At 25.4% G+C, this 107,825-nt stretch overlaps 16 protein-coding genes across 19 annotated transcripts; 11 read left to right on the forward strand and 5 right to left on the reverse strand.

Moving 5' to 3' along the window:
* The first annotated feature begins 8,315 nt into the window (after positions 1–8,315).
* Positions 8,316–9,338, forward strand: LOC128963182 (uncharacterized). Of its 2 annotated transcripts, none has more exons than XM_054309678.1 (2): positions 8,316–8,818; positions 9,179–9,338. In XM_054309678.1, the coding sequence occupies exons 1-2, from the start codon at positions 8,614–8,616 to the stop codon at positions 9,280–9,282; spliced, it is 309 nt and encodes a 102-aa protein (XP_054165653.1). In that variant the 5' UTR covers positions 8,316–8,613; the 3' UTR covers positions 9,283–9,338. The 2 variants fall into 2 exon arrangements, with proteins under 2 accessions (XP_054165653.1, XP_054165652.1); XM_054309677.1 differs by having other exon boundaries at positions 8,318–8,821.
* Positions 9,339–14,156: 4,818 nt separating this feature from the next.
* Positions 14,157–22,069, reverse strand: LOC128963071 (serine/threonine-protein kinase tousled-like 2). 3 transcript variants are annotated; one of them, XM_054309536.1, is made up of 10 exons: positions 21,968–22,069; positions 21,727–21,822; positions 20,434–21,665; positions 19,935–20,298; positions 19,778–19,833; positions 16,344–17,529; positions 15,871–16,245; positions 15,579–15,781; positions 15,082–15,129; positions 14,157–15,011 (listed from the first exon to the last, which is right to left on the reverse strand). In XM_054309536.1, exons 3-10 carry the CDS (start codon positions 20,548–20,550, stop codon positions 14,769–14,771), a joined length of 2,592 nt encoding a protein of 863 aa, XP_054165511.1. In that variant the 5' UTR covers positions 20,551–21,665; positions 21,727–21,822; positions 21,968–22,069; the 3' UTR covers positions 14,157–14,768. The 3 variants fall into 3 exon arrangements, with proteins under 3 accessions (XP_054165511.1, XP_054165510.1, XP_054165508.1); XM_054309535.1 differs by having other exon boundaries at positions 20,434–21,654; positions 21,727–22,069; XM_054309533.1 differs by having other exon boundaries at positions 21,727–22,069.
* A 7,453-nt stretch (positions 22,070–29,522) lies between these two features.
* On the forward strand, positions 29,523–30,446 carry LOC128963311 (uncharacterized). The gene is made up of 3 exons (XM_054309815.1): positions 29,523–29,655; positions 29,731–29,994; positions 30,076–30,446. Exons 1-3 carry the CDS (start codon positions 29,589–29,591, stop codon positions 30,444–30,446), a joined length of 702 nt encoding a protein of 233 aa, XP_054165790.1. The 5' UTR covers positions 29,523–29,588.
* A 3,508-nt stretch (positions 30,447–33,954) lies between these two features.
* LOC128963312 (gamma-glutamyl hydrolase-like) lies at positions 33,955–35,095 on the forward strand. The gene is made up of 3 exons (XM_054309816.1): positions 33,955–34,074; positions 34,163–34,418; positions 34,863–35,095. Exons 1-3 carry the CDS (start codon positions 33,955–33,957, stop codon positions 35,093–35,095), a joined length of 609 nt encoding a protein of 202 aa, XP_054165791.1.
* Positions 35,096–37,327: 2,232 nt separating this feature from the next.
* On the forward strand, positions 37,328–38,502 carry LOC128963112 (gamma-glutamyl hydrolase B-like; the record flags this gene model as incomplete). The annotated part of the gene is given in 4 exon segments (XM_054309588.1): positions 37,328–37,575; positions 37,656–37,979; positions 38,060–38,483; positions 38,486–38,502. Coding segments are annotated over 4 exon segments (951 nt in total), but the record flags the coding sequence as incomplete, so codon positions are not given.
* A 1,534-nt stretch (positions 38,503–40,036) lies between these two features.
* Positions 40,037–44,671, forward strand: LOC128963313 (nose resistant to fluoxetine protein 6-like). The gene is made up of 8 exons (XM_054309817.1): positions 40,037–40,619; positions 42,298–42,672; positions 42,762–42,861; positions 42,953–43,357; positions 43,468–43,747; positions 43,819–44,338; positions 44,418–44,560; positions 44,639–44,671. Exons 1-8 carry the CDS (start codon positions 40,052–40,054, stop codon positions 44,669–44,671), a joined length of 2,424 nt encoding a protein of 807 aa, XP_054165792.1. The 5' UTR covers positions 40,037–40,051.
* A 1,230-nt stretch (positions 44,672–45,901) lies between these two features.
* LOC128963127 (uncharacterized) lies at positions 45,902–47,569 on the forward strand. Its single transcript, XM_054309605.1, has 2 exons — positions 45,902–47,389; positions 47,460–47,569. Exons 1-2 carry the CDS (start codon positions 45,961–45,963, stop codon positions 47,510–47,512), a joined length of 1,482 nt encoding a protein of 493 aa, XP_054165580.1. The 5' UTR covers positions 45,902–45,960; the 3' UTR covers positions 47,513–47,569.
* Positions 47,570–59,766: 12,197 nt separating this feature from the next.
* On the forward strand, positions 59,767–62,538 carry LOC128963314 (uncharacterized). The gene is made up of 8 exons (XM_054309818.1): positions 59,767–59,928; positions 60,018–60,396; positions 60,472–60,765; positions 60,823–60,885; positions 60,969–61,133; positions 61,333–61,753; positions 61,852–61,969; positions 62,442–62,538. The coding sequence occupies exons 1-8, from the start codon at positions 59,840–59,842 to the stop codon at positions 62,536–62,538; spliced, it is 1,626 nt and encodes a 541-aa protein (XP_054165793.1). The 5' UTR covers positions 59,767–59,839.
* A 5,708-nt stretch (positions 62,539–68,246) lies between these two features.
* Positions 68,247–69,487, forward strand: LOC128963316 (uncharacterized). The gene is made up of 4 exons (XM_054309819.1): positions 68,247–68,318; positions 68,458–68,620; positions 68,845–69,093; positions 69,217–69,487. Exons 1-4 carry the CDS (start codon positions 68,261–68,263, stop codon positions 69,485–69,487), a joined length of 741 nt encoding a protein of 246 aa, XP_054165794.1. The 5' UTR covers positions 68,247–68,260.
* Positions 69,488–69,922: 435 nt separating this feature from the next.
* LOC128963443 (uncharacterized) lies at positions 69,923–71,040 on the forward strand. Its single transcript, XM_054309948.1, has 2 exons — positions 69,923–70,813; positions 70,963–71,040. The coding sequence occupies exon 1, from the start codon at positions 70,099–70,101 to the stop codon at positions 70,783–70,785; it is 687 nt and encodes a 228-aa protein (XP_054165923.1). The 5' UTR covers positions 69,923–70,098; the 3' UTR covers positions 70,786–70,813; positions 70,963–71,040.
* A 9-nt stretch (positions 71,041–71,049) lies between these two features.
* On the reverse strand, positions 71,050–73,200 carry LOC128963440 (cholinesterase 1-like). Its single transcript, XM_054309946.1, has 5 exons — positions 72,854–73,200; positions 72,438–72,782; positions 71,977–72,358; positions 71,418–71,904; positions 71,050–71,337 (listed from the first exon to the last, which is right to left on the reverse strand). Exons 1-5 carry the CDS (start codon positions 73,064–73,066, stop codon positions 71,088–71,090), a joined length of 1,677 nt encoding a protein of 558 aa, XP_054165921.1. The 5' UTR covers positions 73,067–73,200; the 3' UTR covers positions 71,050–71,087.
* Positions 73,201–75,300: 2,100 nt separating this feature from the next.
* LOC128963441 (cholinesterase-like) lies at positions 75,301–77,275 on the reverse strand. The gene is made up of 4 exons (XM_054309947.1): positions 76,967–77,275; positions 76,543–76,893; positions 75,592–76,460; positions 75,301–75,505 (listed from the first exon to the last, which is right to left on the reverse strand). The coding sequence occupies exons 1-4, from the start codon at positions 77,174–77,176 to the stop codon at positions 75,334–75,336; spliced, it is 1,602 nt and encodes a 533-aa protein (XP_054165922.1). The 5' UTR covers positions 77,177–77,275; the 3' UTR covers positions 75,301–75,333.
* Positions 77,276–78,733: 1,458 nt separating this feature from the next.
* Positions 78,734–79,689, forward strand: LOC128963317 (uncharacterized). The gene is made up of 3 exons (XM_054309820.1): positions 78,734–78,776; positions 78,888–79,415; positions 79,481–79,689. The coding sequence occupies exons 1-3, from the start codon at positions 78,734–78,736 to the stop codon at positions 79,687–79,689; spliced, it is 780 nt and encodes a 259-aa protein (XP_054165795.1).
* Positions 79,690–88,436: 8,747 nt separating this feature from the next.
* On the forward strand, positions 88,437–89,641 carry LOC128963318 (uncharacterized). The gene is made up of 3 exons (XM_054309821.1): positions 88,437–88,584; positions 88,821–89,126; positions 89,214–89,641. The coding sequence occupies exons 1-3, from the start codon at positions 88,452–88,454 to the stop codon at positions 89,639–89,641; spliced, it is 867 nt and encodes a 288-aa protein (XP_054165796.1). The 5' UTR covers positions 88,437–88,451.
* Positions 89,642–90,652: 1,011 nt separating this feature from the next.
* Positions 90,653–92,797, reverse strand: LOC128963192 (uncharacterized). The gene is made up of 5 exons (XM_054309689.1): positions 92,706–92,797; positions 92,360–92,601; positions 92,017–92,300; positions 91,016–91,143; positions 90,653–90,910 (listed from the first exon to the last, which is right to left on the reverse strand). The coding sequence occupies exons 1-5, from the start codon at positions 92,795–92,797 to the stop codon at positions 90,724–90,726; spliced, it is 933 nt and encodes a 310-aa protein (XP_054165664.1). The 3' UTR covers positions 90,653–90,723.
* Positions 92,798–104,292: 11,495 nt separating this feature from the next.
* LOC128963319 (uncharacterized) lies at positions 104,293–106,575 on the reverse strand. The gene is made up of 6 exons (XM_054309823.1): positions 106,560–106,575; positions 105,744–105,971; positions 105,335–105,355; positions 105,198–105,239; positions 104,706–104,809; positions 104,293–104,628 (listed from the first exon to the last, which is right to left on the reverse strand). Exons 1-6 carry the CDS (start codon positions 106,573–106,575, stop codon positions 104,293–104,295), a joined length of 747 nt encoding a protein of 248 aa, XP_054165798.1.
* Between the last annotated feature and the right edge of the window lie 1,250 nt (positions 106,576–107,825).

A 107,825-nucleotide genomic window follows, 5' to 3' on the forward strand; every position in this document is an offset into this window, starting at 1 on the left:
ATTTAATTTATAATAATTTATTTTGTCATTACAATAAATGTACAATAAAAGTTTTAATTTTTAAGTCAATAGTGAATCGACAATAGATATAATATCATGAATAATAATAATCAACATCAATTATACAGGCTATTTAAACATGTAGAAAAAGCTACAGGGTCATCAAAAATACTACAATAATCATTATCGCTATTTCATACAAATATCGAAAAACATTTGCAATTAAATGTCAATATTTCAAACATAAATTCAACTATCATTACAACAATATTGTAAGACAACGAAAAATGTTTAAATATMGTTATACTATAATAAATGTAAAAAAATATTTCTACGAAAGCAGTTAATCATTGGCTAAAWTATTATTATAAGATAAAAAACAAACAAACTTATCACAGTTGACAATATAATTGAAACAAAAACGAYACAATGAAATTTGCAAAATATTATATTTTAATAGTTATAATTAAGGATCGATAAGTAAACATCCATTTAGTTAATACTTTTTATAAACTAAAATAATTTAAGTTTTTTAAAATCAGARAATAAATATTATAGTAAAGATTAAATGRAAAAATAGTTWTWTTGTGTGATTTAAACAAAATTAAAYAAATTATAAAGWGAATTATAATATATTATAATTATAACTCATCAACAAAAAATTACATTAGTATAATACCTTTACTTATTTTTATTTTATTATGATAAATGACTACTTATATAATTATAAATAATTTATCTTATTTTATAAATTGTCTAAATACTTATCTAATATTATATAAATGTTTTTGATCATCAAAATAATGCAAATAATAAGTATTAATACATTGTGATCATTGATATTTTCATACCTACAGTAATATATTATTTCCTTAGATATTATACTGTATTTTAATTATAATTTTATAAATATATTTACATCAAATTTTTATTATCCRCAGTGATTTGAAATTGATTGTTGAATTATATTTTAGAAAAATGAACAATAAATTCATTTAATTTTTATAACATTMAAATAAACAAGAATTTCATGCATATTACTGATAATGTAATTATATTAATTCAAAATATATAAACAAATGTTGTATTTTATTAATATATTTGTTATAAGTATAACAAAAAAAATTATATAAAAATAGTTTTTGTTTGTTAAATCTTAAATATATATAATATAATAATATTTTAGAAATATTAAAACAATGATAAATTTTATAAGTAAAATATAAATACTAAGTTTTAGTAACTTTTTATAATCTAGTTGACTRTATTAAAATAATCAATTTGTKAATTTAAAAAATAATAAACAACAAAACAATGTCCAGTATTATCAAGTTTTTGATTTTATTAGTATATATCTATTGTTTATATTGTCTGTAACTATATTATATATATTGTCTTAAATTAATAATCACATAAAATCAATAAAAAATATTTTCTTACTAAAAATTATAATATTGTATTAATATTTATAATTCTAACTATATTTAATTATATGTCATAGTTTTGTAGTAAAACAACTAATTAATGTCCATAAATGGGTTTATACTACTGTACCGAGAATTATAGTAAATTTAGATCATTAAAATTAAATTATTACTAAAATATTGTTTATAAATAAATCAATAATACTTATATCAATATATAWATACATYAATTATTACACGTGAATTAATAAATACAGTTTGTTAATGAAATATTACTTATCAAATAAAAACGTGACRATTGTTTATATTGTTATTTTTAATATGTTATTCATAATAATAATTTAATTAKTTAGTGTTTAGTTATTTCATTATTCATATCAGGATATTCACTATAAATGGGTTTTTGATAATACATTTATCATTAAAATACCTACAAATTATATACAAAATTTATGGCTCTATTTCATAATGTTATCAGTGTCATTTTATTTAACACACACACACACACACACACACACAGAGAGAGAGAGAGAGAGAATATGTCTGTGAATAATTGCAATAGACTGTTGTATTTAATCATTTAAGTCAATCACTAAATGTTTATTATTATTATTATTATTATTATTATTATTATTATTTAATAAATATATTATAAGAGAATTAACTGTAGTTGTTTGTATYAATTTTGTAACAATTAATAATATTGCAAAATTYATTTAAGTACTGGTACTTTTAAAAATCTATAAATATCTGAAAAATTAATATTGTTTTTTAAGCTTTTTATTTTATTAATTATTTCWATTACTGTTTATTAATTTCTARTATTTTACTAAATTTTACTAAAATAATTTTGCTATTATAAAAATAATTTAAATATTTTTWAAAAATGACATTAACTATTAAATTAATTTTATTAATAATAATAACATCAAACATGTATTGTCATACAAAGCCTGTGGTTAAACGATTTATTAATATTATGAGTCTATTAGATGAGTATAAAAAAATTAAACCATATTTACATTCATAAATCAGGTAATACTTATTTATTATATATASTATTTTTTTAACTAACATTTATATTAATTATCCAGATAACAATAATGGTTTACTACATAAGCACCGGGATCAATCAGCGCTCGTTTATGCTAAATTGAACATGWTAAATCATATGGCACAAAATGGACCTGGCAATAGATTATAAAACAATCCAATATTCAACAACATTAAAATTTCAATATTATTTTTCAATTTTTATKTATTATTTTTAATATTTGACATTTATTTTATATTAAATAACATTTATTTTTTATATTAATTTATATTTATTATAAATCATTTATTTTTATTTAACAATTTGCATATTTTAAAAAATATAACTTATATAATATTTWTATAACATTTTTAATACAATAAATAATTATTTTAAATTATTGATAAAATTATATCTCAAATAATTAATTTCTCTAATCTCTTGAAAATCAATAATATAGTCCATATTGAAAGTGTGATAAGCGTTAAACAASGGGTTGACCAGCRATGCCGTAACGGCATCGGGACAGACACTTAATGACTATATAAACAAATTATTATAATTAAAAAATTACAATTTGTATTAATACTGTAATAATAATAATAATAATATAAGATTAAGACTAATTTCGTTTTTAAGACAAACCTTTGTATAAAGATTGAGACCATCTCTGAAACAGCCGATGCATATTAAATGAGTCCAATCGCGAAACCCGTAGTCAATCATTTTAAGWCCAATCGTAAGCCAACCATCGATTGCCAACACTTTTATATTGTATCGAAATCTGTCCAACAGTTCCAACAGTTTATTGACTGCCGGTTCCACTTCACATCTAAACTTCAAACAAACTAAAGTTAACTCTCCAGAGTCGACATATTGTGTTTTATACGGCAGATATAAATAGCTAATGTTTCGCTTATATGTATCGTTTATATCCACTTCCAAATAGTTGATGAGTTTATCAGTTGCAGAAGCTATATGAACAGCTATCACACCACCATCAGCGACATAATCACTGTTACCAATAGTCATAGGTTTGTCATCAATTGGATCAACAATTAAATCATCAAACAATTTGATTAATGTATTCAATTCAAGCCAATCAAGTATAAAAGGACCCAATTTTCGGATCAATGTATGCATTGATGGGAAAAGTGGATTCACTACCGATGCTATGTTTGAATTTGGACAACAAGTTAATGCCTAAAATGTTTAATCAAATTAGATATTACTAATTAATATTATTAGTTAATAATAACCCCAAAAATATGATATACTTTAGCATARAGTTGTAAAGAGTTTYGAAATATGTTAAGACAATCGTCGGCCGTCTGGATCTGTTTGATCCCAATCTCAGTCATATGTTTAGCCAATACTTGCCATACGTTTGGACCGTTATGGCATATATTTGGATAATATATGTATTTCCATATTATAGACGTCATCTCCACAACCATCCAATGCTCTTTCATTAAGTATTTAACGGCAACTACCCATCTGTCGTCGGTATAAGCCGTGAATGTTATGTATGTTAAATGCGGTGAACAAGAGTTTGTCGTRAATTCATCGTTTAGTTCAATATCTAAATAGTTGATTGGCATCGATGGATGACTTCCCGGTTCACGCAATGGTGGTAATACTGCTTCTAMTTTTTTGCATTGCTTAGGACTACCAGTGCCCATATGGCCACTATTAGTATTGGTTTTATCAATTGTAGTCATTATTGAGTCATATAGTTATCACAAACAAAATGATCAACAGCTACTTTATTTTATTTTACTAAAACTTTTTTATTTATTAGAAACTTATTTAAACTATAGTATTATGTTTTTTTAAGTTAATAATAACTATCAAAYATGTCAGTCATTAAGTATTTTTTAACATATTAGCTGAAATTATTACTAAATAATATTAAATGTATGAATAACTATATACAGTATTAAAGTTTATTAAAATAACGAATAAATATTATACAAAAAAATGATATAATTATTGTTTTCTATTAGAATTGTTGTCTTTTTTATAAAAAAAACTTTACATAATATTAAAATTTTAAAAATAATATATTAATAACATACATAATACATAATATTAATAACGACAATAGTAACTTATTGTTATTTATTAATGATTATAATTTTTAAAAATCCTAATATTTATGMAATTTACAAAATGTTTTTTAAATTATTTTTTAATTATTTTAATATTTATCATTTATTCATTCATTCATTTAACACAAATAAAACTTAATATTTTATTTAAAAGTAATTTACAAAATAGAGTAMATGTATTATAAAAAACAATTAGTGTAATGTTACTGAAATATTAATATTTTTGTTATTAAAAATTAATAAAAATATGTATTCACGAGACCATTAAATTGATATATAATATTAGATATTATTTTTCAACAAAAAAAACTTATTTTCKTTGTACTTATGTTTAATCAGTGCAACAGTTTGTTTACAAATTTGTTAAATAATTTATAATTTTATATTAATCAAATATTAAAAGTTGAAAAAATAATAATCTCATACTTGACATTACAAAGTGCGACAATCAATAAATAAGATTATCAATATTATAGATTTTATATARAATAACTATGATATTAGTAAATACTAAACAGTATTAAAAAATAATGTACTTTTTATCAATTCATTTAGTTATAATTCAAAATCATTACAACAAAATATGCCATTTATTTATATATTTAATCATAAATTAAAAGTACTTATAACTAACTGGTGTATTGCATGTATTGATTGTGTACTTTTCAAATAAGTACTCCAAATAAAAATAAAAACAATTTTGTAAAACTATATCATAGTTTAGTTTACTAATCATGTTTAAAAAATGTGTATCAAAGATGACTATCAACCGGAATATAATACAACAATAACAACAATGATTACAAAACAAAAATGATAATAAAATAACACAGATATGTACAGGTATTTGACTTAATTGTTTTATGTTTTTATTGCAACCGTACTCTTAATATAATTAAAAKGGGATTTATCTCACGTGTAATAGATTTTATTTTTTTTAATTAACTTATTTTAACTATCCGTTGATAAACAAACAAACTTTGGCTTAAGTAAACAATGCAATAATAGTTATTATAAGAGTTACAAATGATTAATTTATTTCCTATTCAATAGGATCTTATTCAGTGGATATTTCATGGATACACAAAATTTTAATAATTAATTACATACAGTATTATAATATCAAGGTATATACTAAGATATATCTATATATATATATWTATATACATTTTTATATATACATATTTATATGTATAWATTATTGTTTGCACAAACTGTAAAAGCYAATAAAATGTTAATTATGTTTTAGCAATGTAATAATGTTTTTATTATTTTAGTAGATCATAAAATTTCAGATTTGTAATTGCTATTAAGATATTGCAGTGTGTGTATTGTCCTTAACATTTTATATTATAAAATTATATTTTTTAAATGATAATTTCTGTGCCTTCATATCGAGATAAATACTTAAGTCATTATTATCGATATTACGTAAAAAAGATTTATTTATTAATTAATATAATAAAAGGTAACTAAAGCACTATAAGCTATGTTATATCATATAACTTGAATGAATAAACACTTACAGTATACTAATTTATAGTACAATATATCACATACGTTGGTGGGTAATGKGTTTAACACTATAGATTAACAATGATAGCTAAAAACGTGACAATAAAGTGCCTAAAAATTACATATTAGTTAAATATTATTTGATAATTAAAAAATGTGAAACTTTAGAATTTTTTAATTAAAAGAGATTAAAAGTATTTTTAATTMATAAGTTTAAAATTAATTCATAAGTTAATACTAAATTTATTGCATAATATATTGTAAACTATGATAAATAATAGCCATAAAATATGTAAATTATTTATAATGAAAATAAAATAAATACAATTTTAATACAAAATAGCTAAATTTGTTAACATATATATAATTTATTTTATTAATAGAAATTGTGATATTATTATAATAGTGTTAGTGATGTCATTCAAATCATTGTTTCGCATAATTAAAAAAATAAACATTTTTATTTAGGATATTATTTWAAAAAATAATGTTTTTATTTTAAGGATATACATATAAAAATACTGTAGTTTTAATATCCTATTTTTTATTTAAATTGATTATAATTATAGTTATATAATTTTTTTAATGCTTTGWATAGTCAATTTGTATTATGATTTTGTTAAATAGTTGTTAATTTATTTAGAAAAAGGCGTCAAAACATTTGTGCAATTTATTGATATAAAATATTWTATAAATAGAAATTCATTGAATTTTTTATATTTGTCATTATTTCTATTTAAWAAATTAACACATAAGGTATAGACACTTGACTCCAGTGGTTTGTCTACAATAGGAAAAAATATATAATACATAATAAAAAATAAGTAACACGTTTTTCATTATAAAATAAAACTAAATAATCATTTTTACAATATCTATACATTGTTTTATTATGATACATATGATTGCATGTTTAAGATTTTAGTACTATATGAGTACATAATTTATCAGTATTGTATGAAATATAGTTTTTTTGTTGTACAGCACTTAACCTATGAGTGCTTTACTGGACAGGTATTGTAGATAATGCTTAAGAATATATCGTACAAGAAAATTACAGTACTGTTTAAACAGATAGTAAAGATCAAATATTTTTGCAATCAGGTAATGAAATCAYTTATAATAACAATTTTGTTTTTTTTTTTTTCAACTAAAAAAGGCATTTACGTTAGTATTAACTATACCGGTATGTCTTTAATAAAAATTAGATGTGTTTAACTGGTTGTTTGGTTTATGTTTTAATTAATATAAAAAAATAATTTTTGATATAGCAATATATAAATAAAATAACTAAAATATTTACTAAATATAATTATTAGATATATAGAAAAAATTCATKTATCWAATAAAATAGACAAAATTAATTGCTTARAACAATTAATTGTAATTAAAATTAATTTTTAATATACATAATTATAATTATAATTTAATTTATATTTATAATCTAATTTATATTTACAAAAAATGTTAATAAAATTATTTTTTAATTAATTTTCTTTTCATTATATTAATAGTTTATGAATTATCAATAAAARTTTATTATTTAAAATGTTATTTTTAGTTTTTAAACGATTAACATTATGTGTTTTTATGCTGTTAAGTTATTTATATGAAATTATTACATAAAATTTATTTCATGATTTATATAATATTGTTTGTATTAATGTATAAATCAATAATAAATATGACATTAATGATTTTAAATAATGAATATGAAATTACAATATTGAATAATTATCATTTRWTTAAATACAGTTTAAAGTTAGTTTATAAAATATATTTGTTGTTGTAATCCTAATCAATATTCAAATTAAATATGAATTTCCAAACGTAAATCAAAAATCATTTAATGGAAAACCAAACCGCAAATCATTAAAAAAAACTAAACATAATTGTGTTTCACACCTAATATGTAACTCGTATTGAAAGCCCACCTCTAAGTAAATAATTATTAATAGGAGTAAAGTCTTATTTTTCAATATTATTTTTATTTGTGATATAGAAATACCATTCATATGAAGTGTTGTATTATAGTATCTCTCTCTCTCTCTCTCTCTCTCTCTCTCTCTCTCTCTCTCTCTCTCTCTCTCCACAAAAACAATGCATTGGAAAGTAAAGAGTGTGTGTGTGTATATAATAACTACATAATCTTAAATGTAGTGTTTGTGTCGATGACAACGGAACCGTAACCCTACCAGTGCTGAGTGAATGTGTAGTGCTCTCATAGCTATAAATATCAGTGCTCTTCAAATGCTTATGTGTTATATAACTTTGGTATTTGATTGAATACATCGGGTATCAAAGTTACCTTTTTATATATAAATTTTTTATAGTTTAGTGAATGTACAACAATAACTATAACAGTAAACATAGATCAATCACCTAGATCGTTTTGTTTTGTCATTTATCGTACTGGCAMTTGGTATAGTTGGCTCATCTATAGCCACACAGCATTTTTAACAACAATCATAATATAATTCAAGTTAAATAAACTATTATAAAAAGATTTAYAGCGACTTAAACAACAACAATGAACATCAAACTACAGTCAATTGTTTTGCTAGTATTGGTRGCCATTCATTGCATAACCAGTGCATCGATCGGTTACGGCCTATACGATACTAGTGACGAGTCCGGGGGCGCCGATCGTAATAAGATTCACCCACTGTTTGGGCCATACGGTAGACACCATTTCAATACTGCAGAGTATCGTACGATTCCCAAAAAGACCAAACGTTGTGAGTTTTATTTAATCAATTTGCTTTTAGTCATATAAAACTATTATATATATATATTTTAGATTTTAGATTTATCTATTAAATATTTAATAATAATTAAAATTTMTAYTAAACACTGAAAGGTATAGTACATTAGTTACTTAGATATTAAGTATATAACAATTATAGGCACTTAAATGATCTCTCCATTGGTGATAAAAACATAATATATAGTCTAAAGTATGTGAATTATCCTTGTAGAGTTTATATAAAGTGCATAATTATTTATTATAAAATCATCAGATAATTACCTGTAATCAATTGATTAACAAATAACTTATTCTCATATTTTACAATATATTCTTAATATATATATAGCGCGTGTATTTATATGGAAGCACCGGGATCATTCAGCAGCCGAGGAGGCCAAAAAGTATCTGGGTCTATTAGCTGCCCAATACGAGCACAGTCCCGGCAGATAAAACTTGTTTTATCTACAATGGGATGGTATTCACATAATTCACACAATAATAATAATACAACAAAATTTTTGCTAATCAATAATTATTAATATATTTGTTAACAATTTTTTGATATGTAAAAAATTTTGTTGTTTTTTAAAATTCTATTAAATGTTAAATATTTCTCTATTACAGTATTAATGCTAATATTATTATTATAACACTTATTATTATTACTATTATTCCTTATTTGTTTTATCAATGTAGATTTTAGTTATATTTTCTATTAAATAATAATTAATGCATGCTATAAGTTATGTATTTATTTAAAAAATATTATATATTAATATTAAAAATTTTATAATAATTAATCATTTCATACACATAAAGCATAAATTATTTCATATGTTATCATAGCTTTTGAGTATTTTATATTTAAAAAAATATAAACTTAATTATTATTATATTTAAATGTTAATTTTATTTTTCTCAACTGTGATATTGTATATTGATTTTTATCGATAACTTTCAATAAAAATAATATTGAATTTTTTATATTAATGTAAGTTTTGCTTACTTTGTTGATCACAACTTTTTTTTCACAACTTTTCACAATTTTATTTTTTAATTAATTAAGATTTTTAAAGTTAATATCAATCGTTACAATAAAAATAATAACATAATTGATATCCAGGTAAGTTTAACTACTTTAGTAGTTATTAAATTTTTATTATATTATATTTTGTTTTTAAGTGAACTTTTAAACAATTAAAAAATCCCATGTGATATTAATATATCAATTTATATAAATATTTAGTTTATTATTTGGAAAATTACCAATGTCAATAAATACAATAGTGTTTTATTGTATATATTAACAAAAATATGTTTAATATGCAATTATTTATTATTTTTTAGTTTTGAATAATATTGCGTTTTTTATGAAGTGTCGCGTTTTGATCAAAACAGCGATAATATAATAAATTAATATAATATAACTATTTTTATTTTATTAATTTTTTAATACTTGAATTTTGGTGTTAAACTGAAATATTGTAAAYAATATAATTCATTATCATTTGGTAATAAAAAACTAATGTTGTAAATATTAAAATACGACTTTACTAAAAAAATGAAATATGATAATTTTTATAGTAATTATATTTAAACAGGTTATATTTGATATTTTATAATGCTATTTAATTATAAAAGATTACATAACAAAATAATCACCAAGGTCAAGTTTAACAGAATATTGTAATTGTGATAATATTCTAATAGAGTATAAAATACAGACACAAATAAATAAAATATATATAYATATAAATGTTTATAATCATCTATTAAATATTTAATTTCAAGTTACATTATTTTTATTTTTTTATATTTTTATTTTTGTAATTAAATACGAGATAATTAATAATGTAACTTAGCAATGTAAACTACAGTTTTTACTGTTTATGATATTTTCTAAGCAAACTTAAAATAGCATTAAACTATCTATTGATAAATTTAATTAAATATTCTATAATATACTGTCATCTAAATTTCAAATCAAATATATGTAAATTTGTTTTTAATATATCAAWATTATAGTTATTTAATAAAATATTTATACGGAAACAATTTATATTTATTATCTAATAAACAAGTTTATWATAAATTAATATTATTTGTTAGAAATCAGGAATTACTAAATATTTTCGTTGAAAAAATAAAGTAATCACAATTTTTAAAAATATTATTATTAGAAAATATATTATATAAATATATTTTTAAAACAATATATATATATAAAAAATAATTGATATTGAAAAACAAAATAAACTCATTGAAAAATTATTTAATTAATTAATCTCTCCTCATGTTATCACAATCACTCTAATACTGTACATTACTATAAGTATAATTAAATGTCAAAATACTATAAGCTAATAAATCAATATAAAATATAATCTGTTAATAATGTTTATACAGTTAGACTGTTTACCCAGGTATCAGACACTTTTGAATTTGTATTATAAAAATATTTTATTTATATWTATATCTTATATAACTAATAAGTTATTAGACTTAATATTATTTTTCCAGATTTATTATTATTTAATAATAGTAATCATAATAATCATTTTGAATTTTGAAACATAGCGATAATGGATACCATAAAATAAAAAGTTGTTTACAACAAAAAATATATTGACATTTTAGAAATTAGTTAATTATATGATATTGTACTGATATTTAATAAAATAATAAAAAAATATTTCAAAGCACTGTTATTATTATTTATTTWATTTGTTTAAAAATAGTWTTACCACCTATGTACCAGTGCACTTGGCACAGGTATACCATTTATGTTTTTGACTGTTATCAGTATAAAAATGATTACATAACCAATACAACCCCGAGTATTGTCGTGTGATTATTAACATAGAGATACAAAATAAAATGCACGTGAAATGTAAGCCACAAAAATATTTGCTAATTTTGCTAAAATATATTTACAAATAATTATTGGTTATTTATAATAATAGTTGCTTGTTGCTATATGCTATTGATTGGCTGGACTAATTTATATTTATGATATAACCATGATAAATTTTTTCTTTCATTATTTCGATTTAAACCTTTTTACTTTAATTAATACACTATTTTTTTCTCTCTCTCTATTATTGTATTGAGATTATCATCATTAATGCAATCTATTGAATGAAAAACAAAATAGTTAATTACAGTATTTTATTGTCATTATGATATATAATGATAAAACAAATAAATTTTTATTAATTATACTTATGAATAAATTATCATTTATTTTTCATAACTTTCTCATATATTATTAGTGTAAAAACAATTAATACAATGTAAATACTGCATTATTATATCAGTATAAATAATTTTTTAAAAATAAATCATAAAATTATATTTATACAGTACWAAAAAATAATATTTAATTTAAACAATCAATAATGAATCCAATTTAAATAATTGAATTATCTTTAGTTACATTTCATTTACAATCATTATTAATATTATTTGAATACTTATAAGACTATAAAATTAATAATAAATAAATACTAATTAAATATTCATTTATAAATTAAAGTTCARAATTCAAATTTCAATTCAAATAATTTAATTTGTATATAATTTCATGAAACAATTTAAAATACTTTCAATAAAAATTTTAAGTCCTTAAACGAATAAAATAAATAGTTTTTAAGGAAAAACTTTAAAAATTATTCAATTTTATAATTTTATTATAAATAAACTTATTTACTGTTTAGTATTTTACAGTATTTATTACAATTTMATCAATATTACAGTATAATAACATTTTAATATATATACTGTACTTTCGAAACTTACTATATATATAAAATTTAACTCTATATATAATACATAGTGAATGTTTTGAAATGATCATGTTTAAATATTTGAATTTTWAAAAAATTATCTAATACTTTATATATTTACGATACTCTATGTACATATATTTGTTWATTTTTTWGAGGGACATCAAATAATTATAATCATTTATAAATTATGCCAATGTTTATCATTTATAAAAATTATAAAATTTGTTGATAATTATTTTTAGAAAATAAATCATATTAAAACAAATAAATTCATAATTTTTATAAAAAATATCAAAATTAATGTTTAGAAAAAACTAATAAATAATTATAATTGTTTAATTATATCAAATTATAAATAATAAATTATGTGTTAAGTGTCTGTCTGTATACTATACACTACAATGTAGTATATATATATAAATTTACTGCAATATAATGGTTGTAATAATAATAATATTACGGTATATCTATGACTCTCACAAAATGTCAATTTTGTCGATGAATTTTTGCTTGCATTGTAAATAAAAAAATATATATAGCATATAGTTATCCTACAATATGTTATTTATTATTATTATATTATTAAGTTAAAAATACTCAAAAAAATAATTCAAACAACTTATATAAACAGAAAAATCGATTTTAATTATCAATTTAAAAAATAATCAATATTATAATATTTATTTTAATAATAATAATAATAATAATCGATTTGTGTGTTTTTATGTGTGTCTCCAATATATATATATATATATAACACTTTTTTGTATTTTTTTAAATATAATTTAAAATATACTAATAGTTAATTAATTTAATTTAATAGCAGAGACAGTAATTAGATTTGTTTGGAAATATAATGACAATATGTTTTAGAATTTTTATGAATAACAGCAATAATAGTAGCAATAATTCATAATATTATTATTAAAAAATTTTAAACCTAATAAATAAAGACTATTTATTTTTCGATTTAAATAATTACTACTATTATTACTGTCATAATAATCACAATTTCAATCAATAAATTGATTTGTCGCTGTCTTTTTGTTTTTTTTTTTTTGATGTATATCTCTTGATGTAGTTATTAATAGCGGTATAGCAGTTGTTATGGTAGTGATGGTTGTAGTAAATTTTGGTCACAAAATTAACAGCACATTTAAAACACACATACTTTTGTTTCATATTAATTRAAATATGACTTAATAATTACAATWATAATAAATCGGATGAAAAATAATTGTCTGTTTTATAAACAAATCGTTTTTTTGAAAATAATTAATAAAAAATAATTAAAATAATTAGTTTATAAACATTGTACACAATTATCGGCACTGTTGTCATTCATCATCGGGTATTCAAACGTATGGCCGATATATATTGGATGTTAATTCCCTCTTTCATTATTATTATTATTATTAATATTTAATATAAATAACTTCTAAATTTATGTATATTATCGTCTTTGTTGTCATAAATTAAATAGCAAAATAAAAGAAGAAATTGTAGATTTTTTTCAATTAAAATTTTTTATAATTATATATATAATTAATAATTAAAACAGTTTTTTGTTTGTTTATCTAAATCGTATTCCATATGTGATACGGACAGTGAGGCCAATCGATTTGTCCATTTGTTTAAGCAGTTAATAGGGGCCACAAACAAACCACAGACAATATCAATATAATTAAGATTATTATTTAAAACAATAATATATATAATCACTGTTTGTTTGCCCCATAAATAGTTTGCTTTGTTTTTWTATTATACAATGATATTGTCAGCAATTAAGTTATAAATTATCTTTTTTAGTTTTATTTGTTTGTTGAAATTGTTATTTGAAAATGTTTGTTAAACAAACACATAAATATAATAATATAAATATCACTTTTCATATTTGTAATTATGTTTAAATTCCTAATTTTTCTTTTGTTGTTGTTGTTGTGTTGAAGGACTGGTAGATGAGTAGAGAATCGGGAGGTGGATGGTGTGTTAACACAGATAGCAGACGCACTGTCAACAGTTGGGAGGCGCTATGACTCGCAAATATTGTCATTTCAATTACGGTAAGAGTTTATGATTTATTTGATGAGATGATTAGGAGTTAAGTGAAAAAACGTCGATAAAGTGGTTTAATAAAAGTGTGTCCTCTCATAACCCTTTATCTGATGCGTTGGCTATTCCTCTACCGCTTTTGGTGTTTGGCTTCAGATACTCATCGTTGGCCATTGCTATCACATCAAAGCGATCCTCTTTGCGATATTGAAGACATTTCCTAATAAATGCTTTCGCTTCGGGACTGACCGTTGGTTTGGCGGCGAACTCGACTTCTGTGGCTTTTAATATAGTATTCTCTTCTAAGATCGTCGCTTGCGATTGATTGTGTCCAAAGGGCTGGTAGTTTCAAATGGAGACAAATAAGTATTTTTAGTAATTTAATTCTAATTAAATTAATATTACATACCTTTTTGCCATAAAGACACTGATAAAAAATTACACCTACACTCCAAACCTAAAGTYAAATATTTARAAATTWAATTTAATTAATTAAACGAAAGTCATATAAATGTAATAATAATAATAATAAATAGGAAATATTAAATTACATAAAAAKAAAAATCATAAATGAATAAATATTTATAARAGATATATGAATTAATTAAAAATATATATATGAATGAATTTTAGTTTAATTATAATATTATAATAATTAAKATAACATAATACTATAATATTAAAAAATTAATAATAGTGTACAAGCCATTTAAATTTCATAAATTTTACACAAAATCTATATTACTGAATTTATATATTTTATACTATTGTAATTAAAAATTATATAAATAATTATAAATATAAAATAAATAAATATTAATACTAAAAACAAATTTACCTAATGTTTAGTAAAATTAAAAATTAAAAAAAGTAATAAAATGASAAACTATAGCATCTAAAACTTACGTCTACTTTCGATGATATTTTCGGTGGATTTTTGCCGACCACAAAACACTCGGGAGGTAAGTACCAGTAAGTACCGGCACCCTGTGATGTTAGGTCCATACCGTGATCGGGCGAGTAATTTTCATCGTCCATTATCTTACTTAATCCGAAATCGGTAATTTTTATCTCACCGGAAACTGTACCCGAACCCAATAAGATATTACCTATTGTTAAAAAAGATAATTAKATATTAAACAACAATTATTTAGATAATTATAGATATATTTATATATYAARGTGTGTATGTACTGACCCGGCTTGAGGTCATAGTGAATGATTGGTGGTTTAATTTCATTGAGATATTTGAGTGCGTGAACCACTTGCATGATGAGACTTCTGGCCTCCCGTTCAGGTATCGACTTGTGTTGTTTGAGATAGAAGTCCAGGTCGTGTCCATCACAATACTCGAGTACCGTACAGAATGAGTTGGCGTCGATCTCGAAAACATCGAATAAGCGAACGACCCGCGGGTGGTCTAACTGTTTGTGAATGTTGTACTCTCGAAGCGCGTGCTTTATGTAGTTGGCCTTTTTGTCGTCTTTCCAGTCCTTATTGAGCTGATGTATCTTACAAGCGACGTAACGTTGATCTTTCAGGTCAAACGCTTTGTGTACTTCGCTGAAACCACCTGTCCRTCAGATAATAAATCACAAAAACATTAGTATAATACATATAATTAACATATAATAAATCTACTATTTTTCAGTTAGTTTAAAAAATACATACCTTTCCCCAGTAATATTAATAATAAATATCTTTCGTTGAGTACCCGATGATTGTTGAATCGGGACTGATCTTCATTATGGATGCGTTTAAGTTCCCTAATGTGTAAATTCCTTTCGCGTTCGAGTTTTTCAATCTCGAGCTGGAGATCTGCGTCCTCTTTCTTGAGCGCCTGTGACCGGAGCTTCAGTATCTCGTCCTGTTCGTAGTACTCATACCAATTCATACCCGAATCCTTAGGAGATTCAGGTTTAAGAAAGTCCCCGTTTGACAGGGACGAGGAACTGCTATTGGAGCCGCCCGTACTGGGCAAGGTCATGGCCGAGACCAGTGATGTCGACGAGCCGTTACCCGTCTTGGACTTGTTGATCGTCAGCGACGGCCGCTTTTTGCCCAACAATTTTCTTTGGCGTTCAATCTCTTCTCGCGCTGCAGCGGTCTGCTCTTGGCGTCGGGTAAGTTCGGTAAAGGCGTGACCGTCAACCCAGTTCTCGACAAATGAGGCACCCTGTCGTTGTGTGACAAACTGTCCCAATCGTAACCTATTTTGCATACACTTTTGTCGGGCGGCTTTCTTCTCCATCGCCGACTTCTCTTTTAGTAACTCTTTGGTAACTTCGATACATTTCTTTAGCTGTTCTTTTTGTTTGTCAATGAGTTTTTGTTGGGCCTGGAGTTGCCGTTTGAGTTCATCACTGGAACGATGAAGTTCTTCGATCTTCGTGTCGCGTGTTTCCAAGTCGTGCGCCGATTTGGCCTCGAGATCGCGCAACGACTTGATCGATAAGTCCGTTTGTACCGCTCTGGAGCACACCTGTACCGGTTCGCGTAGCAATGGCAGTGACGTCTGCGACGTTGTCTGGTTATTGTCGCGTACGCCTCCAGCGGTTGTCGTGGCGTACGATTGGGAATACAAGTTGCCGGCCGAGAGGACAGCAGGTTGGCAGCTTTGCTGCGTGATTTTCGTGGAATTGCCGACTGGCTGACGTTGCTGGGGAACTGGTGGTGCCATCATCGATGATAAATCACCACTGGCCACTGCAATCGGTACACCTGTTGTGGGCGAACCGAGTGTGCTGAGGCCGGGCGGCGGTTGATGATTACCGCTCGGTGACGACGGCGGATACATATAAAAATTATGAGTTCCGGTCGGACTTTTGGATCCACCGTAACGACTAGGACTTGAGTGCTATTATTATATTTACCGAAAAAATATATAACAAATGTTAATTGTATTATCATATTCTATGTGAGTATAAATTAAAAGCTAATGGTATACTAATATTTATTATGTATATACTATTTGTATGCAATTTGCTAATTGTCTGTATTATGTATATTTAATACGTTAACAATAGGACCAACAAATATAATCAAATTTTGTTTAGTTTAAACATTATTTATGTGATTATTATTATTATTATTATTCATTATAATATAGTRTATAAAATGTTTGTTTGACTTATATTATATAAGTTATATATATATATATATATATATATATTTATATATATCTATACATATATTTATAAATGTTGTACAGCTTTTTTGTAAGTAAAATGGCTTTTATTATTAGCTCACAAATTCATTATAAAAATAAATTTTTCAATAAAATGTTACGATATTTGTTATAACATTATATATATAACATATATAAGTTATATATTAATGATATTAGTAGTCAAGTAGTAATGAAAAAAAATTATTTGCTATTTATTTTCATTGAATTGCATATCCTTTTCTCTCTCAACAAATCAAAACTAAATTATTAATGATATGCAAATCAAAATAACAAAATGGTGTTTAAAGTGTTAATTCATATTAAAAAAGCACAAAAAAATATTATATACATATTGAATATAAYAATAATAATAAAATAAATAATAATAATAACAACAACAACAATATGCGTTATAATTTCTTTAATCTCTTTCATATAAATATTTTTAATTATTACTGTATATATAGATATATATAGTATATACACGTATATATATATATATATATATTGTCTGTATTACAATTGAATTAAAAACAAATATAAAATACTGGTTTAGTTTTTGTTGCTGTTGTGGGCATTATATCCATAGCGAGTCTAATGACTTTTAAAAAAGAGACTCAAATTTTTATTTTGTGCTAAACTTAATAAATATTATACATATATATATATAATTTTATTTAAGAGACAYACAACAAACAAAAAATAAAACATTTCATTTTTGTCTAATAAAAATAAACTATAAAATGTATATATTAATACACTATATACTGTATATAATGAAAACATAAAAACCAATAACACTAGTATATAAAATATATGATTATAATTTTCAAATTACTTGAAACAAAAAATTGAGAATAAATAAAAGATTTAATTACTAAATGTTTAAAACAAACTTAAGTACATTAATATTATCCACAATTAAACATAAACCCCTAACTAACACATTTAAACAGAAAAATAAAATCATAATATTATTACCACAATTTTTATAGCATAACTTTCGGGTACATCCCTACTTATACATACATACATCCACATTAGAAAATCGTATCTACCTGTCCCTAATAAATAATACTATGTGGACATTTTGAATTAGCAAAATGATAATCATTTGAAAAACATAAAACACATTTTGTTTTCTATAATCCGATAATAATACACAGTAGTATAGTATATAATATACTGTGTATAGTAAAGTAGTACTTAAAACAACTAAAGTATATGAATTAAATAGCTTATTATGTTTACTATCATCTCCTAATAGTATCACTTGATTTGTCATAACTAGTTCGTCATTTAACTGTATATTTCAATTAATTTTCTAAAATATTTGAATACTACCGGTAATAAATTTTTCATTTATCAATCATATTCATTATATATTTATCACTTTACTTATAACTATTTTTAGTCCATTTTGTTTAGTCTAGAAAATAATAAATTGGGGGAAGTGATTGAAAATTATATTAGCATTATATATATATGCTAATAATTGTATTATAATACAGGTATAATAGCTGTTAGATATTTACATATTTTCAAGTGTAATGTTGTTATAAATAATCTATTATCTAGATAATGGTTGCACTGGTAGTCAAGATACCCACACATAAAAATTTACGTCTATTATATTAGAGAAAAAAATCATAAAACGTTTGAAAAAATTGTAATTTCATACATTAAACACCATTTCATATTTTTTTTAAATATCAAAATTAAAAAAACAAGTAATTAATATACTGTTAATAAAAAACCATTTTATAAATGTTTCATTCAACACAATGAAACAGTAATTATATCACAAAATATAAATTAATAAATATTTAAAAATATAATCTTAAGATTTGATGTCAAACAAGCACTTAATATGTCGTTTAATTTATATATAACACAACCAAACAATAAAGAAAAGTCAACAAAAAATCAGACATACCTTAAAATATTCATTAATTTTCTTATTTCCTTCATTGACACGCATTTGCTTTGATGCTATAGATATCACCGAAAAAATCAAACAAACAAACAAATTGTTAAATTAGCACAAAATTATTCACACAATCCTCAAAAAAATAATCAAAAAAATCGGTAACCGTTGGCCTGTTGTTCGGTCGCCACTTCGTTGGCCTTTTTTCGGCGTTTACGCTCAATATGTTGGGACTGTTGGCCACTGTTCGGTGTGCCAGTAGATGACTGATTGGACGACGGACGACACTTTTCAGGCGTACTGTCRCCACCAGTGGCCCCACCGCTCAACGCGTTGTTGTCTTTGTCGCTGTTATGACTGCCGACCGACGCCGTCGATAGATTACTGTCGCAGTTATGGCTGGGCGTGTGTCCCGATGACGATTGACTGCCGCCCGAGTTGTTGCCGAGAACCTGAGGCGAGGCCAACATCGGATTCGTCAACGAATTCGAGTTGGACTGTATTACGGGAACTGAATGGCCAAATATGACCTACAATTGAYAAATAAAAAAAGAAATTAATGGATAAATTTCATAAATAAAACTAAAAACCAATTGATGGACACAATCATAGCTAATCACATCAATGGTTAGAAAATRTTGTTATAAAAAACCGATTGGTCGTACCCGTTGAGCGCCCTTAAACCTGGCCTCCAGTAGTTCCTGTTTTCTCGGGTCTAATGACGGCGGACATTGCGGTATATTATCCATGACTTGCGAGGAGTATATTACTGACGACAACATCAATAACTACTTTATCTTTACGTCCACTTTCTTTGAGACAAATTTTTAAAAACTTTATAATTATTATTATTATTATTATTATTAATGATATTATTAGGTTATCTGTTATTATGATTAGAGATAATCACTGTTTTATTTGTTGCCTATTATTATCAGAGTATTTCAGTTGATACACATCACCACCAAAGACAGTGGTTTACTAAATAAAAAAACAAATTTCATACAATCCCTGTGCTGTACACCACTGGTAGTAGTGCTGCTGATCTCCAAAAAATAATTGGATAATAATATCATATATTATTATTATTATTAAATAAATTACAAACAAATTATATATCACAACAACAACAGCACAGGTATCTCATCAACAACAACACCAACGATGGCAGCCATCAGCACAACAACAACAATGGCTGTCCTCCTCATCGACCGGTGCTGTCGTCGTTGTTGTTGTTGATATCGGCAGTAGTCGTGTAATCATCACTTCCAGCTCATGKATAGGTAGTTAGTGTCCGGTATATCCGTTTAAATTGTTTCACTTGTTATTCCCGTAGACTTTCAATTGAACAAACAGTTGTGTTTGTGGGGGTCAGTGATGGCCATACATTTATAACACCCAAAAACACATACACTGTTGAGGACAACACATACAATGTTAGGCAAAATTGTTGAACATTTTTGTTGTCATTTTTTGCAGCACTCGATAGGCATACATAAGCACACAATAAAAGGCAATACAGTATTTGATTGTATATATTATATGTGTATTAGTGTTGAGTGTTGTGTTGTTTTCTATGTATGTATGGCTCTCTCTCTCTCTTTCTCTCTCTCATAGAGTTAGTATAGCAATGGTGTACACAATGAGGCGGGACTTATGGGTGACTCTCTCTCTCTCTCTCTCTTTCCTATCATTCATATATGACATAACAGTGCCCGTGATTACTGTGTGCGATGAGTGAGAGAGTGATGTTTGGCAACAATTAAAGTGCACACAAATACCACACTGTGTTTATATGCCCATCCAATTGGGGAACTGGCTATCCGTTCAACACTAGTATCCCAAACACCAGAGCCGGTAATGATATGTATGGATAGCACAGACACCTAATCGTATACTAAAAAAAAGTAATAGAAATATATTAACTGATGATTTCWGGCGATGGGTTCACTACATACAGACAGTTCCCGAGTGTCGGACWAAATCAAAGGGTTGACAAAAAAAACTTTTTATTATCTATTTTTTCGGCWAACGATATGTCAGTTTTACGGCCACTGATAGATCCGATCGACAATAATACCGATCACACAGAARAAACAAATTGTTAGGACTTTAAGGTTAGGTTAGGCTTATTGTTGACGACATTCCCAATGAATGTATAGTTTAGGATATATATACAGTATAAGAGTCAGGACTTACATACTGAACACCGAAACGATGTGTTTAGACAACACATTGACTGCAAAAACACTGCCAAACACTGCATGCGCTCAATCACTCACTCACTCACTTACGCTTACATTCTCTCTCTCTCTCTCTCTCTCTCTCTCTCTCTCTCTCTCTCTCTCTYTCTCTCTCTYTCTCTCTCTYTCTCTCTCTTTCTCCGGTGTGTTAGACTGTATGTTAAATACCAGTGCGCGCTATATATTAGTGATACTACTTGTGTGTGTATATTATAGTATACATTGTGTGACTGAACGGGAGAGAGCATTGAGAGAGCAATAAGAGAAAAACTAGTCAGAGATAGAGWGAGAGAGAGAGAGAGAGAGAGAGAGAGAGAGTCGGTGAGTGAGAGAGAATAGGAGAGAATGAGAGAGAGATTATTGGGTTTAGGAAAGAGAGAGAGAGAGAGAAGTGAAGTGATATTATTCTTATTAATAGAAAAATGGCCGACACTTACCACACATAGTATACAATATATATAAAATGCACGTTTGGGTGATTGGGCTCATGTAGTCTTGCAGAGGACACACATATAGAGATAGGCACTGATCAACACAAAAACCATTGATTATTGCAAACTAAACATACATATGACACATATATACATATATATAGCATAGCATCGGCCTGTCCTTGAAAGGCATTCCCGATTCTACTGTTTATGTCTAACTATAACTATATATACATTTAAATATATATATAATTTTATATTTATATATATTTATAGATATATAGTTTATACTATTACTATTTGCAAAAAAAAACTATTATTATCATTATTGTTATTACTGCTACTAATATTTTTTTCTATTATTATTATCTTTACTACATTTAGTATTTTTATAATTAATTTTTATATAATACTATTTTACTGAAACTAAATAAAATAATAATATATAACTACAATATGATTATTTGCACTTTTTTCAATATATGTATTCAAAAAAATAGCAGTACAAAGTACAGTCATATGTGTTRTGATGTATAATATAATAATAATAATAATATTATTATTATTATTACTTAAAATATTAAAAATTATACTAGATGTAACGATAATAATAAATAATATTTATTATATAAATATTTTTATAGMAATTATTTATTTATTTATTTATTAAATTAATTTTCATTTTTGTTTTGCAATTATTTTAAATATGAATATAATCAGTTTTTTTAATTTTACTTTATTATCTAATAATATTTAGTCTATATATATATATATATGAAATTTTTTATWTAAACTTGAAATTTAGTATTTAAAAAAAACATAATATGGAAAAATAATTTTTATTGTGTACTAAGATGTGTGTATACAAAAACAGTTGTCGACTGTATTATTATATTTACTATACAGTGTACAGTATATTGAAATATATATCATACTCTCTCATTATCATACATATGGCCAATGATAGAGACAAAGTTTTTTTTTGTAAAAATTATAAGAAGTTTTATATTATTTATGTAATATATATAACTTTTCCAACAATTTTTAGATATAACTTATATTAATATACAGTATATATATATATATATATATATATATATATGCATAAAACAAAACTGATGAATATATGTTTTTTATATATATAGAAAATATTTTAAATTAAATGCAAAATAGCAATATTGATGAAAACATAGACATTTATACAATATGTCATATATATATATATATATAGTGCAGTACTACATATATATTTGAAATATATTATATGATATTTTCATACAACCAATACTATAGTGTATTAGTGTTTTTCAGTTTTGTTGGTAAAAGTTGTGATCGAAAGCCATATTTTATATATACTTATACTATACCTACCAGTTCTCTCTCTCTCTCTCTCTCTCTCTCTCTCTCTCTCTCTCTCTCTCTCTCTCTCTCTCTCTCTCTCTCTCTCTTTCTTTCTTTCTCTCTCTCTCTCTCTCTCTCTCTCTCTCTCTCTCTCTCTCTCTCTCTCTCTCTCTCTCTCTCTCTCTCTCTCTCTCTCTTACTTACTTTGTTACTTACTYACTCACTCAGTGTTTTACATTTTTTGTATTTTGTAGTTATTTTTATGAAACGATATTTCTTTATATTTCACTCATCCCTTACTTTTCTTGTAACTTCATATAAGGTTAGACTTAATATACAATGTAGACATACCAGTGCTCACAACAAACAGTGTTATTCACTCTTCATGACTGTTTGTTACCAATGCATAGTACTATTAGATTCTTATTTTTATTTCCTCTCTCTCTCTCTCTCTCTCTCTCTCTCTCTCTCTCTCTCTCTCTCTCTCTCTCTCTCTTCTCTTCTYTTCTCTCACACTCATTCACTCTCATTACACAATACATAGTATGTATCTATTTTTCACTTTAATTTAAACGCCAATCCCATAGATATATTTGAGTTTATGCACTGAATCTCTCTCTCTCTCTCTCTCTCTCTCTCTCTCTCTCTCTCTCTCTCTCTCATTCACTCTTATAATGTTCACAACTGCCACACACTGCTATCACTTTTGTTACTCACCCACTCACTCATGACATACACATATATAATATGACAGAAAATAAAAATTTATTAGAGAATTGGGAACTTCGAGAGTAATAATGAGAGTATATATGTATATGTTTGTTGGTTTGRCGTGTGTATATGTATATATGTATGTGTGTTTGTGTTTGAGAGAGAGAGAGAAAGAGAGAGAGAGAAAGAGAGAGAGAGAAAGAGAGAGAGAGAGAGAGTAAGTATAAAACAAACTAATCAAAATGTTAGTCAATGGCTACCAGAATATATATATATATACTATATATAGATATAAATATAAATGTTTGTGTTTTCTCCATACAATCAGCTTTAGGTCCAGATTCTTGTCATTTAGCTTTCAATACGCCATTATTATACTGTATTTGAAGACATGTATATATTTAAGTACGCTTTTATATATATATATATGGATATTATAAGGTATATATACTATACGGTATATAGTGTACATATCCACATACACACACATATCTAGCAATCATTGGATAAGCATATGTGAACTGAGCCTACATTTAATATCCAACTTCTCTTCTCTTTCACTCTCTTTTGGCTTTTTTTTATTGAAAGCCTTTGGTATTCAAAAACATTGGAAATCTTTTGTGTAATTTTGATGCCAGGCGTTAGAGATCGCAAACCTTAACCATTGATAGAGGAATGAGAGATATTGAGTGAGACTATGTGAGAGTTAGTGTCTGAGTGAGWGAGTGAGTGAGTGAGTGAGTGAGTGAGTGAGTGAGTGAGTGAGTGAGTGTGTGTGTGTGTGTGTGTGTGTGTGTGAGTGAGTTAGTGTGTGTGAGTGAGTTAGTGTGTGTGTGTGTGTGTGTGTGTGTGTGTGTGTGTGTGTGTGTGTGTGTGTATGTGTGTGTGTATGTGTGTGTGTGTGTATGTGTGTGTGTGTGTGTGTGTGTGTGTGTGTAGTGTAGTGTATGTATGTATGTATGTATGTGTGAGTGAGTGAGTGAGTGAGTGAGTGAGTGAGTGAGTGAGTGAGTGAGTGAGTGAGTGAGTGAGTGAGTGAGTGAGTGAGTGAGTGAGTGAGTGAGTGAGTGAGTGAGTGAKTGAGTGAGTGAGTGAGTGAGTGWGTTAGAGAGAGAGAGAGAGAGAGAGAGAGAGAGAGAGAGAGAGAGAGATACTAATATCTCTACATTCAGTGCTCCCATAGATACTCGATATTTGTTTGACTTTATATATAAATGAGAGAAAACCAGAAAATTATTTATAATAATTATTATTATTTGAGTTCATATATACTGTATAATTTATATATATATATATTTAAGCGCTTAACTATTAGTATTATTTTGAGATAACATATGCCATATAAATGTAAATGCTTTAAACTAATCATAAGTTTTTTTATGTTAACGCTGTTGTGTTGATGTAATTTTATTTAAAAATCATTTTAGTAAACATTAATTAAATTTTACTTAAATACTTAGTACTGTATGTCCTATTATAAGTTATTTTAGTCTAATAGAATAACATTTAAAAATTAGATTTAAATAACTTGTAAATTATTCTACTTTAGTAAATCGTCAAAATCATCATGGAACATTAGTTTCTAGTGATGGTGGGCGTGGTTTAGGGAAATTTTCCGAAAGTTTACCAAATTTTTAATCTATAAATTCTTTAAATAAATTAAATTTAAGTTAAATAAATGAATTTAARAAKAAAATAATTTTTGCTATAAYTCATATTTAATAGATATTTAAAAAAATTATTGTTACATAAGCAAAGTATAAAAACTATTTTTATTTATGCTTTATTATAAAAYACAATGTATTCTCTCTATTGGAAATGTATTTTAAATTTTTAAATGACCATAAAACTTTTTGTTGTAGTTATAGGTACTCTATATTTAAGCATGTTCATTTACACACACATACACTGGTCAATTGCCATTAATGAATCGATTGTTACGTTCATCCGGCTTATATGGTGACCATACCACACATCACCTGGAGGTGATGCCTGTGTCCCCCCTTTTTACTAAAACCATTCCAACATATATAGACATAATCATACAGTGAGAGCATATATTTGCAAATAAAATGTTTTAAGAAAACACAACCCAAATGTGAAAAATCTGTTTTTAGTCTTTTGTCACTTCACTACTAAAGTCCTGTCCTTATGTTATGTTATCTCTCTCTCTCTCTCTCTCTCTCTCTCTCTCTCTCTCTCTCTCTCTCTCTCTCTCTCTCTCTCTCTTACTCTCCTTTTTTCTATAAATCTAGTTATGGCTGACAACATAATAGTAGATTGAAAATTGTTTGGAAGGTTAGCTGAGGGACTATCTGTATGAGTTTGAGTGGTATGTATGTATTATATATATATATATATATATATATATATATATATATATATATATATATATATATACTATATTATATATGTGTGTGTGTGTGTTTGAGTGACTGAGGGTAGACATTACAAACCAGTGAATCTCTCAAATAGTTAGTTATATATAATGATTACTATATTAAATAAAATGAATATACAATGCATTATTRTTGTTACCACTGTTTTTATTACATATTAGTAGTACAAGTAGTTGTACTAAATTTAAGTTCATATTAGTATATTGTATCTATATATATATATATATAAATAAACGATTATACAGTATTATGATATTATTAACCTAAACACTACTAGCTATATAGCGACAAAAAAAATTATTATTTTATTTTCAGTTTTGTTGAGAAGTAATTCTCCATAAAAGTGCATAAAAAGTGGTATACATTTGCAGTACACATGTCTGTCCATTGCATTTAAATGCCTTCACTACTACCAACACAACTCTAACAACAGTATCTTTCTCTCTCATTCTCTCTCTCTCTCTCTCTCTCTCTCTCTCTCTCTCTCTCGCTTTTCTCTATCAGTTTATCACTTACTCACTCACTTGTCTCTCCCTTTCCCCAATACTGCCAAAACAAGATCATTAGCCCGTTTAGTCTCTCTCTCTCTCTCACTTTGTATGTATAGTATGTATTTGTGTGACTCAATGAGAGATAGATAGAAAAAAAATATTATTATAAATGAAATATAAAATCAAATTAAAAGTAACTAAAGATATCATCGACGAGAATATTATTTGATAGGAACCGGAAGACAAACACTTAGGAATATATATTTGTTTAAAGAATACAATATGTTTACCAATAAAATTCATATATATATAGAAGACTTAATAAATTTTTCTCATAAATATTAAAAATAAAAAAATAGTATTATTACAAAATATAATGCSTTAGACAAAATCAATGTCGAAACAATAAAATTAATATAATATTATTCATACGTTTGCAAATAAATAAATTTATTATTTTATTGAAAATTCTGTATAGCATTGGTTTTTAAAAGGCTAATACACTATCAAACAGTAGTATTATTAAACACAAAGTCGACAGTATTTTTTAGTCGACTAACTTGACATCTATTGTATAATATTTATACTAAATTATTGAATTTTTAGTATATTAATTGAATYTTAAAATTTGTATATATTATAGTAGTACTGTTWTAGTGTATAATACTGTATACACTGTATATGATATAAAAAAATKATTATTTGATTCTAGTATAAATATATACCTGTAATATAGTAATTTATTTAAAGTAACTATTAGATTTTTATTATATTTATTAGATAAGCAAAAATATTTTATTATATKATATAATTGAAGACCATAATTTAATAATCTTTAATTATTTTTATAAAATCAAAATATATTTTTTATTAATATATAAATATATAAGTCACTGACACTTCCATAAAATTTCACACATGTTTTGCATTTATAAAAAAAATATTTTTTTTTGCGTATAATTTTGCTAACAAAATAAATATTTGATTGAAGCACAAAGTTTATCACAGATAATAGGATTCAATGAAAATTATGTAATCATGTATTTCATTAAAATTGTCATAATTTTGGTTACATGTGAAACAATACATTCATTTTTAAATTCATGTAAATGCAAATTATATAAAAAAATATTTTTCTAATTTATGATAATAATTATTTATATTTTTTTCATTTATTCTAAAGACTCTAACATTGAAAACAATGTTATTCTCGACAAAAGTAAACAACTTAATAATAGTAAAATAATAATTATATATTTTTTTAATTATAAAATATTTATTTTAAAGTTAAAATATATTTGCTTTAGGCAAAGTCATCGTCAATAGAGACGAGCCAATAGTACCGGTAATTATGGATGAAATTCAATCAGATATACCGCTAACCAATAGCAGTGCAGTGGCTAAATGGTTGGAATCGTTAGGTATGATAATACCGGTGCAAAATTTAACTCCCGATGCTCTTAAAAAACGTATTACATCTGTGGTTGAAAAATTATGGTTTAATTTGTTTAATCCGACGACAACAATAAGACCCGAAGTTGACAATGAATATACCATAGAATCTGGTTATTAAAATGATTTTTTAAAAATGATATAATGATATATAAGTTAATAAACTAATTTTATTTGTTACTAATTTGTAGAGAAAGTTACAAATAATAGCAATGATGACGTTATAAATTTTAACACTAAAATTAAAAAACTTTAATAACTTTAAGATAAAAATTTAAATATATATGTATATTTTTTTAAATTATTTATATAAAATACTAATTTATTTGTAATTTATTTATTATTCAAATAATTTATAGTAATTAAAAATAATTTTAACAATTTATTGATAAAATTCATTGCGAAATTTTGTTGTAATTATACATAAATCTATAAAAAAAAATAAATAAAACAATACTTTTTTTTAAAATAAGCAAACTTGTGAAAAAATTAATTTAATTAAAACTAATGTTTTACATTCACACACCACACACACACACACACACACTTAGATAGACATACTAAAATATATATGTGTCAAATAGCAATGAACTTTATTAATTACCATGGTTAAAAAATAGCAATAAACACGTTAAAAGTAAATCATTAAAACTAAAACACTATCACTTGTATGTTGGTGTTAGAGTTGATAGTATATTTAGATAAATTATTTTACTTAAAATACTATTAAACATTATTTTTTAGCCATAATAATGAATCTAATATTAAACTCCATTACCATATCGTTATGTTTTATATTTTACACAGTTGTCAATGCTGGTAATTTATTTATAATTTTAATAATTATAAATGATATTAATTGCAAAATAATAACAATATTTTTCAATTTATCAGAAACACAAAAGCCATCAAAATCTAATCCATTTCTTGTATGGAAAATAATGCCAAAACTATTGGATAAATTACGCGAAAAGTTTCCCAACCAGAATGTAGAGATATTCATACCATCGCTGGTCAAAGAGATCCAACAGTCCATTCAAGTACAGCAAATAGATCCGACAAATATGTCGAGTTTGATCCAACAGATTTTGGATCAATTTCTACAGCAAATCAATACCATTCAAAAGTCTACAACTGCTGCACCAGTGAATGAACAAGGTTATTTTCTTTATTAACACAGTTAAAACTTAATCATAATTAATATTAAATAAAATTTTGATTATTTTTTTYCTTAATCAGATTCTACACCAGCAATGGACAAACAGATGGAAACACCGGAAACAAAACAAGAATACCGTTCCTTATTTAGATCGGTWAACGACATGTCTGTTCCAGCAGTGGCCTCGCAATTGCCKGATCTGGCTTTTGATAGAGATCCAGATCGGTTGCCGCCATCCGATGARTTCATGAATGCCGACTCCAAGATAGACGACGGCGAAGGCAGTGACTGGGATGGAGAAGAAGGTGACGGTCCCGGAGAGCCTGAAGACGACCTGTTTGTTCACAGCGAAGGACATGACGAACATGGATTGGGACCTATCGACGGACCCGATGATGGCGTAGATGGMGATGACAGCGGAGATGTTAGTCGTAAACAAGTTAAAGAATAGTCTCAAATTGTTTAATATTTATTAATATTTATTTTTAATTGTATTATATATATATATCATTGTTTTATTTATTATAATTATAATTATAATAACTTTAYTAAAATTAAATTTAAAAATCAAATAATTTAATCTTYGATCAATTACAATAATTAAGGTTGTTTAAAAAATTAGTTATTTTATTTAGTGATTTTTTCATGAAAAAATCTGTGTCCACTATTTTTTACAATAGCCTCGACTAGTTTGCGGCTGTTGTACACATTGAAGACCAGATTTACAGCCACAGTGCTAAACAATTTATTTATGATAAAACAAAAATTATTATATATTTAAAAAAAAATTGTTTTAATGGTTATCTATTATAAGAAAAATATGTATAACTCAAACATACCGGTGTKCGCGACTCAAACATACACTGATCACCCTCTGAGCCATACTTAAGACACACGTTGTACGAGACAGGAGTGGCGGTACAGCATTCGTCGGCCTCGCAGTCCGATCGCGATAGACATCGATTACCGACTTTGGCCGAAGTGACCGATATATAGACAATGACTATAAGTGCCAAATAAATTGTCAATTTCATTGTTTTTTTTGTAATTAGAAATTRTACTAATTTTCATTAATAATAACAATTTTGTATTTTTGTGACAATACTAACTTGTCTTTATATAGTAGTAAATAATATTAATCAAAATAATTATAATTTTTAAAAATTTCTATATTACTAGGAAATAATTGTAATCATTGATTTGTTTTAAGTCTATTTTATAATGAAAAATATTAAGTAGAAATTATTAATTGTTTGTTTCAAAGTGCAAACAAGTAGTTGTAGATTATTTAAGTTTTAGTTATGTATATATAATTATTATATCTAACTAAAAATTAAATAATTGACTCTAATATTGACTAACCAAATGTATCCATTAATAATAAAATTCAATTTAAAAAACAAAAATTTATATAATATTYTTAATGTAATTTTTAGTTAGTTTTGATTTCTTTAAAAAATTTTCTAATATAATAAAAATCTATTATATTTTATTATAATAAGTTTATAAATAAGTTAATACTTTAACATATCGGGATATCCCATAGAWATATAATCAATAGATATTTAATGTAYTCATATAATTATTAKTAATTTTTTTACAAAATCCTGCTATAWGTAATTTTACATTAAATTAATTTTAATTAATCAATAAAATATATAAAATGATATTATTTTTATAATGAWTAATATAAWTATCCTTTGTTACATTGCCATTTTTTAAAAAATAATTTAATTTAATAAATATAAATWATATTATCTTATCAAAAATGCATTTGTAAATTATTATAATTTATTGTATTATTGAGTTTCATAACAATTGTTTATGTTTTTGACWATTTTATKGTCATTTAGTCAATAATTTTTAATATTTACTTAAAATAAATACTGCAATTAAAAAATAATAWTTAATTAAATTTTAAATCTAGTTTAWATAATTAATAATATTTTAWAATTYAATCCAACAACATAAGTTRCATAATTTWAATTAGGTTACAAGTTAAAATTTTATTTAGTYTACAAAATAAATAGGTATAATAAAATTTCTAAATAAATTTTAGTTATTTAACTATTTAATTAAGTAAAACTAACTCTTTTTTATTTTATTAGAYAAACAATATGTTAAACAAATTGTTTGCACAATTGATACTTTTATTTGTAATTTTTATCTCAAGTTTATGTATGTATTTTTTGAATTYATAATTTTTTAAATATARAGATTTAATATGATTTTTTCAAATATCTAAATTAATTTTTTAAATGATAAGTGGCTGATGTCGTAGACAGTAATCATAAACCCGGTGTYCGGCACCGGGATCATCATAGACCACATGTAAATCATCATCGGCAAATGACGTTYAGTCCWTCAGGTCAAAGTCCCATTTCATTTTCTTCGTCAGGCACGGGTACAGGTTCGGGTACAGGWACGGGCACGGGTAATGGTYTATCAATACCAGGTGTGGCTATRCCAGCGCTGCCGCCATTGCCTGGCATGAGTCCAATGGGTAACATTGGTTCCGGCACAGGTACTAACTATGGYAACATACCTCAGTCGTTCAATGCACCACCGGGTGATCAACAACAACAGGGCGACGGTGAATCAGGTACTGYTAATAGAACAGTGCTGTTTGTATTTTAGTTGTGTAATAGGCATTTGTAATCGTAGGTACAGGTGCTACGAGTGCAATATCTGCAGGATCAAAACAGATTTTTATTAAAATATTTAAGTTGATGGCCAGTTTGCTGCTACCGATGTTTGAAAATTTGTTGCCATTGGCATCCAGTGCTCAATCRATGGCCAGTTTGCTAAGCACTGCTCTCGAGTCGCTTAATGTRCCCAAAGAGGTGTGCAATTCTGTGACAAACGACTGTCCCAAATACTATCAACGTATGAAACGAAATCCCAAACTAATTCGGCCAATAATTAAACGCATTTCCACCCGAGCTGTTAATGAACTACGGGTGCGGCACCCAAATGCCAGTCCCGAAGAATTAYTGAAAATGTTTGATTATATAAAACCTAATCATTTAGTTARCAAAAAATAAACAAYTATTAATAATATTAAATTTAAAAAAACTTTAAATTAAATAATAAATTTATTAGTTTATCTTAATTTATTATTATTATTTATTCAAWTGTTTAATAAKATTAATGTATAAACTAAATTAAATAATTAATTTTTATAGAATAAATAATTAAACGAAYTAACAATAAATTAATTATTTGTTATATTTTTTCTATAATATTGTGTTTTATACAATTTTAAAGCTTAAAACTTAATTATAATATACAGTATATATATTTTTTAATAATTATTTTAGAATTTTACAGTTAAAGTTATACTAATATAAAAACTACAAACACAAATAGTTTTCAAATAGTAAGTCAAACTTTCAATTATTTTAGTMAAAATGTCAAAAAAGTYTCATTTAATTAGTWTATTRAWACTATTGATGAATTAAAATACTGTATATTTATAAACTTTAATATATTAATAAATTCTAATTAACTAACTAATAAAAATKAMTAATTATTTATCATAAAAAATTATTAAATCATTATAGTTTATATGTTTTTGTTACTTATGTTAATATGAAATACTTATAATKATAATTATTTAATGATAGCCAAATATAGTTAAAATTTATTGTGATTATGCATATATGAAATTGATATTTAATTTAATTTTTAATTATTTGAGCTAGTTCATATGAGAAATACAAAATATGATGTTTATATATACTAACAAAGTACTAAAATTAAAATTATTGAATATAAATGTATAAATTAAAAATTATATATATATATATATAAAGAGGTACCAATATACAATATATTTATTATTTAATTTAATCATATCTTATAAGAAAAAAATTGTTTCTATTAAAAATAAACTGACAATGAATTATATATTTTTAAATTTGTTAKTAATACTAACATWCAATYATGAGATCAATGCAATGAYAWACYGACCACTAATCGGTRTTTTAGTCCAAGAATATTGGGATCAAAATACAGTRACCCACTCTTASATAGCGGACAGTTATGTTAAGTTTTTARWAGGTGCTGGCGCTAGGGTGGTATGTATGATATATTTGCACTMAAAAATAACTGTTATAACTATATTTTGTAATTAATTAATTAATCTTACATTTTATCATATTTAAGGTACCGATACTTATTAATCAAACCGAAACATATTATCGAAAGATATTTAATATAACAAATGGTTTGTTACTACCGGATGGGGGACAGGACTTAAAGACTTCTGGTTACTCAAAGGCAGGCCGTATAATATGGCAATTGACTCACGAAAACCCTGACCGTCGGTACCCTATTTGGGGTATCTGTCAAGGCTTTGAATTTATAAGTATGTTATACGGCGGTCAACTCAGTAACTGCAACACCACTGATAGGACATATGGTTTGAAACTAAGATCTAACTATAAAACCAGTCGATTGTTTAGTAGAGTAGAAGTTATTAAAGTATGTTTTTTTTTATTTTTTGCTTATCTAATCTTATTGATTAAATTTTACTTAATATTTGAAAATTATAATTACCGGAATAAGTTTAAAAATACAAATATTCTTATGTTTCGGGTTTCATAAAGTATATAATAATTAAGATATAAATAAAATATATTTAAATAATGTTATCTATTATTAATAAAAATAATTGTTCATCTTTGATACATCAGCTTAATTGTTACATTAGCTAAAAAATTATTAAACTTTAGTAATGTGTAAAAAAATATTGATAAATCATATTGAAAATAATTGTTATATAAAATATTTATAAATATTTATGTTTTTAGACTAATCTATTAAATTTATTATTATTACTATATATAAAATAAAAATATTGTAGAATCGGATCAATCTATAAGCTATAACTTGCACTCGTATTGTGTAAATGAGTCGACATTTCAATTATCGGCACTAAAAGATCACTTCAGAATTATATCGACCAATAAGGATGACAATGGATATCAGTTTATATCGACCATCGAGTCGACTGACACTCAGTTTCCCATTTATGTTGTCCAATGGCATCCGGAAAAGACTATATTTGAGTTTATATTGAATACCAAAGTTAAATGACCGCCTCATCAGTACAATGCCGTACGATTGGGTCAATATATGGCCAATTTGTTTGTCAATGAGGCCCGCAATACGACCAGTCAGATGATGGATGAAAAACAGTTAAATCTCAATTGATTTATAATTACCAACCGATATATACCGGGGCTCAAAAAAACTACGATTACGAGGAAATCTATTTGTTTAATATGACTGAATTGGATTATTAATAATTTTTATTTTAATGCACAAATCCCTACCCCATATGTTATAATAAAAGTATATTATTAAAATATAAAATTAATTAATTTAAAATAAAACAATAATAAGATACATATTATACTTTAAACATACAATATTAAAATATTAAAATTAATACATGATTTTAGTTCGACATAKAAATACATAAAATACAATATTTATCATTATATTATATCTATTGATTGTATTATAAATTTGTAATATATATTTTATTATTGTTTATTTTATATCAATTTATTTTAAATTTTTTTAATAATACAATTTAATTTTTATTTATATTATTTATCTAAACATTTCATATCCTGTAATATTGTAAGCCCTCTCATAAATATTCAAAACATAAGCAAAATATMGTAAATAAAAAACTTTTAGTTTTATAACAGTTATATAAATCACWGAATGTATTACAAGATATGTGTCCACTTAAAWCTTGAGTCTCGTGTAACAAATGATATCAATTGTAAGTAWAATTAAAATATTATAAATAAATTTATATTTTTCTGACTGTTTTAACTAACTAACTAAATGTTATAAATTTACAATKAGTACTAATATAATCAAATATTTTTATAAATACTGTATATCTAAACTTATAAAWTAATTTATATCAATAAATTTAAATTTAAAWATTTAAGTTTCTATAGMATACTAAATTTTAAAATATTTATATTTATTTAAGATAAAATTTTACTTAATCTAATTTTTGATATAAATTATACAAATTATGATAACATTAAAATAAATACTAAATTACACTATGATTGTTATWTACTACRGTATAGTGTTTATATCAGTCATTGAAAACTAACTTTATAAAATTSAATTACATATATAAATTAGTACAAAATTATAAATAGTTTTGAATTAACTTTRAATTAGTTTACTCATTATTTGCTATAAATTTTAAAGTTTTAATAAAATATTTGATAAATTTGTTATATTATATATTCATCATAAAGTTATSATTGATAACACTAGTTTTCAATCACTTGTCTATATAATGTAAWATAAACATTATGTTTGTTATTTTTATTGATAAAATATTAACTTATCATCTAGGAAGTTTAGCAAATAAATCAAACCAATTCAAAATAATCAACAAATTAATACTTAACTTCATTTAATCAGTTTCTTTGCATTAAATTAAATTGTTATTCATTTAAAAGGACTATTGTTATTATATATCAATATTATTAAACTAATAGTTTTATAATTRATAATATGTGTACATTAATTAGTACTATTGTACACATAATACACTGTAATTGTTTTTTATTTATATACTGATGATATATAAGWTTTTGTCTTATTTTTATTTTTGTGTGTTTTGTTATATTTTTGGATATTTTTATGAGAATACTTGAAATATTTAAAAATTTTGAGATTTTTAATAATTATTGATATTGAAAAACAATCAAATGATTAAAWCAAACGWTTGCATTGCACGCCATCTGATTTAATAATTAATTAATTGTTAATTATTTAATTAATAATTATATTCYAAGTAAATGTTGATTTATAACATTTAGTTAGTTAGTTAAAATAGTAAGAAATATATATATATATATATTTAAATATAATTTAAATTAGAAAATATTTTTAATTTTACTTAATTATATATGTAATTTATATATAATGTTTAGATAAATAATATATAYWGTATTATGTTACAATTAATGAGTTTTATTATTATTATTTATAGAGTGTTTATATATATATAGAATATAATATATATATGTCTAATCAATGTTATCTATTATTAATAAAAATAATAGTTCATCATCATTATATAATAAATCATTGTAACTGTATAACAAATTTTAGATATTATACAGTATTATAACTATAGTTTATTTTAATGTCATATAATACTCATATTATCATAAATATACTTGATCAATTTACAAGTGCTAATATAAGTAAAGTACTATCTAATAATTAATACATTTAATAAATCGTGTGATATTTTTAAAAAAAAAAAATTAGTAGATATATTGTTGTCAAAAATTGAAATTWATTTYTGTGTTAACAAAATTTAAAATCATTTTTCAATCATGCGGTTCCTATACATRACTGYRCTAATTAGTGTGGCTTTCCATCATATTAATCACTGTGAAGCCATGAATAACCGACCATTAATTGGTATATTAACACAGGAGTACTGGAAAGAGYCAACACTWACCCATTCGTATATAGCGGCCAGTTATGTCAAATATATAGAAAGTGCCGGTGCTAGAGTGGTATGTTATCTAATAATATAATTTATTATAAATATATAGTATAAATCATTAGTTAAWATTGTATTTATATATTTATTTAGGTACCCATACTAATCAAYCAAACAGAAACTTATTACAGAAAAGTTTATAAGATAACAAACGGTCTGTTACTGCCTGGCGGTGGACAGGACTTACATACGTCGGGATATGCAAAAGCTGGTCGTCTGTTATGGCAATTATCACAGAAAGACTCAACSCGTCGGTACCCGATTTGGGCTACTTGTCTGGGATTTGAGTTTATCGGTATATTATATGGCGCCGAACTGAGCACCTGTAGTGCCAAAGATGTCAACTTTGGTCTCGACCTGAGACCTGACTATAAAACCAGTCGTCTTTTTAGTCGGGCTGAGCCGTCAATTATCAAAGTAAATGAAAGTTTTTTTTAAATATAATTATATTTATTGTTTTATTAAACTAATCTATTGTTTGAAATTTTTGTTATAAGATTGTCGAGTCAGGAGAAGCYGTCACATATAATGAACATCAGAAATGTATAGATGAGACAACATTTGAGTCATCTAAGCTCAGGGATCATTTTAGGATTATATCGACAAACAAGGATRTAAAGGACAARCCGTTTATATCGACAATGGAGTCGACAAATACCGATTTTCCCATATATGGTGTCCAATGGCATCCGGAGAAGAATCAGTTTGAGTTCGTCCACAACAACAAGTGGAAGGGCGGTCCTCATCAGTTCAATGCCATACAGTTGAGCCAATATATGGCCAAYTTTTTTGTCAACGAATCCAGATATACGACAAGTCAAGCTATTGAAGAAAAATCGTTAAAAGATTTATTGATMTATAATTATCAACCCTTATATACCGGTGCTCAGGATGACTACTATTATGAACAAATCTATTTGTTTAATATGACACAAATTCATTAATAATGACAATAAAAATAATTATAATATATTATTTTTTTGCAAACAAAAATTAAAAACTWTGATTATTTTGTACATTAAAATTAGAAAATAAAATAGAAATATAACATATTTTTAACATATTATATTTTTAATTTATATTACATTTARTTACATTAAGTTTAATAATATTTATAAAATAGTAGCAACAGTTAAACATATAAAATTTGCTAATTGATAAAATTATTTATGTATTTTAATGTAATAGTATAATATCAGACCAATACTATTGTAATTCTTAATAAAGTATTAARTGTACATTTTTTAGTATAAATTTATTAAATAATGTTAACTATTTTAMATTAAATTAATTTTTCAATAATAGATAAATATTGTCTGTAAACTTRAATAAAATTATTAAATTCTATTGAWATTAATTTGAATAAAATTATACAAAATAASTATTGCATATTAATATTAAATAAAATTTCCAGATATTTCATGAACCAATTAATATATCAATTTGTATTTTTATCATTTAATGGGAAAAAATAATTAATAATRAATTATTTTTTCAACTTATCAAGATAWCTGATTAATAGATCGATAATATTATAGTTTATATCCTCAGGAATTTAACTCTATAWATAACTTTAGGTAATATCCTGAAATTTTTTTTATATTAATAAATTTACAATAAAAATTATACAAAATTAACTGTATATAYATATTGTTATTGCAATATAATTTTTAATTAATTATTTTTGTTGTGACAAAATTAGTACTAAGTTTTTAATATACAAATGTAATATACTGTATATAATTTGCTATCTATATTGAAATCACTAATTAAAAAACAAACAATAAAAATAAAGAAAGAAAAAGTCCTCACAAAAAAATGTTTTTAAATTAAGACATTGATATCATATCACCGGTGAAACTATAGCTAAAGATTTTTTTAAAGGAAAAACCTGTTTTCATATCATAAAACCCCAAATTTTTATTCAGTGTTTTACGTATTGGTTCTCAGAAATATCAGATATTCACTATAGTCTCTCTCTYTCTCTCTCTCTCTCTCTCTCTCTCTCTCTCTCTCTCTCTCTTTCTTTCTTTCTTTTTATTTCAATATATTTTAATAAAAATATTTCATTATTTTTGTTCAGACGTTTTTATTTGACTGCTTTATATATATATATATATATATATATACTGAGCTTATACTRTAYRCACAGTAAAATATATACATCTTTTTTCACTATCATTTTGATCGAGACTTACGTTGAATAAAACGTCTGTTCAATGATCGGCATAAAAAATGTTAGGATATTATAGACAGTCGTATACACGTTAAGGGATGTAATATAACGAATGAGGGAAAGCGCGAGTTTTATTGCAATTCAAACATTATATTATAATTTAGAAAATATATATAAAGTACAAGTAATATACTTTTATTTAAATAATATAAATATACCATTTTTTGTTTAAACAAATTACTTGATTATAAATCACAGTTTGTTTATTTTTTTTAAATAATTAAATACTTATGTGTTTTTATATTAAAACAAAATGTTTGTAAAAACTAAAGTATTRATTGCTTTTATTCTATTCATTGCATTTGTGAAATGTGGTGACAAACTAAATGCTACCCAAACTAATATTACTGCCATCACTACTACTACTACTACTACTACTACTACTGAACTATTCAATGATTATAACTTTTTCGGTTCAGACAGTGATAACAGTACCTGGAGTTGGGGTAGTCATGAAATAGAGGAAAGCACTAGTAATACCAATGATCACGAGGACAGTGATTATGGAGAGAACGGAGAGGATTATGACAATGAAAATACCGATTTAATTAAAGAAACTTTTTTGACTAAATTTCGTGAACTTCATCAAAAAGGACTGAACGATACATTTAGGATAACTGTGCCACACATTAACGATACATTCAAAATAATCGACAATTTTAAACAACATTTTGGACAACTGTTCAAAAGTGATGGACACGCGGGCCATGAGTTTCTTGAATTTATATCTGAAATCGATATACGACTGTCCACTGAATGTACCGCTGCGTTGTATAAGATTTACATTGGTATCAGAAATCTGGATATTTGGTCCCTTAAATGTATGTAATTAATTGATTTTTAATATTATTTATTAATATTTTTAATATATCAATAAAATCTTAATAATATTCTTATAATTATTCTAATTTATTTTAGTCAAAAATATTTAATTAAACTTTAGTTTAGTACTATATGCTATAATAGAAATTACTACAATTAATAATTTATAATTACAATTAAATTAAATATATTATTAAATACTTTTAAATATTGCTTTTTAAATTTTAAAAAAATCATATAATTTATCTACAATTTTTATTAACAAATTAATTATATTTTTGTTTATTTAATTTATTTTTTAAATGTTTTAAATTTATTTACTTCAAATTAATACTTTCTTAAATTAAAAAAAAATATTTGATTTGATTAGTTAACTATWAAAGATTTTTTACATAAACTTAAAAATTATTAAGTTATAAATAAAGTTAAATATATTTATAATTATTTTATTAGCTKTAAATCCTTTTATTTTTAGAATAAAGATTATAAATATGATAATAAATTGATTAATATTGAATTGTTARTGTAATAAAATATTTTATTATGATTTTTAAAGATTWATATTAAGATAAAGATATTATTACAGTATATTAATCATAATTAAGCTTAAATAAAAAGTATTTTTGTAAAAATTATAAATCTCAATGTAGTATTAGTTAATTAATTAATAAATGTAATAAATTTGYGAAATCAAGTGTAGCAAAATAATATTTATAATTTTTATATAAACGATTTTTATATAAAATAATAATTTATATGAAAAAATATAAATTATTTTTTTCTATAAATTTATTATTATTTATTTAAATTTTATATCTAAATTTAAATCTATACTTGAAATACAAACTAATTTAGCCATAACAATTGTTTTGACTTATCATATAATATACAAACTTGTTTATTGCTATTAATAATATAAAATATTATAACTATTAATACTRTRTGTGTTAAACATTAATAGTAGATATATTTTTCTTAACAAAAACTATAAATATATATTTATTCAGAATTGAACCTGAACCTTTTAAAAACAAGTAGTTATATGTTTTATAAAAATTCAAATTCTAAAATATTACATTATTTAAAATCAAMYCTCAAAAACTATAAGCTATAGTTATATTTATACAAATAATATAATCTAAATCCTCTTTTTTAAAATTTTGGTTTCGGTTTTATGCAATTTAACCCTTTAAATCATTTTATTTTTGAGCTATCGATATGTTTTAAAATTCACAACATAAAAAATCATATTATATTTATCACATTTGAATTTATAACACACACATACAGTACATACACACACACACACAAACTGATACCACTATCTATACTATTAAACTTCTGAACATAAGAAAAAATTACAATTATTAGTGGGTAATAAACTTTTATATATAAAAAAAACTAATATCTATATGAGATATGACCTCCAATTGCCATCCGCACGACAAACACATATTAATACATTTATATCGGTGTAKTCAWTGATATGTGAGGCTCACCTAATACGTGATGTCTGTGCTCTCAATTCACATAATTTCTTCAAAAATTATGCTGTCCTTGACTTTGTGTTACATTTGATTAYAAGATATTTTTTGAACTATTYCATACAAAAAAAAATATATAAATTATCATGATAAAAATTACTTATATTTCATTTATTATACAAATTAATACTAGTTGTGGATTCAATGGGTCGGTTCCCGCCTCCGGGCTTTATTGAAGGCATACAATCGAGTTTTGGTGAATATGATGAATGTATTGACATTGGGCATCGGTTTAATGAACCGGACAACACAATTAAGGGTCAATACTGTGTATTGAATGCCAAACTGCCCTACCCGTCCATGAAATCTTACAATGAAGGAGAGCCTTTGGCTCAGGGAGGACTAGAGTATAGGACAAAACTAATGGAAAGTTACGGTTTGCATCAGTTGGCAACTGTCAAGGGTATGATAGAAGCGCTTAACCTATCGAATGGCACTATCTATAAGTTGGGTATTTGTATACCATCTGTTTGTACGGCCCGGGAGATCGAGACTACACTCAATAAATGTAAATAATAGATATTATAACTAAAATAAAACAATTAACAACATATATCACATTAATCTATTTATGGCATTTTTTTATTGGACTACCAGTGCTTTATCCAGTGACMCACTTTCCATTAGAAATTAATCAAAACGAATGTTATACCAARGATGAAAAAATTAAGCTTGATAATTTTCAAATAGTATCAATGTAAGATAAAAAAATGATCAATTTACATTATAATATAATATATAACTTAAATATAGTAATTATTATAAATTAATTTCATTGAAATTATTAGATCTATACTATCAGTTCTAACATTGTTGGYRATAGTAAGTACTTGTGCCGACTATTTCATACATAAGCGYCGAGTGTGTCAACAATTAGAGACAGATTCAACTGAATATATGACAACAAAAAATAATATTAATGTTTGCAAWGATAAYAACATTTTATTATCATTTTCACTGATAAAAAATACTCGTAAATTGTTTGCCAAAAATACTAATTTTGCGGCGTTGGACACAATCAGACTGTTGATGATAATACACATACATTTGGGTCATATATATCAATACGTGTCGTCAATTGGTGTGTCGGCACTCAAACAAATATTTTCCGATGTCTTTCACAAAGTATTTGCCGATAATTCAATGGTTTTTGCCAGAACTCCGCTACCGGTAGACGTTTTATTCACACTYAGGTATGCTATAACCCGTTCATAATAGATATTCACACATTATATGATCCTATTATATGATTAATAACAATAATAATATACAATTTATATAATGTATATAATCACTCKTACAGTGGTTTACTTTTATCATACGGTTTGCTACGAAAACTTCACAAAACAAACGGTCGATTTAATTATCCAGTATTTATGGTTCAACGTTACGCTCGATTTCTTGTGTTAGTGTTGGGATCAATACTGTTCTTCTATATCTACCCTCTCACCGGTGACGGACCAATTTGGGAGACAGGAGTCCGAAAGATCAGCACCGGGTGTACAAATCCTGCTGTTCTCTATAAAAACATAYTGTTTATCAATAATTTTGGTTTAGAGTCCAGCAATTTTTATGAGCTTAAGGTATTTGACAAATTATAAACTAATTTTAAACAGTTTTTACAAAAAATTRCAAATTTTTTATGGCATAATAGTGTCATCCGATGACATGGTTTTTATCGGCATTACTACAATTAACAGCCATAGCRCCCATATTCATCATTGCCTTCTATAAAAARCCAGTGTATGGTATTATACTAACTGTTGGTGCCATACTATTAGGACTGGTTATATCTATACTACCTTACCTGGCATTTGGCATTCGTCCATATCTACAGATCTGGAGTCTGGAAACAGTTATTTTTAGCAACAGTCGGTCACTAGCCTTATATCACACGACACCAAATGTCTATTTAGTAAGCTTTTTGGTTGGCATAGGTTTCGGGTTTATGCTTACCGAAGCTAAACGGTTTACCATYACAAACATGCAGTCACTKATTTCATGGTGTCTGTCAGTGGTATCAGTAATATCAGTGTATTTATGGCACAACMRKTTCTGGCGTTTAGACCAATCGGAACCTATTGTTGGCGCACTTTTATGGTTTTCATTGGGAAAGTTACTGTTTTCATTAGGTATCGGATGGATACTATTTGCCTGTTGTACGGGAAGGGCCGGTATGAAAGCACAATAATAACAATAAAACTTAATATTWAAAAAATTAAYATTTAATTATTATAATCCATGTTATAATAGGATATTTWAATCGGATATTATCGTGGAATGGCTTTCAACCGCTGGCCCGTCTATCGCTTGGCATGTATTTGTTGCACAATTTAGTTGTCGGGCACCGGGCGTTTTCAGTAAAGCACACCTATGCCATGACTAMCAAATATATGGTAAAAWTTTTTATTTATAATTTAATTATATATAKAATATAATTATTTTAATTTATTTTGTTATAATTATAYAGTTAGAGCACACKATTGTCGACATCATATACGATATAATACTTTCGTTTATTTTCTATATACTAATTGAATGTCCGTTTTCTAACATATTTGATGCRATGTTCAATAAAAGGACGAATAGTACTAATAATATAGAAAATAATAATTATTTAAAACAAAATATCAATACTTATACCGTTAAAGATAATAATAATGACAWTAATAATAAATTTAATGTTATAAAACTGTAAATTATTGAAACAAATAATTTGCAAAATTATTTATTTTTAAAATTATTTATGAATTCATTTTATAATTTTATTTTGTAATTTTTGTATCTAATGTAATCTAATGTTAAAATTTGTATACCAAATAAAATAATTTTTTTCTAAACAAAATAAAAAAATATCAAAAGTTTTAAGGTAACGCKTAAAAGTTAATTGTACTGGATGTTTTATATAAAATCGATTTCAAAAATGCTTGAACACGGTTTTTTGATTATAACTTTTGAAATGATAATGTTAAAAGTATTATAAATAAAATTTTGTACTATGGAATAATCGAACGGATGTTATAATTTTAGCACATTTTTATATATTACAGCTCCGGGATGCGGGGAACTGGGATATATTATATCTCAAAAATTATAAAATAAAATACATAATCATTATATACGTGTTTTGGGAATTTTGTCAAAAAATRTGTTGTTGTTGTTGTWTRGTATGTATCGCGTGGTAATCCATGTATACATACTGTATATGTTTGAGAACAATGATAACAATTGTTGGTTTTGTTTACCTTTAAAAAAAATTATYAAAGMCTAAGGTCTTTAACATTGATATTATTGATGCATTGATTTAACATAATATAACACTGTATTAAATGTATTGATTAAACTATTTCACGWGAAATAARTTAATTTTATTCAATTATAAGTCAAAAACTAATATCAAACATATTATGACTCTATAGACCACTTCATGACCTCACACCCCATCCATCTCCTAATTAACCCAAATATAATGATATTATTAATGTTTTTATTTTAGACGTTAACAACAATGTTAAAAACGAAGTCCTCTATGTAACTAAAGCCCAATTAACAAAATAAAATTTTTTTAAATTTATATATTTTCAAATTTGTTAGATGTATASTAATATTTTTAAAATGCATTGTTATAAAACAAAATCTTATTAATTTTTAAATATAATTTGAAAAATAAAATTAAAAAAACTTAAAACAACAAATACARTAGTAATTAGTACATAAAAAGACAACTGTTTCTAATTAAATATAATATTTTCAGCACTCGCTTACATAACAAAAACTTGATCCACAATCAGTGAAAATGGATGAACAACAACAACMRCAACTGCCAAATGAAAATCTAATAAACGCCGGTTGGCCAGAGGTTTTTGAGGCATTGATGCAGACACAAGTGGTGGGCGTACCGTCCAATGATGAAGGGGGTCGACCGTACATTAATATGAGAAGACTAATTAATCAACAGTTATGCATCTCAGGCGATGTCTTTCAGATTCAGCTCATTTACACACATAATGCTTATTCATTTRACTTACAAAACGGTTGGCGATTTCGCGATTGTASAGTAAATTGCGGGTTAGGAATCGTACGACGTCTGATACAAACTAACTTTCCCGGTCGTACTGCCGGTTACAGAGCTATGTTCACGTATGGCATCAATGGTACCGGTGGTCCACAGGCCCAAATCATTTATCTGRACCCGGAAAATGCATACCTCTATGTCATAGAYGAGGACACGGCCAGAGAGTTGCGAAACCAGTTTGTCTTTCAGCAGCACATACTGAGGTTAGTTAGGAATGCTTACACACTGTTATCATTTGCCGGCTTTTTGTTTGAATGGATAGATATTGGGGTCGACGACCAACGTGTCAACAATTTCAGAGAAGAAATCTATATATTCAGYGGTTMTTATTTGAAACAAATGACATTAGCCGTCATATCGGAACAGATATACAAGACTGCTATTGTCCGAACAGTTACAATGCAGTTGTTGAGACCAAATCTACCGCCGCAACCACCGGTGCGAAAYCCAATACCTCCAGCYATTGAAGTTCCGCCATTAAATTGGTTGCCTAATGAAACAATTGCYCAATTTATGGCCAGTTATCGTGAATTCACTTACGRACTTCTGCATAACCMACTGTTTATCAAAGGTTGGCAACAAAGGTTCAATGAKTTTGCCGGTCCGCAGACGTCTATCAACATTGATAACGTAGGCCAYCAAATCGTTACACTATGGAATGGCCATCAGTTCAACGTTAGAGTAAATCCAACGGARACGGGTGACGTTTTCACGGGTTATTCGTTATTTTCAAATGTATTTACCGACACAGCCAATCATGAATGCCGGTGTATGCGACCGCAAAATGGACTACCGTGGCTGGTATACAGAAAGTTAAACAGACAGCATTGGGTACCACTTCAYAGTCACGGTTTGACCGGCGATCTCAATGCCGACAATGAATWTGCCGGAAACAACGGGTGTCAAGCAATGACATTGCAGTTCACAGACATCGAGGCTCTCAATCAACAGCGTATATATTTTGTGAACCGCGCGATGGCCAGAGAGTTATTGGGCATCTTTGAGAGACAACAGTTGATCAGTCAATATCATCTATGGTTTGCACAACTCATGGGATTTTCAAAGATATTCTGTGACCTACGGCTGAGATTGAGAAACGAAGACAATCTGATTAACATTGAATGGCTTCGCGCCGGCAATCGATTATTAGGTAAGATTTCTATGCTATTGATGTWYAAGTTTGAACAGATCWCTAAATTACAACAAATCTGGAACTATAGTATACTCGTACCCAACGTCGATGCAACCGAACAGCAAAATCGGGAACATATAGTCACATATGTTAGAGCACAGGAAGGTATGTATGGCGTGGGAACGTCAGCCAAATTGACTCCATTGTGGTAATCGATGTAASAGTATGTATGTATTTATATGAATGTGTGTGTGTTTGCATCAGACAGWMAATTGATTTTATCAAATAAYCATCATTTAGTGTTCAACAATTGAAAGTTTAAATAACAATATTGAAACCAAATTATAATATATATTTATTTATTTWAATTATCGAAAACCCTGATYACTTTACTATATTTAAATAGTTATTATATAATCTAAAGTACATTAACTTATTACTACCAGTGATTTAAAAGCAAATTTTTTAATAGCTTTATTTAAATTGTAATTTAAAAATTCAAACTTTAAATTTATCATAAATTAATTAAAATATTTAAAACATACATCATGTCGTCAAACTAATGATAAACATCAAACAAAAATTCTAGGKTTATAATTATAAGTTATAAATAATAAAAATGTTACTAAATAAKAGTTATAATATTAATAATAATGTTTTTAAAATGATAAGTTAAATGTGATAAATATGTTAATGATTATCAATAATTATAATATGTCAAATTATTTATTAAAAATCGTTTATCTTTATTAACAAGTTTTTAATTTTAATGTTGAAATTTGTTTAACAATGAAATTTATACTGGTATTTTTTCTAAATAAAATAATTGTCATATATTAATATAAATCACCTTTTTTAAGTAAATTGAATGTACAAAATGCTAATACAGTATTTTATGTTATAGCCGTTGTTGTGTTATAATAGTGTTAAATTATACAACTTAATTAGAAAAATAAAAAAATTGAAATAAAAAATATAATATATAATAAAAGTTTATATACTGTAGTTTTAATGGTAAATTTAATGTCATAATATTTATAATATGTTTATTGAGTACCGGTAGGACAGTTAGTAAGGTCAGGTCGTTTGACTGTTTATAYCTGTTTTGGTTTATAGTAGRCGCCATTGAGGTTCAGCGCCCATTCAGATATGATAGTTAATATGAATTTTTTAAATTTAATTTTAAAAATTAAAAATAAAAAGTGCACAATAATACAATAGTTATTAGCACACAAATACTATAAAACTGTTTCTAATTAAAGATAATACTTGATCTAAGATAATCAAAGACAATGAATGGACAACAACAACAACAACAACTGCCTAATGAAGATCTAATAAAGGCCTGTTGGCCGGAGGTTTACAATGCMTTAATGCAGACACAAGTGGTRGGCGTRCCMTTYACTGAGGCTGGTGGTCAACCATTTATCAATATGAGAACAGTTATAGTTCAGCAACAGCTATGCATATCCGGTGATGTTTTTCCTATTCAAGTCGGTTCATACAATAATATCTATTCATTTGACTTACAAAACAGTTGGCGATTTCGTGATCGTACAGTAGATTGTGGGTTAGAACTTGTACGACGTCTGGTTCAAACCCAATTTGCTAATCGATATGCCGGTTACAAAGCTATGTTCACGTATGGCATCAATGGCACCGGTGGTCAACAGTCTCAACTCRTTTATCATAATCCGGAAAACGCATACTTATATGTCATAGACGAGGAYACGGCCAGAGAAATGCGCAATCAGTTTGTCTTTCAGCAACATATACTKAGGTTAGTTAGAAYTGCTTATACATTGATAGCATTTGCCGACTATTTGTTTGAATGGATAGGTATGGGTGTCGACAACCAAAGCGTCAACAATTTCAGAGACGAAATCTATGTCTTCTGTGGTTTCTATTTGCAACAAATGRCATCAGCCGTCACATCGGAACAGATATACAAGACTGCTATTGTCCGCACCGATACAATGCMATTGTTGAGAYCAAATCTACCGCCACAGCCACCAGTACGCCAACCAATWCCTCCAGCCATTGAAATTCCTCCATTGAATTGGATGTCTAATGAAGATGTTAATCAATTTRTGACCGATTATCGTGAGTTTGTTGMGACAATTATGCAAAACCAACAGTTTGTAAGGAGTTGGCAACAAAGGTTCAATGAGTTTGCCGGTCCCCAGACATCCATCACAATTGATAACGAGGGYAACCAACCCATCGTACTATGGAATGACCATCAGTTCAACGTTAGGGTTACAGCAATAAAAGTCAATGGCATTCTTCAGSAATATTCGTTAGYGTCACAGTCTTTTCCMGACCCAATCATTGGCTATCGGTGTAAACGACCGCAAAATGAACTACCGTGGCTGGTATACAGAAAGTTAAACAGACAGTATTGGGTACCACTTCACAGTCACGGTTTAACCGGCGATCTCAATGCCGACAATGAATTTGCCGGAAACAACGGGTGTCAAGCAATGGCACTACAATTCACAGACATCGAGGCACTCAATCAACAGCGTATATATTTTGTGAACCGCGCGATGGCCAGAGAGTTGTTGGACATCTTTGAGAGACAACAGTTGATCAGTCAATATCATGAATGGTTTGCACGACTCATGGGTTATTCAAAGAYATTCTGTGAYCTACGACTGAGATTGAGAAACGGAGAAAATCTGATTGACATTGAATGGCTTCGYAATGGTAGCCGAGTATTAGGTCGKATAGCTATGCTATTGACTCTCAAGTATGACTGTCTGAGTAGACTCGAGCAGATCTGGAAGTACAGTATACTCATAGCCAACGTTAATGCAACCGAACAGAGARATAGGGAACATATAGTTACATACGTTGACGTACAGCAAGGKATGTATGGCGTGGGAACGTCAGCCAAATTGACCGCATTGTGATAATCCAATTGTAATGTTTGTGCGGATAATCAATTGATTTTAAGAAAAAATGTTACAACCATTTTAGGAAAAGTCCAATAGTTGGTAGTCAATTAAAAATGTTTATTAGAAATTAAATCAATTTAATTTAATTTTTCAATTTAGCAAAAATCTAAACACTTAACAGTACTTTAAGGTATTTATAATACATAAATATTGTATGATCTAAAAATAACTTAACATAATAATTGATGCTTTAAACCTAAAATTATTTATTACATTTGTTTTAAATTATAGTTAAAAGTTTGAAAACATTTTGCTGAAATTTACCTTAAATATTAAAGTATAGTAAAATGTTAATCAAACTAATACAAACATTAGCCTAAGAAATATAATAATAATGTAACGTCCTGCGTCGTTACTTCGACGTAAGGATGAATCGGCTTTAAGTCGCCAGTGTCGTAGGCACCATGTAGGTCTCGCACCGACCTGTATCTGTAATATTCGCTCGCTTTCGCTCGCCAGCGCTATGCAGACTTCCTCGTTTACGATTCCCCAACGCTGCACTAGGTTGCCGTGCGGTGGCTATCACATGACACCATTGYCTGACCGTGGCCGATCCTTACCATACCCATGAAGCACGTAACGTTACCTCGTCTACTCGGATTGTCGTCTGTGAAGTTTCGTCTGTCTAGGGGTTAATCGCATCGTGAAATTATACGTTGTCTAGGGGTTGTTGTATGCGAAGTTATAAGATGTCTAGGGGTTCTCGACGGCCATCCGATAACCGCCTTCCGGTCGCTCCCGATGTGGCGTTTGTATTACACTGTCGGCCCTTTGGCCTGATCTGGCCGATGTCTTGTCTTCATTAGGTTTAGTCCCATTTCGATTGATAACAAAGCCAAGAAATTTCATCTCAGCGACAACAAAGTAACTTTTATCTGAATGTATCTTAAGGTTGTATTTTCTTATTCTGTTCAGTACGACTTCTAGATGCTGAAGATGCTCTTTAAATGTATTAGAAAATACTACGACGTCGTCTAAATAGACGCAAACAAATTTATGTAGAATGCCGTCAAAAACCTTTTGCATAAATCGTTGAAATGTCGCTGGTGCGTTCACAAGTCCAAATGGCATTACATTAAACTGATATCTTTGATGGTTAGCGGTAAAAGCTGTTTTCTCTTTATCTTTTTCCTCTAATTCGATCTGCCAGTACCGGAACGTAGATCAAACGAAGAGAAAATTGGCTTCCCTTCTAATAAGTCTATTAGATCTTGAATCAAATTTAAGATTAATCATTTCTGTCATAGAGTCTTCAGATCCACCATACAGACCCATAAGTTTCTTCTTAATCGCAACATAAGTACCATTGGTTACTTCATATCTAACATAGGTTTTTGGTTCTGATCCCAAATTGTTGATCAATAGTTTTGTTTCTCGGCGTCAGGAATGATGTGATTGCCGAACACTAATAGCTCAAAATTGATTATCCAATCATCGAAATCACCAATTTTACTTCCATTATAAGCATCGATTTGTGGATGCTTGTACGATTTAACAAAACGATGACTAATAAATGTATTGTCTCGTTCAGTTGGTCTTTCATGGTTATCGTTATCTCTAACGCCAAGTGAGCTTCTATCCATGACACTTCTATCGGTTAATTGGTCATCATTCATGGAACGGTACACAGGTGCTATGGGATCTGCATTGTTAATATCCAATGCTTCATATGATACACTACGTCTAACTTCACTTGTCATTATAAAATTTAACTTTATTATATAATTTTTTTAAAAGTCTCACCAAATCAAAGCTTACACAAACTGAAGTAATAACAGAATGAATGATTACTTCATATAACCATTGCTTATATAGTTAATAAAACACAATTTTTTAATGCTTGAAACAAGTTTATTGAGTGATTAAAATATATAGGAAATATAACCGGTTTTGTAAAACAAGTTTAAAATAAAGTATAAAAGTAGTATAATAAAAAAAATATTCAGTTTCATGTCCTTGAAAATCTGTCTTGTCTTATAATTGGTTAAAGTCGTTTAGGCGCTACATTCACAAACGCTACTCCATGTTCGTTAATCTTATTGAGAAACACCGGACGTCTGTTATATGGCATTTCTGGTAAATACTTCCATTTAATAGCACTTATTTTAATCTGAATTTGTTGCCATCCATCGATCAATGAGTCATTGTTGTCATAGATATGAACTTTCTCTCCCAACGACAATGTCTTTCCTCTACGTCCGTTCTTTATATGCCATGGTATCACTTTGTTTGCTACTCTTAAGTCTGTAATTTGTCTTCCTGCTTGTCCGATCAACACAGGTACTCGCAATTCGACGACTTCGACAAAATAAGTACATATTTTAGGTGTTTCTTTTACTATGAATACCAAAATAGTCCAATTATTTGAAGATGTTTCGATAAGATTACCAATTGAATGGGTATAGACGGTTCTTCTTCTCCATGTAGTAATAACATTTAACGTTAAGATAAACACTAATAATCCAATAACTGACAGATCTACTATTGTCTGTATATCTATTGAAAACAACTCTCGATCTAAACCAAAAATAGACGCTTCGACTTCAGTCATAGCAATTACTTGAAAACAAGCTGTGGATCCGATCACTCTACTGTACGATAAAACTCCCATTATTGCTATAATCATCAACACTTGAATGATACCACTAAATGTCCCGACTAAACCTTTAACAAAATCTTCTTAAAGGTCTTCTTTGCCGTTACCGACTCTACTTCGCTGATAGCTTCTGCTAAATTTTGTTGCATAGTAGACAAATAATTTGTAAATTTTGTCAGAGTTTTTGTGTCCCACTCGAAGAATACGTCATCAATCGTTGAATTATATTGTCTTATATGTGGAACTGTAATGTTTGGTAGTATCAAACTGTTAACCTGTTCATCACTTATTGTCGACATTTTTTGTATTTCAGTCAAAAGCTCTGAATGATATGAAAATGCTTGGTTATCCACTTCATTACGAAGAGGCCTCGCAAACGGACCCCTGAGTATCCGACCGATACTAGGGAATGAGACGTCACAACCCGGATCTAGATTGATAACTTCTATGAATTCAGTTAAGTGATGTCTTACTGGATTTTTGTTTCGCATAATAAATCATAAACAGGTAGTGCATTTTTATGAATAACATAACGATCACCACCGATAGCAATTGGTTGATAGTCGTCCAATTGACGTGTAATGATGTCACAATTTTGACCAATTTTTCTTTCATCCCAATCGAAGATACCTTTATAGCAGCTTTTTGCTTCCATAATTTGGTTAACATCAAATGTGAAGCAAATATACTGATGATTAATGTATTGACAGTTAATAAAATTCGGTGATATCGTTCCCATCAGGTCTGTCTCGTCCTCATTTACTAACCATAGCGTATCACCGTTAATGAAGCTTAATGTTTTATTTTTACTACCCTTATTGAAGCAATCTTCCTTTAAACATGTAAACGGCAAAAACGTTGGCTTTATTATGGTATATTTTCTATTACTCTTCTTTCTGGTCAGCGGTATTCGAATGGAAATGTAAATTTTGTTCGTCTTTGGATCGATTGCAGTAGAAATTAGTGGAAAAGTATAGTATAGCTGACGTTCAGTTCTATGAATACCTAAGTCAAAATTGTTATTAAAAGATCTCTCGATATTGCTTAATATACGGTTTAGGCGCCGCCAACTTAGTAATACGTGACTAAGTCGCCCTGAATTAATAACACTGAAAATGTTTTCAAATGTTTGTATTCCATCTAAAAGTACGACTAATTGATTTTGAAATAAATTATTTTCTGCCAATCGATAATCGTTAAAAATAGACATTATAGATACAATGATTATTTTGCTCTCTAAGTAATCTTTATAATCATTTAGTGAATTGTAAAGATTATTAATTTCTGTGGTAGTGTAGCTCTTTAGTAGATTTATTTTCTCATTAAATTTTCTCATTGTTTCGGAAACTTCTTTGGAAAAACCTATGAAATTTTCTGCTACAATCTTTAAACTTTTTGCAGTCTTTTCGACAGAATCCTCCAAATCGGTAACCCTATCGTATAGTTTCTTTCGGTCGTGTTTAGCGGAGATCACTTCCGTCACCAACCAGATTGCACCGGCTCCTACAGCCACAGATATCGGATCAATGAAACGCTTATTTCTTATTTCACCCCTTGATTGTTGTCTTAAACGGAAATTTTTATGTGTCTTAGTGGCGGTCATATCAATTTGTTCGGAAAAGGAGGCCATACTTTGTTCGAAACTTTGACATGTATTGTTTAATGTAGTCACAAAATTTTCGTCTTCGGTTATGTTTCCACTTACAGTAATTTTTGATATCATTTCTGTACACAAGTTTTATATCATGTAAAGAAGATATCGAAAATTTTCAAATGGGAAGTCAAATTTAATAAAATGTGTGAATTCATCTGTGAAGGCGTATAGTTTGCCATATCTTGTAAATTGAATGCCATGGTAAGCTGCTACCGTTGTATAGTTTAGATCATCAAATTTCCTCGTAATGTTTGAAACATATATGTTTTCTAAAGGAATTACGTCGATATTATCATCTTCTTTCTCATCTTCGTATTTAATATCTTGTACTTTATTATTTTGTTTTGGTAGTTCAAAATTTGTGATCTTTAGTTTTAATCTATTATCTTCTACAGGAATAGGTACTGGAGTTACGGGTTGAGGTTTTTGAGAAGTAAATTGACGAAATACGGCATTGCGAGCCGCAGACGATACCAATCCTATTGATTCTAATAATTTACGTTTGAAAAATACATTATTAATGTCGTTTTTAATTATCTTTTGCGACTGACCGGTCGGTTGGCAATCTATTGTAGTAGTTGTTGTCTCTAATTTCATTACTTCAGTTGGTTGTATTGATGTGACGGTAACCGTAGTGGTAGAAAACATCGTTTTCGTTGAAGTCAATGTGCTTATGTTGAGTACAGGGTTTCTTAATATATGACTATCTTCAGTTGTCGGACACGATGGCTCTAATTTTACTGAATGACTACCAAATTTTTCTTTTGTTTTGAAATAAATTTTTTTACCACTAATAAGTAATACTTCCAACGTATAATTAGAGTCAATCTTGTAGTTATAATTAATTTTATCAATTTGACTACTGTAAAATTGCAAATGATAGCATCTGTACAAAACGGTGCTGGTATCGTAAATGTAGTGAACTGTAACATACGTTGAAGGTACAGGAGTTGATTCGCACTTGTCGTTGTGTATATAAATTATACCAGAAATTTGTGATCCGTAGTCAGGCTCATACATTTTGTCTTTATATATTAAGACGTGATTGACTGCGTCCTTAATGTCTCTATCTACAGTGACCATTTGTCGCTTAATTATAATCCATTTTTGTATTGTTTCAATAGATGTTTCATTTTTGTTTTCGACATTGTCATATCCATTGCACTTAAATCTACGGTTGACACCAACGTCTGCTGAAAATCTTTCTTTAACATCCGATGTCTTTATTTGCAAAACATCGCATTTCGAATTTCGTATGATAAGAGTGTTTCGGTCAATAACGTTAACCAATTCGTACGATTGATTTGATAAAAATTTGTCGTCTTCACCAGTATCGATCAAAGTCACATAGTCAGTATAGATACCTATACTATACGTAACCAACGTAAGTATAATTATACTTTGCAAAATCATGTTAATAGTAACGAAAGAAAACTTCACTTAAAATCAAAACTATTATTATTAACACAAACAATAAGAGTAGAGTAACAAACATCATTGTCAGAATGAAGTGGTTAAAGTCGTATATATACCTCTTTCAACCGTAGTATTTTACGTCAACCTTCATGACGTCACATGGGCGTCGCAATATAACAAATAAAAGGTTACCTCATATATCTATATATGTTTTACAATAGTAGTTATAGACTGTGTTTGTATAGAAATATTGATAAACATAAGGTATAATTGTAAAACATTTCCATAGAAATAACATACAATCCCATAGACATAATGTAAAAATACTTGTATTTTTTAGAAATTTCCATAGAAATAACATGTAAACCCATAGACTTAATGTTAAATATTTGCTTCAATTATCAATTTTATAGAATAAAGTACTAAAAAAATAATTTAATGCACAACCAAGTTTATAATGAAGTAATATTTATGAAATTCATTAGTTAGATAATAAACACATAATTTTTATATGAAATCATAATTTTAGAGCAAACCATTTATTTATTAAAAATTTTCAAAAAATTGAAAAATTTATGTAAAATAATTTTAAAAATTTTTAATTCAAAAACAACTACTATAAATAAAATATTTGTTAAGCAAATTAGAAGAATATATTGTAATCTTTATGTGCACCAAATTAAATGATTTTAAAAGTAATAGTTTTACGGCTATAAGACAAAGTGTAGTAAAACTTTAAAATTTAATTTAAAATTAACATATCTTAATTATGGTAATAATTACGGCTAAAATTTTTAGCCCAAAATTACTTCATAAAGTCTATTAAATATATGCAATAAAAATTAAAATACAAGCTTATTAACAATGAAGCGCTTATCGTAAAAAATAACAATAATTTTGGTCTATTATGTTTATAGACGTCGCTTCGTCCTAAATGTGAATATTTTTAATTAATGTTTTTGTATGTTTTAAGCGACTAAAAATTTAACAAATTGTATTATTTAAAATTATCCTAAATGTTTCCATTGATTTTTAAAAAAATTATTAAAAATTTTAATAAAATTACAAAATTTTTACATAAACGTCATTTATGTTTTTGTTATTATAGCTAAAATTTTGCAATTAATTTTATATAAATTATAAATATACATCTATCATTTTCCTTAATTTCGAAAATTTTAGACATCGTCTTCTATTTTTAATAAATTCTTAAACTCAATCTACCGAAAATAGACATAATATTTAAAATGCTCTACCTCATTGAAAAGTCAATATTTTAAGCTCAATAATTTTTATGCCAATAATTATGATCTATTTCATAATTTTATAGCAAATCGCTTCATTTGAGTGTTACATAAAGTACGTTTATTAAATAAATTAGTGAATTTACAGTTGTATTAAAATTAAAATTTTTTTACAAATATTTCATTATCTATTAAATTACAACTCTCAGACGAAGCAAATCACTCTTATTTTATACTTCCTCAGTTATGGCTATAAATTAAACTCATTTCGTATTTTTAAGACAATTCGATATACAAAGCACGATTTTTTGAAAATTTTTAACTTTTTTATTATAAAATTTTTTTAATTAAGATTATTAAGTAAAATTTAGACATATTTATGCTAAGCACAACCGATTATGTTTGCTTCATCTACCTATCATAGTTTTCGAGTTATAAATTTTTTAATTCAATTTTTACAAAAAAATTTCAAAAATTCATCTTTATTTTTAGCATTACTAAAATTTTAAAAAGTTGCTTTTTACATTTGATTATATTGTATGTATGTACTATATAAGTTTTGGATTTTTAGAACTTCAATAACTACTTGAAAATAATTTTCAAAAATTGACAATCAATTAATTTATATTTAAAATTATATATTTATCCATAGCAACCGATGTGTTTTTGTTTTTGTTAGTCATATGTGTACTACTCTTTGTTTGTAAACAAGCACTCATTTTTGTAAAATTAAATTTGTAAAAATAAGGTAATTTTTAAATTTTTATTTAATTTTTTTTAATCGAAAGATAAGACCTTAGCGGTCAGAATGAGACAAATTTTTAAAATTTTGATCCAATAATTGTTGAGTTATTAGACTTTGTTTTTTTTCATATGTACACATATTTGAGTGCATACAAAATTTTTTTTTCGTCATACGCTGCCCTGTCCTCTGACTACGTCCATAAACGACGTACAGGACCTGGCCTCATCGGTTTTTTTAAAGATCCTAAAGGGCTGGTTAATCTTTTTATGACAATCACACCCCTTGTCTTAGGCCAGTTGAGAGAGTCCGAACCGTACATGTGTTGGCTGCGGCCGTACGGGCCTATAAAGGGGATCTTTAAGTGAAAGGCGGGTAGCGTGCAGGGAAAATATTTTTTTTAGAGAAAACACAAAATCCAAAGAGAACTCTGCTCAAATTTTTAAAAATTTTTAATACTTAGAAAAATTATTTTAGTAGTACTAAATGCACTCTAAACATACTTATATATTTATATCTATATAATTATTTTTATTTTTATTTTATTATGTTTATTAGGAGACATTATGCCAGCCGATAAGGACTCATTTTCCGCTATGGTTACTCTTGTAACTGCCACCTATTTAGCCAATACCAATTTGTTGATTAAGTATATATAAGTATAATATGGGTTACAATAATAGATACTACACGTCCTCTAGTCTCGGCGTCTCGAACTCAACTCTCTCTCTCCAGTCACTCAAGTGACTAGGGAACAGAATGCTCGGCACATTTCCCGAGTCGGCGCTCTAATCATACCAATCATATACTACTTATTAGTGACACAACTATATAAACTACTCTCTTATTGGCTATTACTGTCTCAGCCTAGTTAATACGTACCGGTTGTCATTAAACTAGTTATTGCCTTAAAATAATGCAATCAAGGTTTCTAATGCTATAAAGCATATGTAGTATACTGTATGCTATAGTGTTATTTACTAGTTATTATAATATAGTGTCAATTAATACAATAGTAATGTATTAGTATCGTTAGTGCCGCTAATGCTGAAATATACTGCTATGTATTATAATGCTATGCTGTATACACTACTGTGTATTAAAAAGCAATGCTCAATACACCGCTATGTATTATGATGCTATGCTTCGTACCTCACTATATAACTTCATATGTATATGAAGCTTAAAGTTATGAAGCTATGAAGCTTTAAGGCCTCTACTGAGGCTTAATCTCCGTCAAACGTGACAACTTAAACTTCTTATTCAAAATATTTATTTTAATATATAATTTATAAAAATAATATTGTAAATACACATAMAKTAAGTTAAGAAAAAATCRYAAATAAAATATATTTACTAATATAAACAAATKAAATTTATTTGCGTAATTAATTAATTAAAAATCWATACAATTTTATTGATTATWTATAATTGATTTTCTAGATTTTACTATCAAATCAAAATMWAATCAAATAATAATCTAACAATAAGTTTATGGGTTTGATTTTAACACACACTACTTCCACAGTATCACATAATTAAATATATAATAAATGTTTTTTTTAATAAATACACTGTTTTAAAGCACGCGACTAATAAAATTAAATGAATTCCCCAAATGCTGAGCAAAATTTTTATAATAAGTGCTATTAATAATAATAATTAWAAATACTAATAATTAATACGCGCTTAATAGTAATAGTAGTTGTTATTATATGATATTATTACTGGAAACTTTAATATTTCAAAATTTATTTCATTGACTGTTTTAGATATTAATTAGTAAAACGATTAAATTATATTACAGATATTTATAGATTATTTCCATTATTATTGTAMATTAACTTCAAAATAAAATGCTTATCCAATCCATGTTTATAGTCATTTGGCTGATCATTGCCATCATTATATCTATAGATCCCGTATCATATGCCGAGCCATTCATGTAATTATAAAACTATTCAAATAATGTAAAAACAGTAATCTGAATGTCATTTTTTTTTATTTGTTTGTTATACCGGTATTTATATACAGTGGTTGCACTTTTGATTATTTGGACACAGCTTTTATAATAGGAAAAGATAACCTCTATTATGTATTTTTCAATGAAATAGTCTATATTGGCGGCTATAGGGTAAACAATCATCGGGTAAACATACATTCGCGCAACAATATAGTCTATTTATTCACAAACCAAACCTCTGGCCAACTMTTTGTCAGCTCCTATACCAACAATGATGAGGAACCAGTTGTTGAGATTATTGTMGGAGAAAGCAAAGGCATATACAAGAGATCTTTTTGTGAATACAAATTGAWARACAAAAAGTTTGYTTTTCTTTTTTCTGCCAAACATTTAAATGGATCACAATATCCKTATTTAGCAAAACTGACAGAAGTTGATAAAGAGTCGGTCGTATGTTATTTTTGTTGTTGTATTAATTTATATGATTTTATTATTGATTAATCAATTGATGTTTAATATTATTAGAGAATGACATCCGTTCCCTGCACTAGTAGCAGATGGGACTGTCGATTAATGTCCTACAAAGACCACTCCGGCCGACAATTGATCAAACTATATGATAACAACTTTCAATTAAGAGGTGAAACACAATTAGATAAGAKTATCAATACTATGTTAGTGATTAGCAGACAGTTAAGCGACTCCAATGTGCTAACTGTGCAATTGTATCTCATGTTTCAAATTGAAAAAGTCAATGCTTTATATGAGTTGAAGAGCACCGGTGCTAATCTAGTAGTCAATCGTATATCACTGTTTAAAGTAAGCCATAATTAAACAAAATTAAGTTAAACTCTAATTTATTAATTCAATTGTAAGCAAAATGGTCACTGGATTGACTGTCAACCTGATCTGTGTCTTAATGCATACATCAATGCAATTGTTTTAAAAATTATATATTTAGTGGAAATTATTATTGGCATTGGAATGTATTAACTGATGAATTTACTAAATATCAAAATAAGACATTCATTAATTATATCAAACAAGTTAACTATAGAAATATGGAAACGGCTTTTATCGACCCGAGAAATGGTAGACACTGTGCCGTCAGGTTTAATAAAGTAATGAATCTTCAAGACATCGAAAGTGATAATCAAAATTTAGATGATAAACAACCGATTGGACAGGTATTTCCAGGTCATAACTACTCAGTCAATGCTATTATATGYGATCAAATAGACCGATACTGTTATCTTTTTTCGGTAAATAAAACAAAATTAATTTATAATATAAGTAATAATAATAATAATAATATAACTGAATCTATCATTTATTTAGGGAAAAATATTTAAATTRTATAATTTATCTGACAATAAAACTGATAAGTTTGTGCTTAAAGAAAAAGGACAGATGAAACAGTTAGGTCTTCCCAATGATTTAGATACGGCTTTCATTGATGAAAATGGAGACAAGATATACATAAAAGGAAATTATCTATTTTGGAGAGAGTATGGAGTCATACGGAAATTAATTGTCCAAAAATATCTTCGATGTCCTCACAATTACTATGAAAACCTCAAGGTTTCCGAAATCAATTCGTGGCAAAAGTTTAYAAAAGATATCGAAACCTATGAATTGATTGATTTTACTGAACAACACTTTCCATTGATTCCATCAACAGTTGACATCAATGATGATAATGTAAATATCATTGAAACGACTACTCACTTACCAAATAACAACACAATTACAACAAAAAACATTGATTTATCTAATCGCTGGACAATTATAATTGCCTTAATTATTGGTATACAGTATAATAATATTAAATTATTATTAATTTGTTTTTTAATAATATAAACTTAAACTTAAAATTATAATTTATATTTATTATTTTTTTTATAGCCTCTATCTGTGCAATACTAGTGTTTATCTCACTATTGATTTGGTTTATTATCAGACAMCTGTCCACAAGTGATGAAAGCACATTAAAAAGTGAACGACAAAAATATTTGAAACAAAAGTTTGCTAAATTGAAAAACAAAAAACATTAATTCAAATATAAACAGTCATTTAATTTTAGTAATTTTATCATTTATTAAACTTTATTTTAGTTATTTATAAAAAAATATATAATAAATTAATATATAAAGTATATATTATAACTGTTTATTATTTATTAATTTTTATATAAAGTTATATAATGATAATAATTAATTATTTCTTTAGTATATTGAATATGTTGACATAAAATATTTTAAAAACATTTTAACATAAAATAATTAATAATAAAAAATTATATTTTTATTCTTACCGTAATACTATTAATGCAATTTATAATAAAAAAATAATTAATAAAAACATTTTATGACTTATACTTAAAAACAACAACAAAAACATCTTAAATTAAAATCTTTACATTTAAAATAAATATAAATTAAATAATAAAAAATAAGTAATTAAACACTGTTTCCGATTAATAACACAAAACATAGGACAACAGTAAAGCCCGTATACATCGCCAGAAACTGTATGAGTCCGGCCAGTCGTGTGCACCGTTCGCTTTGCAGTAGTGCCAAAAATGTCAAATGAAATGTGGCACCGGTAGATAAGCCCATCATTAGTAGCTCATTGAATGCCGAAATTTTAATCAAACTAGTGATAATGATACCTTTTAAAAAATATAATCAAAAAAAAAATATTATCATATTTTAACTATTGTGAACTAAATTATTAATTATTTACTATTAACTAACCTAACGGAGTAAGAGTAGAAAAAATGAGTTGACATAAAAACATGATATAAGAGTCAAAACAGTGTCGCATAAGTTTTCTCGTTATCATTATTGAGGTTAACAATGTGTAAAACAGTATGACTACCAGTGCCAGCCAACTCCAGTATCCAGATTGAAGGCCAATAGTCACACCATTGGTCAATTGATGCACTGAAACGCTGGATATTATGGCCAAACCGGTCTTCACTTTTAGCCAAACTGTGGACATGTCATTGTCCTCCGGTTTCGGCAACACTATTATGATTGATGAGGGATGTGATGGCCGACACGGTATTTTCAGTCGTCGATTCATTGTACTGGTCTGCTGTTGCTGAGCAAGTGGACAGTCAGGTTTATGGTGGTGCTGTGATTTTGGTGGCAATGATTGCAAACAACTATCAACAGTATCACTGGTAGTGCTATTACTCGACTGATCGCTAGTATTAGTATTAGTGATGGATAAGGTGGTGACCACTTCGTCCTCCAGTTTTTTTCTATAACAGGCCACAAGTGATGGCTCTGTTGACTCGGCGCCGACACTATTAGTGCTTTCGGCTTTATTGACCTGAGTTGAGGCACCATTAGATTTGAGTGCCGGCAAATGAACCAATGAGCTTTTTGTGTGCCAACCATCCCAATCGGTAAATGACTTGTTATAGTAATAGTCAAAACCAACAAAAATTAATTATCGAGTAATTGTTTGTTGAGAATAGTTAGTTAAATGGTGTGTAACACCAGTAATAATGGTATAATGTATGGTATAATAAGTAATAGTCAACTATTTTTTATATCTGAGTTCAACTAATAATATAGGGTATACAGTGTGTTGATTATATTAAATTTTTGTTAATTCAATGTTTTAAACTTTTAAAATTTTTTTCTGTACATAATATTTATAAATACACAATATATATATTATACAAGAAACCAGTTAAGAATGCTAGAAAGCATTTTCAGAAAAAAAACTTGAATAGCATTGAAAACCATTAGTTATAGCGGCTATATAATATATAAAAATTTAAAAACTGGTCAAATATACATTATATAAATATTGTCATGTAGAGTATCAATTGACTCGATATGACAAAATAAACAATTTTAGTCATGTAGAGTATCAATTGACTAGGTATAACAAAATAAATTCAACTTTTGTCATGTAGGGTATCAAATGATTTAGTATAACAAAATAATCATCTATAATTATACTTTTGCCGCTTATACTTATCCTTTATGTTCCCGTAGATATCAAAATTTTAATGAATATTTTTTATTTTTGTTTTTGATCCTTTATTCAAATCTATAATTAAAAATTTTTGTGTACTTTTGCCGCCATTTTAAAAAAATATGCTGAAATATTATATCATATTTTTGATGCTCTTTACAATTCTAAACGTTAAAATTTTTACCTAATTTTTTTACTTTGGCCGCCATTTTCTTTATGTTCCCGAAGAGATATCAAAATTTTACTGCATTTTTTTATTCTTGTTTTTGATGCTTTATTCAAATCTATACTTTAAAAAAAATTTCTTAAAATATTTTTTACTTTGGCCGCCATTTTGTCCATGTTCCCGAGGAGATATCAAAATTTTAATGCAACTTTTCAATACATTATTAGTAGTCCTCTAACCGAATCTGAAGTCAGAATTTCAAAATTCATAAAAAAATTGCTACACACACACACACACACACACAAAAAAGGCTCGTATAGATTTCAGAAAACAAAACTTTTCAAGTTTTTTTTGAAAATCTAATGTAGTTAGCATTAGAGTATACTGGTATTAATTTACTATAGTAAACCATATGTTACTTGAATTAATTTTAAAAATATTAATGAAATATTATACTTCATACAGTATATCATAATTGTATTTAATTATAAATAATTTAAAAATAAAATATTCTTAAAAATAATGTTTAATTTATATGAAACAAAGATACTATAAGATTATAATATTAGACTTCATATAACTTTAAATATACTAATAATGTAAAATAATATGTTTACTTTTATCAATATATTGACTACTTATAAAAAAATTACCATGGTCAATAACTAAGACCTTTAAGATAATTTGGTCCAAAATTCTAAAAATTTACTATCGGGTAACTAAATCCCGATTAAAAGTTGTAATTATAGAAATAATTTAAAGAAAAAACGGGAATAGATTCTTACATAATATACTATTTGAATATATTATTAAAAATCTATTATAATAATTAATTTTGCTATTAAATTGTAGTTTACTTTAGTTAAGTAAATTTAGTGTCAATTATTATGAAACAAGGTTTACAATATATATATAATAGTAATGACTTACTTGTATTAGTTGTTCAATAAAATAGATAACAAAGAAAAAGGCCGTCACTATTAGCTCCACATATGGTAGACCTGTCCTCACAGATACTGAGGATGTAATGGACTCTATATTGGAGGACACACTAGTAGTTTCCGTATTGACTACAAGCACATTGTCCTCATTGACAATAGAGGCGGCGGTCACTTCACTCTTAGTATTAAGACTTGTATTATTACTATTATTATAAACAATATTAAATTGCTTATAAATCATTGGCATTAGCCGTAGAGCTAACAGTGCAAACAGTAGTCCACCGGTAAAAAAGTTCCCTAACTGTATGACAATTGATTCAATAGATCGACAGTTTTTCCGGTGTCGCACACATGTGGTCACTGCCGAAGTGTTGGTGTCGCTAACGTTAAACACATTGTCGGCCCGTCGACGTCGTGACCGCAACTTATGTGCCAATTGTGGCACAAATGAGGTGATGAGTGTCAGACCAAATGTTACAACAATTGATGTCTGAATTTCATGGCTCTCCAAATCCATGTTTATTAATATTGGGATTCAAATATTGTTCAAACATTTAATTTAAAAAAAATATTTTAAGAAAATCACAGTTTTATTAATTAATGTTTTATTTAATTATAGTACTGTCTAAACATTTTTTAAATACGTTAATAATTACTAAAAATAAAATCATAATTTTAATTAATTAATTWATACGGTGATACAAAATTTATTAGATTTTTTATTTTTTGTTTGTTTCATCGATAATACTGTACATATTGTACATAAAATTCAAATATTAAAGCATTCACATACTGTATACATGCATACATACATACATACACTAAAMRCTATRTTTAAGGTTAGGTGTTATGTAATGTTGACTTAATAGTGGGCACACTATTAGTATTGTAATACAGTTTAGAGCAATACACCTGAAAAAGGAGTGCATAATAAACAAAAAAACAAGAATATATATATATTTAATATATATTCAAATAAACAAAAAAAAATTTCTTCATAGGGTTTGAATTATTTAAAATTATTGTCACATAAAAACTACAGTACTTTACTTATAGCCACCGGCAGCTCCTATTGTTTTTTTAATAATCATAAGTTTACTGCCTTTCGGGTACAGGTRTAYAATCAAAAAAAGGCCGGAATTAGTATGTCCTACCAGTTTAGTAGCGGTATGGAAAGGGATGAARTTTTCAATAATGCAAAAAACACCGAAATACCATTTTTTAATTTCTTTATTTTTCGCAAAAAAATCATTGATGCAAAAACAATCATCAATTTTTGCAATTTAAAACAATATAAACAACGACAACAAGACAACTATTTTTTACTACAAATAATAAACAAAAGCATATTATTATTATACCGTATGTTATAAATTACATTTTTGATAATAATAAGTGCATATAATAATAATCGCTTTAAAAAGCTAACTATTTTTAGACTCACTATAGCGTATCATTTGTTGTTTGCAAATAATTTTTCACAACTTTTCAATCACATGTTGTCTCATGTATGCAACACTGGGGGTGGGGGGTTGTCAATATGCATATCCATTGCTATCACCAAATATATATATATATTATAAATATACTGCAATATATGCAATATATTCCTGTATATATAATACATAATATCAAGAAAACACAGATTAAGAGTGAGTAAAGAGTACCGACATATTATATACAGTATATTATTTCAAATATTATATGTCTTCCCCGACAATTGTATTGACAATAACTGATCTTATTATATATCATACTTGACTTACGGCGTGTGGTATCCATAGATGACTAACTATATAACTACTATATAAATATTTTCAGTACTTTGTAAATGATTTTAAATAATAACTTTACTGTATGTGTATATACTATAAAATACAAATATATGATATATGAAGGCATATTACTGTCAAAATTAAAATATATTTATTATATTTTTTAGTTTTAAAAAAACTCATTGTATAAACAATATTCAAATTATTTATAAAAAAAAAAWTTCTGGTTGTTTGTTGAAAGAAACTAATTTATTACGCAATATTAAGTATAATTTGTGTGCAATTATTGTAGGAAACACTACATTATGATATAAATAGTAAATAAACTTTAATTTATCATATTTACTGCAGTATATATATATGCAAATATTGATATTTTAATACAGTTTATAAATAATGTATTCAGTATAAAAATTATTGGTTAATGACATTGAAATTTAGTTTTAARAAACATGCTATATATATACAGCAATTTACAATTTTAATATACAATTATAATATAACTTTAATAAATTTTAAATATTCACAACATAAATCAATACAAAATATTAATTAATAATTATATATTTTAATATATGTGTTAGATAATTAAAAATATATATTTATATTAACTTAAATAATATAGATTTAAGTAATGTAAAATAAATTAATTAAGCTTAATACTATATTTTACTTACTAATTAATAATTAGTAATTATATAYTATTTACTTTACTGTAATTTGACACTATTAAAATAATTATTTAAAAATAAATAATGATGAATATTATTATATGATTAACTATAATAAATTAAAAGTTTACAAAATTGCCATTTTTTAACAAAATATTAATAACAATATTAKAAATAAGCATTTTTTAAACAAATTATATCTATAAWTTTAATTGTAAATCAGATTTATATAAYTATTAAATATAACAATTTTTAACAAAGTYYTMAAAATTGTCGACACTTTTTCAATCTTATTCTTTGTCCTATATTTTTCATTTTATTCAACATTATATAAGTGTTTTCTAATATACTGTCAATTGTTKTTAGCTTTTAAGCAATAATCCCAYTTTMMGAGCACTGGTAGGCATCAAGAAGTCTATCCATCTCATGTATTYSTTGCGAGTGTTYGTATTGATCGGAAAATACAAACAAATAATTTTTTTTTAAATAMATTGTCTCRCAATATGTATTATTTCCGGYTTAAGTAATGACCAAATCGACRATCTATAACTGCGGTACAGTTGTCTGTCCTCACATGTTATCRGTGAAYTCATCGGTGGTCATAGTATGGTCTTTTAGAAACAATAAAACGGTGTACAACTGTATAATGTCTATAAATAAAAATAATTATTAAATATATTAACAATTTATGTAATATATGAAAATACTACTATACAGTGCTAATTGAAGAAATATTATTTATTAGAAAATAAAATTTAATTAAAAATGTCTGTTATTTACAAACTAAATGTTATTTATTTTTTGTTTTTTATTTTATTATTTGGTAAGTTAAGGGTTAACAAACTAAAYTTTATTTTTCAATAAAATAGAAACTTATTTATTATACGATACAACAGTTATAATACTTATTAATTATAATTAATGAAAAGTTATACATAATATGATAATATATATGATAATAGTGATGACAAATGGGGAACAAGATGTCTGGGAACTGATAGACGCGAGTGTGTATGARTACGGACTGGTTATTGATTGTAAACCATTACCCGATAGTCAACGCGATATCGACAACATATGTGCGGCAATTAAAAAGCAAAATAAAAATGATGAACAAAAAGAAATGTATTGTTATTATTATTAATATTATTATTATAGGGTATCTACTATAACGTAAACTAAGCAAATCATTATAATTATTATAATTTATGTTTATAGTCAAGTATAAGTCAAATACTTTATAGTATCTGTTATATCTATATATTTCAAATATTCATACATAAAAACAATTATAGTATCTAGATAATTTTTTTCATAAAACAAATAACTACAATATGTTTTGCATACAGTGCCGCTGCCACCAAATWTTTTGTAGACTATTTYGAGTCGACCAACAATACTGTTGTTAAAAGTTTGCTTTCAAATGAGATAATTGTCGATCTCTATCGAACCTCACTGTCATACTGTCGACTACCCGATCCCATCAAAGTTGGACACACCTAYAATACCAGATTGAAACAGTCGTGTCAATTGCACCGTCAGTTTTTAGATGAACTATTGTCGACTACCAGACATACAAAAGTTGAAAAAATTATTTGGTAATCAAATTATTATTATTTATAAGTTATTTTATTATATTTTCTAMTAAATATTAGAACTTATCACTAATTTGCTAACTTTGTAAAATCAATTTAATTATTGTTTCATTGACAAAAATTTAGTTTGGCAAAATTATATGCTAAAAAATATATACAATTACAATCTAAACAATATGGTACTCAAAAATTTGTGGAAAGTGCTCTGAATGCGTTTGTTAAGATAGCACAGTCAGGTGCCAAACTGGCAATGGTTAAGGAWRTTCAAGGATGTCAACCAAACAAATTGACCACAAATTACTTGACTTCTAAATACAAATCAATTTTAACTGCAATGATCTGGGCTTTCGATGAGGCCTTCCATAAGGTCTCATACTTTAATAGTGACAATGACTAACATCTAATAATTATAATAATTTTGATAATTTCATAATAATTTTTACAATTATCATATAATTAATAAACAATTAAATTTATATAATTTAACTTTAATACATTAAATTTATCATCAAAATAAATATTAATTTGCTTTTTAATAATTACAAATATTTAAAATAAAACTCCAAATCCACCCCCACCCACCCAACCACTTCCTAACCTCACACTCACCCCAAACTAACCTAACTAATTAATAAGTAATAAGTAATAAAACTAACATTTTATATATGAATAACTGCGTAAAGACAATACTTTTTTGCTGGCTGTCTATAATATAGATTTAAGTCCAAACATTAAATAAATATTGAATAATTAAATACAATAAATTTTAATTCAATTAAAAATATTCTTTACATTAATTAATAGCTTTAATATAARTTTAGTGTTCAATGAATAGACTGCATGTCTCGCGAAAGTCAAACTTATTGTTACTTTAAAAAGAATTTTCGTTTTGAGGACAAAGTGTTTGACTAAAAAAAGACCGAAAGTTTTTCTGAAGACATACTTTTTAATACTTTGTTTAAATCTCTTTTGATTATCTGCTAATCCTGTAATCAATACTATCATATAATGCCGACAACGAAAAAACCAATGACGAGATCAACTACTGTGGCGGCGACGGCCGAGACAGTGACCACCGATACCARTGACCTAACAATTCAGTACACAAACGAAGAGATTTCWTCGGCCGAAACGTTGGTCTCTATTATGAACAGTGCCGACGGCGGAGATCTAATCAGTAATGTGATGACCAACGATAAATCCATCTTTGATGAGGTAGTGATTGCCGGCAGAGACAATATGTTGGACAGCTGTGATACCGCTGCGACAGAAACTATCGGTACTGACAACRAATCACTAAATGACMAGAAATAKGACAATTCATTGTCTACGGAAACTCCTGACCCACGAGTACTTCACATCGAGTCTCCACCGAAATACGTGAACATTCAGGCCATTAGTTCAGTCTCTGCTACGCAACAGCCACCGCCGTCGACAAGATTACCGATGATGACCTCTCAGAGCTACGGCGGTTACGGCTACTATCCGATGGATCCGTACAGCTATTTGCCGTACTATTCTATGTATTCTATGTCTGCACCGCCACCGATGCACACTATGGGARCACCGGCACAGACAGTGCACCCGAACTATGGACCGATGCCTCCAATACAGGCCAATACCGCTCCCAATGCTAACAGTCGTCAGTGTCCGTACTGTTTGGCCACAAATTCAGCAAATACTCATAAAATCTAATTATCATATTATTCGTATCGTTATTACTGTAATTATTATTTTTATCTCAATAATTCATATAAAAATTTTATACAGTTTACTTTTCAATGAAACTTTAAATTTCAAACATAATTTAAAATACTCTAAATTATTATTTTTTAAAATATACTRCACTTTATTATTATTATTTTTTTTTAGAAAACAAGTTACCGTATTTATTAATACTGTTAATTTAATTTAATGTATTTAATAAATAAATAATTTAGCAATTTATTTCATACATTGCAATAATAATATTTTATTAATTTTATTATTTTGTTTTATTAACCCATAATACGATCTATCGGTAGATTTAGTTTRTGTTGTATTTTTATGCCTTTCCCTCTGAGTATAGGTTTTGTACCAAAATAGTCGCTCCAAAAGCTGTCRCAAGATTTGGCAAATAAATTATAAATGATATGATCGTGTATTTTGGGATTAATTTCCCTTATCTTAGAYATAGTATTCAATCTTTTTATGCCATTCCCTAATAGTTGTGGCCACTTATCCATAGATGATCCGTAGACTGGATTACTARAATATAACAAAACATAAATAGACATTTAATTTTTAATTGTAAGTAAAATAATAATAATAATTAATAATAATAATACCCATATTTTGCAAAATTAGTCCACATTTTCATGACATCCTCACTAAACATACTGTCACTGGTATTATGTAGGACTACATCRCCGAATACGTACTCGAGTTCCGACGCGTGACARACACCCATTTCAGGCGTACAGCTAAGCACAGGKGCCAACATATGGGACGGATATGTCCATTCATAGAAATAGATAGATCTCTGTGTTGGCGATGAGTGTCGAGCAAATTCACGTGCAAATAAAAAGGTCGGACACGCGATACGCAAGTCACCATAGAAACGCCAAAACGCGTGTTTGAGAGCAGTAGTGTTGGTTGTATTGACACCAATTAAGTAAAAATCAGTTATCCTCTGTGCGTCCAATCGAGGAATGGCTACTTTTTTGACCAAATCAGTAAACTCTTGTTTTGATACTAAAGAATCACTTTTAGGGTAATACATGTGAGCCAATAGTGACCCCTCGTCTTGCATAACACCAGACATTATATCGATCTCTAAAACATTGATAAGYGATTATATATTGATTAATAGYTAAATATAATTGTATCATAACTGTATYGACATACCTGTGCTGTAATTACCAGTTTTGAATGCATTTTGTGCCGAAAGAGGCAGAAACTCTGTGTCGTGAATGGGATAGGGCTGAAGGTTTAAATATTTTGTTAGTTGTTTGGCGTCAACATCTCTAAGACATTGAATCCATTGTTGATCATCGGTACAGTTGAATGTGTTGGCCAATGTCTTGGCCTCACTGAGTGCAGTCTCTTTGGTCAGTTGTCGTTCATCGCGATTGCCAAACACGGCTCCACTTTGTAGTATAGCTCGTCTGAACAAACCGCGCGATAACGGAGACAATACATGTGCAGATACGGACCAACTGCCGGCACTTTCACCGAAAATAGTTATTTGATTGGAATCGCCACCAAATTTATGTATGTTTTGTCGAATCTATTAARAGAATTATAAAAATTWAAAAATTGTTTATTTTCTACTTTCTATTTATATGATTCCTGTAGTTAATAAATACCCATTTTAATCCTAATAGCTGGTCATACAGTCCCATATTTCCAGGTGCCGATTCACTATTACCATATAGCCATCCAAACGGTCCTAATCTATAGTTGACGTACACAACCACCACATCATGAGTGGCCAGTGCTGTGCCGTTATTGAAGAACCAGAATATTGAGCCCACTCTCAGAGAACCTCCRTATATCCAAAACATTACAGGTTTGAGAGCTGTGCTATTATTTTGACTAAAAGGAGGCGCCCATATGTTRAGKGTTAAACAATCCTCATTTTGTTCCAGGGGCATTACAAAATCCCAATTTTGATAGCATGAATATTTAGGATTAGTTGCATCTATAATATCCTATTTAATATATATTTTTAAATAAATAATTATTTTTTTAGTTTGATACTTTTTTCAGATATAGCACTTACTTTAAATGGTTTTTCAATGGGCACAGGTTTACGAAATCGGAGTTCCCCGACGGGTGGTTTTGCATAGGGTATACCCAAAAATTCATTTATRGTTTTGTTTAGCACCTGAACTTTATGACCTCTTAYTGTTCCTATTRTTGTGTTTACATCAATGTTATTTCTACTAAATATAGGGATAACCAGACCAAACACAAATAGGAGCACCGGGATCATTATTATCTTGCTAAATTAATAAATCACAATTTTAATTTACTAAATATTATAATCGTTAAACATTCATAATAATAATAATAATAGGATTTAGTAAATCATATCTAATAATTTAATACATAAAACATAGTTTTTGAATAAACTATAAGTAAAAACGATACGTGACTATAGAGATAATAAAAACTACTCGAAAAAAACTAAAAGTTAAATAAATGTTACTATTTTCGAGTACCAGATTAGAAATAATAATWATTATTATGTTTGTATATWTTTTTTGTCAAACTTCAAGTATTATCATTGAATTTTGTGGATTTATCAAAAACATTTATTTTAAATATATCTCTAAACATAGCATTACGTGTTTTATTGAATTGAACTGATTTATTACCTAGATACATAATAGTTAATAATTAATKATCAATTATCATTAATATAATTAATGTCATTAAATTTTACTAATGTCTCTGCATAKTATTTTAAAGTTATGAATTTCAATATAATCATTTAAAATATAATTATAGTTCATATATTATAKTTTRTTGGTTTTAAAAATATATATAAATTTATATAAATTATTTTTTAGTACATCGAGTTTATCTCAATTAATTTAAGTACACAAAAAATAWACTAACAATAAAAATCATTTATACGATTACAGTGAATGACTTTAAAGTTGTATACGTGATGAAAGGGTTCAAAATTAATTATTTTCCTTAAGAAATTCCCGGGAATTTTTWATATTAAACATCGTAGTTCATATAGTGTGTGATAGTACATAGTTTATAAGATAAATAAATTATTAATCAAATAGCAAATAATTTTAATTAGGTTTATAGTTAATATTAAAAGATTAGCATTAATATATTTCTTAAATAAAATTRTTGAATAGAAATTTATTTATTTTTATGGGTTTTYAAATAATATTATTTTTTGTTTTTATTTATTATTTATTTAATTTTTAATTGCATTAAAGTGTAAGTATTTTGATAAATTAAATTGCATTTGTCAATTTGTCATTTTTTACAGTATAATAAAACTATTGCAAACACACTAAAATATATTTTTTTAAACATTTAAAAACAAAATTTTGGCACAATATATGTCAGATTAATATATATATTATCACTTAATAATTAAAACTTATTTGAATTACATTTATTTTATTTAGTAAAAACTTTTAAAAACAGTATAATGTGTGTACAGTATATGTGATACACAAATGGAGTTAAACGAGCAAATACCGTCCTCTCATTTATACTAGTTGTCCTCTCATTTATATACAAAAATAGTAGTCAATTGGTTAACAATACAGTTTGACCTAAATTTTAGTTTATTGTTTGATTATAAATTGTATTAATATATGTATGTAACAGTAGTAAAATTTAATTAAATTGTTAAACAAAAATAGAATAATATAATGTACAGTATATTTATGTATGTTTTTAATGATATACAATTAGAAATAGTATAAAAGTATTATTTTGTTCAAATAGTACAACTATTTAAACTATTTCTAAAATTATAGCTAAATATATCAATTGTTAACTTAATATATCTTAAATTCATAGAAATGTAAATATCATTTATTTAAAATATTGAATTCATAATAATCATAAAAATAATGTTAACTTAAATGTCTATATATCTGACATATATAAAATAAAACAGCAAAAGTAAAATAATTATTTATAAAAATAWAASWATTTTTTAATTATACAAAAATATGTTTTTTTGATAGAAAAATTAAATATTAATACATTAATGTTATTTTATGACTGATCTGTGTGCAATWTTTTTTGTAACAATTGCTATAACAATATTAGTACACAATTAACTACTTTAATAATTGTAATTATTACTAATGATTTTAAARATATAGTTATTAAAAAATTATAGAAATATTTTATATATAAATGTTGTCAAAACGATTAGTAGAATAATTATAAAATTAATTAATTATAGAACAAACAAAGATATTAATAATAATATTTATTAATTTTTAAAATATAATTTATATTTAACAATTATATAATAAAATATAARCCAAAATATTATTAATATAATTTATTGTAAATTATATCATATAATATTAATTCATGAAACCATAAGATGTTTTCATGAATTAAATGGTTTTGAAAATCTTCTAATTTTATTAATTATAATATCAAAAGTTTGCAATTTGAAAAAAATCATAAATCTAAACAATAATTTTGTAATTTGCTTATATATTAAGTAATTTAATAAATGTGATTTTTTTAATAWTTTACATTTTAGTTATCAGCAGGTAGAAAGTAATCTAACCAAAATCCATCGCATGTTTTTGCAAATAGGTTTTCAATAATATGATCAGGGACCATTGGGTTTATTTCTTTTATTTTGCTTACAGTACCGGTGCTATCGATAAGTCGAGGCCATTGAATTGATGATCCTTTAACTGGATTACTATTAATATAATAAATTAATTTATTTTAAACACATAATAAAAACTTYTTATAATTATTATAAAACATGTGTTTAAACAAAATTACCCAAATTTTGCAAAATTAGTCCATAATTTCATTACATCTTTACTAAACTGTGCATCACTGCTACCCATAAGGACCGGCAATCCAAACACGTGTTCAATTTCGGCCGCGTGACAAACTCCCATCTCTTTAGTGCAGCCCATAAGTGGACCGACAATTTTGGACGGATAGGTCCACTCGAAAAAGTATACGCCCTGTTTGGGCGACACTTTTGCAAATTGTTTGGCAAACAAATACGTGTTGCATGTGATGACGGCATCACCGAAAAACTCCCAAAACGCGTGTTTGATTGAAGTGGCATTTTTGGTGTCGATGCCTGYCGTATAAAATTCWATAACTTTTTKTCTGTCAAACCCGTGAATCGGCATATTTTCGAGAAGATCTTTCATGTCTTCAATAGACTTAATGGCATCGCTTTTATTAAAGTAAATATGAGATAATATCGAGCCTTCGTTTTTCATGACACCAGCCATTAGGTCAATATCTTGGCTATAGTTYCCTGTTTTGAASGCTTGTTGTGCACTCCTGGGAAGGAACTCTGTTTCGAGTACCGGATAAATGTCTAAACCTTTGTAGTTGTTTAGCTCTTTRGCGTCAACTTTGCGCAAACAGTCTAACCATTTGCTATTGCTATCGACGGAACAGTTGAGCGTTTTGGCCATTTGTTTTGCTTCGGCCAAAGCGGTAGTTTTGGTCAGGAGCTCAGCCTTTGCGCCCTCCAGTATGGCTCCACTTTCCATTATAGCTCTTTTAAATAAACCACGAGATAGTGGTGAAAACACRTGAGCTGTTGTAGACCAACTGCCAGCACTTTCACCAAATATTGTGATTTGATTGGCATCGCCACCAAAYACATGGATGTTCTCCCTTACCTATAATTTRGATAATTATRAAATTTATTGTTATATTATAAATAARTAAAAGGTTTACGGTGATTAACATCAAAATACATACCCATTTAAGAGCTGTTAGCTGATCGTGAAAGCCTACATCTCCCGGTGCATTGACTTCATCACCGTATAGAAAACCAAACGGTCCGACCCGATAATTAACAGCTACCAGCACCACATCATATGAGGCTAATACTGAACCGTTATACGATGGCAACGATATTGACCCACTCTTGAGAGCCCCGCCATATATCCAAAACATAACAGGTTTTAGTGCTGACGATACGTTTCCAGTAGCTGCCGGTGACCATACATTTAAAATCAAACAGTCCTCACTGACTTCATTAATTAATGGTTTAAATATATCATCGTATTGATAGCAGGAGGGCCCCAGTTTTGTGCCATCAATTATACCCTATTTAATAATTAACAGAATATCTATATATATAATATTTACGTTCAATAAATAACAAATATATTGAAAAAACCTTTTTGGGTGCTTTTATGGGAACAGTTTTGGCAAATCTTAGCGCACCTATAGGTGGCTCAGCATATGGTATACTCAAAAATTGATTGATACTTGTGTTCAGTGCTTTAACSGTAATTCCCTTAATTATACCCGACGTAGTATTTACCGTTACATCACTGCAAACCAATTGCACAATTAAGGCAAGTAATAAAAATAATTTTTCTAACATTTTWWAAAAATTWATTTATAAATAAATAAAAAAATGTACAAAAATCTATTTGTAAAATATACTTAATAAAAATGTCAATTTTAGTTGAAAATTAAATTTTAGTATATAAAAAACAAATTGTATTACATCTCTTTTTATAACAAAACATTTATCAAATATATTATAACTAATACTTTAAGTTATTTAATCAATTTAACAATTTGTGAACAAAGATTAACAAAATGTCATTTTATTTCTTAAATGTCAGTTTATGTCATAATTTTTGTGTTTTATATTAATTCTATTTTTTTATTTTATAGTCAATAGTTGATATTRTACTACAATATATGGTAAAGCAGTATATTATAAAAATTTGTTAATATTATAGATTATTTTATATTTATACTATAGTATCAATAAGTTAATAAAAATAACAATATATTACATTTTATATATAAGATTACYGGTTATGTTTTTTTTAAATAAATATCTATATAATATATTTTGAAACACAATTATGATATTTTAGTAATAAGTTAAATACAGTATATTTTAAAATGTGCRAATAAATTAACTTAACCATGATAATATATTATTAATAAAGATATATTTAAATTAAAAAGAAATTATGTTATATAATTAAAAATGTATTATAAATATGTATACARTATGTATTAATTGTCTATTTTTAATAATATATTAAATAAAATATTAAATATTTGAAAAATGCATTGTGTCAAATTAATTAAAATAATATAATTATGTATGTAGTATATATTTTTACAACATATATTATATCTAAATCCAACATGATACTTTTATTCAATAATACAATAGACTTAGATGTGACAACTTGTCAATATATTTTTTATATTGATTAGACATATAAATAATATTAAACTATTTATGATATTATTTCATATTTATTAACTGTGAAAAATTACTTATCAATTACTGTGAAATTAATTTTTATAAATAAAATATAACACATATGATAACAACATACTGTATATTATATAAAAGTTATTAATTATTTTATTTTCAATTTTTAGACATTGACTTATATATATAAAAAAAAATTGAGAGCAAACATAATGTTACAAAAATAATACTTTATATTCATAAAAATAGTAAATATTATGAGTATWACTGACATAATTATTTAATAATTAATTTATATAACTTAATAAAGTAATAAAATTATATATAAATTAAATATTTGCCATTTCATTGTTTTTTATCAGACAAACCAAATGGTTAAGAATTAATTTTTTTAAATAAAATACAATAAATATGTTTTATAAACACATAAAATAATCAATTAGTACCCGCATTATAATTAATGTTATAAATATAATTATAAATTTATTATAGTGTATATATTTTATTATTATTATTATTCAAAAATGTGATTTTGAATTTTCACTTGATATTAAATATATACACAAAATGTAATCAAAATTATGTCAATTATTGATATATAGTTTAGTATTTAAACAAAATTAGTATCATTTTATTTTTATATTTTTGTTGTTTACAATTTTTTCTATTAAAAACTACAACTTAATTTACAACACAATGAAASTYATTATATTATTTTTAACATTTTTAATATCTAAGGGTATGACTATTATTTTGTAATTAGATTTTTAAAAAATATTTATTTTTATTGTCCATTTAGCGAGTATTTGACAATAATTTTAAATATCGTTTCATTTATTGATTCATTTAGGTAACAGTGCCCGCAATGGAATTGCACTGTTCAATAATACGGCCAGTGGTATACAGGGAGCCATAACATTGCACTACAATACCGGTTTGGGCTCATATCTTATGGGTCAGCTGAGGAATATTAGCTGTTTGAACGGAACATCGGCCACAAATAATCCAAAACAGGCYTCACTTATCAATTCMTGTATGCTTGGCATCAGTATTAACAATTGGMGRCATATAACAATTGAAGATAATAAGGCGGCGCCGGGCGAACACATATTATTGCCTGACGGACACTCCGATCAATGGGAATGGCGTCAAATGTTATTCAACTTTTCAAACATACGTTTACCAAATATTCGCGAGATTTTTAGTCAACCATTAAATCCATTGCAAAGTATTTTTCCGATGTTTACCACCGAAGAACCGTCTATTCGTGAAACTAACGGCGCCAACAATACATGTGCTAATGTGGGAAACGTATATAATCCTCGACGCAATATAATGTCGGGTCCATTGGGACTGTTATCCCCACCAGGAGTTATGGGTAGGYATTATTAAATCATTTTTTTATATTAACCTAATATCAAATTTTTTTATATACATATATAGGAAATATATTGGTTAGCAATGGAACTGGATCTTTATTGATGGGTCCACTGGAACTATTGACTGCCGGACCTCTAAAACTTTCTGGTAAATCATTGGTAGTTTGGATGGACGCTATGCAGCCTATGATCAATGGCACCWCAGGTATCGGCTTACAGACCGGTCCTAATAATAGGATTCTCGATTGCGCTACTATTCAGCCAATTAATTAAAATAATCATTTTTGGTGTATATTTTAAATTATTTCATTAAACAAAAACTGTATTATTATTAAATATCATATATAATGACATTAATAAAACATTTTCTTGAAAATAATTTTATTTTAATAATTACAGTTTCAATTTTTTAAATAATAAGATATATCAGTATTAAAAAAATACAAATTTTATTAATATTTATTATTATAATTATACTGTAAATACTACTATATAATCATTATTTTTTTGATAAATTTTTTAACTGGGCTTTTCTATATTTTTAGACATGTAATTAGTAGATTGAGTTAATGATTTTATTGTATAGACGACAACTAAAACGATAAAACATAAAAATATTACTTTTTTTATTGTCATTTTGAGAGACATTGAGGAGACAGTTCATGCATACAGACAGTACACACACAAAGAGTTGGCAAAAACCTGCAATGGTTTTCCACATTTATGACTTCACTAAATAGTGAATCACTATATATGTATGTATTGAAAATAAAAAATAATAATAAAACAAAAATCCAGTGCCGGAACAGTTGACTGGTTTTACTTCAATAGCCGGTCCTCTTGAATGAACTACAAGTTTTCAAATACTACACACAACACACATACTTATAATTCAGATGATATACTCTATTACTATAYACTGTATATCTATAGACTATAGCGGAAATAATGGAAACTCTMKTATTAAGTAAAAAACTAGTTTTTTAAATTTGTAATGTTTGCTTATATATAATACATGCTGTTTATATCTTTCAAAATATATTATACATTTTCAAAAAACTATTTTTATGTAATATGTTAGGCAATGAACAAAATTGTATAATCATATCTTAGAAAAATACTTGTTTTATTAAACTGCATTATTATTATTATTATTGAAAGAGTTAAACATATTTTTGTTGCAAATAAGCGAAAATCGATTGAAAGTTAATATATAATAAACAGTATATTTAAACTTTTAGTATAAATAGAAAACATGTATAACTAAAGTGATTTAACCGGGAATTAGGTTACAATTTTTTGTAGTGTTTTTGTTTGTGTGTCAAAAAAAGCCAAAACACATAGTGTTGGCAACCAAACGGCGAAAAAAGTTTTTGTTGAAAAAACATTAGTTTTTATTTTTCATCAATAATATCACTACTCATTTGTGGTATTCATCAAACAATTAGGAAGTACTGTGTATTTGTTTACAGAAAAAAACTTAATAATTTTATTATTAATAAAATTAATTTTTCTATTTTTTTTTAACAAAAAAYTAGTCAAAAAATATTTCAAAAAAATTAAGATGAATATGGATGACGACGACTCATCTATTTTGGACTCACTATTTATAGTGTGTAATATAATTGATATAATTTTTGTCCAACCGGCCATATTTTTGACCAGCGAAACACAACTGTCCATGCTACCATTTTATATTGTATGACAACAATGGATAACTAATTTTATTTTATTTCATTCGACAAAAATGYAACTATAATTTACAAATTTATCATCATATCATAGGTAAATATTTATTTTTTTTATAAATTATATTTTTAACAAATAAATTGTTAATGTTCTAAATCTTAGTTAATTAATTTTATTGTTTAACATTAATTTTCTCATAATTTTTATATATATATATTTTTAAAATTATTATTATATATTTAAATACTTTGTATGTAATTTTTCTATTTTCAGATTACGTAAAATAACATAACATTGAAGGATTTACTGTATAATAATTTATATTAAATATCATATATACATTTTTAATTAAAGATTTGAATAATATGACCATTATAAATTATTTATTACTTTACTTTAAATAAGATAAATGTTTTGATATCTGTAATACAGATTCTGTATAATGTTAATCAAATAAAACTTATTTAATATGTATATACTGTAACTGATTTTTTCTTTTTAATTTTAAAAGCAAAAAACAATATTGAAAACATTAGTTTAGTATTATTAATAACCTTGATATTCATCACATGGTGTTGACATTGTTGCTAAAATTAGGTATGAGTTAGTTAGGACAGTCTCATCAAGAAACATACAAACATTAAATTTATAATATTTAGTGGTTTTTTATTTAAAAAAATTATATTATTAATATTAAAAATATTTAAAAAGATAATTATTCACTTCATAAACATGTATACTGTATTAATCAAATATAATTATTATCCAATTTATAACATTATAAGTACTAAATTATAACATTGTTATATATTATATAAAAAAGTACAAATCAATTTTTATTATATTTATACGATTTTTATTTTATTTGTGTGGGTGTGTTGGGTACACTTTATATGATATTTACAATTTTATTAAAATAGTAGTAAAATGTATAATATTTATTAATGTCTATTATATTTAATGTTAYATTTAATGACAATTACTAATATATTTATAATATCAGTAAAAAAATAGTAGACAAACCCATAGTATAATTGTTGTCCTAAACATCTCATACTATTCAATGCCATACATGAGTWCTAAAAAGGATAAAACCATATAATTATGATAATTATAATAATAATTTAAACATTTTTGTTTTTGACATTATGTATATAATTTTATATTTATATAGTTGAAAGTGTAGCAAAATTCATAGTATATTAATAKCAAGTATAGTTAAATTGATACTAATATATCAATACAATTAAAAAATCAATTTACTATTAGATGCAAAAAAAATATTTTTGCAAATAAATAATAATTACCTCAATAGCATATAATATGATATATATTATGAAGTATACCTTATACTTGAATATGTATATTATTTTCTTTTTGTTATTTATTTAACATAATTAGTCTAAAAGGCTTTTTGAAATACAGTATATAAAATATACTATATATTGAGGTTAATGAATGATCGACACAACAATAAAACAAAACACATTTTAATACTTCAATTGCATCCATAAAATCATGTACAGTATTTATTAAATGTATTATGTATTCAATGTGTTTATTATGTGTATTATTACGACAAATCTATGATGATAATAATAAAAACATTTTTTATATTACATATACCAATATTTATAAAAAAAAAATAATTGTAACATTAATAATAAACCTTATTTTTTATAATAAACTGCATAAAAATAGATATAATTATAATATTGTGACGGTTCGGGTTTATAGTTTACCGTCAAATAGCCCGTAAAGATAACTTTACGAAGCAATATGCAATGCGGGTTATGTTTGATAGGGAACTGTGACGTAATTACTGTACGGGTTGCTATATGAAGACTATTTAAGCGTTACGGTATATATGGATGGTTTATCTATTACGCCACAGTATATATGAATAGCCCATTCGGGGCTCTGGTCACTGGTAACTGCGCTATATATATATATGTAGTATTCGGGAGCCTTGTATCGGAGCTCGAGATGACTTATCCGGGAAACCGGAATAATAGCCAAACTCCGCTACACCTAAGGCTCACACTTACTAGTAGTCAATGATTACATTTTTATACTTTTCTAAAACTCTGATTTTATTGATAATTATAATGAGATAGTTAATGATTTACATGTATTGTAAATTACAGTATATTAGATAATTAATAATTAATTTAAGTTATTTATAACATCAATAATAATTTATAATCTTAATTAAACATTTAAACATAATAATAATAAATAGGATATTAATATAGAATTGATGATAATATTAAATATAGTTAATTATAATCAAATTACTTAATTTGATTTAAACAGTATTTTAAGTTATAATAGAGAATATACATAATAGCATAAATATATACAGTATAAATTAGTTATAATATCTAAAGTTAACTTTATATTTTAATTTGTCTTTGGAAGTGCTTAAGTGATGTTTTAACCATCACATTCTTCTACGGTTGAAAAAGAATTTTCGACATAGGAGAAAATTCTATGTAACGATGAGCGCGATGTTAATTCTTTATATTGATGTTTAAAGTTAACTTTAATAATAAGGTCTTTAAATCGAATATGTCGATAGTGTAGCGATATTATGATAAAGACAAAATAGTTAATCATGTCTATGTGTTGACTGTATGTGGACATGTGTGTGGTATAATATTTATCGCCATATTTGCGATGAATTGATGTATTGTCCAGTAATGACATGTGATAATAATTATTAATTTTTTTAACGGCATTGGTATTATATAAGCGGTTAGTTAGTATTTGTAGTGGCGTCTGTTGTTGTGTTTTAGAGTCAATGATTGAAATATTATCAACCGTAGAGCTTTCGAGTATTGCACGCGTATTTGTGTCGAAGATTCGATCACAGCGTTTACCGAAGTCTAGGTTAAAATATAGTTGAGTGGGTGTTGAGTTGCCGATGATGTATGATTTGTAATAATTAAGCATGACTAGGCTTTGAGTGCATGTGGAACGATCAGGGGACTTAAGCATATCGGTGTCTGAGAATTGACGACCGCTTAATCTGATGTCCAGCTTTACAGACAATGGTAGCAGAGGCTTGTTATTGTTACCGTCGGAGACTTTTATTTTAGTCTTTGTGAGTGAGAGACGACCGGAGGAGCACGACATCTGTCCGTGGCTAATCTGTGAAAAGCATCCGGCGCTAAGTGTTGCAACGACCGAAAACTTAAGTGCTTTGTGAGAAGTGTCACGACTTTGCTCGGTGTCATGTGTGTGAGGGACGGTTTGAGTGATATTTGTTTTGTCGGCTTTATGTATGTTAAATGACTCTTTGTGTGTGTTAGCTTTTAATGGTGTTTGTTTGCCGCGATTGTTATTTATTTGTTGTTTTACCGCGTGATTATATTTATTAGATGTATGTATTAGTTCTTTGCACCAAATATATAATGATAACATATCTCTTAGGTTTTCGAGGTGCATTGATGCCGTGTTGTTGTAGTGTTGCCGTGAATTGTAGATATGAGTGTTGGCAACAGAGGAAAGTAAACTTTGATTTGTATTGGTATACGATTGGTCTGTATACTTGTCTTTGCATTGTACAGACTTTGATTGTTTTGTTTGATGGACATCGGCTGTACCGAATTGTGATTGCATTTTAGACTTATCGATGTCCCATTGTGTGTATTTGTCCATAGCCTCGTCGGCGTACAATTGTAGAGCTTTAGATTTCAAGTGACATATTAGTTGATTGATGTGCTCGGTACCTGACATTTGTTGTATGGATAGCTCATATAGTTTGAGCCATGTTTTGATTTTAATATTGGTAATGTAACCCGAATATTTTGTTAATGACATATTTAAATAGTTTTTTAAATTGTATTTATAATAAATGTTATTTTAAAATGAAATAATATAAATATTATATATAGTAACCTTAACATTGGTTACGGAATCAAATGTTATAATAAATTGTTATATTAATAAATTGTTTTAAATATAAAGTATTAAATGTTTATAATTTAAATAAGTAACCTTAACAATTGGTTACTAAGTTTTTAAATGTTTTATAATAAATGTATTATAAATAGTTATAATATTAAATTGTTATAAGTATATGTTTATAATTAAATTTTGTATTTAAATTGAATATTATGTCACTAATGTTTTATAAATTATTTTGAATTGTATTAAATCTAAAGTGACTTTAGATATAGACTGTAGTATAGTATTTATAAATAGATATAATAAATTAGAGTTTAATAACTAAGAATAATAAATGATGCGTACAATTAAGTATTGATAAATAAGTGTAACTTAATTGTTTGATAATAGTTTGTATTAAATATATATATTTTTTTTAATAATAAAATTTTATATGTGAAATATAAATGTATTGAATAAATTTCAATAATAAATGTTTCGAACAATTAAGTGTTTATATGTGTATCTTAATTGTTTAATAATAATGTTTTAAATATTTTTAATAAATAATTGTTTTTAATATGTATGAATTTATATGTGTTTATAATAGTTTAATATTTATTAGTTTTTAAATGATAATTATATTGTTTGTATTTATAATAAGTTTAATTATTATTGGTATGAATAGCTAGTATGTATGGTATATGTCTGTTACTATAGTAGATTGAATTAAATTGATTTAAATGATTTTTAAAAGTAAACTTTATAATTGTATTGTAAACTGTATTATAATATTGTTTATACTGTTATATTATAGGTATGTATATTGAATTGTTTTTTTTAAATAGTAAATGGAAATTATTTTTAATTGAATGTTGTTATAGAGTAGACTTTATAATTGTGTATTAAACTGTTTAATATAGTTTAGTTTTTATTGAAATAATAAATTGTATTTGAAATTGTTAACAGTATTAAATTTATTTATTGTTTGATAGACTATACGAGTTATTTACGTATGATTAAGTTTAAAGTAAACTAACGTTAACTGTTGTCTATACTTTACAATAAAGTAGGTTTGTATGTTTATGAAAGAGTAACCATATATCGGCTACTAGTACTAGTGTATGTGAATTAAATTGAAATTAATGTTTAGTAACTACAGTATGTATATTAGTATTATAGGTGCTTTGTGTGCTAAATGTTTACGCTGTGTTTAGTGAGGGCTATATGTGTTTAGGTTTATTGCGGCTTACGGTATCGCGTGGCTTACTATCAGCGCAACTAAGGTTTACGCGGCTTACGATTGGCACGGCTGTGATTCGCGCAATAGGTATACTGATCGTCCACCACTTAAGGCTACGTAGATCAGACTTGTTTTTATTTGAGAGGCCCTAATAAGTGATTTATTTACAGCGGATATTGTTTCGGTAATATGTGCGCCGAGTATTGAATAAGTACATTAAGTGTACTGTAGTTATAGTGTAATTATACTGTTTAATAAGTTTTAAATAAGTGTAGGATTATCGGTGATAATTGCGTAGCATTTAAGTTATATTATTTGCAAATTAAGTTTATATAGATAGGCTACGGGTAATTACATTAGCGTGTAATTACTATTTAAGTTTACAGTAAATATATGGTTTGAATTGCTATTGATATGTAATTGCTATGTACGGCACTATCGTGAAAAAGTAAACTTTGAATTAGGCCGTATATTAAGTGATAAATATTGGGTGACTGATTTGTACAGTATAATTGTTTTTTTTAATGTACTGTAATGATATATAAATGATAAGTGAAGCGCAGTTATAATTGTATATGCATAGGCAGGACAGGTATTGTTTAAATTGTTGGTAATAATAGGTAAGGATTTGCAATCCTACCGACTGCGCCAAATGTGACGGTTCGGGTTTATAGTTTACCGTCAAATAGCCCGTAAAGATAACTTTACGAAGCAATATGCAATGCGGGTTATGTTTGATAGGGAACTGTGACGTAATTACTGTACGGGTTGCTATATGAAGACTATTTAAGCGTTACGGTATATATGGATGGTTTATCTATTACGCCACAGTATATATGAATAGCCCATTCGGGGCTCTGGTCACTGGTAACTGCGCTATATATATATATGTAGTATTCGGGAGCCTTGTATCGGAGCTCGAGATGACTTATCCGGGAAACCGGAATAATAGCCAAACTCCGCTACACCTAAGGCTCACACTTACTAGTAGTCAATGATTACATTTTTATACTTTTCTAAAACTCTGATTTTATTGATAATTATAATGAGATAGTTAATGATTTACATGTATTGTAAATTACAGTATATTAGATAATTAATAATTAATTTAAGTTATTTATAACATCAATAATAATTTATAATCTTAATTAAACATTTAAACATAATAATAATAAATAGGATATTAATATAGAATTGATGATAATATTAAATATAGTTAATTATAATCAAATTACTTAATTTGATTTAAACAGTATTTTAAGTTATAATAGAGAATATACATAATAGCATAAATATATACAGTATAAATTAGTTATAATATCTAAAGTTAACTTTATATTTTAATTTGTCTTTGGAAGTGCTTAAGTGATGTTTTAACCATCACAATATACATATAATATTCTTATTGTTATTGTAATTTTTTAGTCAACCAAATTATACAAAGTTTATTAACAATTTATATTTAATATAAATAACTCTAAATACTATATACTCTGAACATGAATAATATTAATTTTTTTATCTAAATAAAAAATTATTTATTAAATTTATGCAATAATTTTAATTGATTTTGAAATATTGGTTTGTCTTATGCAATCAATATTAATCTATAAATATAAAAATTATTTWTATTTYAGCAAATTCATATATAGTATACAAAAATTAGCATAACATCATTAAAATTATCAATATATTCAACAAAAATTTTAATGAAAAAAATGAGATATATATTGAGTGTGTGATATATTTATATACAGACACACATGCATACAATTAAAACGTGAAAAAATAATAAAAAATAGTATTTAAATAATAATAATGCATTTGTATTACTGWAAAAGTAGCCATAATTTTCAATAGTATACACTAGTAATTATTGTGCTATAAAATACTTACAGAATAATAATTAATAAATAATTGCAATCAAATTTCAAGGATAACAAACTAAAGCGCAAACGCGTCCAATATATTTGAATACTCTATAATAATATAATATAACACAAAACTGACCACAAGTTAATCATTTTGTAGTATTTTTATTATTATAATTAGAATATAACATAATAAACACATTAAATAAAAAATTAGAAATTATCAAAAAATATTAAATCACTTAAAAAGTTAAAAATTATTAAAAATAAATAATTAATAATTCATATAACTTGTCGTTAATATGTCGTTAATAAAAAGACCAGATTATACAGTGCGACAAATGGCACTCTATGATAATGACCAGGTGCTCGACATACTGTCCTCATTAGGCATTACGGTTGGCARTCATACTAATATAACCATGCTCAAAATTGATTCACAATGTCTATATGTTGCTGAAGATACAGAAACTGGTAAWTATATWATTAATAAACAATTAATTTATTATTGAATACTATATAAAATAACATTTTACTTATTTTTAATTAAAAAAAATATTATATTAWTATAAAATTTAATAGAATAAAAATATTAAATAAAAACAAAATATAAAAAACTATCAATTTTTAATAAAACATTACTAATATTATTTATTAAACATATTTATATTAAAATTATTGTTAATTAAATTTGATTGACACTATAAAAGGCAAGATATTGGGTCTTTGTTCTGGTTTTATCATTACTCGTGAGTTAGCATTTGTGGGCGAATACGCTGTCGTACCAAAATACCAGCGCCAGGGTATCGGTGCTGCATTGTGGAAACGGTGTATTGAACAYTGTTCCAATAAACGTAACGTAGCCCTGTTCCCAGAGCCCAAAACTGTGGCTACTTTCCGGGAAAAATCGGGATTTCACGTGATTCCTAACAGGCGTATGTTAGCCTACTCGGGTATACCGCAAACATTTGGACTCAACAAATACATAGACTATTGCGATGTCGACTATATCACTGGTATAATAGCACCTATACTATAGATAATTAATGAATAATTATGATTTTTAATTATTATTATTATTGTCTAAACCAACCCTAACCTAGTTAATAATTTGGTGGATGTCATAGAGTATGATGAACAGGTGACGGGCATCAATAGAGCTCAGTTCCTTGAGTATGCCATCACAGAACCGGGCACTATATCATTGATGGCACGGTATATTGAGAACGGTGTTGTGGCCGGTTATGCTATTTTTAAGACTACTAATGATAACTCTATAAGTCCACAGCCGTTGTACGCTAACAGTGATGAGATAGCGGAAGGCCTACTGTATAATGGCATCGTTAAGTTCATAGCATACGATACTATCTATTTGGAGACATGGGATGTGAATGAAGGTGCAAACGATTTAGCCTACAAATTGGGACTTACAGTCAAGCGTCGTATGCCTATTATGTTYACTAAAGAGGATCTRTCGGCTAACTATAAAAATATCTATTTTATTGGTCCCACAAGTTTTTATCCATTTTAGACATACATTACGTTACACTACAATAATAATAATAATATATCTTTATTTTTATAGTATTTTAATGTCCAATAATTGAATATTTAATTTTTGAAAATTGATAATTAAAATTAAGAAATTAAATATTTGAAAGTTGTATTATCAGTTAGYATGAAAATGTATTTTATTATCATATWTAAAATATTAATACATATTTTCTTAATTATTACTATGAATTGCACAAAAAAGTATTTATTATTTATTGAATATTAAAATCAATTCTCAAAAAATATATTATAATTACATAATATTTTAATTTAATTAATTGGCTAAAATAGTTATGTATCAATAATTTCAATGTCAAAATACAATAAATAAATATTCTKGAAATTAAAAAAATGTTTTAGTTTTTTTTAATACGTGAATTGATGTTAAAAATGATTATTTTACATACATTTTTTCAGTTGCTTTTATTTAATTAATTTAATTTAATTTTTAGTTAATTTTTAAAATACAAAATAAATTGGTTATTATTTTTTATATACATATATGTATTAATACTAGTAATAAATATTTTATTTTAATTAAATTGTTTTATAAAAAAATTTATYGAATTAAATTTATTAAATATATAAATTTTGATTAAATWTATTTTATAAAACAAAAATATASAGCACATAAAAATCATATAATTTTCGTAGAAAACTAAAAATATAAAACAAAAAATCTCAATTAATATAATTGAAATATAAATAAAATACTAATTATAAATATATGATAATTATAATGCACTAATATCTGCAAATGCAATATATTAATAATTATTTAAACACGTGTGAGARTGCATAATAAAATTATACATAGAATTATTGAATAGTAAATAAACAAATAATAACTAATACAAAAATTGTCATATAATTTAAACTAATTATAATATATTTTATTATAATTTAATACTATTACACTTTTAAAGCAATAATTGTTGAATATAAAGTACAAATACATTTAGCGGTATATATATATTTATAKTAATAGTTCATTATAAAATACATACATAACAATTATATTGATACTACAGTATTAAATAAYATACAAAATATTTATAGTTAAATGTGAATAATATTAAATAATGAAAATGGACACAAATWACCGTATGTTATAAGACATTCATCTATAAAACTATCGTTAGTTGTTTGAAAGGGTAGTTGTTTTTCATATGACTCGCGACCTATAGTTTGAGCCGTTATAAAGTCGCTGAAGTCGTCAATAAATTCTTCGTATAACGAGTCGAGTCTTTAAATAATAATAATAGCAATAAATAAAATAAAATAAAATYGACAAAACAAATAATATATTAATTTTCATATAATAATAAAAAGCTATTTTAGAGTTCATTACGTAAGTAAACTGTCAATCAATTGGCCAATTAGTCCACCATTTGGTGTCATTAGCGGTGTTTGTGATACTTCACAGATAGCTCTTTGAAGACAACTTTTACCAAATCGCGAGTGACTTATTGTSAAACTCTTTGTTTTATTGAATTGTCGTCACAAAAAAATAAGGGTTTGTTTTGTGGTACAATATATCCAAAAATATCCGCACCGATAGTCAAACCATAGAGAAAATAATCAATAAATTAATTAATTAACTAATTATTTTTTTATATAATACTAATATACAAACAGAGACAACAAAAATCTAGAAAAATAAATGCATCAATTATTTAAAAAAAACTTTCTCTGATATTAAATATAAAATACATTAATGTCTGTACAGTAGAGTGTTTGTCAAGTTTTTATTTTTATTTTTAACACAATTAGCTATAGTATCATATAATACAGTACACGGTATACCATATAAATGCTACCGGTGCTAAACACTCAATGTTTTCATCGTCTCATAATTAATGACTACCACATGAAAAATATTATTATTATTATTATTAGTGACACATCACTAAATTAAATGAATAATGATTTTTAAATAATTGATTTGTTTTACGCTATAATTTTTCTTTGCGCTATAATATTGATGTAATTTATTTATAGTACAGTATTTACTAKACATAAGAGTGACTGACCAGTGGGTAGTATACTATAGAGTCTAGTGTTGTACTAAACACAACATTACTGRATATTTGCAACATATTTATAATATGATTTTTATTGATACCATTCCTTTCAAACAACAAAATATTAATATAAATGCTTTTTTAACATTAATGTTATCATATATCAAATGTTGACAAAAAAAACAAAATGAAAATCACAAGCACTGGTTTTTTTACTATATGGTCTCAATGGACAACTGCCTACATTATCAGCGGTGATGGTTTACATTAAAATAAATAAATATACTGTATATTTACCCACACATACTGCACACRCATCTAATTTCACCTGATATAGCTGAGCCCTGGCAAATGATCGGTGACTTTTGACCAATTCATTTTCAACAATAGCCTTATGATTGTCCAAATGGTTAGCACCAGTAGCACCAATAATGTGCTTAGGATTACGATTGGTACCAATAGTAGAGTTACGATCAATAGGAACAGTACGCTGACCGGTAACAGTACCAGTGCTATGGGTATGAATAGTACTATTAAGGCCACCAGATTTAACTGTTGAGGATAACTGGTCCACCACTTCTGGTTCGACATTTGTAACTGGATTTATATTTGCTAAATAAAAATGAAATAAAATTGATTAATAGTTAACAAAATTATGGTCAATCATATACCTAATAATATACGAGCTAATGATGCGCCTAAAGATATATTAATTTTGTTTTTGGTTGACACACCTTTATGTCGGTTAGCGATCACCTGTTTGATCCAATCGGACATCAATTGAAACTGCGACTGAAAACGTACAGTAATAGGCAGTCCCAGTGTAAAACCCGACTCAACACTGCCGGTCAGTTCAAAAGGCACCTCTATTTTAGGTGTTATCTTAAGCACTCCATTACTGAACAGAAATAAACTATTAATAAATATAAAAAAAGTTTTAAAATTAAAATATCTATTTTGTTGAGTAYTGTATCATTGATTTATAGATATAATAKACTAATAATACTACTTTATTACCGTTGATACGACTGCGGACGTGTAGTCGTATTACTCGTCCGGTTAACTATTGTATCAAACTTTGAATCAATTGTTGTTTTACATTCAATCATAACAACTATAAAACTTAATATTATAGAAATGAGAAAATACTGACTAATGTGACAACAATTTTTCACATTTAAATAATTTTTATTTGTATTTTTATCATTTTCTTTAGCAAACATATTTTACTAACAAATAATATTGTTTAACATATGATGGAAAAAATATTTTATCAATTTAATAATAATCTATGATTATATTCATGAAAATAAAATTATAAAAAATTGAAAACATCAAGTTAATGACCACTATTTATATAGCTCTGTAATAAATAATAAAATACTAAATTAGCTATGTCATTTTGTCCATTTAAAGGTCATTTAAAAATGTTAGTTATTTACTTTAATATAATATATGAGAATAATGTTKACAATGATTAGACAAAATAAATAGTCAATAATTTATACGTCTATAATGTTATATTGTATATTGAATCGTAACAATATTTCAAGTTTTAATTAATTTCCCATTTATCTGACAGTAATTTTATTAATAATTTTATATACACTATTAATTCTAGTATTGATTTATCAATACTTAATTTTCCAATTAATAGAAAAATTATTAATGATTTATTTATTTTTATTATACATTTCTATGTCAAATAATTTATTATAAAGACATGAAATATAACATATTATTAATAATTGATTAATAAAACAGCAATTGATTAGAAGATATATCTTAATAATTCAATGTCTATCTATTAAACTCTAATGAATATTATAAACATATAAATAAAAAAAAWTATTATCTAATAAATAGCTTATAGATTATTATAAATAAATAAAAAATTTAAATACTAAATAAAACAAGTCAATAGTGATGATAATAATAGTGCGGCTTATGGTGACTGTAGTGACCGTGACTGTGACCGTGCGCTCCGTGGGAACCGTGACTGAGTCCGTGGCTGTGATGGCCATCGGCTGATTGATTAAAAAATAAAATTATAATCAAATATATGTATAAAWAATATATATATATATATATATATACAGCTATGMGAGCCGTGGGATCCATAAGCCTGATGACCGTTTGTACCGTAGTGGTCGTGATGATAGTTTTTGCCGTGATCTATATGTTGATGGTGTCCATGACTGGCACCGTAGTTGTTATGGGCTTTTTAAAACTGATACCATTGATGATAACAGGGATGATATGGTGTTTATGTAATTTAGATATTTAGGTTATTATTAATTATTAATTTTTAATTATATATATATATATATATATATTACTATCYATGAAATAAACCTACCCGTTCTCTTTATCCCATGACCATTTCTTAACATATCCATCTCCTAATAATTTTATTATATATATATATAAATTTATAAATAATGTCAATATTATGTTTGCAAAACTATAGCAATTACTTTACATTACTATTATATTGTTAACAAAAATTAATTAATAATTAAAGTTAAATTTTAAAGCGAGCACCTTTATCTTTATTCCACTGTGCTTTATCTATCCAATCGCCATAATGTCCCCCATGGCTACCGCTACCTGAGGTTCCCCAATGATTGCCGTGATGTGCAGCCGCTTGACTACTCCAACCRCTATTACCTAACAAATAAAAATCAATTAAATAATTTTTTTTATTTACTCTATACATCCATAATATAATTTCTATTATTGGTAAAAAAATCCAATTCCCAAATTACTAATAATAAAAACTAATTATTTAATAATTATTTAGATTAAAAATACTTACCATAATTATTGTGGTGACCGTGACTGCCGTGACCACTAGAGTCCCACGCTTTACTAGTTATTACAAAATAATAATAAATTATTATTATTATTATTATTATTGTATAATAGATTTAACATTTGTATTGATACTCAATAAATCTATTTTTATAATWAATGAATAATGTACAAATATTTTACATAATAATCAAATTATAWATAAAAATTATTTTCSATTATATAAAATATAATTTGTAAATTATATTGACACTAAATATAAATTATATATTTATTAATAAACTATTATATTTTAAGAAACTGAATAAAATTTAAGGATATAGACACAAAAAAAATACATAAAAATTTATTATAAAATTTATACATTAAAATATTTTTTTTTGAAAAACATCTTCTAAWTTATGTCTGACATAATAAATAAATAATTTAACATAAATATTAAACATAATCCACTTAAAAAATKTAATATTCAATTGTATAATTCAAATTATAACAGRTATWAAATAAAACTTAGTTAATTGAAAAATAAAATACACAAAAATTATTAATACAACCTATAGTCYGTGTGATGACTTTGTCCGGTAGTGTGACCCCCATATCCGTGTCCACCATAACCTCCCTGTCCGTAGCCATGTTTATGTGTATGATGTTCGTGATAGTGAACTGGATAGTGATGTTTGCTATATGTATGAGCGTATGGCTTATGATAGTTATGCGATTGATATACTGGTGTCGGACTATGGTATTGATGATGATATGTTGATGAATGGGGATAGTTTAGTGGATAGTGTGGTTGRTGTGGATAACTGTGCTGATAGTGATAYCCAGCCGAGGTATCCAAGTCTTCAATTGTRTAAATAATAGTTTTGCCCAAAAACTTCTGTTTGTCGACAGTTGTCTTATTTGCCGACGAGTTGTTATATATTAATGATGTGATACTCAAAGTGATTAATAGATGTTTTAATAGATTATTATTAAACATATTATTTATTGCATTACAACTTTGAGATAACAATGAAAATAAAATTAATTGAATAAAATAAAAATAATGATTTTTATGATAGATTTCAATATTTTATMAACTTTTCTGTTATCGGCATTTGTTTTATTTTTGTTGATAATAAAATATCTAAAAATTTATTTTAAAAAAAATTAAAATCATAMAAATAAAACATTTATAAATCAAATGTTCATATTTAAAGCTAAAAACTTATGTTTATATATGAATGTCAACTAAAATGTAGTCATGAGTTAAATTTTTACATATAAATTAATTAGATTTTAGTATTATATTAAAACAATACAATTAATAAAACTTTTTTTTTTTTGGTTTTATTAATGATTGACATAATGAGATTATAATATCATTAAAAAATATAATCTATTTAATTATGATTTTTGTTATCTGATAATTATCTACAATATKTTAAACAAATAAATAATAATAATAAATATTATAAAATTGTAATTTTAAAAACCGGAAATATTATATTAAAATTTTATTTGTTTAATAAATAATAAATTATWTCGTATATTAAATTTATCAAATTTTAGTAAAAGTACAAAAGAGTAGTTCAACATTAAAAATATTTACAATACTATGTGTTTATACTTTATTTGATTAYAGACCATAAAATGAAACATCATTTTTTATTTAGTTTTTAAAAAATAAACAAATAYTAATGTAAAATCATATTTTWGTATATTTAATACTTAATTGAATTAATARCACAAAATACAGTAAATAATTTATGACATATATTATTATTTATTAATTTAGAATAAAATTCAATTAATATTTTATTAATTTGAATTWAAATAACGMTTTGAAAATATAATATAATTAAATTAAAGTTTTTYCAATTAATAATATTATAAATACAATACAATAATATTTGATACAAAATTTATAACAAATAGTTATTTGCATATAAAAAATTATATAAATACATATTATACTTATTTGATACAAAACTTTTGTACTTTACGTTCGCATTTAGATAATATCTTATTTGCATATAAAAAATTTATATATATGACGTAATATGAACCACGCCATTTCAAAAATTTAATTAAAAAACTTATAAAAGTCTAATAATGTTTTATTTGTGTGAAAATATTTATTATTAGTTAATATTGTGGGASTATAGTCGCTAATAAATTAAAAAYATCTTAAATACAAGTATTAATTTTTTTTTATATTTTTCTAAATATAAAAATTTMATTTTAATTGATAATTATTTGCTTTTATTGTTACAGTTTTTATTAATATAATTAATTKATCACTCAATCAATAGATTTAACCTATAGATCTGATCATCAAATTTTATAGTAATAATTCAACATTTTGTCGACAAATTTTACAAAAAACCGTACTATTTGTACATAATTTTAATAAAAKTACAAATTATAACAAAAACATTTTTTCATTTTTTCGTCCACTTGTTTGATGTATTTAATAAATAATAATTTTTTYGGTAATTATTTATTTAAACAGAAAATGAAAATAAATTATATGATATTATTGTTATATTATAGTGTTATGATCATGATGATTTTTTWAAAACTTTTTCTAAATAAAAATCTATTTCAAAGTTCAAGTTTTTTTCAACAACAAAAAAATATAATCTTATGAGAGTTTTAGTGGAAATTTCTATTCATATATATATTTTTCTATGTGGGAGTAATATACATATGATATTTATGTATTAATATTAAATTATATGCATTATCTGCATTGATACTGTAGTTTTTACATATATTTTTATTATACTATATWTKTATCATTATTTTCTTACAATAGTATAATTTATTATATACACTATATTATAAAGTATGTATAATTTATAATATACTTTATTTATTAATAATAATTTTATTATTCAAAGTATATGTTTTCATKTATAATTACTGACAAATAAAAAAATTAATTTAATGTTATTAGTTATTAATTAAAAACTATTTATATATRACTRTTATATATATATATATTTATAGATTTTAACTTTATRTTTTTATTTATTAGAATGTGTACTAATGATATAAACAAAATTATTTTATCAATAAATACTTATAATACAACTAATAATAATAATATATACAATAAATTCTAATAAACTATAATACTAATATAAAAATCTATTTATATAAATATATWTCTAAATATTATAAATAAAAATARTCAAATCTTTATTTGACATTTATATAATAATATTTATTGAAAACAATATGTAATGAATTATAATTTTTTCAATTATTCTATAATTTAATTAATAATTATTTTATATTAATATATAAAGTACATATATTTACAGTATATAACTATTTAATTTTATAGATGACAAGTTCATAAAAACTTGATTATCATGAAATATACAGCAATTTTGAATGTTCAWGTACATTTTGTTGTTTTTCATATTTACTTGAAAACATGTATTTATTTAATTGAATATATATTTTTAGGTTTTTTWAAACTGATATGATGTCGCACCTGTTTGTCAGTGACGATACTACTCTATATATTTTATAGATTATGGTACAGATATATAGCCACWAAAAAAACAAACAAACAAAAGTTACATAATATATTAATAATAAAAGATTTACATTTTGTCAAAAACATCAAAATATAATATATAAATGAATTATAAATATACTCTATTTGAATATTGTAAAAAAATGTTGATAACATAATACATAAATATTTAATCTAAACATTGGGACAAAAAGCAATACATTTTATTTATATAAAACTGATATATTTAATAATAACAATACAACAACAACAACAARAAAAAATTGTTTTTCGATATCATTATTATTTTAAAATGTTATAATAGATTTTATTATTGACTATAATATACTGTAGTTGTYTGAATAATCAAAATAAAACATAAATAGTATATAACTTAAAATCCATTTTTATGYATTAGATTTAATATTACTTATGAAACATATACACAAACACACATATTTCTAAATGTAAAATCCATTATAGTATTTATCAAAATTTTGTGATATTTTTGTTTATCTGTTGTGTTTTATGTGATCATACAAACACTCACACAGAGAATATTCTGTATATGTATATGACATATACTGTATATATTAATACAATACAAAACATTATGTATTTATGTATTCCCTATCCGTATGTCAAATGATTTGTTTAGTCTACCGTTATTTTGTATGAGTCCTATAGCACCGACAGTTATGTATTGATAAAAATGCAGTATAATGTAATATGATATCATAAATGCAGTGGATATTTAAAATGTAAAGTTCATAGCACTGGGTATTAAATATAATATTATATAATGTTAAAATTATAAGAAATAAATATACAGTATATTTATATTTTAACATTGTTTCAACTTATACTAATATTATATATKATATATACATGTTTGCAGATAAMATATGTAAATATACTGTAAGTATATTACTTATATTATATAAATTGTATTTGAATCCAAAATTCAATTACTATATCAAATGAAACAAAAATTATAACAAACAAATTTTTCATATAAAACAAAATAAATCTATGATTTATTTATTTCTACAAACATTTATTTTTAACCTACATAAAATAATATTAATGTTCAAAAATTAATACAKAAATTTATTTAATTAAATTTTTAATTATCTGACACATATGACATTTTTATTAATTTAAAAAATATTTTTAGAAGTTTCTCTTAGAAATATAAAATATTGTTTTATATAAACAACTCTCTTATCATTTACTATCAGAGAATTGTTTCAAATAAAACTCTTTAAAAATTCATAAAAGATAAATAACTTTTCACTTAATTTCAATACTTGTAGTGTTGCTATATGTGAGTGAAAAGTGTAAATGTATATATKTTTGCGTATATATATATATATGCGTGTGTGTGTGWGTGWGTGTGTGAGAGAGAGAGAGAGAGAGAGAGAGAKAGAKAGATAGAGAGAAAGATGAGACACACGGAGACGGACAGTTAGGTAGCACTTAGAGCACACCTTTTTATGGTTAATTTTTTTTTATATATCTTTTAACATATACTGTAGTTTCTTTACATATAGATAGACATTTTRTCCAAAATAGGTGTGACTCGATTTTGATATAAACAAAATGTTTTATTTTATCAAATTATATTATCTATAGTGTAAAATTCTATACTGTTTAATATKTARTAAACATAAGTTTCTTATATTCTTAGTTAATATATATAACATCTAAAATAATATATTAAATCTAAAAATATTMATTTCATGCTTAGTGTTGRCAAAAAAAGAGAAATTTATAAAATAATAGACAAATTTCTATCTATGGGTTCCTAATGTTAATTTTGTTCTCTCGATATTTGTAATCATTTAACAATRCATTATTTACAATTAATAATTAAATATTATTGTTAATATTTTAATTATTAATTAAAGTAAAAAAATAATTAATTTAATTATATTAACTATGATATATAAAAAATAATGAATAAAATTTTTACAAATCTGATTTTTATTAAATAATTATTTTATATATAGGTATSCCATTTTGTATAGTAGTGTAGTATATGTAGTATAATATTATATGTATATTATTATGTCTCATTAATATAGTATTACAATAGGCTATAGATATAGAGATATCCATTTCATAAAAATTAAGTTATATTTCTATAGAAATTTATTCCTGAGAAATTTTCTAGAAACTTTCTCCTGTAAAATTATCAGAAACTTTCTATTTGCCCATCTCTAATTATGCTTTAAATGATTTGATTATTAGTGTTATAGCAAAAAACGCGTATAAGGTATTTTGACAAATTCTTACATAAATATATATAAATATAAAACTAAGTGTCAGTCAGTATTTTCTCTAAAAGCAATCTGTTTAAAGCAAACTTATATATAAGTTTTGGCATTTACTAAACATAASACATACCTGTCCATTGTGTGAGTGTAAACTATAGACAACCTGTTGATATATTTCATTTATAGTTTTATTTTTTCAATAAAACTTTTATTATCTTTGTGTAGCAAATATCCGKAAAAAATATTATTTAACAAAAATAATATTTGTTTCTTATATATAATAAAAAACTAAGTAAAATATTTTAACAGTTTTATTAAAAATAGACAAAATACTATAATTRTTTGAAAAAAACTAAAAATTTTAATATTTTTTTTGTATGCGATAGCATCAATAATTATTCAATAATTAATATAAATGATGAAAACGGCTATATTTTTAGTGTTTGCCATCTATTTTACGATATCATTGGAGTGTATCCTAGCTCTGGCCTACAAACGATTCAAAGCTCCCGACAGGTTTCACTGTCTCGACAACAATAATCGCGGTATTTATATATTGATTATATATATATAAATATTTATTAATTTAATTGTTTTTTACAAAATATTTCTTATTTTATGTTTATTTAATTGATTTRTCGTTTGTCTGAACACTTAATTATATATAAAAAAAAGTTCATTTTTTAGACAATAGACAAAAACCTCAGTTTAAATTGACTTACATTACATTCATGTCTATTGTGTTAGTAATAAACTATAATATTTTTATAATTAATTTTATTTGCTATAAATATCATAAATATTTAAATCATGTTTAATAATGTTATTCTCATTGAATGAACAAATAAATATTTAACAACTATTTTAACTAAAATAAATGATTTTTATATACACACATATTACTAATATGTACAAAGTTTATATTGTATTCACAATTACTATTTCATTGAAATTCCAAAGAAAAATTGAAACAATTTATTAAATAAAATCTAATATTTAATAAAATTAATTTTATATTACTTTTCATGTCATTTATACAAATAAGATAGAAATTTCTTAATTAAATTCTTACTAAAAATTAGACTTTATATTTATTTATATACAGTGTTATAGTATATAAATTATATGTAAATAATAAAATATGATATACTAGTCACATAAGCTACTAAATACTTTTTTTTAATGTAAAACATTTGTTTTTATATTAGTTATGTAAATATAGAAAAAGATAAACTGAAATTAATTTTTATTATATTTTTGTCTTTTATGTCATTTAATTTTATGACACAAACACTGTGTATCTCTCGGTACAGGTGCTATAAATGAGGCCATGAAGTCGGCATCGTTTATGCCGATAAGCAATCAACAGARAAAGATAYTGAAAYTATATGAGGAGTGTATCAAATCAAATGAGTTTCGCTTTAAGAAGTCCTCTTACTCATCGGCACCGGTAGACCATAAGATGGCCTATATTTTAACACTAAAACGACAACACTCTCGAAAGCAATCAGATCCCGATTCTGTGTACTATCCATATCGCTATATATTAGACAAATTAGATCAATATTATGATTATTAATTGTTTTGTTGTTTTATAATTACACTTTTTTTGAATACTGTGTAGTTTATTATTTAAATGTCAAAAATTTTATTTTGTTTATTTTGTTATATGTTATTATTAAATATTAAATTTTTATGTATATATTCATATAACTTATTTGATATATGTTATATTTTAAGAGATTAAAAATAATATCAATATATTTTTATCAATTATTTCTTTTATTTAATTTTAATAAATATTTATTTTAACTAATTTTTATACAATTTTTAAKAATTAAATATTAAATAAAAAGCACTTATAAATAAAAAATATTAAATTTTTTTATTCATTCAATAATTTTTTGATAATTATTTTGTTATTATTTAGTTAGTTATTAATTTTTATGTAATTTTGAGCAAAATATTATCATATTTAATAAATATTTATTGTCAATAARCAATTTTAACATTTATATTTAAATAAATATAATATTATTATTTATGTAAAAATARTATGAATCGTAATTTTAAAATATCATTGTTAAATTTATATATGTATATGTATCTGATATAATATATAAAAATATTATTATTATTTTAAATTATTGTCATATTATATATTATCTTATTTTTACAATCGATTTGTGTAATACTGTATATTAAATAAATATATAAAATTATTTCTATCTTTACGTTAAACTAAAAAACAAAATATTTAATACATTTTCTGTAAAAAATACATTATTTTTCAAATAAAGTTTTCCGAATTAAAATTATAATAAAAAAATGTTGTGCAAAAAAATGTATAATAAAATTATTGATAAAACTTTCTAAATATAAAATGTAAAAACATTTATAATAATTTTTAGTTAATTAAGTGATCTATTAATTTAAAAATCTATATAAAGTATAATTTAAACAATATTCATACATTTTTAAAAAAGTCTAAATTTTTGATTTGATTTAAAAAAGACATAGATTTAATGTTTTAACCAATTATATAGTTATATTATATAATTATATGTTATAAAATAGTATATATTAGACAAAATWTTCTTTCAATCTTTCAAAAAATTCTCTAGACAAATATTTATATAACTTTTATTAGTTTATTACTTTTACAAAATATTATTTTTTGTTTAGTCTATAAGTTAAAAGTACAATATATTTATACTGTATTTCATAYTCAAACATTTTTTATAAACTTTTTATTGCAAATAAATTTATCTTAGTAAATTRTATATGTTTTCAATTCAATTTCAATTCAATATTAAATAATWTATTATAAAAGTTAATAAGTTTTAAAATTTTATCTGTTTTATTTTAAACTGCTATAATATTCAACACAAGTATCTAAAGTTAMYCACAGTATTGTTTTATTAGACAAAAGTGTAGAYTTTTGTTTTTATGTTATGTTTTATATATTGGAAAAATTATTAGTAAATATAAAAACATTATTTTGTAAGTTACAAAATGTAACTATTATTATTTTTTATATTCACAAAATAATCTAATTTTTCATTTTTAACATAATAATTTGTAATATAATAATAATTGACATAATAATAAAAATATTTATCTTGTTTATATTTTTTAATACTATATATTAAACAATATTTTTTTTTTATTTTAATATTATGACATTTTATTTTATTATACGACAAACTATTCGGATTTGTGAAAACACTAATAATTATTATATTATTATTTTTTTGCATATAAATTCAATTTTCAGATTAAATAGATGTATATTATTGAATTACATGGGAATTATTAATAATAGTATTTAATTGTATTATTTGCGGATATACTGTATAATAGACATTGTATTATAAATTAAAGTATAGTTACTATAATTAAATTATARTATTATATATAATATACTACTTTATTATTTACTGTAGTATTATTTACTGTAGTATTATTTAGTTAGTAAACTATTTGTTAGTAAATTATTTGTTTAATTATATTAAATTTATATTTTTGCTATTTTATTGCTTATCGAAATATTTGTTTTTATTTTTTTAGTTTATACTATTAACATAAAATTATTTACCATTTTATAAAATTGTCCAAAAATAGATACTTTTAAAATGTACAAAAAAATAAATAATTATTATTAAAAATTAAAGAAAATAATATATTATTAATACAATTTATATATTACACTAAATGTAAACATTTTAAAATATTAACATTTTAATCAAATAAATAGCTAGAGATGTGTGTATTTTTTAAAATAAATAATTTTTATTTTATTAATATAATATATAAATATATGATGTCAATAATCGTGTAACATAATTAAAATATATATATATATTGTAGATATAAATAGTTTATAAATAGTATAATACATTTGAAGTCAAAATTATAAATTATATATAAATTATGAAATGTTTGGTTTATTTACGAAATGTCATAATCAATGTCTTAAGCAATGTCTTAATCAATGTCAATGTCCTCCGTGACTATGTTTAGTCCAATGGCTCGAGTGATGGTGTTTGGGATGCCATGAATCCCAGTGCGACTTCTTGTGTCCACTGCTGCCATGCGATCCRTGTTTCTTGCCGTGAGCTTTATGTCCGTGACTACCACTGCTACCATGGGATCCATGTCCGTGATGTCCACCTTTTTTGAAGTGATGAGAACCGTGATGTCCRCCGTGTGAGCCGTGTTTATGGCCTGATGAGTGTCCGCCGTGAGATCCGTGCGATTTTTTGCCGCCCTTTTCCCGATCCCACGACCACTTCTTCACATAACCCGATCCCTTATCTTTCTTCCAGTTTTTCTATTATATAAACAATAAATAATTTTAATAACTAATAATATTGATTAAAAARTAATTAAATATAATAATAAACCCACCTCTTTACCATGTTTACCCCAATGTCCTTTTTTATGTCCCTCTCCGTGTTTACCCCAATGACTGCCGTGTTTGTTACCTCCCTTTTTATGATAGGCTCCATGTCCTTTTAAGATGATTTATTGAATTATACAATACAATTAAATTAAAATAAAATAAAATGAAAGTAGTTTTAAAATTATTAACTTTATGACAAATGTTTTATAAGTAAAAAACTGCAATAYTGTAATAAAAACAATTTTTTATTTATACAACACAACAATATCTATTTCCTAAATTATTTTTTTTGTTTATTATAATAGTTCTAAAAAATTTTTTTATTAATTTTGTTGTCACTAAAAATTTTTAATTTATWTGACAACAATTTGTTAAATGAATTAAATATTGATCTCATTTTAAAAAGAAAATAAATAAATACTTTATCTCAATATTATTTATATTATTTAATAGAATTTAAATAATTTTTTTGTAAGCTATGTATTGCTATTGCATACCATGTTTGCCCCATTTGTCATGTTTGCCATGTCCCTGATGACCTTATAATAATAATAATAATAATGTAGATTCAATTACAGTGAAATGATTACTTATAAATTGTTAGAAAACAAAAATATCAATTAGCATAGCATACCCCATGATGATCCATGTTGACCTGATTAGACCATTGCATAGTATAATCATTATTACACAACCAATAAAACAAACAAACAAAAGTTTATATCATATATACAGTAGAGTACAATAATTAGCATACAATTTACATAATATATATATATTCTGTCTATTTCTGGTATAAAATAATACTACAATTGAAACTTTATATACAACTACTAAATATTTTATATTACTATTGTTTTGAAAAATATTATATATTCTATAATATTTTAATATATCTGTCTAAATATTTATATATAATTCAAACTTACATAAAGCTMTATTAAATGTAATTTATAAATAGTAAAAAATAAACATAAATTATGTTTAAAACTTAAATATTAAATAATTAAACATTTAATAATTATTAACTACAAAAATCAGACCATGTTTTTTATGTCCAGCACTGTGACCACCTTTACTGCCTCCTCCGCCGTGTGACGTATGTTTAGATCCATGAGCCGTGTGGTGATGATGACCACCGGCCGCCACATCCAAGTCTTTTGTGTCATTTAATACATATTTTCGGTCATAATTTAGATAAGTTTCACTCACTTGTAGTCTAGTATTATCGACTTTTTCATCGCCATAAACCAAATTATTAAACACTACTACTGAAAATATAACATATGTAATACATAGTAATATATAKATGTTATTCAATTTCATATTTTATTTTTATATAAATAAATAAATCAATAAAATTATATTAAATAAATAAATTTTTTCCAAAAATCTTATAAAAACTAATTTAAGTTAATAATTTTTTGAGWGCCTTTTTATATACTTTARGGTATTTCTAATTAATTACAAATTTGTTTTATTTATAACAATTAACTGATTTGTTTTTTTTCATTTTATAAGACTATTAGTCTATAAATTGTTTATATAATACAAATTGAATATGTATCTAAAATAAATTGGCCACAAAATTTGTRTACACCTATTAGTATGAGGTCCTAATTTTATATGTAATTTACTGTAATATATTGTAATACTGTATATAATTCAAGGTTTAGATTTATTTATTAAACTTCTATTAGTCTCTATTGTCTGCTAATGTGCTATAATTTTACTTAATAATATTTAAATTTTATTATTTTTTCTATTGTTATTATTTTTTATATTATCTATTAAAAGTTTATTTAATGACATGTATATAAAAAATATCATCTGAATTTTATATATTGTCAACCAATTACCCACTGATAGTGACATTAATTTACGCCTATAATCGTRGTCTTAATATTAATGACCCTTAAATTTTTTTACTACAATATTAAAAACCAATTATCCGTATCGACACTAATATCTTATATAAATGTGATATTAATATAACAATTTTTTTAAATAAGTTTATTTAAATATATTTTTTAGTGGAATGTTTATAAATAATAACTTTATATATAATTGATATTATTTTTTAATAAATACTATAATTAGTAATTTAATATTGAATATTAATAATATTTTATTATTATTAAATAATTTTAATAAAACTTTATTAATCTAATATTATACTTTTATATGATTATTTCAATACAGTATTTATTTTTATACTCTTATTAATATATCAATTAATATAGGAATTATAATATTAATAAATTAAAAATTTTATTAACAAATAAAAAATAATTTGACATTTTATCTATGATATTTTAAAAAATAATATTCATGTAACACATAAACTTAAATAATGTAAAACATATATATTATGCACTTTTGTCAATACTTTACACTCAATCCATCATAAAAACATATATTGATGACATTCACACAATAAGCTAGATTTAGTGTTACAAAACAATTTTCAATTGCATATTATCTAAGCTATAATTAATTAATTAACTAAAGCAAATAAACACACACACACACACACACACACACACACACACACACACACACACACACACATACATACAYACACAYACAGTTGAGTAYTTYAATATAACCTGATATTGATTTGTAAGGTTAAGCTTTGTACTCAATTAGCTCTAATGATAAATTTGTGTTGTTTTTTGTTGATAAATAATTAGTACTTATAAATACTTGTACAAAAAAAGTGTAAGAAAAAATAAACTTTTTTTTTGTATTATTAGACAATTTATTAAATAATAATAAATTTGTTAATTGTTTTTCATATTATACTATAATTATRTTTGTTATGTATTATAGTTAGTCACTCACTCACTCACCCACTCATGTATTTTAAATAGTAAATAAGTATTATTAATATGTTAGTACTAATCTAGTTTGCTGATGGACCGGATCACCTGAATAGACAATATAAGGGCAATCATAGACATAGACATTAATTAATGTCTATTATTTTCTGCATTTATACTTTTATACAGTATTAAAAACAATACTAATTGTTTAATTTATATATCACTATTTAAATACTATTTTGCTGACTATTATATTTCTAATTGTTTACACTTTTAGTTTTATTTATTATATTTTTTAGT

This window comes from Oppia nitens, unplaced genomic scaffold, assembly GCF_028296485.1.
Source record: "Oppia nitens isolate AA-2021 unplaced genomic scaffold, nextdenovo-longstitch-racon4-pilon3 scaffold7_pilon_pilon_pilon, whole genome shotgun sequence".
Taxonomy (NCBI): Eukaryota; Metazoa; Arthropoda; class Arachnida; order Sarcoptiformes; family Oppiidae; genus Oppia; species Oppia nitens.